Source organism: Talpa europaea (assembly GCF_964194135.1).
Source record: "Talpa europaea genome assembly, chromosome: 13".
In the NCBI taxonomy this organism is placed as follows: domain Eukaryota; kingdom Metazoa; phylum Chordata; class Mammalia; order Eulipotyphla; family Talpidae; genus Talpa; species Talpa europaea.
In genome coordinates, this window is record NC_140080.1 from 27104466 (window position 1) to 27229779 (window position 125314).

A 125314-nucleotide genomic window follows, 5' to 3' on the forward strand; every position below is an offset into this window, starting at 1 on the left:
AAAGGGAAGAGCTTAGAGTTAGTAAAATTTAGAAACTTGGAGGAAAGAACTTGTAAACCCTCTATAGAGGGGCATTGTTTGGCTGTGGGTGGCATTCAGGAGAGGATGCTATGCAGATGAGATCCAGACCTCTGAGTGGGTGCTGGGGTCTCAGAGAATGAGGTGTGTTAAGATTGAAGAAAACAAAACAAAACACCGTTGAGTCTATGAATGTTGGGAAAGCTGCAAGCTGTAATCAGCTGCTTTTCTGAAACAAACTGCTGCTGTGGCTAGGGTTAACGTTAGGATTAGGAATAGGAACAGAAAAGACAGGCATAGGAAACAAAAACAAGGCACAGGAAGTAAATAGGAAGGAGAAAGTCCGTTCTTGCTCAGCTTCCTAGTCTAGCACCACCTACTAACAGATTCTAATCAAGTCTCAGCAACAAAGGAGGAATTGGTTTGCAGGATCCCAGGTCCAGCACATTAATGAAAGTGAGTTTGAAACTGAGAGACAATAGCTTCACAACTGATATACAGTCTTGGCAGGGAAGTAGAAGGCCAGCAGCAGTAGATCCCGCCACTGTGAATAGAGAAGAATAGAGAGTGGTATAGGCTTAAACTCTCTCTGACTCAGGAGTTTGTTTTGGCAAGAACATCTGGAGCTGTTCTTAACAGTTTGCTGGTGTTCCTCTTTGAACCCTAATTTTGACATGATATCCCCTAACCCTGATATGACCTACAAAATAGGAAACAGATTTGCCACAGCTTCATTTCCATAGTGTTGGACAGCTGGTAGCTCAGGAAGCAAGAATACTAAATGGATTTATTGTGTATAGCCTGAGAATCCAGCATCTGTCTATGTTCCTTGGAAGGCACATACAATGCTCTCTTCACTAACACAGGGGAGGATGTACTAGGGAGAAGAAGCAAATGTCATTGCATAGCTTGGTAACCAGTGTTCTCTATAAGCTGGTTCAAAGGTGGGGATGTCACCACTAACATGGGCTCCCTGATATCAGTGGGTAAGATGGGATCCCTGAAAGCTCAGAGGCCAGGTTGGGAACACTTCACCATCAGAGGTACAGTGGACATAATTACTACAGTGAGCAGCAAAATTATACTGGCAATCAGGGTTTTTTAATCCTTGTCCCTTAGGATCTACAATGAAGACTAATAAATGAATAATCAATCAACATGCTAGCCAATGTATACGTAGTCAGAATCAAGAGGCTGTGGGTTGAGGCCTGATGTGAGCCACCATTATGGAAAATCAAGTCCTTCATCCATTTTCCAAATCTTTGTTCATAAATCCAGTGTCCATTCAATAAGCAGGAGAACCCTACAATCCCACTGCCTGTGCATGCAAAAAACATTTGTCATTTCTTTAGTCACTTACCAAAGAGGTATTCATCACAATAACCATGCACTAGTGAAGGAAACACTCAGACTTTTCAAAAATTGATACATATGAAGTCTGAACTGATACTGATACCAAGAAAACCTAAATCCTCCATAATTTTCTGGTTATAATGACACTTTTATAGGACAAGTGTCCTTATACATGATAAGTGATACATGGAGGTTTGGCATGAGTCTTTTTTACATCTGTGATTATTCTTCTAGCTCTTTACTATATAAATAGGGTAAATATTCGTGCCTCCCCGGTGGTGCAGCAGGTTGAGCACGGCGCTGTGTAGCTGTCCACAGCCTCTGCAGTGCAGGTTCGATTCCCGGCCGGTCAAGGAAATTCCCACATGGCGCCGCCGACGTTTGCTGTTGCACCCACTGCTCCCCTCAGCAGTGCTTTGGTCCGTCTGCCCGTTCTGCTTCCCACTCTGTCTCTGGTGAATCCTCTCATCCTCCAGCTCCTCTGGCCTGTACCCCAGCTATTGTATAAATAAAAAATAAATCTAAAAAAAAATAATAGGGTAAATATTCTTAGTTCCCAGGAGAACTTGTGTATCAGTTCTCTGATCCATGGAGTAAAGGTCAAGTGAGGGCCTTTAACCTGTACCTACGATCAAGATAGTAAACCAAAGGCAACACTGCATCCCTGTATGATCAACACCTGGAAAGCTGGAAACATGCAGGGCTGGTGGTCCCCATCACATTCCCATTCAATTTACCTTTCTGGACTCTGCAACAACCAGAAGGATAGTTTCAATTTAGACAGTGGTGGCCAACTTACTTGCACAGACTAGCCCTCTAGTTAAGAACAATTAGGGAAGCTGGTCATATGGCTCTGAAACTACTTAAACAATAGGAGAACAAACTTAGCAATGAAGATTTAAAAGATTCCTGTCCTGGAGATAAGGGAAGCTTAGAAGTGAGGGTGACCTACCAGAAAGGGAGGGGGTGGGAGCGAAGCAGGGACCAAAGACACAATGGACTGTGGTTGCAAATTATTAGTGTTTGGTGGTGGGCACAGTATGAGAACATCCATTTGTAGAGGTATGAACCTATAGCCCCAAAACATACACCATAATGTAAATCAACATTACTTCAATAAACATAATTAAAAAAAAACAAAATTAAAAAGAAGCGAGCCTGACATTTGGCATACCTTTGAGCCTTGAGGCATTTACTGATTAGTTATCAGTGGTCTAGAGATTGAGAAGCTAGCAACAGAGAAGCTGAGAGGAAAGCAGGGCTGAGGGACTGCAGATAAAGCAGTTTTAGGCTTTCTCGTATTTATGAAAGAGCAAAAGTTGGAGTTTAAGGCCTACCAAGTAGGAGGGATTCTTGTAAATACATCCAATCTTCCAGTTGGGACCAGAAGGATAGACTCTGTTAGAGTGACACTAAGATACTCTAAGAGTGATACTAAAAATAAGAACTGAGCATAGTCTTGCCTTTTAAAACTAAAGCCCAAGTTTCAACCAGCTCTATCTCAGATTCTATTACGATGATCTGTTCTTACCCGAATTATTTGCTAGAAGTAATGTAAACCATTTCTGGAGGATGATAACATCACCTTATATAAAACATTAACTCTTTGATTCTTCCTTGCATTTCACTACCACCTTTCAAGAGGATTTTTTTTTCTTCCTCCAAAAGTAAGGTATATCAGTCCTTTTTTAGTGAGAGTTTATTGATATAAGCTTTTTTGGTTTTCGTCTGTCTAAAAAATGTTTTAAACTAATTTTAAAATGGGCAAAAGATAGGCATATACACCTCACCAGAGAGAAGACAGTTTGGCAGTTTCTTATAAAAACTAAACAGTTTCATCCCATATGCTCTAATAATCACCCTTCTTGGTATTTACACAGATTATCCCTCTAGCAAAGAACAGTTAGAAAAGCTGGTCCTATGGTTCTAAAAATCCATTTAAACAATTAGAGGACTAACTTGGCAATGAAGATTTAAAATATAAGTTGCTAACTTATAGACACACAAAAATCTGCCTATGAGTGCTTATGACAGCTTTATTTATACTTGTCCAAAGTTGGGAAAAAAACAAATGTCCTTCAGTAGATGATTGGATAAATAGCTTGTGATGCATTCAGATAATGGCTCTCCCTATTCAGGGCTAAAAAAACTGGGTCCCAGTGATCAATAAAAGTTCTGTTCAGTGACTGTAGATGACAACAACTCAAGAACCAGACTTCTAAATAAAATATTTCACCATAAAGCTGCTTAAAATGAAGGCCCCCCAGAAGCCATCGACACAGTTTTCCACTTAACCAGGAAATACTTCCCTCTAAATGCACAAAATCATGTTGGGGTGTTGTGTTGGGAATTACACTGACTAATAAATATCTAAAACTTGAAAAAAAGAGAAATGAGTTATCAAACCATGAAAAGACATGGAGGAAACTTAAAAATACATGTTTCTAGGAAGCTGCTCTGCAACAGCTCTGTACTATATGTTCCAAAGATGTGACATTTAGAAAAGGTAAAACTATGAAGACAGGAAAAATGTTAGTGGTTTCCAGGGGATTTTAGGAGGTAGGGATGCAAAGGCAGAGCACAGAGGATTTTTTAGAGCTGTGGAACTACTCTGTATGTGTATATGTATATATATGTAGTGTGTCCACTATAATGGTGCACATTATATATGTTCACATTACACATTTGTCAAAAACTATAGAATGTACAACACCAAGAGGGAACCCTCATGTAAACTATGATTTTTGAGTGATGATGAGGTGCCGTGTAAAGTCGTAGATAATAACTGCCGTGGTGCAGAATTTGACAGTGGGGGAGACTTGTGTGTCGAGTCAGAGGATATATGGGAGTTCTTTATACTTTAGGTTCAATTTTGCTGTAAACCTAAAACTGCTCTAACAAATAGTCTCTTCTTGGAAAAGTGCTATCAGTGCATTTTCTTTTATTAAGGAAATTTTTACCAATCTTAGAATTCTGAGTTAGTGGTTTTCCTCCTCAACGTTTTGAAGGTAATTCTGCCATCACCAGACTTCTATTTTTTAACATTGAGTCTAATTTTATGTCCTTTGTAGGTGATCTACCTTTTTTTCTCTTGGCTGCTGTTAAGATCTGATTTTCCTTTGGTGTTTTAGGTCTGCGTTGTGATGTATCTCGTTTACTTCTCCCTATCTCCTATAACTTTTTCCTTTGGGTTTTCAGTGTCCAGCAAAGGTTTTTAAGCAGTGACATGGCATCCTTAGCCCTGTTTTAGTAAGCTGGCACTGGCAGTGGATTGGAGAGCAGAAGAATCGGAAGACTCATCAGAAAGCCGTCTGGCCCATTCCTTGGCACTAGCTTGGGATCACCCAAACAGGGTGCTTTCTCAGTGAAAACTATTCATCTAGCACTGGGGCTTGCCCTGCAGGACCCTCAAGGGAGTGAAACTGCCGGCTGGAGAACTGGGCATACACCAGGGCACCAGAAACTTCACTGGACCTGCCTGAAAGATCTTGGCAGAGGCTGATTTGTGCAGCATTCATGTTGGACAGTGTCAGAAAAATACTGGGGCCTCTGAGCTGGTTTCAGAGTTTTGTTTTTCAGATGTACAGCCTGCTGTTTCTGTCATCTGTGTATTCCCAAAATAGATGGGAGATGTGATCTGTCTGCTGCTCATGGAGGTAGGCCCCTGCGTCATCACAGATACCAGAAGCAAATGTTTCTTTTTAGTATGTATTATATTTAAACCCTTAATCCCCAGCACCTCAAAATGTGACTGTATTTGGAAAGAGGGATTTTAAAGAGGTGAGTTACAATGAGGCCTCCAATATGGCCCCTGATCCAATCTTAGTATCCTTTTAAGAAGAGAGGAGACCAGGGATGTGCACACAGAAGGAAGGCCATGTGAGGACGCAAGGAGAAGACAGCCACCTGCAAGCCAAGTCTCAGAGGAAGCCAACCCTGCCAAAACCTGGATCTTGGGCTTCCAGCTCTAGAATTGGGGAAAGATAACTTTCTGCTATTTAAGCTACCCAACCTGTGTGTCTTATCATGGAAGTTCTAGCAAATTAATAGTTGCCAGCAGAGAGGGACTGGACTGGGCTTGGGGGAAATGTGCTCTTTGAAAGCCCTGAAATGTTTTGTGGTTAAACAACACTGGTGAGGGACGGGGCCTGTCCCATGTGAAAGTGACCAACTAACACAGCTCCATCTCTGTTCATTCCAATTTCAGGAGCACCTGAGCCATGTCCTCCTGGTGCATGGTTGCCAGGGCCTGGGCTGGTCTTGCCTGTGAGCAAATTCTGCATTGTACTAAGATACAGGAAGGAAGTAGGGCTATTTCAAAGTACTGAGCATTGATTTCTCTGCTCAGTGGTGTCTAGTCACATGGAAATTTTTGGCTCGTGTCCTTGAATTTGTGCAAAAGTGTTTGGAGGAAGATTGCTTAACAAGCACCTGCCCAGGTTGCCTAAATATCTGTGGTACATCACTTGGTCGCTGGTTTGGGATGACTGGGATTTAGAGGATGACATAAGAGTAGGCCAGTTTATGGGAGACAGTCCTCAGTGTTTTGCTTCGAAGGAGTTGATTATGTGGGCTCTTTCTGGCTTATTTCAGAAAGGGGCATGGTCTGTTCTCAAGGAGAACAAGCTCTGTTGGTTCTTGGTAATAACCACAGCACTGGCTACAGAGTTAAGTAAAATGTGAATGCAGTGGTTATGGGTGAATTGCCTCTGCAGGTCTAGTCTTATTGACCTGGATTAGCTGCTTCTTTTTACTTACTGGGTCAGATGAACTGATGCAAGAAAACAGGCCTCACAATCCAGTAAACTGATAGACAAGATTAAAACCAAAGAAACACATCTGTGTCTCCTCTAACCTGCAAAATAATGCAAAAATAGGCAGCAATGACAGAATTTTATACAGAAGGACAATGTATCTGCCCCCTCCCCTGCTTTCCACCTTTTCTTCCTCTGCAGACTCTGAAGGGTGCCTCTAACTGTGGTAAGGACCATAAACAACCAGTTTGAATGTGCTGTTTAGCCATCTTACTTCACTTATTTCTTAAGATCAAGAGATTGGACTTTCTCAGAAATTTTGGGAGGTTTAGATTGAGATATATCAAGATTTGAATACCACCTGTAATTACATATCAGCTCTATGATCTTGGTCAATAATTTAAACTCTCTGAGCCCCTGACTCCATGTTATGTAAAAAGAATCAAACTCTCTTGCACTGGCTTGTGATGAGAATGAATTGAGAACGATCTGTGTAGGCCATAGTAGGTGGTCTATAAACAGTATCTGGCCCCCTCCCTCAGCAGAATGCTGGAATACTGTAGCACTTTGTTGAGGGTCTATTGTGTTAGGTGTCAGTGCTACTCTCCAGTATTTTTCTTTAAAGATTTTATTTATAAAAGAACTGGGGTACAGGTCAGAGGCACAAGACAGTAGGAGAATTCACCAGAGACAGAGCTGAGAGCAAAACAGGCAGACAGACTGAAGACACTGCTGAGGGGAGCAGCAGGCAAGGCAGGAGAGGTCTGCGCGCCATGTGGGTTTCTCCCTGGCTGGGCCAGAAATCGAATCAGTGCTACAGAGGCTGCGGACAGCTTCACAGCGCTGCACTCAACCCGCTGCGCCACTGGGGAGTCCCCTTTCCAGTATTTCTGATTCTCCTCTCTTTCTGGGCTTATAGGGGAATTGTATTTCCCCTGCTTCTTTAAGTTAGTCATGACTTGAGTGATGTGATGTGAGTGGCAGTATGTAAGAACGGATTATATCATTCTCCATGATTCCTGTTGTCTGCTGAGACATTTGCACAAGCAGTTGTTCACATGGAGTCATAAATTGGAAGCATCCTGGAGCCTTGAGCCAACACAGAGAAGGTAGCTGCTCTGAGCATTGGCCAGAATCACCCCACAGTTCACTCTAGTGTGATTAAGAAACAAACATGTGCTGTGTCCCCCTGAAGTGTAAATGGGGCATCACCTAGACTATCTTGACTGATAGACATACAAGGATGTGTAAGATGGATCTAAAAATGCCAGGCGAAAACAAGAGCTCTGAGAGGAATGTTCCATGTACACCAGCCACTGAGAAGGAGGCAGCTAAAACTGCTGGGCTAGGCAGGGAATCAGGAACCAAGCATTTGAGCTGGACTGTGAGAGCTAAGAGATGGATGAATGATAACATCTAAAGGACAATCACGTGGGAAAAGACATGTACTGAGACAGTGTGAGCAAAGGCACAGAGGCGTGAAAATTCTTGGGGTGTTCTGGGAATAAGAGCTGGCATTCCCAATAGGACCCCTTCCTACTTAATGTGTCCCATGCAGAACTTCTTCATAGAATGTGTGTACCTTTCAAAGCTATGCTTTTCTATCTATATCTGTTTGGGAAAAATATTATATGCATGTCTCCCAAACACAAAGCATTTTAAACAAAGTGATGGAGGGAGCTCAATGGAGAAAGTCTATAGATTCACTCCAAATAAAGTTGGTAGCATGTGAAAGATCACAGAGGACAATTGGACAGTTTCTGAGTGTGAACTAAAGGGGTGTGCTGCATGCTATATGACAAAGCAACTATATCCATGGTTGAGTAGACAGGGAAGTATTGTTTTAAATGTTTTACATTCTTATTTTGCCACAATTAATTAAGAAAATAATACAAACTACAGATTAAAAAATATCTGACCACTTGCCATGTTATTTTGTTGCTTATATATAGGGACTTCACTGTATTTTATGTTTTGGAAAATTGGTCAAGGACTTTGTATGGAGAAGTAGTACACTAGACATTTCTGAAAATAATGGAAACAAGGCTCTTGGTTAGTGTTTTCTTGCAAACAACTTTATGAGAGAGGTTTGTATTTGTGGTTGACAAGACAGCAGTATAACCTGTGAAGGAGTCTGGACCAGACATAGTTGGGAGCCAGAGATTTTTGTGCCCAGTAATGATAAGTGGGCACAAGTGTATTTTATCAACAGCCCCTACTCCACTGGCATGGGGAGAGCCTTACACAGGCAGCTGGTGATGACTGAGGTTGAGTGAGAGGTAAGAGCCTCACCTGAGGCAGTGGGGTAGGGGTGGGGGATCAGAAAGAAGTTTCAGAGACTAGGTTAAAAGGGCACAGAAAGTAAAAGGCAGAGAGTCAGCCAAAAAAATGATGGGGAAGTTGTCATGATTATATTAGCCAAAATAGGGAACCTCAAAGGAAGAAGAGAAAGAACGATCATGAGCAGTAATGGCCATAGGTTTTATTTTATTTTATTTTTTTTAATTTTTTTTTAATAGAGGCATGTTTTTCATTTATTTATTTATTTTGTTTGTTTGTTTTGTTTATACATGCACTGGGTACAGTCAGAAGCGCGGGAGGGTGAGAGAATTCACCAGAGCCAGAGCGGGGAGCAGAGCAGGCAGAAGGACCGAAGTACACTGCTGAGGGGAGCAGTGGGCGGCAGGAGAGGTCTGCGCGCCATGTGGGACCCTCCTCTGGTGGCCGGGGAGCAGCCGGGGATCGAACCGGCGCCACAGAGGCCGCGGGCAGCTTCGCAAGCCAGCGCTCAACCGCTGCGCCACCTGGGAGGCCCAATGGCCATAGGTTTTAGGGGTGAGAATGATTGACAGAGAGTGACTTTGGTTTTAGATGCAATTAAGTTGAAGTGTTCTCTGGGAGGTCGCTCTTTGTTCCTCCAAACTCTACTCTAATAGTTCACATTGGCTCTTCCCACTGGACAACAGCAGTGACCATCACTAAGATGGAGTGAGAATATATACTATCTTGTTGATATATGCTTTTAAGAGGAAAAGCAATACTCATGGAAATACTCCTTCTGTGGAGCCTGCCAGATCCCTCTCCACAAATGCTCTGGGTTCTGGACCCCCACAGTGGTCAGGCGTGGATGAGGAGACAGTTGACATGATTTGTGGGACTCCCACTGCCTCTGGCCGGGGATCATCAGGATGCCTTTGTTACTAAGGGAAAGTGGAATCAGGTCAAGGATCATCATTAGTGCTTTAAAAAGCCTTGGTATATCAACGATGTTCCTTCTTAGTTCATTGCATCCAGCTTGTCTGGACCTGGCAGATTGCCATGACTTCATTAATGGGACTTCAGATAGAACATTCCAGTCTTAAATCCAAATTTACTCTATTGGACCATGATAAAGAATGGGAGAGTGATATTTTCTGAATGAGAATATAAGCCAACAAGAGCAGGGGATTTTGTCTAATTCACTAATGGATCCTGTTCTCTAAAACAGCCCCGGAAGATACCAAAGCCCATTGAATTCTGGCTGAGTTGAATGAAAATAATACTCAGTCTGCAAATTGAGTTTCCTGTTTCCTGTCAGTTTCTAGGACAGTGAGCATGGTGCTGCTGACCCATCTTCCTCCTTTACCAGTTGAGCTCCAGCTCTTGCCGCTTGGTGGGGTCACATGTTAGAGGCCTTGATCACAGCAGAGTCTGATCATCCTCCCTGGGTTGGTGCCAGGAGGAAAATGTGTCTTCTTACATAGAATTTGCCTTCTCCCACCTGCGAGTGTAACTGTTCTGTTCCTTCTCCTATGCTCAGTAGGGGTGGTTGCTTCACACTAGCAGTTGATCCCGACACACACATTCCTGCAGACACCCAGGAGATGGCTCCCGTTTGTAAGGCCCTTCAGCGCATGTCTACAGCCGTTTCCTAGTGCACAGCATCGAGCCTATGATCAGTAAACATTTATTGAAGGAAGCCTGAGTCAGCACAGCTGAATGTTGCTACTGTGTCTCCTCCAGATCTATCTCAGATTTAAAAAACATTTTGAAGAATATTTCCTGGATTGTTGAGATATTTTCTGAAGCAGAGGAACTTCCAATTATGGTTCTGATAGTCATAAGGAGACAGATTGAAGTGTGTTATACTCTGCTAATGCTGCTCTGTCTCTGGGAATACAGGATGATGGACCTTTCTAGAACCCAGCCTTCTAAAGATAATTGCCTACCAGCACTTCTCTGCCCCTTTTGTTATTGCCACAATGTTGATACAGTGAGGCTACAGTGCTCTGGACTCCACAATGACGGTTCTTGACTCCCTCTTCTAGCAGGTATTGAGTAGGACTGGTTGCCAGATTCTTCTCATAGGCCGAGAAGAGACCTACTTAAGCATTACTAGCCTGCTGTCCTCCCAGAAAGCCTAGAAACTCATTTTGATTCTATGATGTGTCCTGGAAGGCCTCTTCATTCATTCATTCATTGGTCACCCAACACTTAGCCTACAACACCCTAGGTCCTGGGTACACCAAGGAATGGGAATCAGGCTTGGACCCTGCCTTTAAAGGTCCCTCTTACCCACAACACCGCTAAGACCTCTTGGATGACTTCTGCTCATGTGTGCCTTTCAACCCTGTGACTTCTGCCACCAGGAAAATGGGAATGCTCAGTCATCACACCAGCAGACCCTCCCTCCAAGCTCAGGAGTAAGACAGAGACCATCAACAACTTGGTGCAGAATTGTCTAGTTTTTTTTATTGGAGGATAGCTTAATATGAAATAAATATTAAATTACCAAATTCTGTATTATTCCATAAATAATATTAAGTTAACAGACACTTTATAGAATGTTACATTAAATAAGAGAAAAATAAGTATCTATTTTGCCTGGAGTCAACTGGAGGAAAAATATTTCAATGATTCTGATATCTAAAATTTATCTCAAATTTTTAATATTATTATTATTATTATTATTATTATTGCTTTCTGCCTGTGTGACATGGTAATGTAGCAGTATGCCCCAAATTCTTTACTTTGCCTCCAAAGTTTAATTACATTGAACATGAAGGTGCCACCCTTTGTTGACCCTCATTGTCATAACAATAAAATATCTTCCTCCTCCAAAATCTTTTGATAACAATAGCCAGTTTAGTCTCAACTTTCCATTGTCCACTCAGTGTTTATTACACCAAGAAATTCTTGCAGGTAGTCGAGGAATTGCTGTGTTCTCCATCTTTCTCCTGCACACTTTTTCTGTGAAGAAAACAGACAATTAATATTGTAGGAAACTATTGATTCTTATAAAAATAGGCACAGCCAGACAAATATACATGAGTTTCCACTAAATGTTTTAACTTACTTTTTGGATGTCTATGTGTTTTTTTATTGAAGACAAGTTTTTGAATAGTTTTTCCACGGCATCTCCTTGCACAGTTTGATTCTTCAATGTGTCTATCCCCTGAAAAACTTCTTCAATGCATAGTTGGTGCTAAATAAGGAAGATTTTTAAAATATCAATAACTAAAGGAAGGTATAAATTTTGATCCCAAATGTTAGGCTTTGTTTTGTGGTATTTATGAGTTTCTTTCTTCAAAGAGTTTTTAAATTTGCTCCTTTTCCAAGTAGCAAACCACCTCATACTGAGAAGAAAATCCAAAAAGTGGGTGAAGTTTATTTGATTAATGAGGCATTTTATAAATTATATATATTACTTAACCAAAAATAAAATGTTTAGGAAGTGGAATCAACTACATTATTCCTTGAGTAAACCATTCATCAGTGTTTTCTAGTTCTAATTGGTAATTTTATTCTATTTAGACTAATGAAGTCATGTATTTAATATCTTAATATGACCATGACATATTCTAAACATATGCAAGTCCATTTTCTCATCATAATTATTTAAATATCAAGAACATGTGGTACATATACACCATGGAATATTACTCAGCAATCAAAAAAGATAAGCTCATACAGTTTGCAGCAACATGGATGGAGCTAGAAGGAATCATGCTCAGCAAAATAAGGCAGAAAAAAAAAGAAAAATACTAGAGGGTGTCACTCATAGCAGGAATTTAGAAAACCTAAATAAGGGACCAGGAAAAATACTAATTATAATAAAGTAAAAATCAAAATCAATAAGCAACTATGAACCAGAGACACACTACTTGGGGGGGGGCAGGGAGAGGAAGGATTAGAGTCAAAATAAAGGGGGGTTGTGATTGTATGGGGAATATAACCAAAATGAAAATGCATACATTGTGCAAAAATGAAAAATTATGTAAGAATTATATCAAATAAAATATTAAAAATTATAAAACAAAAAAGTAAATATGTGGAAATGATTGTAAATATAGGGTATTCATTGTATATGTTAATACCTGCTGACCATGATTCTAAAAATATAACCCTAAGTTACCAAGAGTTTCAAAAAGACATTAAAGTAATGTAGACAGTAGTTAGAGTTGAACAGTCTAGGAGGCACCTCTCACCCTTTGGAATTCTGGGAAGAATGCCTTACTTAAGGCTCTTGGAGATTGAGAACTGGCAATTTTACAAAGAGCCTAATTTATTTTTTAATGTATTCTATTTTTTATAAAGTTATCCCTAATATTTATATGTGCATACAATTATATTAGCACCCTTAGAAACAAAATAGAGAAAATTAACTAGTTCTAATGACAAGTAATGTTGTACTGCTTACAATAAACTTATTTATGCAATCATTTTACTGAATCATGTGGTCACTTACATTTTTGTGTTCAGGAATAGGAATCATCAGGGTCTGAAAAGAAAAGGAAATGTATTCATTTTCAAAACACTCTAGAATTCATAAGTTAATTACATAATAATTGCTAGTGATAGGGCTATCAATTATATATTATTATTGCTGTCATAATTTCACCACTAATTACAGATCTTTAAAAATTAACCACCACAAATGATTACCTAGGCATTTAGAAAACTGTAGAAATCAAAAGGAAAATTACCCCATTGCCTATCAGCAGCGTTTGATGAGTAGAGAGCAGTGTCAAGGTCTCTGCCACCAGTCTATTCATGTTACTTTCTACAGGACTGGCACAGAGCATGGCAGCTTCGATAGCTAGCAAGCTCAAGTACAGAAGCACTCTCATGGCTCTGAAATGCTCGGCGTTTGCTTTAGGCAAAGAAAGTGCATAGTACAAGATTGTATCCCCAACCAATTTATTCTGTCTCTGAGGAAATGAATAATTTCTAACAATCAGATAGAGATTGCTTAATAATGGGAGATCGTGAAACTAAATGTTTCCAACGCATTGTATCTTAAAATATAATTTCACTTTTTATCTTATAATAATAATAAAAATCCCTGTTTTTCCCCGTTTAAAAACACTTTCTTTTCACGAAAGAAAATCTTTGGGCCGATACATCATTGCCTCATGTTTGCGTTTCTTAAAATCAGATGTAATTTCCTCTTGAAAAATGTGTGTAAAAAGGAGAAGTGTAATATAAACCACTAAGTAGAATTTTACACTATAGTACATAAATATTGGGAATGTATTTTCAGGTTGACTGAGCTCTATCAGAGTTGTAGCTAGATTGACGTGTCTTAATAGGAATTGAAAATACTGGTGGGTAGATGGTGATTAGAGTAGAGACCATCACACTTGCCTGGGTCAAGCTGTGTTCACAAGAATCTTGATTAGGATCCTTTCTGTCTCCAGTGACCAAAAACATAACCAAAATGGTTGAAGCCAGGCAACGAATAATAGCTCATTACTAAATGGCATTGCCTATGAACCTGTGGGTCTCTATCCTAGTTATATATATATTAAAAAAAAAACCCTCTTATTCAAAATTCTATTTCTTTTTTTAAAAAATTCACATGTAGTGAAATACAGAAAACACAAAATTTAACATCTTAAACATTTTTAAGTGCACTGTGAATAACATCAACACCCTCACAAATTATGTGATCCATCTCCAGGACTCTTTTCATCTTGCAAAACTGAAATTCTTCTGGTTGAACAACTCCTCATTGCCCATTCATCCAGCCCCTGACAATTCACTTCTACCCTTCCTATGGAACTGGCCATTCTAGGAAACTAATAAAAGTGAAATCACATGGTAATTATCCTTTTATGACTGGCTTATTTCACTTAGCATAATGTTCGGCCAAGTTATAACATATGTCAGAATTTCCACCCTTTTCAGGTTTGAAAAACATTCTTTTTGTTTATATACATATATTCCATTTGTGTATAAATATATATCCTCCATTTGTGTGTTTATAGGTACATATACCTACAAACACCATATTTTGTTTAATCACTCATTTGTTGATGGACACTTAGGTTGTTACCAGATTTTGACTACTGTGACTAATGCTGCTCTGAATATGGGTGGACAAAATTATATTTCCTATAATGTTATAAGTTATTCACTTTTCCTCTGATTCCCCCAAACTGAATGCAAACTCAGGGCAGGAACCATAAAATAATATATTTGAAAGAGCTTTATTAATGTAAAGATTGTAATATCCTGTGCCCAATAATTCCAAGTAATTATATAGTCTACCCTCAAGGAAGTGGCGCATAATCCCCCTTAAGTGTGGGTTACAAGATGACTTCATTTTAAACAGTTCAGTAGGGAAAGGGAGTTTTAAGAGAAGTAACTTTACATTGGAGAAACCTGGCAAACCTCAGCCTGGTGATCAAGGTCGACATCAAATTATAGTTAATAGCATGTACCCTTAATATGATGTGATGAGAATGCTATTTTATGTGTGATCTTCCTCTAAATCCATAACCTCTCTCTAACCATGAGAGAAACATCCTACAAACCCACATTGAAGAGAAAAATACCTAACCAGTGCTCATTAAAAACTCTCAAGTTCTCCAAAACAAAGCAAGTCTGAGAAACTGTCACAACCCAGAGGAGTCTGAGGAGACATGATGAATAAATGTGATGTGGTATCCTGAATGAGATCCAGGACCAGAAAAAGGACAGTTATCAAAACTAAGGACCCTCCCCAATCTCCCCCAAACTGAGAACCAAGTTGGTTCCTCATGGTGACAAAGTATCATAGTAAAGTGAACTAAAGAGGAAATTGGGTTCAGGGTACATAGGAGCTTTATAATATTCTTGCAACTTTTCTGTCAATCTAAAATTATTAAAATAAAAAGATCAAAATAACATTGCAAGTTGGAAAGAGTTCATATTTACTGTTATTATTAATAAGATGATGCATCCTATAAATGTCATGTACTTGGGACCATTTTAGTTCACCACTAGACTGTGAGCTCCTTGAAAATAAAGATTTTATGTAATTGCTCTCTTTATCCTCCAGAACCAGAGTATTGTGGGCACTCAGTTAATGTTTGTCGAATAAACTAAATGAATAAACAGGCAGGCACTTGGTTGCACTGGTTGAACACATTAATTTGAGTACTTTGCAAATTCAAGGAGTCTATTCCCTGGGATGGAAGCCTGAAATTAATAGAAAAAACTTTGGCAGGACTCCTAGGAAAAAAATAGAGCAAAAGCTTAAGGCTCAGTCATCGAGATTAAAACGATGTGAACAACCATGGCATTTTTTAAAAACTCACATTATTTTAGAAGAGAAAGAAATTAGCAACCAATACTCCATCTTTTAAAGAAATATTAATTATATAATTTAGAAAAAGGACTTTGAATAAGGTTGAAAAGTTGTATTAGTGGTTATCATTCATCATTTTGCCCTAAAATCTTTGTCTCAATTAGTGCCTTCTTATTTGGCAGCAGGTTTCTAAAAACTCCTAATTGTGGTTTTCACTAACCCTATAATCATTTAAGGTCAAATAACTTTTCTATGAAGTGATTCTAATCAATCAACTGGGCATGATGCCACAAAATTTTTGTGATGACTAAATGAGAAATGATAATATCTCTTTTTTTCACCCTATTCTAACCTCCATCCTTTTAATCCCCAATCATATCTCTAAAATAGTTTTTATCAAGTAAATAACGTTATAGGAAAATAAACGCAGAACTTTTTCCTCTTAGTGTAACAACTATTAGTATTTTGATGACCTTTCAGTCCTTGCTGACAAAGCAGTTTTACGGAGTTGTAATCAATGAAAACTTGCAAATTATGTTTATCTTTATTTATTGCTCATTAATACTTCTTTCACTTATCTATTTCAAAGGTTACCTACTAGTAGATGAAATTGACATACCATAGTTTACTTCATCATTTGTGTTTCTATTTTACTATTCCATAATGTTACTAGAAATTTCTTTGTATAAATACACATTTCCTTGACTATTTTTATAGCTTTTGTCGTGGTTGCTCCAGCAATGCACAGGACAGCTTCTCTATTGATTCAGGAGACCCATAAAGGGGAGTCCAGAGCCCTCCATGGCCTTTTCAGGTTTTAATGATTTTTTTTAAAGATTTATTTCTTTATGCATACTAGAGCTGGGGTACAGGCCAGAGGTGTGTGGGGGGGGTGAGAGGATTCACCAGAGATAGAGTGGGTAACAGAACAGGTAGATTGACTGAAATGAGCTGCTAAGGGGAGCAGCGGGTAAAACAGGAGAGGTCTGCTGCACCATGTGGGTAGCTCCCTGCCGGGGATCGAACTCATGCTGCAGTGGCTGCCAATAGCTTCATAGGTTGCATCTTTTTTTTTTTTAAGATTTATTTTTTATTTATACAAGAGTCGGGATACAGGCCAGATGCGTGGGAGGGTGAGAGGATTCACAGAGACAGAGCGAGGAATAGAACAGGCAGACTGACGAAATACATAGCTGAGGGAAGCAGCGGTGGAGACAGGAGAGGTCTGCTCTCCATGTGGGTTGCTCTGAGGCCGGCGGGGATCGAGTGGGCACTATAGAGGCTGTGAACAGATTCACAGCGCTGCACTCAACTGCCTGCGCCAACAAGGAGGCCCCCATAGGTTGCATCTTAACCCGTTGCGCCACCAGGAAGGCCAGGTTTTAATGATCTTTGTAACCAACTGTAAGGTAATTGGGCGAAGGGTGGAAGGGGCTTACGCGAATCTTTAGTCTTCCTGGGTTCACTCTGACATTCTCTTGCAGTACTGTAAGGACAGGAATGACACTGAGCAGGTTTTCTGTGATCCAGCAGACCAGGTAAAGGAGGAGTCAGAGTCCTCAGTGGTTTTGCAGGTTTTTATTGGGATTACCAGGTATATGGCAGGCAGGGGTGCTGGGGGGCCAGGAAGCTGGCAGGCCTCCCAGCCCCCAGCAGGTCTTCACTCTGGGCTTTCTGGCCTTCTCTTGGCTTCTGCTACTGCTGCTGGCGTCCCCGTGATGCCGCCCTTAAAAGCCCAGTCTTAGCCCAGGTGAATCTCATCTACCTATGCCCACACCCTACTCCAGGTGCCCGCCATCAGGACCATCCATGCATTCAGGACCGCAGGGTTCCGTCATCTATCCTTGTGGGAAGGCAGAAAAGCCTGACATTTTCCCCTACCCTACAAGTACCTTCCACCATCTTCTGGCACACACTGTCCTCTGTGTGAAGCTGCCCTTACAGCCTCAGCTTTCAGGCTTAGGTGTCCACACTTACACAGGCCCACACCATAGTCCAAGTGTCCACCATCAGGCATGCGTTCCCTGAGCCCATGCTCCAAAGTTCCCTCTGCATTCAAGGCCCCAGGTGTAGCCACAGAGGCAGGTGGTGTAAAAGCCTGACCATAACCTACCCTACAATTGTATTCTTTGAAAATATTCAATGCACAAACAATAAAACTCATATTTTTTACTTATAAACCACCTTCACAAGGGTAATTTTGTTTATTCCTGACAAAGGCTCATAAGACAGGTTTCTTTTGCACAAGGTCCTTTAGCACTAGGGTTTAATAGTTTTGCTAATGAGTGAAATGAGCAAGAGGCATTCATAATCAAAGGACTGAGAAATATATTGTAAAACTGAGTAATACTGTTAAAATTACATTTAGGGAATTTTAAGACAATGGGGAACAAAAATGCTAAACAATAATAATGTGGGAGGTGGAAGAAGTGATTCGAGTTGGTGCATTTTATAGTTCTTGTACCACTTGAAAGAATGCTAAAGATATAAACTTTTAATTTCAAAATAGGCTGCTGAAAATTTTAAGAGTAACCAGTAAAAGAAAAGGAATAGAATGTATAACTTTCAAATGAGTAGACTAAAGCAAGAGTATAAAGAAGTTCAATTAATCCAGACATCAAGCAAGGAGAAAAGGAAGCAAAGAAAAAGCTCAGAAAAAGATATGAGAAATATGTCCAAATTTATCATGAATCACAATAATTAAAAACAGGTTAATTTCATCTATTAAACAACAGAAAAAAACTTGTCTCCAAAATCATCTATCAGCTATTTTCAAGAGACACGTCAAGCAAAATGATATTAAAAGATTGAAAATCAAGGGATAGAAAAATATTACCATTCAAATACTAATCAAAAGAAAGTGATGTACCAATACCAACGTAAGAAAAAGACAGAATTTATGTCAGACAATATTGTAAGGATAAAGAGATTGATTAATGGGGTTAAGATCATATCTTAAAGTAGTTTTTTTTTAAGATTTATTTTTATTTATACAAGAGCTGGGGTACAGGCCAGAGTCGTGGGAGGGTGAGAGGATTCACCAGAGACAGAGTGGGGAGCAGAACAGGCAGACGGACCAAAGGCACTGCTGAGGGGAGCAGTGGGAGAGGCAGGAGAAGTCTGCTTCACCATGTGGGATTGTCCCTGGCCGACCGGGAATCAAATGGTGTAAAGGCAGGAATGGACATGGTGCAGGTTTTCTAGGATCCAGCAGACTGGGTAAAGGAGGAGTCAGAGTCCTCAGTGGTTTTGCAAGTTTTTATTGGGATTACCAGGTACACAGCAGGCAGGAGTACTGGGGGGCTGAGGGGCTGGGAGGCCTCCCAGCCCCCAGCAGGTCTTCATTCTTTTGGGCTCTCTGGCCTTCTCTTGGCTTCTGCTTCAGCTTCTATTGGCGTCCCCGTGATGCCACCCTTAAAAGCACAGTCTTAGCCCAGGTGAATCCCATCTACCTAGGCCCACACCCCATTCCAGATGCCCGCCATCAGGCATGCATTCAGGACTGCAAGGATCCATCATCTATCCTGATGGCGGGAGGGCAGAAAAGCCTGACATTTTTCCTTACCCTACAAATGGGTACTGCGGAGTCTGTGGATAGCTTCACAGCGCTGCACTCAACCTGCTGTGCCACCGGGGAGGCCCATATCTTAAAGTAGTTTTATTTTCCATTTCATTAATTATCATACTGTAAAGGGCAGGACTGGACACAGTGCAGGTTTTCTGATCCCATGGAGACCGGGTAAAGGAGGAGTCAGAGTCCTCAGTGGTTTTGCAGGTCTTTTATTTGGGGTTCACCAGGCATATGGCAGGCAGGGGTGCTGGCTGGGGGACTGGGAGGCTGGCAGGCCTCCCAGCCCCCAGCAAGTCTTCACTCTATCTGAGCTCTCTGGAGTTCGTTTTGCTGCTTCTCGGCTTCTCTTTCGGCTTCGGCTTCTACTACTGCTGCTGCTGCTGCTGCTGCTGCTGCTGCTGGCGTCCCCGCGACGCCGCCCTTAAAAGCACAGTCTTAACTCAGCTGAATCCCATCTACCTATGCCCACACCCCACTCCAGGTGCCCGCCATCAGGCATGCATTCAGGACAAGGATCCATCATCTATCCTGGTGGTGGAAGGGCAGAAAAGCCTGACATCTTCCTTACCCTACACATACAAAAGAAAACAAACACTTTTCAGTAGTGATTTACTGAGAACTGGGTACCTGACTGAATTTGCCTTTTAGTTTTTATTTTAGGAATTAATGGTATTTGTTGCTAATCTTTTCGCCCACCAGCTAGAGTTATTTTAGCTTTATAGTTTCTTTTGTTACAAAGGTGATAAATTTTGTAATAAAATCTGGTTACTTTATCATGTCCATTTTTTTGTCCTGTAAGTTGCTATTTTTTCCTAAAGTATTTTAAATTACAGAAACCATATGTAATGGCAAGAATGGGCACAGTGCAGGTTTTCTGAGCCAGCAGATGGGGTAAAGGAGGAGTCCTGGAGCCCTCAGTGGCTTTTCAGGCTTTTATTGGTATTTACCAGGCACACAGCAGGCAGGGGTGCTGGGGCAGACCTCCCAGCCCCCAGCAAGTCTTCACTCTGTCTGGGCTCTCCGGCGTTTTCTCTGCTTCTCTCATGGTTCTCGGTGGTTCTGCTCCTTCTGGTAGTTCTGTTCTCTCAGCCCAGGTTAATCCCATCTACGCATGCCCACACCCTACTCCAGGTATCCTCCATCAGGTATGTATTCAGGACCGCAAGGATCCATCATCAATCCTAATGGCGGGAGGGCAGAAAAGCCTGATGCTTTTTCACTTACCCTCCACCATAATACTGTATCATTAGCACTTTCATATGCTTTTCAAAAAAGGATCATTTTCTTACATAGTAAAATATCACATCTAATATAATGAAATTAATAATTCTTATTTAACATTTGATTTTCAGTCTTCATTCAAATTTTCCCACATTTCCCCTATAGTCCTTTAATATTTTTATGTCCAAACCAGAATGCAGGGTTGCATCTGGGTGGCATATAACTCCAATCTCTTTAATTTTGTAATAGTCCTTTCTAAAAATAGAAATGTTTAAAAATCTACAACAGCCCTTGTTTTGACGACACATCTCCCGGGAGTGTGGCCAGGTGTCATGGAGCACAGCCCACCTTCTGGATTTGCCTTTTCCACACTGGCATTGTTTTTTTTTTTTTTTATAAAAAATTTTTCCATTATTATTATTTATTAATTTTATATATTTTTACATCATTTTTCATTTTTGCACAATGTATGCATTTTCATCTTGGTTATAGTCCCCATACAACTCCCACCCCCCCCTTGTTTTGATCCTACTCTCTCCTCTTCCCTGTAGTGTGTCTCCGGTTTATAGTGTGTTTCTGGCTTATTTCGCTGAGCATGATCCCTTCCAGCTCCATCCATGTTGCTGCAAATTGCATGAGTTTATCTTTTTTGATTGCTGAGTAATATTCCATTGTGTTTATGTACCACATCTTCTTGATCCAGTCATCTATTTTTGGGCATTTGGGTTGTTTCCATAGCTTAGCTATTGTAAATAGTGCCCCTTTAAATGAATGTTTCTGTGTCCATTGGGTAAATACCTGGGAGTGGAATTGCTGAATCATATGGAAGCTCCATCTTTAGCAGGTTGAGGAATCGCCACACAGCTCTCCATAGTCCACACTGGCATTGTTATTAGTTTAACCATTAACTCCTGTGACCTAAAGTTAAATTTAAAGTTGTGATTAGATGTAAGGTAAGCTTTAAAGAAACAGCATAAAAGGTTGGGTTATTTCATCTTAAAATTATAGCAGGACACATGTAATGTCTGATTGTCACCGTCATTACTAATTTCTGTTACCATGAGTCATGAAATTCTCCTTTCTGGGGGAGCAATTACATTTCTAGTCTTTCCTTATATTACTTTCAGAAATATCTAGGTCTTTATCTTCCTGGAACTTCGAGTTGAAAGTAAAAGATAGATGGCCTTTTTCCCTCTTAAGATATCCAAGTATCCAAGCATTTATTTAAAAGATGATTGTGTTTATCTTTTTTGAATGCTGAGTAATATTCCATGGTATATATGTACCACATCTTCTTGATCCAGTCATCTATTTTTGGGCATTTGGGTTGTTTCCAAAGCTTAGCTATTGTAAACAGTGCTGCTATAAACATAGGGGTGCAGGTGTTCTTTGGAATTGATGTTTCTGTGTCCTTTGGGTAAATACCTAGGAGTGGAATTGCTGGATCATATGGAAGCTCTATGTTTAGTAGGTCCAGAAATCTCCACACAGCTCTCCACAGTGGTTGGACCAGTTTGCACTCCCACCAACAGTGCAGAAGAGTTCCTTTTTCTCCACACCCTCGCCAACATTTGTTGTTGCTAGTTTTTTTAATATGTGCCATTCTCACTGGTGTGGCGCTGGAAGGGATCATGCTCAGCGAAATAAGCCAAAAAGAAAAAGAAAAATACCGGATGGTCTCACTCATAGCAGGAATCTAGAAAACTTAAATAAGGGACCAGGAAAATGAATAAGTATAAGAAAGTGAAAATCAAAATCAACAAAAAACTATGAACCAGAGACACTTTTAGGGGGGCGGGGGCGGGAGGGGAGGGATTGGGGTCAGAATGGGGGGGCTGCAATTTTATGGGGAATATAACAATAAAATTTATAAAAAAAAAAATAAAAGATGATTGTGGGGCCTCCCCAGTGGCGCAGCGGTTGAGCGCTGGATTGCAAAGCTGCCCGCAGCCTCCCCAGCGCCCGTTTGATCCCCGCCCCCCCCCCACCAGAGCGCTTCTGACTGTACCCAGTGCTTGTATAAATAAATAAAAATAAAAGATGATTGTGGAACAAAAATGGTATTGATGGTTTACATTTGTCAAAACTCATGGACCTGTACCCTGAAAAAAGGTGAATTGTATTGTATATCAATTATGCTTCAATAAACCTGATTTTTTAAAATGGGCTGTTTTGCAACCAGCCCAGGCCGGGTAAGTTCATTGTTGTTTCTAGCAATTTGGAGGAGAATTTTGAAACTCTTGGCATCATTTTCACAGGTTTCACTTAACCAGAGGAAACAAGACATCAGGAAACAAGACATCAACTTGAGCCACGAAAATCTCTGTAAGCTTTTTTTGCTGGGCTTCCTCTGGCATTCTCTCATTGTCTCTTCTCATCACTGTTACACCTGAGCCATCTCTGAGTAATTATATCCCTGATGTAATTATATCTCACCCATATAGCCCTGACCTCTAGGCACAGGTGTGCACACTTGCACATGCACGCACTCCCATGTTCAGGTGCCCCATAACTACTCACCCTCTACATTAATAAGATCAAGGCGCAGGTGATAGCCAGAGAGGCCAATGGTGTAAAAGCCTGACCAACTTCATTTACCCTACATGGGCTTTAATATTTCCCTATTGTTTCATTGCATTTTTCTTGTCACATAGGCATTACTTTATAATGACAATCTGTTTTGTTGCAGTGGCAATTTAAAATGTGTATGGTAACAACTGATGCTTTCTTGTTTTCTTAGTGGAATACCACTTGATGCGACGTGTTATAGGAGATGGGCCTTTCCCATTTGCATCCTTTCACATATGAATTTTTTTAGTTTGTGTAAATTATTGTCTCGAGATGTATTGGATAGTATTTCCTATGTCAGTAATCTTTTTTATTTTAATGTTTCATTATTGTTTTTGTAATTTTTCATATGGGTCCTTGCATGTGAAATTCTTCCATTCAGTTGGTTCCAAAAAGCAATACTCTGTCATTTTTGAGAAAGGTAATTTTTCCCCTTTAATTTGTTCTGATATTCAAGCAGCTATACATACTGAATGTGTACAACTTGACTATATAAGCACGCTCTTCATTCTGCAGATAAGTACACACCTGTGAAACTATAACCACAATCCGAATCATTAGCATATCTGTAGGGTAAAGAAAATGTCAGGCTTTTCTGCCCTTCCTCCATCAGGATAGATGATGGATCCTTGTCCTGAATGCATGCCTGATGGCGGGCACCTGGAATAGGGTGTGGGCATAGGTAGATGGGATTCAGCTGAGCTAAGACTGTGCTTTTAAGGGCGGCGTCACGGGGACGCCAGCAGCAGCAGTCGAAGCTGAAGCCAAAGCCGAAGCCGAAAGAGAAGCCGAGAAGCAGCCGAACGAACTCCAGAGAGCTCAGATAGAGTGAAGACTTGCTGGGGGCTGGGAGGCCTGCCAGCCTCCCAGTCCCCCAGCCAGCACCCCTGCCTGCCAAATGCCTGGTGAATCCCAATAAAAAACCTGCAAAACCACTGAGGACTCTAACTCCTCCTTTACCCGGTCTGCATGGGATCAGAAGATCTGCTCAGTGCCCGGTCCTGCCTTTACAATATCCATCACCTCCAAAGTTTCCCCCCATCCTACTTATTTACTTACTTAATATTTTTCATTTTCTATCTTTTGGTTTAAAGTATCACATAAACTTTCCTGTTGCTACTTTTTAATTTTTTAAATTAGTTTGTTTTTTAAATTGAAGTAATGTTGCAGTGTAACAATGTTTTAGGTTTGCATCATTAAAAATTGGCAGGTATATATACTGTATTAAGTTCAGCACTTTAACTCCAATTTTGTCCTTCACTATACAATTGATCCCTTATACCAAATTTACCCACACCCAGTTCCCCTTCCCCTCTGGTAATTACTAATTGGTCTTTTAGTCTTAATATTTGTTTTATTTAATTTATTCATTTTTTTCTTCATATTTCATATAAGTAACATCATACAGTGTCTTTCTTCATCTGGCTTCCCTTAGCAGGATAACCTCTACGTCCATCCATGTTGTTGAACATGGCAGGGTTGTTTTTAATACTACTACTAGTAGTATTCCATTACATATTTTCAATTTTATCTTTTGTTACAAGATTTACTATCAACAAATTTTAAAATAAACAATATAGTATTACAGGAATTATGATGTACACATCTCTAGGACTTATTCATTTTGTGTCGCTTATCTTTCTCTTACTTTAAAGATGTCTAGTCTATTTCTACCTGTGGCAGTACTTGACTGGACTTCCCTCACTTATTTGCATAACTTTATGGTTTCTAGCAGCAATGGTATAAGGTCAGGAACAGGACACAGTGCAGGTTCGCTGATCCCATGCAGACAGGGTGAAGGAGGAGTCAGAGTCCTCAGTGGTTTTGCAGGTTTTTATTGGGGTTCAGCAGGTACGTGGCAGGCAGGGGTGCTGGGGGGCTGAGAGGTTGGCAGTCCTCCAAGCCCCCAGCAAATCTGTACTCTCTCTGGGCTCTCTGGCATTCTCTGCTTCTGCTTCTGCTGGCGTCCCAGTGACACCGCCCTTAAAAGCACAGTCTTAGCCCAGGTGAATCCCATCTACCTAGGCCCACACCCTATTCCAGGTGCCCGCCATCAGGCATGCATTCAGGACCGCAAGGATCCATCATCTATCCTGATGGCAGGAGGGCAGAAAAGCCTGACATTTTTCCTTACCCTACAAATGGCTTTGGGTCTACAACAGTAGTTCACAAACTTTTGGCTTTAAACACCTCTGTATAGTGTTAAAAATGACTGATGACTCAAAAGAGCTTTCATGTGAGTTACATCAACATTTACTCAATCAGAAGTTCCTATTTAGGGTTTTTTTTAAGGCACAAGACTATATAAGCATGCTCTTCACCATTGCCATAGCATCCCCACACGTCATGTGACTACTGGAAAATACTGTACATCAGGGAACGCACTGAGAATGAAACAAGCAAATAACATGTTACTATTGCTAGGAAAATAGTTTTGACATTGGCGGACACCCCCTACCCCCAGCCCGCCTCTCTGCGTCGCAGGAGCCCAGGGTTCGCAGGTGTGGCACCTCGGCTCCTCAAGCCTTCCTCCTCCCTCCCAGCTAATTGCTCCCCGAGCTGCCCCGCCCCCAGCAAGGAGCCGGAAGTCCGCAGCCTGCAGCCAATAGCCCCAGACCCGCAGCCCCCGTGGGCGGTACTACGGTCGGACACTGCGCGCCCCGCGCGGGCCTCCGACTTCCCGGCGTACCCCGGGCCTGCGGCGTGGGCGCGCACATGACGTAAAACTCACGTGACTCCGCGGCGACGGCGGTGGCGGAGGCGGGAATCGGCGCCAGCGGTCAGTCGCGGCGTCTGGCGGGTTGTGCGCTGCCTTCCGCGGGCAACCCCGAGCTGGCCCTCCCACCCCCGCTCTCGCCAGTGAGCCGGGAAGGAAGCCCGTGTGGGAGAAAGGGGACCGTCCCGAACTTTCGCCCTCACCTGGACCCTCCAGACCCCGAGACGCGCGAGTTCGTGCGGCCCGCGCTTTGCCCCGCTCGGGTCTCACGGCCCAACTTTGGTGCGCCCCGAGCTCCAGACCCCTGATGTTGAGATAAGAAACGTTTGCAAACATGTCCCGGATCGAAAAGATGAGCATTCTGGGCGTGCGGAGTTTTGGAATAGAGGACAAAGATAAGCAAATTATCACTTTCTTCAGCCCCCTCACAATTTTGGTTGGACCCAATGGGGCGGGGAAGACGGTAAGTCCTGAGCAGCTGCCTCTAGTTAACAGTGCTCACGTGTTTCGAATCTGGAGAATAAAATATCTGGAGTTTAGGGCTCATTGGATGAGAAGAGTTCTGATGGCTTCACTTTTGGGGCCCTGGGAAGTGCCTGAGCCTCGGTGATTCTCCGGCCCGACAGGGGGAGTGACCTGGTGTGGCCTTAAGGCCACAGCATCGTTGGGAGTGGGTGAGACCCAGCTCCTCAGCGTGGGGGTTCTGTGCTGGCGACCGACGCCGACTTCACCGCGGGTGCCCTGCTAGTCATTTAATAGGAAGTCTTTGGTCTGCATAGACCCTCTCTCCTCCCCAGCCCCCACTCCTCATTCTCCAAGCATAAACTCCTCATAGTTGCCCCCTACTGGAATTTATTAAAAAGCTATAAAAGATGGCACGTTTATCTAAAAAGTTTCTAAGTATGCCGACTGCCTAAGCATAAGGAAATAAATGCCTTAACTTAAAAATGACAAGTGGTGGGACTTAAATTGGATTACTAAATTTGCTGTAGGATGCTCTTACCCAATCAAAATAGAAAATTGGGTTACAGCCTATTTACTGTGGCTTTTTAAAGCCCTGGTTGCTTACCATTCTACCTTGGGCCCTGGAATGGCAAGAGTTACTGGAATGTGCGAACCCAAGAGACTACCTGGTGTGGAGAGCCACTTGAGAAAAAGCAAAGGTGTTACGTCTTAACAGGGAGGAGTCTTAATGAGGGATTTGTGAAAAGCTTGTAAATGAACATGGGCATAGGCATAGGTTTAGTGTAAAGAGTTAAATTCCAGGGCCTCCCCGGTGGCGCAGCGGTTGAGCCCAGGGTTGCGAGGCTGCCCGCGGCTGAGGGTCCCACATGGCGCGCAGACCTCTCCTGCCGCCCGCTGTTCCCCTCAGCAGTGTACTTCGGTCCTTCTGCCTGCTCTGCTCCCCGCTCTGGCTCTGGTGAATTCTCTCACCCTACCGCGCTTCTGACTGTGCTTGTATAGATAAACAAATAAATAAATCTTAAAAAAAAAGTTAAATTCCAGGCTTTTGTCTACTTCTATATATGTAAAAATGGTATTTACTAAATGCTTGTATCTCATATCGTACTAAGCGCTCTATTAGAAGAGTCTAGTTACAGCATTTGAACGTTGGCTGCCGAAGCCAAAAAAATTACAGGTGTGATGCTTCACCACTATCCGTGTGTGGCAAGGGTCACTTAAAACTCAGTACATTCCCGCGGCGCCGGTTCGATCCCCGGCTGCTCCCCGGCCACGGAGGAGGGTCCCACATGGCGTGCAGACCGCTCCTGCCGCCCGCTGCTCCCCTCAGCAGTGTACTTCAGTCATTCTGCCTGCTCTGCTCCCCGCTCTGGCTCTGGTGAATTCTCTCACCCTCCCGCGCTTCTGACTGTATCCAGTGCATGTGTGGACAAGACAAACAAACAAACCAGCAAACAAATAAATAAAGCATGCCTCTATTAAAAAAAAAAATACCTAAAACTCAGTACATTCTTATAAAGTGGAGATAAAAATAGCTGTTACCTCCTAGGATTAATGTTTGAAATAGATCCTCGTTGTATGTAAACGTAGTTAGTAAAATACCTGGCACGTAGTAAGGTCTGTGTAATTGTTAACTTTATTTTTAAAACTTTTTTTTAATTTCAACTTTATTGAACTATAAATGACACAAAATTGAAAGGTATTTTAAGTGTACTGTGGCAGTTTGATACAGTATGCCTTGTGAAAGAAATTTCTCTTAGTTAATTGACATGTATATCCACATTTATATTTTCTTTGGTGAGAACACTTAAGTTGTACTCTCAGCAAATTTCAGTGACACAATATGCTGTTAACTATGGTAACTGTTTTACATTAATAACGAATTAATTTAAAGGATTTGATTGGAAAGTTTTCCCCAAATAATGATTTTATTTTAGTATACCTTCATCAACTTTTAAAATTATAGCAATTATTCTTTTACATCTAATATCTATAGTACAGGTCATATCTTTTATAGTCTATGATAAATAATATTTTTATAGTGATTAACTTTTGTGATCACCTTAGGAGGTTCTCTTATAACTAAATAATACAGTTTTTTATTTCTTTAGACCATCATTGAATGTCTGAAATACATTTGTACTGGAGATTTCCCTCCTGGAACCAAAGGAAATACATTTGTTCATGATCCCAAGGTAATGAATGGTCTGGTAATAGTTTGTTTGTTTTTTTTTTTAAATAAAAATTTAATAAAGAAGTGATAATTTTTAAAAATTTGTTATTGGGGTCTCTGGTGGCACGAGGGGTTAAACACAGCACTGTGAAGCCATCTGCAGTGAGTTTGATCCTTGCTGGCTAGGGAGCTACCCACATGGCGCAGCAGACCTCTGCTGCTTCCCTCAGCAGTATATTTCAGTCTGCCTATTCTGTTACCCACTCTGTCTCTGATGAATCCTCTCTCTCCTCCCTCCCCCCACCCCTGCACCTATGGTCTGTACCCCAGTTCTTGTATGCATAAATAAAATCTTTAAAAAAAAATTGTTATTGAGGTAACATTGGTTTACATCATTGTTTATATTTTGGAAGTACAGGATTCCCTGCCTCCCTTCAGTTGTTACCATAGCACACCAGAGACCAAAGCCCCATAATCCACCACCATAGTCCATTGTACTCTCTTCTCCCACTTTGTTTGAGCTCCTCCTCCCTTCCCCCAATGGCTCAGTACTATAGTCAGTTTTCATGGGTTAGTTTTTGAGTTTGGCTTTATCAGACCCTTTGTTTTGTTTTTCAGTATTCCACATATAAGTGATAACCATCTGGCATTTATCTTTCTCCTTCTGACTTACTCTGATTAGCACAGTCCCTTCCATGTTGCTGCAAATGGCTTGGGTTTATCTTTTTCATTGCTAAGGAGTATTCTATTTCATATATATACCATATCTTCTTAATCCACTCATCAGATTTTGGGCATTTAGGTTGTTTCCATAGCTTGGCTATTGTAAATAGTGCTGCAGTGAACATGGGAGGCAAGTTTCCCATTGAATTAGTATTTTTGTATTTAGAAGTGGTTGCTTATTATAGAATACCTGATAAGAAGTATAAAGAGACAAGAAAGTCACCTACACAGAATCTGGTGACAACCTTTGTTGACATTTTTATGTATTCTCCTTTACATACTTTTTTTTTTAAAGATTTATTTATTTTTGCATATAAGTGCTGGGGTACAGGCCAGAGGTGTGGGGGATGAGAGGATTCACCAGAGATAGAGTGGGGAACAGAACAGGCAGATTGACCGAAGTACACTGCTGAGGGGAGCAGCAGGCGAGTCAGGAGCGGTCTGCTGTGCTATGTGGGTAGCTCCCTGGCCGAGGACCGAACTCATGTTTCAGAGGCTGCGGACAGCTTCATAGGTTGTGTCTTAACCCCTTGCACCACCAGGGAGGCCCTACATACTTTTTTATATAGTTGAAATTACCCTCTAATTTTGTGTTCTGAGTTTTTTCTCCCACAGTATAAAGTTCTGTGTCATTAAAAAATTAAAAGCTAAATTAAATTCTTAATATGGGTGTTTGGTACATGGGTGTTTCTTTTAATATTTTTATTCTTATAATTATATTTTTTGTTTACCTAAAATATTTCCTATTTATAACATACAGCCTTTTATGAATACTTTAGATAGTTGCATAATGTTCTTTCTTTAGATTGTGTTTAGTTTTTTTATTAAAATGTACCATGATGAAAATCTGTGTATAAATCTTGGTTCAAATTATGATGTTTATTATGTTAGTGTATGTGTATGACATGGAATTTCCTATACATATATATTTTTTTAATTTAAGGTTTTTCTTATTTATACAATAGCTGGGGTACAAGCCACAGGAGTGGGAAGGTGAGAGGATTCACCAGAGTGGGGAGCAGAACAGGCAGACAGACTGAAAGCATTGCTGAGGGGAGCAGCCGGCTAGAGAGGAGAGGTCTGCTTTGCCATGTGGGAATCTCCCTGGCCAGCCGGGAATCGAACCTATGCTGCAGAGGCTGCTGACAGCTTCACAGAGCTTCACTCAACCTGTTGCGCCACCTGGGAAGCCCCCTATATATATATTTTTTGAACTACAGGTTTTTCTTGTTTCATTTATATATTAGTGGATCACATGGCTGTCTCACTACCTGCCACCTTCCTATGTTAAGAGTTCATTATATAGTTATTTCTTCCAGGCTTTTCCCTTTGTTTATAAGGACTTAGTGGTATGCATGTGTAAAATACATTCACACACTTTCTTATATCCGTGTAAATCAAATATTTACTTAGTGACATAGTGCAGATGTGTTAGCATGATGGAATATTTATACATTCTATATAGAAATTTATGCACTTTTGCTGTTTTTAATCACTAAGTAGTTTTCATTCAGTTTGTATATATTTTTAATTAAGTTTTTTAACTAGTATCACTAAAATTTTTTTTTCCCACCACCGTATCTTGTGTTCCCTTGTCCTTGTTCCTTCTCCCTTCCCTTTTAATTTCAGAGCCCTCAGGGTGTTTATTGGTGTTCATTGTTTATTTAAAGTTTTACATTATTGAATTGTCTGCTATGTAAATGCCAGTTTCTGTTTTTACTACTACGACTTCTTTTTCTTTTCCTTTTTTGTTTTATGATTTGATATTTGGAGCCCTTTTTTTTAACATTTATCATTTTATTTTATTTTTTAAATTTTTTATTTTTTTCAAGATTTATTTATTTATTTATACAAGCACTGGGTACAGTCAGAAGTGCGGGAGGGTGAGAGAACTCGCCAGAGCTGGGAGCAGAGCAGGCAGAAGGACCGAAGTACACTGCTGAGGGGAGCAGCGGGCAGCCGGAGAGGTCTGCGAGCCATGTGGGACCCTCCTCCAGGTTGCCGGGGAGCAGCCGGGAATCTAACCAGGGCTTCAGAGGCTGCGGGCAGCCTCGCAACCCAGCACTCAACTGCTGAGCCACCGTGGAGGCCCAACATTTATCATTTTAAAAATTTTTTTAGACAATATTTGCTTCCCCCCACCCCCTCACATTGAGTCCCCATAGAATCTCCTTCCCCAAGGCACCCGTGCACCATCACCACAGTCTCCTGTGCTCCTCCCTCCCTCCGACCCGTCTCTCCTCCTCCCCTGCAGTATGTCTCTGGTTTATAATTGTCTGTTTTTGCTTTGTTGTGTTTTGTACTATTATTTTTTTTTTTAACACTGATGTCTTACTTGATTCCCCTATATTCCTGTTATAAGTGAAGCCATCCGATATTTTTCTTTTTCCTTCTGGCTTATTTCACTGAGCATAATTCCTTCTAGCTCCATCCACTAATGCGAATGGCATGAGTTTATCTTTTTTGATTGCTGAATAATAATCCATTGTCTATATATACCACATCTTCTTGGTCCAGTCATCTATTTTTGGGCATTTGAATTGTTTCCAGGTATTACCTATTGTAAATAGTGCTGCAAGAAACATAGGTGTACAGGTGCTCTTTTGAATCACTGTGTGTCCTTTGGGTAGATCCCTAGGAGTGGAATTGCTGGATCGTCTGGTAGCTCCATTTTTAGTAGACTGAGAAACCTGCAGATAGTTTTCCACAATGGATGGACCAATTTGCACTCCCACCAGCAATGTAGGAGAGTTCCTTTTTCACCACATCCTCGCCAACGTTTGTTGTTGCTTGTTTTTTTGATATGTGCCATTCTTACTGGTGTAAGGTAGTATCTCAGTGTGGTTTTGATTTGCATTTCCCTGATTATAAGGTATGTTGAACATTTTTTCATATGCCTGTTGGCCATTTGCATTTCATCTTTGGAGAAATGTCTTTTGAGTTCTTCTGCCCATTTCTTGACTGAATTGTTTATTTTGTGTTTGTTGAGGTGTGAGTTCTTTGTAATCTTTGTGATCAGTCCCTTATCAGTTGAATGGAGTGCAAAGATTTTTTCCCAACCAGTGGGATGTGTCTCTGTTTTGGTTAATGGTTAATGTCTCTTTGGCTGTACAGAAGCTTTTCAGTTTGATGTAATCCCAGGTATTTATCTTTGCCTTCACTATCACTGCTTTGGGTGATGACTCTTTAAAGATGTTTCTGAGATGTATGTCTTGTAGTGTTTTACCTATATTTTCTTCTATATAGTTTATGGCTTCAGGTCTTATGTCCAGTTCTTTTATTCATTTTGAGTTGATTTTTGTGCACAGTGAGAGGTAGTGGTCTGGTTTCATTTTTTTTGCATGTGAAGGTCCAGTTTTCCCAGCACCATTTATTAAACAGACTATCCGTGTTCCATTGTGTATTCTTTGCTCCTTTGTCAAAGATTAGCTGTTCATATAAGTGTGGCTTTATTTCTGGGCTCTCTGTTTGGTTACTACTCCAACTTATTTGCTGCACATAATTTTCTCAAATTCTTCCATTTTGTTGAAAATGTGTTTCATTCTTTTCTATGCCTATGTAATACTTGATAGTGAAGATGTTACACATCTTCTTGATCCATTTATCTGTAGATGACCATTTAGGCTGCTAAATAATGCTGCTGTGAACATCGTAGATCATACAGGTTCCTTGTTGATGGCCCATCATTATTATTTTTAAAGATTTATTTATGCATACAAGAATTGGGATATAGTCAGGGATCGGGGCACTTGAGAGGATTCACCAGAGACACAGTGGAGAGCAGAACAGGCAGATCCACTGAAATACACTGCTGAGGGGAGCAGCTGGCGAGACAGGAGAGGTCTGCTGTGCCATGTGGGTAGCTCTCTGGCCAGGGATGGAACTCATGCCACAGTGGCTGGCGATAGCTTGGTAGTGCTGATGCTTAACCCCTGCGCCACCAGGGAAGCCTCCATCATTATTGTTGATGGCTTGAGATTCTGTGAATATAAGCCCAAAAGTGGGATTGCTGGGTCATATGGTATTTCCATTTTTAGTTTTGTTAAGATAAATTCAGGTTGTGTCCATCATGATTACTCTGGTTTATGTGCCTACCAACTGTGTGATAGGATTCCTCCCCCCCCCAACATTTGTACTTGAGGGTCTTTTTAAATATGCTCATCTCAGAGTGTGAGATGTAGTTTCAGTTTGTATCTCCCTTTTTTTTTTTTTTAATTTTTTTTTTTAAAGATTTATTTAGAGGCGCAGGAGGGTGAGAGAATTCACCAGAGACAGAGCAGGGAGCAGAACAGGCAGAAGGACCGAAAGCATTGCTGAAGGGAGCAGTGGGCGAGGCAGGAGAAGTCTGCTGCGCCAAGTGGGAATCTCCCTGGCTGGCCATTGATGCAATGCTGCAGAGGCTGCGAACAGCTACAGAGCGCTGTGCTCAACAGTCTTCTCCACCGGGGAGGCCCTCAGTTTGTATATTTATTGGGAGTGATAACAGGCATTTTTCATCTCTTTTTCCTGAATATCCTCTTTGGTGAATTCTGGTCATACTGGCTTCCTGTTTATTGTTTTTTTTTTTTTAATTGTTGAATTGAGTTTTTTACATGTGTCTTGGTTATTAATCCCTTATCAATTACATATTGTGTAGATATTTTCTCTTATTCAATATGGCATCTACTCAATTTTCTTGTATTTCTTTCACTGTGTAGAAGATGTTTAACTTGAATAATCCCAATTGTTTATTTTCATTTTTAATTCCCTTGCCATAGGGATTGAGTCACGAAAATAACTTATTGTTGAACAGGTCACCAACATTTTCTTACATGTATTTTATTATTGGCCATATATCTAACTCCTTAATCCATTTGGAGTTTATTTTTGTGTATGTTGTTAGTGAGTACACCAGCTTCATTCTTTTATGTGTAACACTCCAATTTTCCTGCACCATTTATTAAGGAGACTGTCTTTTCCCAATTTTATGGTCATAGCTGCTTTATTATAGATACTGGTTTGTATGTGGATTCATTTATGGACTTTCAATTCTGCTCCATGGATACATGTATCGTATACAATATCATGTTGTGTTTATATATATTTTTTAAACTCAAAAGGTCTCTTACTCATCTATTTTGTTAAGTTTTAGAAATATATGCAAATTAAAGAAATGTGTATCTATGTATGGAAAACTAGCTGTACCCTAAGTAGCATCAGCAATCCTAGCAACTCTTAAATTGCATAGCAGTAATGTCAAGCAATTTCAGTATCTCTTTCCCTCTCAATGAAAAGCTGCAGTTTTCCCAAAGACATTATTTGGCAGCATTCTCATGTTATTGCTGAGCTTGTCCCAAAAGGCTAGCTTTTAGGGTCAGAATATACTTGGGAAAAGACTCAGAGGAATAAGGAAGCCTCCAGAGATAAAGGTAATAAATTCCAAAGGGAATTAATAAAATGCCCACTGCCGCCCCCCCTCTACCACCCTCTCAGGGCTACAGGACATTCCCGGACAAGGGCAATAAAAAAGGCTGTGAAGCAAGATGTAATTCTGGGGCACATAGACATTTAAGACAGTAAATGAGACCACCAAGAACTAACCATTCGAAGAGGCTGACCGGGCTCTAGAATAACTGGGGAAAGAAGGTATATACTCCCTGAGGCAGACCTCCACAGTGGTTTCCTTGCCCTTCCTTGGCCTGGTTCCACAGGCCTCGGAGTCCCACTTTGTTTCTGTTCCCTTTCCCCTTAATAAACTTTTCTTTATATCTATTTCTCTAAAACAAGTTTGCCTCTTTTCGCTTGCTTGCCTGCAAATTAGTGAAGTTCCTGCCACGGCTTTGTAGACACCAACCTGTGGTGGTCTAGTGGCCAGGACTCAGTGCAGATCAATTCCTGACTGGGGGGACTAGACCTAAAACCCTGAAATTATAGTAATTTCATGGCCTCCCACTCTGGCCTCTGCTCTTTTGTGTTGAACATTGACATTACTGGTTTGGAAACGTTCAGCCATATTGTTTTTAATCTTGTTGCGTTATAGTAAAGTTTGAAGTTAGGTAATGCAATACCTCCATTTTTCTCCCTTATTCTCAGAGTTGCTTTTGCAAGTTGAGGCCTTTTGTGGTTCCATATAAGTCTCAGTATTTTTTGTTCAGTTTCTTTGAAAAATATTGCTGGTGTTTTGGTGGGGATTGCATTGCATTTGTTTTATCACTTTAGGCAGTATAATTATTTTAATTAAATTAATTCTCCCCATCCTTGATCATCGAATATCCTCCCAGCTCCTTATATTGCTATATATGTTTTTAAGTAATATCTCATAGTTCTCATATAGGTCTTCTATCTCCTTTGTTAGGTGCATTCTGGGTTACGTAATTCTTTTTGAAGCAATTATAAATAGAGTCTTTTCTTAATTTCTTTGCTTTTTGCTTGTTTGTATATAAAAAGGCTATGCATTTTTGTATGTTGATATTGTAACCTGCCACTTCACTGTATTCATTTCTTATTTCTAATAACTTTTTGATGGCGTCTTCAGGATTTTCCAGTTGTTTGTAGTTTAGTTGTAAAACCTGATGAGATTGCACAGGGAGTGAATACAGAAGAGATCCAAGATCTGAACTTAGGGCATTTAGAAATAGAAACTTGGAGGAACCAGCAAAAGAGAGTAAGAGAACAACTAGTAAGGTAAGGAAAATTGGGAGAGTGATGTCTTGAAGACGAGAAGATTAAGTTTTAGAAGGAGGGAGGAATCATCAATTGTCAAATAATGTTTGACATATTCCTCAAGTAAGAGGAAAACTTGGAATAGTTGAGGGAAAAAGATGCTCTGAACAAACTTCACAAATAGTTTTATGGACCCCACTCCCAACAGTTTTGCTATGTGAAGGCCATTGGTGATCTTAACCATTTTCAGTAACCTGAAAAAAACAGGAGATAAGGAATTGAAACACAAAGAATTAACATGAATTTTGCCATAAGTGGAAGTAAATAGGGTAGTAGCTGAAAAGATTTGCAGAATTGAGGAGAAGTTTGTTGGTTGTTTTTGTTTTGTTGTGTTTTAAAAAGTGGAAGATACTAGAACATTTATAGGCTGATAAAAAAAGTCTTGAACGGGGGAAAACATTTATGCAGCAGAGAGAAAAATTGCAAAGCAAAATCCTTGACTAAGCAAGAGGAGATAAAATCCATTGCTCAGCTGATGGAGTTAATAAAAACACGGGCTATTCATTCTAACAGGGTGGCAAGCAGAGTATTTGATAAATTTAGTGGTGAGGTAAGTTCTCTTTTGATTGTTTTTGTATTTCCACTGGAAAAAAAATAAGTGAAATCATTGGATGAGGGTGGGGAAAAGGGTTGATTGAGGCTAGAAAAAGTGTAGTTTTTATCTCAGTAAGTTGACTAGGAAAGTGTTACAGGGGGGCCTCCCCGGTGGCACAGCGGTTGAGCACTGGGTTGCGAAACTGCGGCCTCTGTGGCGCCGGTTCGATCCCCGGCCGCTCCCCGGCCACCGGGAGAGGGTCCCACATGACGCGCAGACCTCTCCTGCCGCCCGCTGCTCCCCTCAGCAGTGTACTTTGGTCCTTCTGCCTGCTCTGCTCCCCGCTCTGGCTCTGGTGAATTCTCTCACCCTCCCGCGCTTCTGACTGTACCCAGTGCATGTATAAACAAAACAAACGAACAAATAAATAAAAACATGCAAAAAAAAAAAAAAAGAAAGTGTTACAGGGTTATATGGCCATGGAAGGAGGGGAGAAGGGAGTCACTTGAGGTTTGTTGGTGAAAATTTCTAGGGATACCAGTCATTACTGTGGTTTCTTCAGTCTTATATGACTATTCACTAGCTAGCACTGAGTAAGTTGGAAAGTTGGGAGTTAATCAGAGTTGGAAGTTTGCCTTTTAAATACAGTGAAGTTAGTGATAAGAAATTAACTATATACTTCAGATATATAGTTATTTGACCTATTTTGTATGGAATGGCTCTCTCATTACTGCCTGAGGGCCCTGATAACCCATGGGGTTCTGACTCCATCCTCGAATACAGACCCTCCTCCCCCTGCTTGGATTTCTCATTTAATTAAACCATCTCCTATTCTCTACTTTTCTACCTGACACCTTACATACCCTTCTCAGTTTCTGATACACTTTACAAGGGTCGTCTCTTGTGAGAATGCCTTTTATAATCTGGGACCTGAATCCTCACATTATACCTTCCTCCAGTGTCAACATCCGCTTTCTGAACTGGGTTTACTCTGTTCATACATGGCCCTTTCATCCTGCTTGGACTCTTGAAACCCTATGCGGAGCTGTCTTGCCATGTGGCTACCCTTTTCAGCCTACTCAAGTTAAGTGACCCTGTTCTAGACTGAGCTGTGCACCTCCTCCAACCAGCGTGAACATGTAGCTCCTTCTGCCCCATCTAATGGTTTTATGACTAGATTATTTGGAAAGGGAAGGGCTTATTTTATTTTTAATTATTTTACTGTTTTGGTAAGAAATTTTTCTAGATTTCTCTGCAATCTAAATTACTCTTTTTAAATTGACTCCTCCACAAGAGCATCAACATTATGTTGTGATTGAAGTGATCCAAGATACCCTGTGCTTGAATTTTATTTGCTAATTTGATATGCGCCAGGTAGCTGAGTCCCAGAAAGGGAGTTGTCATGGTGAGTGCATATGTGTATTTGGCCTCCTGGTCAGGTACATAGTAAACAAATTCACTCAATTCTGGTACATGGAGACATAATTCCTTTGTGAAATTATTACCAATTAAGATCAGCAGTTGATTTTCTTGGGATGAAGTGATTAAATCAAGTCCCTGGGCTTTGAAAGCTGAATATTAACACCTGGCTAACTCTTCACCAACCTATCTGTATCCTGATAGGCCACTTTTGAGCTGCCAGTCCAGTGATTTTGCCCGTTTTATCCCATCTTCATTGCTTAAGTTCTTTTCCGGGCTTTTTTATGTCTCCTGGATTACTACTCCCTGCTTTGTGTCTTGACTCAGTCCAATGTGTTTATCCAGAAGGTAAAATGATTCTTCCAAAATTCACATCCACTGCATGCATATCACCTGGATCAAACCCAACTTTTAAATGGCTTTCCATACCCTTAAATCCAGAACCGTTAACATGTTTCAGAAGGCTCTCAATTACTGGAACTGTTAGAGGGCAGAGAGAGGGGCACCCCAGACCCCGCAAACCTGCCTGCTCTAAATAGGTTCTGCCATCTGCCACATCAACACAAAAACATATGAGACTTTAATGAAAGGGAACTTTAATACAATTAGTAAATACTACAGGAAAGGCAAAGAATATAGTTTGTAAATCAAATACCCACAGTTACCCATACCCTCATGGGTAAAAGTCCACCCAAATGGGATTGGCCCAGAACAAGGCCTGAAAGACTGCTGCAAGCCAAAAGCACGTTTCAGTGGGGACCCACAGAAAAGGGTCAGAAACAACCAGACAAGTCTGGGAGGAAAAGAATAAAATCAAAATCAAGACAAAACCCACCATTGTTATCCTTTCCATGGGTCTTTCACCCACATCTGTGTTAACCAGTCCACAACCAAAAGGCAAGCACAGTTTCTTCACGTGTCTCCCTGCTCCATGTGTCTCCTCCAGGTCTCCTAGCTCTCCATCCTGCTTCCTTCCTTTTTCCGTCCCTTTTGCAGCTTTTTTCCTCCCTGCTCAGCTCCACCCTCCCTTGGGTGGGGCAGGAAACCTGGAACCTCCCCCTTTCCTGGGGACCACCCTGTTACAGAACCATTTTCTATTCATTCCCTTTTCTCCTCCTTTCTGCCCCAGACATCCTGAAATTTCTTTAACCACTCAGTGACTCAGATCTTCATCTGGCTAACTACTACTCTTATCAGGTCTCAATGTAAACATTTACTTCCTTTAGAAAACCTTTTGACCTCTTTTAAACAGGTTAGATGCCCTGTTTGTGCTTGCAAAGCACCCTGTATTTTCTTAGGAGGATTTTTTAATACACCTTTACCTTGTTTAACTGGTCTTCTGTATTCCAAATGAAAAAAGGAAAAAAATGTGTGTATCGGGACAACATATGAAGCCCTTAATATAAGGACTTAATAAATTGTCCTTAAGTTGCTTAATAAATTATTGAATGCTTTGATGAAGTAATAGCAACATTAAGTTGTTGCCAAAAGCTCTTTAAAAGGCCAACAAAGGATACTCTGATTTCTTTTTAATTTTTAGCATTATATTTTTGTTCTTTCATATGTGCACGTGTTCCACTCACACTCCACCAAACCACCCTTGCCCAGAGCCTGTCTGCCTCTCTCTCCCATCCTCTCCTTCCTCCCTCCTGTTTCCTCTGGTAACCGATATATTCTTTCCCTGAGTTCAAGATTTATTCATACTATACTTTGCCTATTTATGCTTTTTTGGTTATGTATAGTCTACAGGTAAGTGAAACTATCTAATGTTTGATTTTCACTTTTGACTTATTTCACTTAATAAAATCACCTCGAGGTCCATCCATTTTGTCCCAAAGGCCACTGTTCCTGTTTTTGTCACAACTGTGTGGTATTCCATTGAGTATATATTCCACAATTTCTTTATCCATTTGTTGAAGGGCATTCGGGTTGATTTCATGACTTGGCAATTATGAACAGTGCTGTTACGTGCATAGGTGTAGACAAATCTTTTTGTGTTAAAGTTTTCATATTAGGGCCTCCCCGGTGGCGCAGCGGTTGAGCGCTGGGTTGCGAAGTTGCCCGCAGCCTCTGCAGCGCTGGTTCGATCCCCAGCTGCTCCCTGGCCACCGGAGGAGGGTCCCACATGGCGCGCAGACCTCTCCTGCCGCCCGCTGCTCCCCTCAGCAGTGTACTTCGGTCCTTCTGCCTGCTCTGCTCCCCGCTCTGGCTCTGGAGAATTCTCTCACCCTACCGCGCTTCTGACTGTACCTAGTGCTTGTATAATTAAATAAATGAATAAAAAAAATGAATAAATAAATCTTTAAAAAGTTTTCATATTATTTGGATAAGTGCCAGATCAGACACATTTTCCATTTTTATTTTCTTAAGAAATCTCCATACCATTTCACAGAGGCTCCACCAACTGGTATTCCCACCAACAGTGGATGAGGGTTCCTTTTCCAGTGTAACCTCAGCAACATTTGTTGATTGCATTCAGTTTTGTTTTTGTTTTTTTTTTTAAGATTTATCTTTATTTATTTATACAGGCACTGGGTACAGTCAGAAGCGCGGGATGGTAAGAGAATTCACCAGAGTGGGGAGCAGAGCAGGCAGAAGGACCGAAGTACACTGCTGAGGGGAGCAGCGGGTGGCAGGAGAAGTCTGCGAGCCATGTGGGACCCTCCTCTGGGGGCCGGGGAGCAGCCGGGGATCGAACCGGTGCTGCAGAGGCTGTGGGCAGCTTCGCAACCCAGCACTCAACCGCTGCACCACAGGGGAGGCCCTGCATTCAGTTTTTAAAGATTTATTTATGTATACAACATCTGGGGTGCAGGCCAGAGGTGTGGGGGCATGTGAGAGGATTCACCAGACAAGAGTGGGGAGCAGAACAGGTAGATCTACTGAAATACACTGCTGAGGGGAGCAGCAGGCAAGACTGAAGGAGAGATCTGCTCTACCACGTAGGTTAGCTCCAGCTAACCACAGTGGCTGGCTATAGCTTGATAGCACTGAGACTTTAACTCCTCTGCCACCAGGGAGGCCCTGCTTTTATGAGTCATTCTTACATGGGTGAAGTGTTATCTCAGTGTGGTTGTGATTTGCATTTCCCTTTACAATAAGTGATGTTGATCAATTTTTCCTATGTCCATAGGCTATCTGATTGTCTTCTTTGGAAAAGTGTTTAAATCCTTTGCACATTTTTGAAGGGGCTGTTTCTTTGTTGTTAGATTGTGTAAGAACTTTGTAAATTCTGTAAGTTGCCTTTTTGTTTTTGTAATGGTTTCTTTACAACACAGAAGATTTTTAGTTTGATATAGTTGCACTTATTTTTGCTTTTGTTTCCGTAGTTGTGGTTGAGTCCCCTAATACATCTTTATAGTAAATGTCCTATAATGTATCCTTATGTTTTCTTTTCCTTTTTTAAAGATTTATTCATGCATACAAGAGCTGGGGTACAGGCCAGAGGTGCGGGGGTGAGAGGATCCAACAACAGAGACAGCGGGGAACAGAACATACAGACTGACTGAAATACATTGCTGAGGGAGCAGCGGGCAAGACAGGGAAGGTGTGCCACCAGGGAGACCCTCCTTATGTTTTCTTTCAAGTACTTTATGGTTTCAGTTCATATGTTCCAATCTTTAATCCATTTTAAATTAATTTTTGTGTATGGAGTTTATGGAGTTAACTTTGGGCCTTGTTTCTTCTTTTTTTTTTGCATGTGGCCATCCATGTTTCCCTGCATGGTTTATTTAAAAAGGTTATCTTTTCTCCATTGTGTGGCCATCTCCTTTGCCAAAGATGAATTGTCCGTATTTTTTGGCCTTTCTATTCTATTCCATTGTCTGAGTTTCTGTTTTTGCTGTAGTACCATACTGTGGTGATTACTGTTGGCTGTCTAATTTGAAGTCAGGAAGAGATGCTGACATTTTTCTTCTCTCAGGAATGCTTTAGCTATTTGGGACCTTTTGTGGTTCTATGTAAATTTGACAGTTGTTTTGTTTCCTTGAAAAAATTAATTGGTATTTTGGTAGCTATTGCATTGAGTTTGTAAATTGTTTTGGGTAATATGACTATTTTAAGGATGTCAGTTCTTCCAACCCATGAACATAGGATATCTTTCCATTTCTTTGTGTCTTTTTTTATTTCCTTTAACAGAGTTTTATGGTTTTCAATATACAAATCCTTCACATCCTTTATTACGTTTACTCCGAGATATTTCATTCTTTATGGCTTGGTTGTAAATGGCATTGTATTACTTATTTCCTTTTCTTATGATGTATTATATACATAGAGAAATGCAGTTAATTTTTGTATCCTGCCACTTTACTGTATTCATTTATTATTTCTACAAGTTTTTTTGGTAGAGTCTTGCTTTCTCTAAGTATATTTAACAAATAGTGACAAGTTCACTTCTTTACCAATTTGCATTTTATTTCTGCCTTTTTCTTGCCTAATTGCTTCAGCAAGGACTTCCAGTTCTATCTTGAATAATAATGGTAATAGGGGACATCATTCTCTTGTTAATTGATCTTAGTGGGAATAAATTCAGCTTTTTACTGGGACTACATCAAATTAAAGAGCTTCTGCACAGCAAAAGAGACAATATCCAGGCCTCCCCGGTGGCGCAGCGGTTGAGCGCTGGGTTGCGAAGCTGCCCGCAGCCTCTGCAGCGCCGGTTCGATTCCCGGCTGCTCCCCGGCCACCGGAGGAGGGTCCCACATGGTGCGCAGACCTCTCCTGCTGCCCGCTGCTCCCCTCAGCAGTGTACTTTGGTCCTTCTGCCTGCTCTGCTCCCTGCTCTGGCTCTGGTGAATTCTCTCACCCTCCCGCGCTTCTGACTGTACCCAGTGCATGTATAAACAAAACAAACGAACAAATAAATAAATAAATAAATAAAACATGCCTCTATAAAAGAAAAAAAAAAAGAGAGAGAGAGAGACAATATCCAAAACAGAGAGAAACCCCACTGACTGGGAGAAAATTTTTGCATACAACACTAATGATAAAGGACTGACCACAAAGAGCTGATGAGACTCAACAAAAACAACAAAGAAAATAATCCAGTCAAAAAATGGGCAGAAGAGCTAAAAAGAAACTTCTCCAAAGAGGAAATGCAAATGGCCAACAGGCATATGAAAAAATGTTCAACATCACTTGTAATCAGGGAAATGCAAATCAAAACTACCATGAGATACTATCTTACACCAGTGAGAATGGCACATATTACAAAAACTAGCAGCAACAAATGTTGGCGAGGGTGTGGAGAAAAAGGAACTCTCCTGCACTGTTGGTGGGAGTGCAAACTGGTCCAACCACTATGGAGAGCTGTGTGGAGATTTCTTGACCTACTAAACATAGAGCTTCCATATGATTCAGCAATTCCACTCCTAGGTATTTCCCCAAATGACACAGAAACATTAATTCCAAAGGGCATCTGCACCCCTAAGTTTATAGCAGCACTATATACAATAGCTAAGCTTTGGAAACAACCCAAATGCCCCAAAATAGGGACTGGATCAAGAAGATGTGGTACATATACACAGTTGAATATTACTCAGCAATCAAAAAAGATAAATACATGCAGTTTGCAGCAACATGGATGGAGCTAGAAGGGATCATGCTCAGTGAAATAAGTCAGAAAAAGAAAAATACCGGATGGTATCACTCATAGCAGGAATCTAGAAAACTTAAATAAGGGACCAGGAAAATGAATAACTATAAGAAAGTGAAAATCAAAATCAACAAGCAACTATGGACCAGAGACACACTGCAGGGGGAGAGGGGGTGGGCAGGGAGAGGAAGGATTAGGGTCAAAATAAGGAGGTGTGCAATTGTATGGGGAATATAACCAAAATAAAAATGCATACATTGTGCAAAAATGAAAAATGATGTAAGAATTATATAAAATAAAATATTAAAAAAAAGAATTGCTACAACTACTAAAAAAAAAATTCAGCTTTTTAACCACTGAGTATTATATTGGCTGTGGGTTTGTCATATATGGCTCCTATGATGTTTTTATAAGCTCCATTTATTCTTCTTTTCCTTAGTATTTTTCATCATAAATGGACGTCAGGTTTTGTCTAATGCTTTTTCTGCATCTATTAAAATGTGGTTTTTGTACTTTGTTCATCTGGTGAATGACATTGATTGATTTGCACATGTTAAACCATGCTTTCATCCCTCGGGTGAAGCCTACTTGATTGGGATGGGTGATTCTCTCGATAGATTGCTGTATTTGGTTTGCAAGGATTTTGTTGAGGATTTTTGCATCCATGTCTCCCAGTAATACTGGTTTGTAATTCTTTTTTTTTTTTTTTTTTTTTTTTTTTTTGGTATTTGTTTGGTTTTGGGATCAGGGTAATGGTGGCCTCATAAAATGTGTTGGGGAGTTTTCTTTCCTGTTCAGTGTTTTTGAAGAGTTTGAGTGGGCTAGATACTTGGGTAGCATTCATTGGAGAAGCCATCTGGTACTGGACTTTTGTTCTAAGGGAGACTTTTTATTACTCTCAATTTCAGCACTAGTGATTGCACTGTTTAAGCTGTCTCATCCATCCTGTTTCAATCTTCAAAGGTTGTCTGAGTCTAAAAATATGTCCATTTCTTTTAGGTTGTCCAGTTTGTTTCCACAAAGACTTTTGTAATGGGTCCTTATGAGCCTATGTATTTCTCCAGTTATGTTGTCATTTTGCCTCTTTCATTCCTGAGTCTGTTGATTTGGGGTTTCTCTGTTCTTTTTGTAAGCATAGCTAATGGCTTGTCCATTTTGTTTATTTTTTCAGAGAACCCACTCTTGGTTTCACTAATCTTTTGGACTGTCCTTTTTTCTATTTCATTTATTTCTGCTCAAATTTCCATTTCTTTCTAGGGTAACATAAAAATTTGTTGACTGCTGCTTAATATTACTTACAGAGAAATTAATATTAGCTGTTTATATTAGAAAAGAAAAAAGACCTGACAATAATGACCAGAGTTTCCATCTTAAGAAACTTGAAAAGGGGACCTCCCCAGTGGCGCAGCGGGTTGAGTGCAGTGCTGTGAAGCTGTCCACAGCCTCTGCAGCGCAGGTTTGATTCCCAGTGAGCCAGGGAGATACCCACATGGCACAGCAGACCGCTCCTGTCTAGCCTGCTGCTCCCCTCAGCGGTGCTTTTGGTCTGTCTCTCTGTTCTGCTCCCACTCTGTCTTTGGTGAATTCTCTCACCCTCCCATGCCTCTGGCCTATACCCCAGCTCTTGTATAAATCAATAAATCTTTTTTTAAAAAAAATTAAAAAAAAAGAAACTTGAAAAAGAAAAAGTTAAACTCAGGCAAAAGACTAGAGCAACAACTAGTGCATAAAATAGAGACTCTGAGATAACTAGTGAAATCAGATGATTCTTTACAATATTTTATAAAATTAATAAACCTCAGCAAAATGATCAAGAAGAAGAAGACAATGATAACCAATGTTAGAAATGAAAGAAGTCACTGCAGATATAGGTCATAAAGGAATGTTGTTAGTGACTATGACAATAAATCAGAAACTTAGATCTGAATTGACTAATTCTTTTAAAGACACAAACTACCAACTCACTCAGGAAGAAATACACCAATTGGAGAAATTGATCTGTAGTTAAAAAAAACCTGACAATGAAAGCTTCAGGCCCAGTGATTGTCACTAGTGAATTCTACCAAACATTTTAGGAAGAAATTATATCAATTCTGTAAAAACTCTCAGAAAAGAGGCAAAGGAAGTACATTGTAATTCATTTTATGAGGCTAGTATTAACGTGATACCAAAACCAGATATTACAAGAATACTACAGATGAATACCTCTCATAAACATAGATTTAAAAAATTCTTAGCAAAATACTAGCAAATCAAAATCAGGAATACACAGAGAGTGACAAACCAAAACTAATAGGGCTTATCTCAGGAATGCAAGATTTGTTTTGAAAACTAACCAGTATGCTTTGCCACAATAACAATAAAGAAGATGTATGCATCAATAGGTACGGGGGGGGGGGGGGGGGAGTTCCCCAGTGGCACAGTGGTTGAGCGCTGGGCTGCGAAGCTGCCCGCAGCCTCTGCAGCGCAGGTTCGATCCCCTGCCACCGGCGAGGGTCCCACATGGCGTGATGGACCTCTCCTGCCTCCCCCGCTGCTCCCCTCAGCAGTGTATTTCTTCATCAGTCTGCCTGTTCTGTTCCCTGCTCTGGTGAATTCTCTCACCCTCCCGTGCTCTGACTGTACCCAGTGCTTGTATAAATAAATAAATAAATCTTTTTAAAAAAAAATGCAATAAAGGAACACCATGACTTATATATTATCCTTGCCAGAAAGGCATACTTCAGTTATGAGGACAAACCTAAATTGGGGGTGAAATGCTATAAAATAATTATTTTCCAAGTAACTGTCGATTTATCTGTCATGAAAATTAAGGAAAATTTGAGCAGCTGTTCCCAGTTTGAAAGAAACTAAAGAGACACGATAACATTGTGTAACTCTGAACAGTGTAATGCAGTGTGTAATTCTGAATTGGACCCTTTTGTTTAAAGGACAAATGGAACAACAGACAACTTGAATGGGATTTGAGGACCATATGAAATTAGTATGTAGCTATCAATTTCTTGACTTACGGTTGACAATGTTTGTGTTTTGTAGAAATAGTAGGGATACTATATCTGGGATACCAGATCAGCAATTTACCCTCAGGTGGTTCAAGGGGTAATGTTTTGCATATTGTATTCCTACTTTTCCATAATCTTGTGATTGTTTATAAAAATATATTTTAAAAAACACTTTGTTTACGTAAAAGATAAAATTCATTTATTTGAAAAATCCACATACTTGATCTAATAACACTTAAATAAGGGGAGTAGACAATATAGAACAATTTTGGTGAATTAGTTAAACTTCATGCCATATTTTTTTTTTAATATATATTTTTTAAGATTTTATTTATGTATTTCTACAAGTGCTGGGTACAGTCAGAAGCACGGGAGGGTGAGAGAATTCACCAGAGCCAGAGCGGGTAGCAGAACAGACAGACTGACGAGGTACACTGCTGAGGGGAGCAGCGGGTGGCAGGAGAGGTCTGCGCACCATGTGGGACCCTCACCCGGTGGCTGGGGATCGAACCGGTGCTGCAGAGGCTGCGGGCAGCTTCGCAACCCAGCGCTCAACTGCTGCGCCACCAGGGAGGTAAAGAGCATGTAAAAGTGTCACTCATTTTGGAGATTTAAGGTGGGGTTGTTCTTTTTGTTTTTTGTTTTTTTTTGGTGAGATTGCTTTATACCTTTACTTTCGCAACTAATGTTCTGATATTAAGGTAGCAAAATTTTTCTCTAATTTCCTTTCAAGGTTGCTCAAGAAACAGATGTTAGAGCCCAGATTCGTCTACAGTTTCGTGATGTCAATGGAGAACTTATAGCTGTACAGAGATCTATGGTGTGTACTCAGAAAAGCAAAAAGTTAGAATTCCATACCCTGGAAGGAGTCATTACTAGAACAAGGTACGTATCTGTTTTATATTTGAGTGTCTGTTTATTTTCTGGTTTTTAGGTCTGTAAGACTGTCTTTTTCCTACTTGTTTGTTTTAGGGAAGCATATTAATTTCTTTTAACAGACTTTATTTTTTGGAGCAGTTTCATGTTCTCAACAAAACTGAGGAGGAAGTAGCGTTCCTATGTACTCTCTGTTCCTATATACATAAACACCACCTGCCACCCCACCACCAACATTTAACTCAAAAACAAAAACACCTTAATAGTACTTTACAATGCTGTGTAAGTTTCAGGTATATGGTTTCACACCTCAGCAACTGTGTATACCACACCATGCCCACCAGCAGCTGTCTTTCCCTCCACCTCCAACCAGTCGACCTCCTCTCTGTGATCCCCCACATATACACATAACCTCCCCTCTGGTAACCACCATTCTGTTACCAGAGTCTAAGGATTTGTTTTGTTTTTGTTTTAATTTTGTTTGTTCCTTTGCTTTGTTTCTTTATATTGCATATATGAGTAAAATCCAATGGTATTTATCTTTTCTCCTTCTGACTTTGCTTAGCATAATCTCCTCAAGGTACATTCATGTTGTCACAACTAGCAAAATTTTAGCCCTTTTTTAATAACTGAATAGTATTCCATTGTGTATCTATACCACATTTTTATCCATTCATCTTTTAGTAAACATGTAATTTGTTTTCATATCTTGGCTGTGTGAATGCAGTAAACATAAGCTTGCATATAACTTTTTGGATTACTAGTTTTACATTTGGATAAATACCAACAAGTAGAACTGCTATATTTTTTGTGGCTGGGTCATATTGTAGTTGTGTTTTTAATTTTTTGAGCAACCTCCATACTGTTTTGGCTGTACCTTCATAAATGGCTGTACCAATTTATGTTCCTATCAGCCTTGCATGAAATTTCCTTTTTCTCTACCTCCTAGCAACACTTGTTCTTTCTTATCTTTTTGATAACAACCATTCTAATAGGTGTGAGGTGAAATCTCATTTTGATTTTGATGTGCATTTCCCTAATGATAAGCAATGAAGAACATCTTTTCATGTGTCTGTTGGCCATCTTTATATTTTATTTGGTGAAATGCTTTTTTGGATCCTGTGCTTTTTAATTGGGTTTTGTTTTTGTTGACTTGTATGAGTTGTTATATATATTGGATATTAATCTCTTGTCTGATACAAGGCTTGCAAATACTTTCAGTGAGAAGGGGGTGCCTTTCATTGTGATGATGGTTTCTTTCACTGTGCAGCAGCCTTTTAGTTCATAGTGATCCCCCCTTTTTTAAATTTTCTTTTATTTCCTTTGCTGTTGGAGATAAATACCAAGACATCTGTAAGACCGATGTCAAAGAGCTTTATCACTCGATTTTGACCATATATTCAATTCTTTTGCATTTGTTTTTGTATATGTTATAAAATAGTTGTGTAGTTTTTTTCTTTTGCATGTGGCTACCCAGTTTTCCCATTTATTGAAAAGACTGCTTTCTCCAGTGTATGCTCTTGACTCCTTTGTCATGAGCTGGTTGTCTGTAGTTTTCTTTTTTGTGTGTGATGTCCTTGTCTGGTTTTGATATCAAGGTAATGCAGATCTTATAAAAGGAGGTATGAAGTGTTCCCTTGTCTTTGATTTTTTTAGAAGAGTTTGAGAAAGATGGGTATTAGATCTTCCTTAATAATTTGGTAGAATTCCCCAGTGATGTTTGTTTTTTTGTTTTTTGTTTTAAATGGAAATTAATTCTGTTTTTAATTTTCAGAAGTGAAAAAACTAATATTTTTAAATAAACTGTTAACAAGACTTTGTTGATATATGGCAAGCCTTACAGCATTCTTTTTTCCTTGAAAATACTCAGACATACTTGCATTGCATTCTTTAGAAAATATATAAAAGGTACTGTGAAGTACAACTTTGTACCACATCCATGTTTTTTCATTGAAATAATTGTACTTTCATTTTTAGTTTCCACGAATAAAACCTATCACTTCTCACAATGAAAAAGTGGGGGGGGGGGGCGAAACACTAAAAGCTAACCTAAAATCATGTATCTCCTTTGTCAAAAAGTTACAGATTAGGTGTGGTAATCAATACAACAGTCACTTTTTAAAAAAAAAAAAATTAACTATTTTTTTAAAAGATTTATTTATTTATTTATTTATACAAGCACTGGGTACAGTCAGAAGCGTGGGAGGGTGAGAGAATTCACCAGAGCGGGGAACAGAACAGGCAGAGTGATGAAATACACAGCTGAGGGGAGCAGTGGGTGCAGCAGGAGAGGTCTGTCGCGCCTCTTTATTTATTTATTTTTTTAAATATAAGAGCTGGGGTACAGGCCAGAGGCGTGGGAGGGTGAGAGGACGCACCAGAGACAGAGCAGAGAGCAGAACAGGCAGACAACTGAAACACACTGCTGAGGGGAGCCGCGGGTGCAACAGGAGAGGTCTGCCACGCCATGTGGGAATCTCCTTGGCTGGCAGGGAATGAACCCGCGCTGCAGAGGCTGCGGGCAGCCTCACAGCACTGTGCTCAACCCACTGTGCCACGAGGGAGGCCCATTTAACTCTACTTCAAAGATAATAAAATAAATGCCCAATGCATCAGTATACATTTCTCCTATTTTGCGCATTTCCTATTTTGCAAGGAAAGAAAATAGGCTCAGTGTTTAAGAGGAAGTCTAGTGACAAGTTATTATAGAAAAACAATTTTGCGGGTCTCCCTGGTGGCGCACGGGGTTAAAACACAACCTATGAAGCTATCTGCAGCCTCTGCAGCACGAGTTTGATTCCCGGGCAGGGAGCTACCCACATGGCGCAGCAGAGCTCTCCTGACTCACCTGCTCCTCCTCTCAGCAGTGTATTTCAGTCTGCTTATTCTCCCCACTCTGTCTCTGGTGAATCGTCTCACCCTTCACACCTCTGGCCTGTACTCCAGTTCTTGTCTGCACAAATAAATAAATCTTTAAAAAAAAAAAAAAACAGTTTTGCTATCATCACTGCTCTCAAGAAGACCCTTTTAGAAAACAGGTTGCTCACTATTCTCTAAAATAAGGGATTAAGTGATAAGTAAATGTGAAGAAAAAAATTAAAACATCCCCAGTAAAAGGTGTTGCAAAGAATGTTTAAACGGGTTCCTCTAAACAGAAAAGGTACCTGAATAAAAGCTCCCCCCAGAAAAAAAAAAAAACATACAAAAGAGAAAAAACTCACTAGAAAAGATAAATTTACAGTAATGATGAACATTAAGGGCCTCCCTGGTGGCGCAGGTGGCTGAGCGCAGTGCTGTGAAGCTGTCTGCAGCCTCTGCAGTGTGGGTGGGATCCCAGCCGGCCGGGGTGATACCCACATGGTGCAGCAGACCTCTCCTGTCTCGCCTGCTGCTCCCCTCAGCAGTGTATTTCAGTCATCTGTCTGTTCTGTTCCCTGCTCTTTTTCTGGTGAATCCTCTCACCCTTCCTCGCATCTGGCCAGTACCCCGGTTCTTGTATAAATACATCAATCTTTAAAAAAAAAAAAAGAGTGAACATTGAAAGAAAAGAGCAGTAAAATTAACTAAAGCTACAACATTTAATCAAGGGAAATAAATAACAAAGATGTAAAATAATACATCAAAATGTAAAAAAAATGGAACAAGAGTAAAAATGTAAAGATTTGAAATGTGTTCAAACATAAGTAAGCAATCAATGCAAATGGAACAACATATACATAAGATGATATGATGTTATAAGGTGTTATAACATCTTATGTTATAAGATGTAAGATGTTATATACCTAAACTTCACATTAACCACAAAGCAAAAACTTAAGAGTACAAACACAAAAGAAAACACTCACCTACTTCTTTTTTTTTTTTTTTTAAAGATTTATTTATTTATTTATACACGCACTGGGTACAGTCAGATGCGCAGGAGGGTGAGAGAATTCACCAGAGCCAGAGAGGAGAATCACCTACTTCTTACCCCCTGCACCTAGCAACCACCAGTCTGTTCTCTGTATCTGTGAGCTGGTTTTGTTTTAAGACTGCATATATACTATGTCTCTTTCTGCCTTACTTTTCTTAGCATAGTGCCCTCAAAATCCATTCGTGTCACAAATGGCAAGATTTTCTTTTTTTAGTGGTTGAATAATATCCTCCCAAATGTCTATGTGAGTATGTGCAGCCCATGCGTGCCCACACCTTTTCCTATCCATTTATCTATTCGTGGATACTTGGGTTGCTGACCCATGGCCACTAATGCTTCTCTCATTTCCTAGCAGTTCTTTAAAAGAAATCTCAGATTCAGCATGTTTAAAACCAAGCTTGCAATCTTTTCCTTTTGACTCCCCTTTAAAAACATCCCACAACCTGCAGTGCTTCTCATTTCAGTGAGTGACACCATATCTATCCAGTGACACAAGCCAAGAGCTTGAATCTTTCTTTATTCTTCCCTTGCCATATGTACCCAGTCCTGTAGAGTTAACCTAAATGTCTCAAGTCTGTTTCTCTCCATCTTATGATAACCATCTTCTTTCTCTGGTCTAATGTAATAAACTCCTGATTGATCTGTGTCCATTTTTCCTCCCTGTGAAACATACTCAGTACATTCAGTGTAATACATATAGATATTGTCTCTACCTGCTTAGTCAAGTTGCTGATAGATACTAGATAGAAGATAAGAAAGAAAATGTTGAATTTATCCATCTGATGAACGATGTAAGCGATCTCTCAGAATCCAAGGACGGGGATGCACCTGATCCTAGATATAGTGATGTAAGGAACTCATTTCAAAGAACCTGAGGCAATTCTTTCTATTGGATTGTTTTGTCACTGTGACCCTAGAACTTGCGGTCTGCTGCTTAAGAATCGTCCCTGGATTTGCTTGGATGGGCACCACTAAAGTTTGCATTTACTCTTCATGTTGCCTTATATCTGTTACTGAACAATCCCTTTTTTAAATTACACAGTCTTTAGCTACTTGCCTATCATGGTAGATCATTATGTTTTGTTAAGTTGCTTGGAGATGCAAGATTGTTTATTTTCCTCTACATATTATCTGTAAGTATTTTAAATCACTATATTTAAAAGTCCAGGTATATTTTGAGTAAATTCTGTCATCTTTTTCCTGTACCATTCTGCTTTACATACTTTCTCATTAGTGAACTGCTAAATAATTTAGGAATTACACCTTTTCACATAAGAAAGATATAACAGGGGATGGACGACAGGACTTTTCTTACTTTTAAAAAGTGCAACATGAAGGATTGGCTGAGCAATAGAAAAGGAATACATACATTTGGAGATTATCTTACATAAATTCTTGATTTTCATTTTCTGTAGGCATGGTGAAAAAGTCAGTCTCAGCTCTAAATGTGCAGAAATTGACCGGGAAATGATAAGTTCTCTAGGGGTTTCCAAGTCTGTGCTAAATAATGTCATTTTCTGTCACCAAGAAGATTCTAACTGGCCTTTAAGTGAAGGAAAAGCTTTGAAGCAAAAATTTGATGAGATTTTTTCAGCAACAAGGTTTGTAATCTTTAATTAAACTTTGTAGCCCATTAAATTATTGCACCATAGATGCAATTTGGATGCTTCTTTTTTAAAACAAAAAAGTTTAAAAGCAAAAATTTTACTGTCATCATTACCTCTCACCAGAGCATCTACTTAGTGGTTTCCCTTTCTGTGCATGTTTACTTATCTGGTTGACAGTAGAAATGTAAATGTAAATTTCTGCTGTCCATGGTTAATGTCTTAAGGATTTTCTAAGGGATTAAAAACTATGACAGTATAATATTCCATTGTATCACTGCAGCATGTGTTACTTAGCCGGAAACTTGATTGTTATTTAATATCTTCAAAGGTACATTAAAGCCTTGGAAACACTTCGGCAGGTACGTCACACACAAGGTCAAAAAGTAAAAGAATGCCAAACAGAACTAAAATACCTGAAGCAAAATAAGGAAAAGGCTTGTGAGATTCGTACTCAGATTACTAATAAGGAAGCCCAGTTGACATCTTCAAAGGATATTGTTAAATCCTATGAGAACGAACTTGATCCTTTAAAGGTAATTTGATTTCTTGTATGTTAAGGGTAAAGTCACCTTTCACCATAGTAGCACTCATACAGAAAGAACTTTATTTTTACATGAATTTTAATGGTATGTATATTTTTTAAAAAATTACAGACTATATGCTGTTATACTGTTATGATTAATGTCTTAGGTCTAAATCAGATATTTAGTCTTAAATTTGCCCAAAAAACTTAGATTTCAGAGTCAACAAATTTGTGGCCTAATATTAAATGAGTAAAATAGATGACTGGTTGTTAAATATCAGTGTAATGACCCAATCTTAACATTTCTGTATTTTTTAGGAGACGTTTTTATTGACAGACTTCTACGAAATTTTTATAATTTGCAGGATGTTCTTGGCATTACAAATTTGTAATTGTTGGATAATATATTTGCAAGTGAATATTGCTTTTAAAACTCTGGCTTATAGCAAAGACCTTGAGGAAATCCCACTCTTATTCATTTTACAAGCATTTATGGAGTATTTCTTGTATGCCAGGGTATACTTCACTTAGGGCTATAGGTGTAAGGAGATTGCAACAATGTGCTTACTTGTAATGTAATCCTAGTCTAAATTCGTGAGAGCATTCTTGAAAATGACTGTTTCCTAGGTTTCCAATAATAGATTAAAAAATTTTAAATTAATGCTTTTTTCTTTTAATTCACCTATAGATACTGATGTAGGTCTTTGGATTGTATACTAGCAAAGTTTTGGTTTTTGTTTTTTTGTTTTTTTTTTTTAGAGGCATGTATTTTTATTTATGTATTTATTTGTTTGTTTGTTTGTTCACACATGCACTGGGTACAGTCAGAAGCGCGGGAGGGTGAGAGAATTCACCAGAGCCAGAGCGGGGAGCAGAGCAGGCAGAAGGACCGAAGTACACTGCTGAGGGGAGCAGCGGGCGGCAGGAGAGGTCTGCGCGCCATGTGGGACCCTCCTCTGGTGGCCGGGGAGCAGCCGGGGATCGAACCGGCGCCGCAGAGGCTGCGGGCAGCTTCGCAACCCAGCGCTCAACCGCTGCGCCACCGGGGAGGCCCAAAGTTTTGGTTTTTGTTTCTGTCATTGACATTAATGTGTCCTTTAATGACATTATTATTTTGTGCATAGTACTGTGGCAGCTGCTCTTGGAGATCAGAAAGCCAAAGACTTGGACTTTGCTTTTAAGGAACTTCCAAACTAGTTGGGGAAAAAAAAAGAATCCTTTCAAAGATAGTTAGGAGTATACAGTTTAGGAAATAGGTTTTTCTGTGAGTTAAAGATGGTAACTAACATAAATGAGGAGAAAGGAATAAAGTAGGCTTTATCGAAATAAAAATCTTTTTCTATTTTTTTAAAGATTTATTAATGCGTACAAAACTGGGGTACAGGCCATAGTTGTGAGGGGTAAGAGGATTCACCAGAGACGGAGTGGGAAACCGAACAGGCGGATCTACTGAAATACACTGCTGAGGGGAGCAGCAGGCGAGACAGGAGAGGTCTACTGTGCCATGTGGGTCACCTCCCTGGCCAGGGATCGAACTCATGTTGCAGTGGCTGTGGATCGCTTCATAGTGTTGATATGCTTAACCCCTTGCACCACCAGGGAGGCCCCCAAAATAAAAATCTTCTGTTCTGCAAACTATACTATGAAGAAAACACATGACAATCCTTAGGATGGGAGAAAATATTTGCAAGTCATTTTATAAGGGACTTGTATATGAAACTTGCAAAGAACTCTTTTAACTCAGTAATTAAAAAAAATAACACAGGGCCTCCCTGGTGGCGCAGCGGTTGAGCGCTGGGTTGCGAAGCTGCCCGCGGCCTCTGCAGCGCCGGTTCGATCCCCGGCTGCTCCCCGGCCACCGGAGGAGGGTCCCGCATGGCGCGCAGACCTCTCCTGCCGCCCGCTGCTCCCCTCAGCAGTGTACTTCGGTCCTTCTGCCTGCTCTGCTCCCCGCTCTGTCTCTGGTGAATTCTCCCACCCTCCCGTGCTTCTGACTGTACCCAGTGCATGTATAAACAAAACAAACAAACAAATAAATAAATAAAAAGCATGCCTCTAAAAAAAAAAAATAAAATAACACAATTTGAAAATGGGCAAAGAATCTGAACGGGTAATTCCCCACGGAAGCTCTATTTGTGTCCACTAAGCACTTGAAACAACGTTCAAAGTTCAGCAATATCAGGCAAATCAAGATCTCAATGAGCTGTCACTTCACACTAGCTAGAGCGGTTATAAAAACATACAATAGCAAGTGTTGTTGAGAATGTGAAAAAACAGAACCATCATGTATGCTGGTAGGAATGTAAGTAGTGCAGTCACTTTGGAAAACAATTTAGCTTCCTTAAAATGCTGAACATATGGTGCTATCATATGACCTGACTCAGCACTTCCTCAGTATTTTATAACCAAGAAAAATTAAAACATACGTCTACACAAAAATTTGTATAAGAATGTTCATAGCAGCCTTAACTGTTAGAGCCAAAAAGTGTGTACAACTCAAATGTGGCATAGCCATACATTGAAATATTAACAGCCATTAAAAATGAAAACAGCTCTGATATGTCCTACAACATACAAGAGCCCCCAGAATATTATGCTAAGTGACAGAAGCCAATTACAAAAGACCATGTATTTTGTGATTCTACTTAAAATATCAAAATGTTCAGACTAGGTAAATGTATAGAGATATAAAATGGATTAGTGATTGTCTCTATTAGAGGATAGAGAAGAATGAATAGCAACTGCTAATGGCTACAGTTTATTTTTGGAATTTGAAAATGTCTGAAAATTAGATTGTGGTGATGGTTGTACAACTCTGAATATACTAAAAACCATTAAATTGTACACTTTAAATGTATCTCAGTAAAGCTGATTTTAAAAATGATAACTTTGAATAGAAGTAAATCATGAGCATTTCCAGGAGGAAGCAAGGCTGAAATGGACCATAAAGAATGGGAAAAAATCAGATTGACAGACTAAAAGGCATTTTAAGTAGGCTTGTATTTATTTTTTTATTTTTTAAAGTAATACATATTTACAGTATAAAAAATTACAGATTAGTTGAAAATGATGCACTTCATTTCTGACCTCCCAGGTATATTCTACCAATAACTTATATAGACACATATATACAAACACAAATACACACACATAGATCAAACATACGTTTGTGTATGTGTACATATTTATACATAAAGCTAGTCAAAACAAGATTGTGCGAAGAAGCACACAATAAATAAATGGATTAAATAAATCAGGTTAAACAGAATGGGAGATAAGAATTGATATTAGATTATGGAGAGCGGAGTTTAAAATTTAGTTCAGTAGACAAAAAGGTGACAAAGTGTGTTATATTTTAGGATAAATTGTCCTGATAATTCTCTGTAGGTACTGTGATAATTACCAAGATATTGGAACACATTTTATTTTCTTCGGGAATAGCCTACTTGAAAAGATGACAAGCCACACACAAAGGCAGAAAAGAACTTTCTCTAAGAGCTCTGAGAAGGAAGAAAAGGAATTTCTGATTAAGGTGACCAAAAAGAATTTCATAGAACTGAATTTGGGATATGATTTTAATGATCATAATTGGGTAGATAATTAAGAGACACAGGGAGAGTATATTGTAAACTGTCTCTGAATACTAGCAAGGAAATCTCATGTCACACTAAACACTTAAGTTTTAAACACTAAACTTTTTTATTGTCTGCAAAGAGGTGGTGTGCTCTGGGGTTTAAGCTGAAATACAGATATCAAAGAAGGCATCCACAGGACCTGGTGACTGGTGGTATTTAAGGAATGAAGCAACTAAAGATACATCACAAAAGATTCAACCCATTAATGTTAATGCTGCCAAGAGGCAGTGAAAACACAGAGAGAAGCCAATCAATTTCTGAGAAGTAGAGTACCATAGCTGAAGTGTTAAAATTCAGTGCTCTTAAGAAATCTATTCCGGGGCCTCCCTGGTGGTGCAAAGGGTTAAGACGCAACCTATGAAGCTGTCTGCAACCACTACAGCATGATTTCGATCCCCAGCCACAAAGATACCCACATGACACATAAGACCTCTCTTGACTCACCTGCTGCTCCCCTCAGCAGTGTATTTCAGTCAGTCTGCCTGTTCTGTTCCCCACTCTGTCTCTGGTGAATCCTCCACCCACACACCTCTGGCCTATACCCCTGTTCTTGTATGCGTAAATAAATAAATCTTTAAAAAAAAAAAAATCAATTCAGTTCTCTGTGTTTAACTGCTCGAAAGATATTTTTTGAGCACAGAATTTTTTTCACAGGTGATATAAATGACCTGAAGGTGTATTTATGCCAGTCACTGATTGAAGCTCTTTAAAATGCATTTGTAAGCTCCATAGTAACCATGTGACATTTTAGAAACAACAAAATGAGGAACGGGTGTTCACATTGGAATAAGGAATAATGCTGGGATTTACATATAGGAAAAAAGCCATCCTTTTAAAGTGTATAGTTGAATGTGTTTTGGACAAACACATACAGTTGCCTAACTACCAATACAGTCAAGATATGGAACATTTCCATCACCCCAGAAAATTCTCTCAAGGTTCTTTGTCAGTTTCCTTGGTACTCCCAGCCCTTGGTAATCACTGATTGGTTTTCTGTCAGAGTTTTGTCTTTTCCAGAGTGTCACATAAATGGAATTATATCTCATGCTGCCTTTTGTGTCTGGCTTGTTAGCATAATGGTTTTCCTTTTATGTTCTTGCACATAATGAGTGGTTCGTTACCTTTTATTGCTGAGGATATTCCCTTATATGATGTATTGCAGTTTGTTCTCTGTTCCTTGGTTGATGGATATTAGGTTGTTTTCCAGCTTTTAGCTCTTAACACGTAAGACTGCTCCGAACTTTTGTATACAGGTCTTTGTTTTGAGATATGTTTTTATCTCTCTTGAGTATCTCCCTGGGAAATTTGCTTCAGTTCTTAACGCATTTTCATCTAAGTGTATTCCCCATTTCAGGCTAATTTTTGAATATGGTATGAGGTTAACGTTGAGCTTTATTTCGTTGCTTACAAAAATACAATTATTCCAGCACTTGGAACCTGTGGTCTTAGCCAATATACCACGCTGCTGTCCAGTTTTATCTCTCGTTGTTAATTATGTGGTTTTTGTACAAGTTAAGTCGTACAAATTAAGTCTTCTGTTTAGTGAGTAGTTTCATAAAGATAAAACAATGTATAGCAGCACCTGCTACAATGTCTGCAACATAGTAGGCATCCAGTCATTGATAGGTATGACCATTATTGGTAAAATAATTTTTTCACATCTTTCATTCAGCTAATATATTGAACATCTATTACATGGGAGATTATACATTAATGAACAAAGTAAACAAAATTGCTATTTTTATGTTGATTATATACTACTCAATATATAAACCACAAGGTATTAATAGTAAATGAGATTAAAGTTGGGGATGCTTTTTGATGGAGCTATGAAAGCATACAGTTGGTGTCTGAGTACTCTGTTAATGTGTTAAATTAAAAATGTCTAAATGTCTTAGAAAAGATGGCGGTGAGCCTTAAAATCATAGATGCCATTCCTGGAAAAGTATCCTCAGTATCATCTAAAGAGAGAATAGTCTGAGCTAGTTTACACATATTCCTAGGAAATGAGGCAACCAGCCGTCCCTACAAGCAGGCCAGTAAAATCATTATCACATTTCACTTGTTCAGAGTCATTTTTGGATTAAAGTATAGTCTTCAATGGCTCAGAGAGCACTAGTGGCTCACCAGAAGTTTACAGCCGTCTTACTAGTTCTTACAAGGATTAAATTCTTAAAATGTGGTACTTTACATAAAATGACTCTGAATGGCCTATTGAGAGGTGTTGAGGACAGGTCATGGCTTTGGAGTTAGAAGTGGAATTTAATTCCTGCTTTTCTTAATTTGTTCCTAGACTTTGGGCAAGTCAATGTCTCTGGTCTTCAGAGTCTCTATTCCCCTTTTACAGCGTTGTTACTATTAAATGAGAGCATTTTTACTGAAAGCCATACCCTGGTAATCTTACTTCTCTTCATTTAAGGGTAAACTTAGTGGATTTTATTTATTTAGAGTGTTTTATTTTCAGAATCGTCTAAAGGAAATCGAACAAAATCTCTCTAAAATAATGAGACTTGACAATGAAATTCAAGCCTTAGATATCCGAAAGAAACAAATGGAGAAAGATAATTGTGAACTGGAACAGAAAATGGAAAAGGTTTGTGGTAGTAGAATTTTGTTCTACTTCAAATTTTTGAGAATATTGTGATGCCATTAACATTTAAAAAGCAATAAATACTGATATTTATGTTACTTTTGTGTTAAAATGAACCAAAGAAATTTTGATTATTATTTTGTATCTTAATAATATCTTCTTGTACTTATTCATTAAAGTTTCTTTCTTTTTGGGAAAAAAAAATACAGGTTTTTCAAGGAACTGATGACCAACTTAGTGATTTATATCACAATCATCAGAGAACAGTACGGGAGAAAGAAAGGAGACTGGTCAACTGTCAGCGTGAACTGGAAAAATTAAATAAAGAATCTAGACTTCTAAATCAAGAAAAATCAGAACTTCTTATTGAACAGGGTAGGACAAAATATTTACTTGGTCTTTTTTCCTACTATAATATACATTTTCTTTATGAGTCATGAATCTATAGGGAATTGAGCTTAGTGAATAAAGCTGATGTTAAAAGATTAATATGCAGTATATTTCCATTTATTTAACATTTTTGAAATGCTAAAATTTTAGAATTTGGAGGACAAGTTTGGTAGTTGCCAGAGTTACTGCATAGGAGGAGTGGCGAAGACAGTGTGGTTGTGGTTATAAAAACAATACGAAGGATTTTTATTATATTGGCAGTATTCAGTGTCTTTACTGTTGTGGGTGTATGAACCGTCTCAGGTGATAAAAGTGTATGAAATTTAATATATACACACATACATTGAAATGGATATGAGTAAAACTTGGGGAAATCTGAGTAACATTTGATGGACTGTATCACTCTCAGCATCCTAGTTGTGATATCATGCAATAGTTTTACTAATAGTTTTTACTTTAAAAAAGTAAAAATAGTTTTTACTTAAAGAAAACTAGTTTTTTCTACTCACAATAATTCCGATACTAGATGCATGCGTTTTTCACACCACACAATTACAAAATTCTTGGCACACACTAATTGGGTATCTTACAGTTTAATTCAGTATTTACACTAACTGCCCAGACTCCATAGATTTAGGGTTCAGTCCTACAAGACTAACCCCATTTCAGATGCTGTTTGCAGTGCCCATATTATCTTCACCTTCTGACGAATCTGCTATAAAATCAGGGGTTTTACAGTTCAGGTTCTACAGTTCAATTTGTTATAATGAGTTTCAGAACTCAAGGAGACACTCCTATAACTAGTTTGTTACAAAGGATACAGCTCAGCTCAGGGCAGGTATGGGAAGAGGCATGGAGCTTCCATGCTTCCTCTGGGTGGTACTCTCTCCCAGAACCACAATGTGTTCCCCATCCTAGAAGCCCTCTGAACCCCTGTTTTTAGGATTTTTGTGGAAGTTCTGTTATGTAGGAATGATTAATTAAATCACTAGCCATTGGTGATTGAACTCAATCTCTAGTCACTTCCCAGAGTTGGGGGGAGGGGCTTGGTATTGAAAGATCCTAATCTATACTCACATGGGTCATTCCTCTGACAACCAGCTGTTAACCTCCAAGAGTCACTTCAATAGAATAAACTCAGCAGTGACTGAAAGGGACTTAACTGTGAATAACAAAAGATGTTTCTCTTACCTCATCACTCAGAAATTCTAAGCATTTAGCAGCTTGTACCAGGAACCAGAGATGAAAACCACATTTGTATTTCTCATATCATATCAGAGTTACTATTGGGGGAAACTGGGCAAAGGATATAAGAGATCTTACTGTATTGCTTTATATAACCATTATATGTATCTGCATTATCTCAATTTTTTAAAAATCTGCTGGAAAAAAGTTACCATGGTTGTGCTTTTTATAGGTCGTCTACAGCTACAAGCAGATCGCCATCAAGAACATATCCAAGCTAGAGATTCATTAATTCAATCTTTGGCAATACAGCTAGAATTGGATGGCTTTGAGCATGGGCCATTTAGTGAAAGACAGATTAAAAATTTTCACAAACTTGTGAAAGAGAGGCAAGAAAAGGAAGCAGAAACTGCCAGCCATCTGATGGTAAATATTGTTATTTACCATTGTAAATAACAGTGGTAATTGTTATAATTTAGGGGTAGACCCCATTTTATTCTTTTGGATTAGTGTTAGAATTGCCATGGTGAAGTAGAAAAAACCTTTATGGAAGCAATATGTAAAATTTATAAGGATAAAACTATGAAGGAAATGCAGACCTACCTTTAAAATTTGATATTTCTTTTTAAAGCTGATTGTAAAGAAAAATCTGTTCAAAGTTAATGCTTATCTCTGGGTGATAGTCATTATATATTTTTTATACTTCTCTGTATTGTCCTCAGTATACATGTGTTACTTTGCAGTGCAGAAACTTTTTCTTAATGAATTACTAAATTAAAAAATTATTACATGTTTGTTCTTTACATATGCATTTAGGATGACTTTGCAGAAAAAGAGACGCTGAAACAAAAACAGATAGATGAAATAAGAGATAAGAAAACTGGACTGGGAAGAATAATTGAGCTAAAATCAGAGATCCTAAGTAAAAAGCAGAATGAACTGAAAAATGTGAAGTCTGAATTACAACAGTTGGAAGGATCTTCAGACAGGATTCTTGAACTGGACCAGGAGCTCACAAAAGCAGTATGATATTATTTTGAATAATAATTTTAAGATATAAGACATTTAGAATCTTGCAATTAAAGTTTTTATCTGTTGTTAATAGTAATAATATGGAATTTCAATTGAAATCTCAACCTTGTCTGTTAATCTTGTATGAAATAAATTCAGCTGCATATCTTGTCATTCAACTATTTGATTCTGGAACCTGATGATTGAAAATTAGAATCATCTATGACAGTTTCTCGTAAGAGTGAGGCATAGAGATGTGTGGTCAAAACAAGGTGATTCCTATGAGTTTGTTGCTTAACAACCGCTTAATGAAGTTTAAAAAGAAACAAGTATTTTCCATTCAGGTTCCATACATTATGTATTTTACATGATAACCATTTCTACTTCACTTTTTCCATGGTAGAAACTTTCTTTAACCCATCTCTTCATGAATTTACAATTTTTCTACCTTGTTTCTAATCTGTCTCCTTCCTTCACAATCTCCAACACCAAAATAAGCACTGTAAAGTTTTGGAAATCTTCCTCTCGATCCCATCTGGATAATTTATCATTTACTTTTATCTCACCATGTAGCATACACTTTCCTCACTTTAGCACTTTATCACAATGTTGCTTTGTTGAGATGGAGGCACCAGTGAGAGATCACATCACTCTGTTGTAGTTTATGTATACCAGGCAATATAATGAGTTACATGGGTACTTGACACATAATTGTTGAAGTCATTAGCTATATGTTTGGATATATTGCAAACTCCGGATTTATCAAATCTCTACCATTATCCCATTAATTATAATTATATAATTCTTTGCCAATAAAGTATAACTTTATTATATTTTCTTTAAAAATCTTAGTTAGGGTTTTTATGTTTTTTCCCCGCATTAGAAAAATGTAAACAATATTTTTGCCATTTTGAGGATTTGGTTTCTAGTATACTGTTGCTTTTTTTAACGCAAAATATATAAACCCATGGATTTGTCTGAATTATTGATAAGGCACGTGAACTAAGCAAGGCTGAGGAAAACAGCAACATCGAAACATTAAAAACAGAAGTAACAAGCCTTCAAAATGAGAAAGCAGATCTAGACAGGGCCCTGCGTAAATTGGACCAGGAGATGGAGCAATTAAACCATCATACGACAACACGTACCCAGATGGAGATGCTGACCAAAGACAAAGTATGGCTTTTCTATTTTTGTTCTAATTATACTTTCTGATATTTAAAATACCGTATCTTAACTTCATAACTGATACACTGTGAAGTGTTTAGTTAGTATTGGCTTTATATTTCAGAGGCTAAATGAAGTTAATACTCTAAAATACTTTGAAGCTTAAAAACTATTTTCCAAGGACAAAGATTTAATAAAACAGGAATATATAGGGCCTCCCTGGTGGCGCAGGCAGTTGAGCGCCTCACTATGAAGCTGTTTGCGGCCTCTGCAGTATGGGTTCGATCCCTAGCTGGCCGGCGAGAATCCCACATGGTGCAGCAGACCTCTCCTGTCTCGCCCACTGCTCCCCTCAGCAGTGTATTTCGTCAATCTGCCTGTTCTGTTCCCCACTCTGTCTCTGGTGAATCCTCTCACCCTCCCACACATCTGGCCTGTACCCCAGCTCTCGTATAAATAAAATAAATCTTTAAAATTAAAAAAATCAAAACTTAAAAAAAAAAAACCAGGAATATAAACACAAGCACCTATATGTGCAATGCTGTTATATGTAATAAAGAAGTTTTCTTGTATGATCAGACTCATTATGTATTAAAAAGGTCATCTTTACTCTGTGAGCTTAAGAAATTTTATGTTTTCTTATATTTTTATAGTACTGTTTTTAAGCTTAGAGCTTTAATCTGGAGTTTTTTGATATAATGTGGAGATAGTGAGCTTTATTCTTTAAGCATTTTTTTTCTATAGGTTGACAAAGATGAACAAATCAGAAAAATAAAGTCTAGACACAGCGATGAATTAACTTCTTTGTTAGGGTATTTTCCCAACAAAAAACAGCTGGAAGACTGGCTTCATAGTAAATCAAAAGAAATTAATCAGACCAGAGACAGACTTGCCAAGTTGAAGTAAGTAATTATAATATTAGGTGGTGATACACTAGAAATCTGTTTCTTGCTTTCACTTTAAATGGTTAAAATGATGTGTTTTCATGAGATGATATATCTTGTTTACTGTGTTTGTGAGACCTGAAACTATAAAACTCTTAGAAGAAAACATAGGGAGAAAGTGTTATTATAGTGAATTGGCAATGATTACTTGAATATGACACAAAAGAACAGGACTACAGCAAAAGAGACAAATGAAACTACATCACACTTCAAAACTTCTACACATTAAAGAAAACTATTCAGGAAAAAGGCAACTCTACAGAATGGGAAAAAATATTTGCAAATGCTATCACTTAATTACTAATCAAAACATTTAAAAAACTGTAACTCAACAACAAAACAAAAACTGATTTAAAAAAATGGCCAAGGGGTTGAATGGATATTTCTCCAAAGCATATATTCAAATAGACAATGAGTATATGAAAAAATGCTAAATATCACTAATCATCATGGAACTGCAAATCAAAACCACAGTGACATACCATATTACAGTGGTTAGAATGACCACTATCAAAAAATAGAAAAAACAAGTGCTGGTGAGAATGCTGAGAAATTGGAGGAATATACACTGTACACTGCTGGTATGATATAAAATAATGTAACTGCTGTAGAAAATTAAATAGTATTACTTTTAATAATTCAGATGATCCAGTAATTCCACTTCTGAGTATCTATTCAAAAGATTGGAAACATGATCTTGAAGAGAGATTTTTTAAATCCATGTTTGTTTTAGGATTTTTCATAATAAGAGGTGTCAGCAACCTAAATATCCATCAGCAGATGAATGGATAAAGAAAATTTGGTGTATAGTGTTATCTATGGAATATTATTCAGCTTTTAAAAAGGGAGAGAATCCTATCATATGCTACAACTTGGATGAACCTTGAGGAAGTTATGCTAAGTGAAATAAACTAGTAACAAAAAGGCAAAGACTGCATGATTCCACTTAAGATATTTAAGTAGCCAAATTCTAGAAACAAAGGAAAATACTAGTTGCCAGTGGGAGGAAGCAGAGACAGGGAAAGGAGAATTGCTGTTAACTGGATATAGGATTTCAATTTTGCAAAACAAAATGGTTTTGTTAGCGATACTTTGCATGACTGTGTACATAGTTAACACTATTATACACTTAAAAATGGCTAAGATGGTAAAGTTTGTGTTTTTACAACAATTAAAAAAAAGTGACCAGTTTATCAAATGTCATCTTGCAAGGTGTTTGGATAAGAGGATTAAAATTCCACAAAGATTTTTACAGAAGATAGTGAATTTGGCTTTGGTTAACTAAGATTGGTGGAGGGGTGTGTGTGTGTGTGTGTGTGTGTGTAAATGTCCGTTAGGGAATAGAATATTGGAGTTTGATGTTTGAAATACTGGCAGTTGTTGCTTTATAAGTGATAATTGGCAATACGGGCCATGTCACCTGAAAGGAGTACGCAAAGAGAAATGAAAGGGTGATAGAGTCCTGGGAAACACCAACTTTAAAGTGTTGGTGGACAACTTAAAGAAACTGGGACTTGCCCAAGGGGGCCAAGGTTGTTCATGATAATCAGTGTTCGGTGGAGGCTAGGATGGTGAAAGCACTGTCTGCATTATGTTTTTTACATATTTTTACTGTGACTTCATGGTACGTATCAAAATGAAATAGGTGTATACTCACACACTTATCTAAAACAAATTTCTAAAAATAGTAGCTGTCCAAACTGCACAGTCTGCTTCAATATATTGTTTTGCTGCGTTTTAAAAAATATACTAAATATAGTACATTGAATTGATTTTATATATATATGTACACACACATATGACTTGCCTAGTAATAACCTGCAAATTGAAAAACCTTGATCTCTGTGGACATGGAGGTTTGCAGGAAAATTTTGAAGGTTGGGGTGGACATAAATTGTGCTAATGATCAAAATCTTTGAAGAATGAGATGTAGTGAATGGTCAGGACATAAGTAGATGATAACAAAAAGTACAAAGGAAGTGTTTTTAGAGGAGGGAAGGGAAGTAATACTGTAAAGAATCCAAAGGGAGTTAGGAGAATAGTCTTCTCTATTCTTTCCCTTCAGTAGATTACACAAGGATATTCATATCTTGCTGAGGTGCTTAACCCAGGATCTAGGCCATGAGTCCCAGAACCATACATAATTTTTCCCTGTGCACATTTTTGTCTGGGGGCAGAGCAGTGACCAGCATTGGTAGGTGAATCAGTGTCCTGGGAGGAGAGTTAAGGGGAAAGTGAATTATTGCCATGATTTCTTAAAACTATGCCCTTGTTGGGGCCTCCCTGGTAGTGCAGGGGGTTAAGCGTCAGCACTATGAAGCTATCCGCAACTATTGCAACATGAGCTCTATTCCCGGCCAGGGAAGAACACGTGGTGCAGCAGACCTCTCATGTCTCACCTGCTGCTCCCCTCAGCAGTGTATTTCAGTCAGTCCACCTGTTCTGCTCCCCGCCTATGTCTCTGGTGAATCCTCTCACCCCCATACCTCTGGCCTGTACCCCAGCTCTTGTATGCATAAATCTTCTTTAAAAAAGCACTTCTTGGGCCTCCCCGGTGGCGCAGCGGTTGAGTGCTGGGTTGCGAAGCTGCCCGCGGCCTCTGCGGCGCTGGTTCGATCCCCTGCCACTCCCCGGCCACCGGAGGAGGGTCCCACAGGCGCGCAGACCTCTCCTGCCGCCCACTGCTCCCCTCAGCCGTGTGCTTCGGTCCTTCTGCCTGTTCTGCTCCCCGCTCTGGCTCTGGTGAATTCTCTCACCCTCCCACACTTCTGACTGTACCCAGTGCATGTACAAACAAAAACAAACAAACAAACAAACAAACAAATAAAACATGCCTCTATAAAATAAATAAATAAATAAATAAAAATAAAAAAGCACTTTTTCACAACATGCCTTTGTTGTATTTATTGGGAAGATTTGTCTTCTAGCTACTAAAACTTTCCAGATTAATTTCTTAGGTTTTAAAATTATAATTCATATTTGTTCTTATTTTAGCAAGGAACTAGCTTCAGCTGAACAAAATAAAAATCATATAAATAATGAGCTGAAAAGAAAAGAAGAGCAATTGTCCAGTTATGAAGACAAGCTATTTGATGTTTGTGGTAGTCAAGATTTTGAAAGTGATTTAGATAGGCTTAAAGAAGAAATTGAAAAATCATCAAAACAGCGAGGTAAATACTACTTTTTATTATTAAGGCACTTAGACACTTTTCAAATTTTTAATCACAGTTAACTATTAAGGATGGAAGATTTTTAAACTTGATTCTGGGTTTTTAACTTAAACATATGCTGTATGATCATTTTGCAGTATATACAAATATTGAATAATGCTGTGTACCTAAAACTAGTGTTATATGTCAATTATACCTCTATAAAAATTAATTTAAAATTCAATCATAGTTCTACAACTTATTTGCTGTGGGACTTTATTGAAATCATTTTATATATGTCAAATACATATCTGAAGAAATGAGAACTCTCAAGGTGTTATGGACATATAAATAAGATTATAGGTATAAAACTCTTTGACTGGCATATAGTGAGGTCTAAAATTTTGTTACACTTTTTGTGTGTTACCAAAAAATAATTTGTGCATATCTGCAAGTATTGTGGTCTTTAGAAAATTTAAATATCAGAGAATTTTTATTTTTTTCATAATGTTATAAAGCATGAAGAATCACCAAATATTTAAAGGATGAAATCATATCAACAAAACTATATCTTTGTTTTCTCACTGGCAATATATATTTTTTAAATAGCCATGCTGGCTGGAGCCACTGCAGTTTACTCCCAGTTTATTACTCAGCTCACGGATGAAGACCAATCATGTTGCCCTGTCTGTCAGAGAGTTTTTCAAACAGAAACAGAGTTACAAGAAGTCATCAATGATTTGCAGTCTAAGCTACGACTTGCTCCAGATAAACTCAAGTCAACAGAATCAGACCTAAAGAAAAAAGAAAAACGACGTGATGAAATGCTGGGACTTGTGCCCATGAGGTAAAAGTAGGGATTGGTCATTACTGTGCTTGGAACAGTGCACTGTAAAAGGTGCCCATCCAGTGTCTGGCATATGGGAGGTACTCAGTAAGCGTGTGTTGAATGAAAAAAAGGGTCAAGTCAGGCTGAGTTACTATGCCTTAATTTGTTATTTTTGTGATAAGATGAAACAGTGGTTTTGTTTAAAGGTAAGTTTGTGTCTTACTAGTCATAGGGCAGATATAATCTACAGTTTTTTGTTAGTGTTTTTTAATTCCTGAGACTACTTGAGGGCATAAATTTTAAGTTTTAGAACTCTTTGCTATTATATATCACTTTCAAAATCCAGCAAATAATTAAGTACTAAAAACTTAATTGTATACTAAGAGGCAGTTTTTCAAACCATTCTTTTATCTTTCCCTCTTTCAAAAAGAATGAATCACGTGTGATTTCTATTGTTTATTTTTCCCTCACTTGTACCAGAAAATCTGATGGTGTTTTAAAAAAAAAAAAATCAGAAAGTATGCATGACCCTCAAGGAACTTGTCTAAGGAGATAAGCTCTCAGAATTACCTTTCACAAAGCTGGGTTTAATGAAATGCTTAATTGGCTCAAACAAATACCTTGGTTAAAAAAAGAGAAATGAGTGGACTACAGAATGAGAATAGAATTTTGAGGACAATGTGGGAGGAGGAATGAAAAGCATTAGGGAAGTTGGTTTGACTCAGTTAAGAGAAGGAAAGGGGACAGGGAAATCAGAAAAGCATTGTAATGGGAAGGACAGTGTGACTTAAGCTGCAATGGAAATGCTTTCTGGAGTTTGAGGGATTATTTGTAGGGATTTAGTCCCACAAATTGGGAACATTGTGTTCAAACCTAGTTACAACTCTCTGACAGACAATGAGGTGCCATCCTAGGGGATTTAACAAAACGTGTTTTAGGAAAATTAATGTTAAAATACTGAATAAAGGTGAGGAAAATTTTGGAGCAGAAAAACCGGGTCTGCATATTGTCCTGGAAAAACAAGGAGGAGATGAGCCTCCCCGGTGGCGCAGCGGTTGAGCGCTGGGTTGCGAAGCTGCCCGAAGCCTCTGCAGCGCCGGTTCGATCCCTGGCTGCTCCCCGGCCACCGGAGGAGGGGTCCCACATGGCGCGCAGACCTCTCCTGCCGCCCGCTGCTCCCTCAGCAGTGTACTTCGGTCCTTCTGCCTGCTCTGCTTCCTGCTCTGGCTCTGGTGAATTCTCTCACCCTCCCGTGCTTCTGACTGTACCCAGTGCTTGTATAAATCAATCAATCAATCTTGAATAAATAAATCTTTAAAAAAAAAAAAGGAGGAGTTTCAGGAAAAGAAGGAAGGTCTAAGATGTGCTTTGGGAATCCAGATTCCTAGGTAGTCCCAATGATCCCTATTTCCTGGTATTCATATGCTTGTATAGTTTTCTCTCATATTGCTCCTGGATTAGTTTGTATAACCAATAAAACATGACAGGAAAAAATGAAAGAGGAGAAATTAACATAGATGGCATGGAAATACAAAAGATGATCTAAGAGCAATTAGATGATCTATGAACAATTAGATGCCAATAAATTTGATGACCTTTAAGAAATGGAAAAATCTCTACAACAATATAGTTTACCAAGACTTATATAGGAAGAAACAGAAGAGCTGAATAAACCTGTCATAATCATGAAAATTGAAACAGTAATAGAAAGTCTCCCCCAAAACAATTGAAACCAGATTATAACAGCACAAGAAAACTACAGACCAAAATCCCTGGTGAGTATTGATGTGAAAATCTTCAACAGAATACTGGCAAATTGAATTCAACAGTATATTAGAAGGTTCAAGTGGGATTTACCCCAGGGGTAAGTAACTGCTTGCACCCAGGGGTGCAAGGGTGGTTTGATATATGTAAACCAGTCTGTGTAATGCATTATATATATCAACAAAAGAAAAGACTAAAAGGTCATATGATAATAGATGCAGACAAAGCATTTGATAAGATTTAGCATCCATTTATTTATGATAAGAATCCTGTAAACAAGATGGGAATAGACCGAACCTACCTCAACATAATATATATGATATGTATCATATAAGCGTACAGCCCATATAATACTTAATGCTGAAAAACTGAAAGTATTCCCTTTATGATCAGGATCAAGGCAAGAATGCCCATTGTTAATCACGTCTGCTTAATTCAATATTAGAGCTTTTAGCCAGAGCAATTCAGACAACAGGAAGAAAAATCTAGGTTGGAAAGAAAAGGTAAAATTAGCATTGTATGTAGACTATATGATACTATATATAGAAAATCCTAAAGATGCCATCAAAAAATTGATAGAAACAATGATGAATTCAGCAAATTGACAGGTCACAAAATCAACATAGAAAAATTGATTGCATTTTTATATACATACTATGAATGAGAAGAAAAAGAAAATAATTCCATTCAGAGTCTAGTCGAAAAGAAGTAACTGCTTAGAAATTAACAGGGGAATGAAGGACTTACCTAGTGAAAAGTACAGGACATCATTAAAGGATATAAATGTTGACATAAGTAGATGGAAAGGGGAGAATCAATATAGTCAAAATGACTATCCTACCAAAAGTGATAAATCTTACACAATCCCTATTAAAACACCAACAATATACTTAAAAGAAATTGAACCCCCCCAAAAAATCAAAATTTTATTGACCCCTAAAAAGCCTTGAGTGGCAAAGTCTATCTTGAGGGAAAAAAGAGAAATGGCATCAAATTTCTTGACTTTATACTATAAAGCAATCACACCTATATATGGTATTGGGTTAAAAGACATCTGGATCAGTAGAACAGAATCAAAAGCCCAGAAATAAGTCCATATATACCTCAAGTCTTACTTCATGGAGAAGGAGCTGCAATCATACAAGGGGAGAAAGGAGTCTCTTAAACAAATGGTCATGGGGTAAAAGAATGATTATTCTTGTGGGCCTCCATGGTGGCGCAGGCGGTTGAGCGCAGCCATGTGAAGCTGTCCGCAGCCTCTGCAGTGCCGGTTCAATCCCTGCTGGCCATGGAGCAACCCACATGGCGTAGCAGACCTCTCCTTTCTCACCCCCTGCTCCCCTCAGCAGTGTATTTCAGTCAGTCTGCCTGTTCTGTTCCCCGCTTTGTCTCTGGTGAATCCTCTCACCCTCCCGCACATTTGGCCTGTACCCCAGTTCTTGTATAAATAAATCTTTAAAAAAAAAGATTCTTGAATAATCACTAAAATTAATTCATAGTGAATTAAGGAGTTATTTATAAGATCTTCAACAATAAAACCTATAGGAAAAACAATGGTAGTATATTTTATAACATCAAATGATAAAGATGTTTTTGGAGTTTTGTCCCCTACAGCAAGGGAAATAAAAGCAAAAAAATAAAAGTTGGAATTACCTCAAATTAAAAAGCCTTTACAAAGCAAAAGGAAATGTAAGTAGACTAGATATCCTACTGAGAAAATATCTATGCATTGTACAACCAACAACAGGGTAATATCCAAGATGCACAAAGAAACTACCCAATTTAACAGCAACAAAAAACCCAGTTACTATTGGACAGCAGATAAGAACCAAAACTGGATCACCAAAATGGATTACTAGAAGGCCTATATATATGGGGAAATGTTCCTCACCCTCTTAATAAGAGAGATATAGGTCAAAATTAACACCTCATACCCGTGTGAATGGCACGTGTTAAACAGACCCCCAACCTGACTGGAGAGGGTGCCAGGAAAGAAGGATCCTATTACACTGTTGGTGAGAGTATAAGGTGGTATAGTCATTTGGGGACGTAGTCTGGATTTACTTTTAAAATAACATAGCAATCCCAATTTTTGGCATCTGTCTGAAGAACTTGATACCATCAACTCAAAAAATTATTTGCTCTACAGTGTTTATTTTTGTTACAGCATTATTTACAATATGTAAGACATGAAAACCAGCTAAGTGCCAAGTGATAGAGGACTGGATCAAGAAGATGTGGTATATCCTTACAATGAAAAATTATTCAGTCTTAAGAAAAATGAAATGTTGCCATATGCGGCAAAATTGACGGAGTTAATGATAAAGATATTGGACATTTACTTAGAACAGGTGATTAACAAAGCAAAATACTTATAAAAACTAGTAGACATTATTAAATGAAGGGAAGGAGGGAATGGAGAGGGAGAAAGGGATACAAAGGAGGATGATAGGAAAAATAACTAAAATACAAAAAAAAAAAAAACAGAAAAGATAGAAGTGATAGCATGTCCCTTCAGGATTAGATTATATAAAGCTCTACGGCTTCCTGCTCTTTTTTTTTTTTTTTTTAAGATTTATTTGTTTGTTTGTTTATACAAGCACTGGGTACAGTCAGAATCGCGGGAGGGTGAGAGAATTCACTAGAGCCAGAGCAGGGAGCAGAACAGACAGATGGACAAAATACACTGCTGAGGGGAGCAGCAGGCACGGCAGGTGAGGTCTGCGTGCCATGTGAGACCCTCGCCTATGGCCAGGGATTGAGCCAGCGCTGCAGAGGCTGCGGGCAGCTTCGCAGCCCAGCGCTCAACCGCTGCGTCACCAGGGGAGGCCCAGCTTCCTGCTTTTTCTACCTCTCTCTTGGATCTGGTGGAAAGCCAGCTGCCATGTTGTAAATGACCCTGTGAGGACTCAACTTGTTAAGGACCCTTCCTTTGAGTAACCATGTGAATGAGAAGACCATTTGAAAGCAGATTCTCCCACTAATCAAACCTTGAGATGACCAGGCCCTGGTTGATAGCTTGACTACAACTTCAGTGAAACATGCTGAGACCGAAGTACCCATATAGCTACTCTTGGTCCTTGAAATACTTGCTGTGGAGCTGCTACATTACGGAATATTTTGTTAAGTAGTAGATAACTAACATAGAAAGGATGAAGAGATTATTGGGGGCTACAGAGAGATTGTGATAAGGAGATAGAAGTAATTGTTTGAGAATGAAAAGGATTAAAGTAGTATCTTGAGAAGAAAAAGATCAAATAAAAGAATTTAAGTTAATACAAAGTGCAAGTAAAGGAAACGTGAGTTTTCTTGGCCATACTGAGATATTGTAAAGAACAAATCACAGCTTCCCTGCTTGGGATAATAATTCTCTCAGAGTATTCATTATTTTATCTCCTTAGTTCCTTGCTTATTATTAACTTTAATAACTGTTGGCTGAACGAATAAGAGTTGTATTATCTGACCCAGTTATTTGTTGGTGCTTTATAATGACTGATTGTTCATGGTTCTGTGGGATAATTGGCTACAGTCATTTAAGAGCTCTCTACTTTAGACTGCATGGTCAGTGTGACTGACCCGCAGGGCTGATTGTGATGCTGACTTTTGGCTGGGAGTTCAACTGCAACTGTCAAACAGAATGCCCCCACATGACCTCCATTTGAGCCTTGGACTCTTTTTTTTTTTTTAAGTAGGTCATGCTAGTTTTTAATTTTATACTTGCATAAATGACAATATAGAGAGGCACAATACCTAAAGTTCCAACTTCATAGAGTCCCAAGTTCATAAGTACTATGCTTCATGGTGTCTCTTAAGATTGTCATTGTATATTTTTTTAACATTTTTATTTTTTATTTGTATCTTTTACATCATTGTTCATTTTTGTATAATGTATGCTTGTATGCTTTCTCCTTTTAGGTGTATTCCCCATAAAATTCCCACCATCATTTCACCCATGAACCATCACCATAGTCTCTTGTGCTCTTCTTTCCCCTGTTTTGATCCCTTTTCTTTCCCCTTTCTCGCAGAATGTCTCGGGTTTATAGTTGCCTGCTAATTTTTTCCCCCCGGTCCCTTATTTGGTTTGCCTGTATTCCTCCTATAAGTGAGACAATCTGATATTTTTCTTTTTCTTTCTGGTTTATTTCACTGAGCGTAATCCCTTCAAGCTCCAACCATGTTACTGCAAATGGTATGAGTTTATTTTTTTGATTGCTGAATAGTATTCCATTGTGTATATATACCACGTCTTGATCCAGTCATCTGTTTTTGAGCATTTGGATGGTTTCCATATCTTACCTATTGTCAATAGAGCTGCAGTAAACATAGGGGTGCGTATCTTTTGAATTAATGTTTTTGTGTCCTTTGGGTATATCCCTAGGAGTGGAATTGCTGGGTCATATGGTAGCTCCATTTTTAGTAGTCTGAGGAACCTCCACACAGCTTTCCATAGTGGCTGGACCAGTTTGCATTCCCACCAGCAGTGTAGGAGTTCCTTTTTCTCCATATCCTTGCCAACATTTGCTGTTGCCTGTTTTTTTAATGTGTGTCATTCTCACTGGTATAAGGTGGTCTCTCATTGTGGTTTTGATTTGCATTTCCCTGATTATAAGTAATATTGAACATTTTTTAATATACCATTTGCATTTCCTCTTTGGAGAAGTGTCTGGTAGCTCTTCTGCCCCTTTGACTGGATTGTTTACTTTGTTTTTGTTGAGTTGTATGAGCCCTTTGTAGATTTTTGTGATCAGTCCTTATAAGTTGTGTGCAAAAATTTTTTCCCAATCAGTAGGGTGTCTCTTTGTTTTGCTTAGTGTTGAGCCTTGGACTTTTGACAGCATAGTTGCCAGGTTACCAAAAGAAGTAACTCAAGAGCAAGTGTTCCAGTAGACTTGAAGTAGGAGCTACAAGTCATTTTATTTTATTTTTTAAGATTTATCTTTTTTATTTATGCACACAAGAGCAGGGATATAGGCCAGAGGTACGGGGATGAGGGGGTCGGTGAGAGGATTCACCAGAGAGAGTGGGGAGCAGAACAGGCAGATCCACTGAAATACACTGCTGAGGGGAGCAGTGGGCGAGACAGGAGAGGTCTGCTGTGCCATATGGGTAGCTCCCTGGCTAGGGATTGAATTCGTGCTGCAGTGGCTGCCAATAGCTTGATAGTACTGAGACTTAACCCCTTATTCCACCAGAGGCCCCAGGAGCTACAAGTCTCTTAAGGCCTGACCCCAGAAACTGACACAGTGGTACTTCTACTGTTTTCTACTGGTCATGCTTGTATCCAAGCCTGCAAAGATTCAAGGAGAGGGTATAGACTGCACTCTTGATAGGAGCAGCATCAGTATTTGGAAGGACTGCCAAGTGACAAGAAACGTTGCGATAAAACCATTTCTTGAAAGCACCAACTCATGAAAGCCGGAGGAGTATGCTGAACTCTAGTTTGTTTACTAGAATCCAGCAGTTCCTGCAGAAGAAAAGGTTTATAACAAACGAAAAGTCCTCTTTTTCATAGTGGGAAATAACATTATAAAACATTACATATTTTTTTAAGTGCAAATCTGAGGAGTTTTTTAAAGTGGAAAAGCAATGACATAGGCGTGTAGTCATGCTAATTTTTAATTGTAGGTCTGTTGGGTGTTACTTAACTTATATGGGCCTGGTAAAGCAAGGGGGTTGATTTAGATGATCATTAAGCTTCCTTCCAGCTCTGATTGTAATAAAAGTCTCTGTTGTCATACGTCCCCTGGTGTCACAGTAGAGACATAGAGGACTGTGCATGACAGTTGCTCAGTTGGAGGCTTATTACTGGTGAAAATGGTTAAGGCAACAAGAAAGATTATAGTTATCAGTGTACCATTTATGTTTCTACCTTTAAAATGTAGTGCTAACACGATGCTATCCCTGTTATGAGAGCTGTCTGTTCACTGAGCAGACGTTTAAGTCTGTGAAATATGCATTCTGGTGGGACACTGGCAATGTAGCACTCAACAAAATAGGCAAAATCTATGTATTTAAGAACATGGGGAGAAAGATCAATAAACAAATACTGTGTCAGGTGATGATCAGTGCCATAGAGAAAAATAGAGTAGGCTACAGGAATGGAGAGTAGTTGAAGGGAGGGGTTATTAATGAAGATGGCTTTTGAGGGGTGTCCTGAGGGAAATTAGGGAGCCAGTCAGTACAAAATCCCTGAGTCATGTGTGCCAAAGGAAAAGTAGTTGTGTTGCTTGTGCTCTTTGTGGAAAATTGCATTTTCATTTAAAGACCCAAACTCACCAGCATATGATATATAAGACCAACATCATGAATGAATTTCAGCTGAAAATACATGTTTCTTATTTTGCTTAGTACTACCTCAGATTTCTTTATTATAACACCTAGTTGAAATAAAAGGTTAATATTTCTGCCCATTTCTCAAAGATTTTTTTTACCACCTTTTTATATACAACACCCTTGTAAAGGAAAAAGAATAATGTCATAAAAACAGGTGACATGAGTTTCTGAAAATTTAAAAAACAAAGCTAAGAACCCTGATAGATCTCAGTAGTCCAGTCTCCTGTGAAATTACTTTTTTTGTAACAGTCTAGCACTTTAGGGAATAATCAAAAAAGAAGAACCATATCATTAAAGGTTTTTTGTATGAGTGTGAAATGTGAAAACCAGGTTAAAATGGAATGGAAGCTGATCGTTCTCCACAAAGATATGTCTGAGTCAAGTGGATGTTATTAGGCTATTGAAGTTTTGTCATTTTTCCCCCTAAGAACGCTTACCTATTATATAGTTTTGTGTAGAACTGGGGTGTAAGACAGAGGTGTAGGGGGAGAGAACATTCACCACAGAGTAGGGAGCAGACCTGATGGATTTACTGAAATTAACTACTGAGAGGAGTAGAGGGTGAGGCAGGAGAAGTCTGCTGTACAATGTGGGCCACTTCCCTGGCCAGGGATTGAACTCATGCTGCGGTAGTTGCGGATAGCTTCATAGTGCTGACACTTAATATCCCTTGCGCTACCCGGGAGGCCCCAAGAAAATTTTTAAGTAATGTCACTATACAAAAACTAACCCTCAAGCTTCTAGATTTTCCTTTAAGACACCCGTTAGAAAAACCTGTTAATTAAGAGTTTGGAATTTTTTCAAAATAAACTTTATAAAGATTAAATTTTTATTGTTAAGTTTTATTGTTACAGAGGCATCAACAAAATAGTGTGGGGTCAGTATCTGCCACAGAGACAATAATTCATTAGCATGGAGTAGCAGTGTTAAACTGGGTTAATAATTTAACACTATTAACTCACATAGCATTAACTCACATAGCATTTAGTTGAGTGGTTTCCTTCCTTTCATAATTTTTTAGGCTTTTTTAAAATTAGACTTTCAGAAAAATTATAAAAACAGTGCAAAGAATTCACCCAGCTTCTTCAGAATTCACAATTTATATAACTTTAATATATAATTATCAAAGCCAGGAAGTTAACATTAGTATAATGCTATTATGTTACAATGCTAGTCACTATAAACTATCAGCCACATTTAAATTTCAACAGTCTTACCATTACTATCCTTTGTTTCAGGATCCAGCCCAGGATCCTACATTGCATCTAGTCAGTATTTCTCTTTACGCTCCTGCAGTCCATCATAGTACTTCAGTCTTTCTGTTTCATGATGTAAACTTTTTTATGCGTATGGTCTGTTACTGTGTAGAATTTCAATCACTTTGGCAAGAAATACAGCAACAATTGATGCAAGTAAGATACACTAATGGATATTAAATCAGTGGGCAAAAATTTGAGAAGAAACAGGATATATACTCTGAGAACAACTCTCCTAAGATATTAACCACTAAAAAAAAAAAAAAAATGCTAGTTTTACAATGGATAAATCTATCTGATAACCTTACTAACCAAGTGAGTAAGATTAACATCTTTAATAATACATACTGACATGTATTCACTGATATGATGCCCTGTGAAGAATATATTACTTCAGTGATACTCTTGCCAAAAATCTATACCCCTAGTCTCATCAGAAAATGGGATCTTTTTTTTAATTGTCTGTTTTAAGGCAAAGCATAATAGATTTGAAGGAGAAGGAAATACCAGAATTAAGAAACAAACTGCAGAATGTCAATAGAGACATACAGCGCCTGAAGAATGACATAGAAGAACAGGAAACACTGTTGGGTGCAGTAATACCTGAGGAAGAAAGTGCTAAAGTGTGTCTAACCGATATTACAATTATGGAGAGGTTCCAGGTAAGTTATTGTAGTTCAGTGTAGAATCAGGCTTGTTTCATGGTGGTTTAAATGTGAAGTGTGAGAATGTTTGAAATAGTAGCTAATATCCAGATTTCAGGTATACCCTAAGGAAACAATTTCTTAGTTTACATTTCTGGTTTTGTAATTTTTTTATTCATAAATTATGAGAATTAAGAAGTACTCTTTTTCGTTTTTAGTTTGCTTCCTTTGTTTACATCATTTAAGTTATTAAAATTAATTTTGTTTTTATCCTTTTAAAATTGTATCTGAAAGTAATAAATTTGAATTGTAAAAAATAATTGATAATATCCATTTTTAAAGATTTTGAATAATGACAATTCAGTAGTGTTTCTTAGAGGGAATAACTTTGTTTTATTTTTAAGATGGAGCTTAAAGATGTTGAGAGAAAAATTGCACAACAGGCAGCTAAGCTACAAGGACTAGACTTGGATAGAACTGTTCAACAAGTTAACCAGGAAAAACAAGAAAAACAACACAAATTAGATACAGGTAATTTAGTCTATTTGCTTGTGTGCCCATAAAATATTCCCAGTAAATGCATTTTACTGCGAATTTTGTTCCTATTATATGGACAAGGCACTATCTTCCTTCCAATTCATATATACTCTTCTTTTTCTCAAAAGCATCACTTTTATGTTTCCTTGCTTTGCACAACAGATTTTGAATGATAGATTTTGAATGATGAGTGTCAGATGAACTGAACTCTTTCTTAATCAGACCTGTCTTGTAAGACTGCATTGAGTGGCCAGAATGGGACAGTAAACAGGCTGGGGGGACTGCAGAGGTTTTTGTAGCACTGTTACAGAAGGTGGGACCCATATAAACTCAACCTTTATGAAATCCATAGACCTATGAAACTTAAAGTCTGCTTCCTCATAATATTTTCTGTACACTTTTATTAATCATTGTGTCAACATGCTTTTGTGCAGTTTCCAGTAAGATTGAATTGAATCGTAAGCTTATACAGGACCAGCAAGAACAGATTCAACACCTAAAAAGTATAACAAATGAACTTAAATCAGAGAAACTCCAGATATCCACTAACTTACAACGTCGTCAGCAATTGGAGGAACAGACTGTGGAACTATCCACTGAAGTTCAATCTTTATACAGAGAGATAAAGGTAAGAACATTTATATATATTTGTGTATTTAGTTGAAATCACAAAACACTATTGGCATATTGGCTAAAACTGGCTATTGTGAGAATCAAATAATGGTGTAATTCTTTGGGTGACAGAACTTACACTACTTACTAAATCCTTACACTACTGAGGATTTCTGGGAGAAGCCTTTTGGCTATAATAAGGAAGAACTGACTGCCTTGTTAGGTAGTGAACTTCCTGTTTTTGGAGGTAGTCATGTGGTTGCTGGCTAACTTCTTTATAGGACTTCTGCTGGAATGAGAGGTTTGTTTTACCTGTAAATCCTATATCCATGGCAGACAATGCCTCTCAGTAAATAGCACTTTATCTGTTTGATTCTAAATACAGTCTTAGAATCCTTCCCACTCGGTAAGCAGGCATTAAGTTGCCACAGGGATTGGAAATCATTTGGTATCTCTCATCTGGATTAGTCATACCAAAGACTGAACCAATTAAATGTATGTAAAGCTTTAGAAACAACAATTTATGTGTTTTCATAATTTATACATACTCAGCACTAAATATATAACTGAATGTCATTACTGTCAATGTCTGAAGTATTTTTGGATTACAAATTATGGGAGGCTTAGAATATATAAAATTGTACTGTCTTGTATTTGTATATTTTTTTTACTCTTTATGCAGTGCTTTGACATTAAATCATTCAGTGTCTGGTAGCCCTGTTGATATATGTAATAACTAAACCTCTTTTTATAGAAAAAGAAATTGAGACTTAGAGATGTAAGTCTTGGGCTATGAGCTTCCCAAAGTCATACAGTTAGCTAATAGGAATGGGGTTCATTTTCAGGTAGGTCTCTTAATGTCTAAGACATTTTATTTCCCATTATTCCCTACCACTTTGCAGAATGATAAAATGCACCACTACTGAAGTAGTACTAAGTAATTCTGTGGATTTGTTAGATATTTGCTTAAGAATTACTGTTTTAAATATTGATTATATAACTGCTATAGAGATGAAAGGCCAAATAATGGGTGCTTAGCAATTAGTAAAGTCTTTTGTTAATTGAAAGTTCTTTTCCTTCTAAGTAGGTGTAGACCCATCAACATCATAATAGTAATAATATTATTATGCTTTTATTACCATAAAATATTTAGCCTTAACAGACTAAGGTTAAGGACAAAATGGTCTTCTACAATCTTACTCCCGTCTATAAAAGAGAGGCCTGGAACTTTCCTAGTCTTGGTCACATAAAATTGACACAAGCTCTTATAAACTCCTAAGAACTTATACCTGTATACACATGCTCTTAGAATTGGGAGCACATTGCATAGATTAAGAATCAAATCAGGGCCTCCCCTGGTGGCACAGCGGTTGAGCGCTGGGCTGCGAAGCTGCCCGCAGCCTCTGCAGCGCGGTTTGATCCCCGGCCGCTGGCGAGGGTCCCACATGGCACAACAGACCTCTCCTGCCACACCCGCTGCTCCCCTCAGCAGTGTATTTTGTCAATCTGCCTGTACTGTTCCCCGCTCTGGCTCTGATGAATTCTGTCACCACCCCCCCCCCGCGCTTCTCACTGTACCCAGTGCTTGTATAAATAAATAAATAAATCTTTTTTTTTTTAAAAAAAAGAATCAAATCAGTCATTGGCTAAGGCAGTATAGCATAGTGGTTGAGATAGAAACTGGATCTGGATGGGATTTTAATCTTGGCTCCTGTCACTATTGTGACCTTGAACAAATTATTTCTATGTGCCTTATCTGAAATGTGGAGTAGAAATAATGGTACCTTCTTCATTTGGTTGTTGGAAGGAGCAAATTAGATGATGTTTGAAACCTGGCGTGTAGGAAGTGCTTTTATTATAACTGTAAAACTGGATACCTGGAATAAGATAATAGACTTTTATATAGGACTTTGTTTTTAATATGTTTAGGATGCAAAAGAGCAAGTACACCCCTTGGAAACAACACTGGAAAAGTTCCAGCAGGAAAGAGAAGAATTAATCAACAAAAAAAATGCCAGCAATAAAATAGCACAAGATAATGTAAGATTTCATTTATATATTTATTTATGAAATAAATGTATTATTCCAGGACACCATGTTAGACATTATTTCACATGAAATTAAATAGTATTTTCAGATTTGTGACATAATCTTGATATTAAAAATTCTTGTTAGAATAAAGATTAAACTTAAATTATTTTGCTGCTTTATCTAAAATAGAAATTTAAAATTGAGACTGTTTAATCCAATTTCTTGGATTGACTAAGATTTGCTAGTGATAGAAACCAGAACATAAGTTTCACTGTGCTCTCCCATTAAGTTTCTGTTACATTAATATGATACTCCCTTGGAAATCTTAAATGCCATGTTTCTAACCAGTATATATTAATGTTTTCTACAGATAAATGATATCAAAGAGAAGGTTAAAAACATTCATGGTTATGTGAAACACATTGAGAATTATATTCAAGATGGAAAAGATGACTATAAGAAGGTAATTTGAAACTTTGAATTATTTCTTTGCTCTTATTTTTACTTCTTGTACTTACAGAATTTTCTTTTTTGTAGCAAAAAGAAACTGAACTTAATAAAGTAATAGCTCAACTAAGTGAATGTGAGAAACATAAAGAAAAGATAAATAATGAAATGGGAATCATGAAACAAGATATTGATACACAAAAGGTAGGCCATTTTTGCCAATGATTTATGGTAGCTTATCATTTATTACAATAACATTATTTTCTTTTTTTATTTTTATTTTCAATAGAAACTCCAGTAAACACAGACAATAGAGAAAGGCAATTCCAATAGCATTCTTTGCCTCTTTTTCATTTGTTTTCAATACAAGACCCTTAAGTTTTTTCTTGAAGTTTGTTATTCATATATTAGCAAGTAGATATTGTGTATACAGATGGAATCAAACCATTCATATTCTGCAATTTTTTGTGAATGTGGCTTGTAGTTTGATCTTACCATATCAACTGATATCTCACAGACCCACCACATATTTTTTTTTTTTTTACATCCAGACAAGACTTTATTAGACTTGTGCATAAAAGGAGACACTGTCAAAAAGAAAAGCTTCAGGTTGGCTCCCCCAAGAGAATCAGAAAAGGATTTTTTTTAAAGGGGATTCTTTTGCTGGGATATTGGCAGAATTCTCCAATCATGGATATCCATGTTGTACAAATCCTCCAATCCTGGACAGTTATGGGTGGGCAGCAAGGACTGTGTCAATTTTTGTTTTCCTGCACCTGTGCATTTCAAGCACTACTACCACATTATTTTTCATGTTAGAAAATACTCCATTTTGTGTACATACCATGACTTAAGTTCATTACTTTTCTCCTTATTACAATCTCTGACAGTGACTATCTTTACATACCCTCTATATTTTTTCCCGTTTATTTTTTTTTAAAGATTTTTTTTTTTAAGATTTATTTATTTATTTATGCAAGCACTGGGTACAGTCAGAAGCGTGGGAGGGTGAGAGAATTCACCAGAGCCAGAGCAGGGAGCAGAGCAGGCAGATGGACTGAGGTACACTGCTGAGGGGAGCAGCAGCGGCAGGAGAGGCCTGCGCGCCATGCGGGACCCTCCTCCGGTGGCAGGGAGCAGCCTGGGATCGAACCGGCGCTGCAGAGGCTGCAGGCAGCTTCGCAACCGAGCACTCAACTGCTGCGCCACCGGGGAGGCCCTATTTTTTATTTATACAATAGTTGGGGTACAGACCAGAGGCGCGGGAAGGTGAGAGGACCCACCAGAGACAGTGGGGAGCAGAATAGGCAGACGGACTGAAAGCACTGCTGGGGGGCGCAGCGGGCGCAACAGGAGAGGTCTGCCATGCCATGTGGGAATCTCTCTGGCTGGCCGGGAATCGAACCCGCGCTGCAGAGACTGCGGACAGCCTCACAGTGCTGTGCTCAACCCGCTGCACCACTGTGGAGGCCCATTTTTTCCCATTTATTTTAACACAACGTTCTGTGGGATAAATTCACACAAAACAGGAACTGGGATCTAATAATAGACTTAAAAATTGTAAGTAAAAAACCTGGATATTGTCGTTTTTCAGTTTTTAGTAAATCTGTTCTTTATCATTTTTTTCCTATTAAGAAAATTAATTTCTACAATGTAAGAATCATACTGAGAAGCTTCTTTAAGCATGATTGTTAATGTCTTAAAAGCTACACGATTTCTCCTTGTTTTAAACAAAATTTGCTCTTGAATGCTTTAATCATTTGGTTATAAGTGGTCATTAAAAATCTCTTTGGAGGGCCTCCCTGGTGGCGCAGCGGTTGAGCGCTGGGTTGCAAAGCTGCCCGCGGCCTCTGCGGCGCCGGTTCGATCCCCGGCTGCTCCCCGGCCACCTGCGGAGGGTCCCACATGGCGCGCAGACCTCTCCTGCCGCCCGCTGCTCCCCTCAGCAGTGTACTTCGGTCCTTCTGCCTGCTCTGCTTCCCGCTCTGGCTCTGGTGAATTCTCTCACCCTCCCGCGCTTCTGACTGTACCCAGTGCATGTATAAACAAAAACAAACAAACAAACAAATAAATAAAACATGCAAAAAAAATGAATAAAAAATAAAAATCTCTTTGGAGCTAGCGCTGGGGCACCCCGAGAAACCTCCGCACCCTCATCCACAGGGTCTGTTCCGACTGTCATGGCCACCAGCCACGGGCTGCCGGCCCTGAGATGAGAAATGTTCCCTCAGAAGGGACGGTGTCATTTGAAGACGTGGCTGTGAACTTCACCTGGGAGGAGTGGCAGTGCCTGAGTGAAGCTCAGAGGACCCTGTACCGGGATGTGATGCTGGAGACCTGCAGTCACCTGGTGTCCCTAGGGCATTGTGTTCCCGATCCTGAGGAGAGCATCAGGTCGGAGCAGGGAGTACAGCCGTGGTCTGTGGACGATCCCCCAAGCCGGGACCTCTCAGGTCACAACCTCAGGAGATTGTTTAAGTGTGATATGAAACCACTGCCATCCATGGAGGGCCTGGAAAGATCTTAGAATATTGTCATATGTCCTTGGGCAGCTTCTAGGAGCAAGGAAGGCAAACAGAGTGTATACTGATGGGAGAAGAGACGGTGGTACTAGAAGACACTTACGAGCTAAGAAATATCTGGAGGATATGGAGAGATAAATCACTGCACCTTCCAAGATGATTCTGAACAACCACACAAACTATTCTTTAATGCCCAGAAATGTATGGCTTCTACTTAATCCATTTCTTCTATACAACGTGAAGAAAACAAGTGCAAAGGATAGACTAAGGTCATGGACTACAGGTGCTTTGCTGGTTTCTAGATTCCTGCTATGAGTGAGACCATCCAGTGTTTTTCGTCTTTTTTCTGGCTTGTTTCGCTGGGCATGGTCCCTTCCGGCTCCATCCATGTTGCTGCAAATGGCATGAGTTTGTCTTTTTTGAGTGCTGAGTGATATTCCATGGTGTATATGGACCACATCTTCTTGATCCAGTCATCTATTTTTGGGCGTTTGGGTTGTTTCCAAAGCTTGGCTATTGTAGACAGTGCTGCTGTAAACATAGGGGTGCAGGTGCCCTTTGGAATTGATGTGTCTGTGTCCTTTGGGTGAATGCCTGGGAGTGGAGTTGCTGGATCCTATGGAGGCTCTATGATTGGTGGGTCCGGAGGTCTCCGCGCAGCTCTCCATGGTGGCTGGACCAGTTTGCACTCCCACCAGCAGTGCAGGAGAGTTCCTTTTTCTCCACACCCTCGCCAGCATTTGTTGTTGCTGGTTTTTTTAATGTGTGCCATTCTCACTGGTGTAGGGTGGTATCTCATGGTGGTTTTGATTTGCATTTCCCTGATTGCAGGTGATGCTGAACATTTTTTCATGTGCCTGTTGGCCATTTGCATTTCCTCTTTGGAGAAGTTCCTTTTTATCTCTTCTGCCCATTTTGTGACTGGATTATTTACTTTGTTTTTTTGAGTCTCTTCAGCTCGCTAAGAGCATTCATTATTCTATGAGGACATCAGAAGTCTGCATACTTAAATCTCTAGAAACTTCTAAATATTGATTTCACACACGATCATCACCAAAGAAATCTTTCAGGATCAGTACAATCCTGATTACTTTCTGAACTGTGTTGGTTTTTCTTCTGATTCATCAATGAAAAATACTTTAGACTTGAAAAATCCCCATACTTTGCCCCCTCTTGTCACGGATGAAGACATGGAGGTGCTGCTGAAAGCCATCTTCCCTCAGCTCCCACGGGCCCTAGGAGGAGACAGTGATGATCACTGAGGGAAGGGAAGGGAAGGGCGGGGCAGCCGTAGTCTCTTCTGACTTGCTGGAGAAGCAGCTGTCAGTAGTTCTCCTGAAGCCTCCTAATAAAGGTTAAAGGCTCCATTTAACTAAGCCCCTAGCGGGGCCTCCAGGATGGCCTAGGGGGTTAGGTTCAGCGCTCTCACCGCTGCGGCCTGAGTTCAAGCCCCGGCCAGGGAGCTACCCGCAAGGAGCGTGGGAGTTAGCCCCCAGAAGGGGGCATGGAGCTAGAGCGCATGTGGTGCAGCAGAGGGTCTCTTCTCTCTGTGCCTGCTGCTCAGCTATGCTCTGTGCTTCAGATCTTCCTCGCCCCTCCCCCTCCTCCCCTTTTAAAAAAAAAAATATTTGGAGGTTAATGATACACATATCACAAAAACAAAATGCTTAGTTATCACATCACTAGTTGACACGTGGGTTATCTATCTAAAATCACAATCCATGGGGCCTCCCCTGGTGGTGCAGCGGTTGAGTGCTGGGCTACGAAGCTGCCCGCAGCCTCTGCAGCACCGGTTCAATCCCTGGCTGCCGGCGAGGGTCCCACATGACAGACCTTGACAGACCTCTCCTGTCTGGCCCACTGCTCCCCTCAGCAGTGTCTTTCATCAGTCTGCCTGTTCTGTTCCCCGCTCTGGTGAATCCTCTCACCCTCCCGCACCTCTGACCTGAAATCTTTCAAAAAAATAAAAAAATAAAAAAAAAATCACTAACCACAGATCAGTAAGGTAAGCTTAATGGATAGGACTATATTAGTTTATTTTTTTAAACTATATATAATATATTCAGTTGGAAATAAGGGCAGAAGGTAATGAAACCAGGATAATGAGAAGTATATAAAAGCTGCTGCGAGCCAGCCACACAGCCTGGGTGTCAGGGGTTCCTGAAGGATGGGACGGTGTTGGTGAGGAGACGCGCAGACACCTCCTGATCAGGGTGCAGACATCATCCTACTTCGGCAGTTCTTTATTTATACTAAGCAAATTGTGAGTGCATAAGCATATGCATTAAGGTAGGAAGATAACAATCATCAGGTTTTTCAAGAGCAGCCAAAAGGTCTGTTTGCCATCCTGCAGAAGTTACGACATTTATTATTCTTTGTCTTAAAGGCACAGTTGCTAAACAAATGTTCTTAAAATAGTTATTTACTTTAAACAACCCAACTGCAAAAAGCCTATGTGACAGCAACTAACATTTCTAAGTTTGCCATGGTGAACAATTAACTAAGGGCTAGGGGAAACAAAGGGTAGAAAGTTACCTGGGAGAAGGGAGACAAAGGGATATTTTCTAACCTAAAAAGTTTAGAATAACATATAACCAAATGATTAAAGCAAAAAACAGAAGGCTTTTATATAGAAATCATTATAGTATATTGTTTTAATATTGATTCGATATTAAGGAACCAAGGGGCTGGAGGGCATTAATGCCAGGCAAGCCGCACTGACTCTTCCCTAGCCCCCAGCTCTCAATTAAGGGCCGAATTTTCCTAATCTAACAAAAGAGTTTTCTACCTATTACTCCTCTACTTATCTAGTCAGCCTAGTTTCTGTATTTAACTTTAAGATCAAGGGACAATTTCTTTTTCCGTAAAATTGCTGGTGTTCTTTTAAGGAACTACAAATATTTGATCAGGGGCAGGGTCGGAGATGGTTATAGCTTTTGGTTTTCGAAATGTTTAATATGTGACATATTAGTAGTTGTAACATTGACTATTTCCAAATGCATTATTTTTGCTGCCATGTTTATTAGCTTAACCAGTAACGAAATTGTTGTTGACTTATTCTCGAATGCATACTCTTAACAGCTACCATCTCAATTGTTACATCCAGGGGAATTAGCCCTAAACTAACAGGAAAAATTTAGCAGGAGCTGGCTATGGGTCTCCTGGCTCAACAGGAATTTTCTTAAAGACTTTGGCAGAGAGATGTTTACAACCTTTTGTTCCCAGAAGTTTATTCACTTTGTTAATGTAAGGCCAAATGTTAAATTACTGTCTTTTGGCAGAGAACTAGTAATTTTATAAAAAATGTAATACTTGTATCACTCAGTGCCAACTGCCATCAAATTGGCTATTCAGTAATTGATTAAACAGTATTTGCAGTTATACTTTTAAACACGTATTTTAACAATGGTAAAAACTAGCCATAAACAAATGAGGAGAATCTAGGAGTCAGCTAACGAGATTCCTGACTTTTCAGAAATCTGCCTCATGCCCGGACCTTTGTCAGACGACATGAGTAACGTGGCTCCCAGTGGGAAGCCATGAAGTCTGATATGCTCCTTAAAGATTTCAGTAGTCACATGAAGAGGGGACGTTCCCATTAGTTAAACCTACTAAGTGAAAGAAACCAAGCACAAGAGACCAAATACTATATGATTCCTTTCGTATGAAATGTACAGAATAGGCAGATTCTTAAAGACAGTAGATTACTTATTGTTGCCAGGGACAGGGAACAGAAAGATGGGAAGAGACTGTGACTGCTATGGATATGTGGTTTCTTTTGGGGATGATAAAATATACTGGAATTAGTGATGATGGTTACAAAATTTTGAATATATGAAAATCACTGAATTTTAGTACCCAAAAATGGTGAATTTAATGGTATGGGATTTACATCTCAGTTTTGCTTAATTGAGGTAACATCAGCTTGTAACGATTTAAGTTTCAGTTGTACAGCTGATTTCCTGCATGTGCTACATTGTGGTCATCACTAAAAGTCTAGTTTCAGAAAGAACATGGAAACCTTCACATATTTGCAGGTCATCTTGCAAGGGGCCATGCCAAACTTCTCTGTATTGTTCCAATTTGTACTTCATCTTTTTTCAAATTATCTGGGTTATTAAACACATAGATCTATCTCCATTTTAAATCAATAATTCAGTCTGACACATGGCAGTGGCATGTATGTTTTGTGATTAACTATCAAGTTAATTGATATTAGCTATAAATTACTGAACCAGAGCACTGCTTAGGTTTCAGGCAATTTTCTATACATGGCATTTTTCTCAGCTAGATTTTGGTGGATAGTGGGCAAGGCAGCATACTGTACCACCTCAGGTACCTATTAATTAAATGTAGCCAATATTATTTTTCCTTCAGGTGGCCAGCTACATGTATTAACTGTCATCTGAGCTTGGCAATTTTAGAATCTAAGTGCTGGGTACCCTAATATTAGCTTGTTTACAGGCTAACTTACGCCCTATTGACTTTAGTCCAAAAATACAGAAAATTGAAGTTTAATTACTTTATTTCCCTCATTTTTCATATGAAGGGAATAGGAGGTAACCTGACTTGCCCCAAGGTCACAAAAATAGTAATAGCGGTAGAACCAACCTTAGATTGTCAAATGGGTGGTATACTAGAAAACAATTCTGAAATAACATAACTATATTCAGTTTTCTTTTTCTGATATTTTACATTTTGTAGATTATAATTGAAATTCTTACTGCTTAAAGTACAAGAAAATTATGAACTGAAAAAAGTCATTTCACTAGCAATTATTGAGCTAGGTGCATTGCTGATTACATAAATTATTTTTTATAATTTTCTCTGTGACAGGTGGTACCACCTTTTAATACTAACATATTAAAAGTAAACTGAAGTTCAGGGAATTTAATTTTCCCAAAGTCATCCAATGTGAAAGTTGTAGCACTGAGATTTGAGCTTCTGTCTCTCTTTTTTTTTAAAAAAAAAAAAGTAGATTTATTTATTTATGCATACAAGAACTGGGGTAAAAGCTAGGGGGGGGGGGCTGAGAGGATTTACCAGAGAATAGGGAGTAGAACAGGCAGATATACTGAAATTCACTGCTGAGGGGAGCAGGAGAGGTCTGCTGTGCCATGTGGGTTGCTCCCTAGCCGGCTGGGGATCAAATTTGTGCTGTAATGGCTGGCAGTAGATTGATAGAGCTGTCATTAACCCCTGCGCCACCAGGGAGGCCCCCTATGTCTTTTTTTTTAAAGAGTTATTTTTATGCAAGAGCTGGGGTACAGACCAGAGGCCTGGGAGGGTGAGAGGATTCACCAGAGATAGAGCAGGGAGCAGAACAGGCAGAATGACCAAAATACACTGCTGAGGGGAGCAGCGGGCGCAACAGGAGAGGTCTGCTGTGCCATGTGGGATTCTTGCCAGCTGACCAGGATCAAACCCGCACTGCAGAGGCTGTGGACAGCTTCACAGCACTGTGCTCAATCCACTGCGCCACCGGGAGGCCCCTCTATGTCTCTTTTTAAGGCCAAAACTATTCAATAAAAACAGCCACCTTTTACATATTTCAGTCAACAGATTCATAGATACAGGCTGTATTTTTATGGTACCGATGTGTAATTTGTCAGCTTGAAGATCTAACATGTAATAGTATCTACAGTCTTGGCACATGTTAGGAGACATTACAACTAGGAAAAAGGGTAGGGGCTCTTATACAATAGTGTCATTGTCTTGTGATCTTTTAAATCAGTGGGGTTCTTATGCAAGATGATCCAATTATTTCATCTTTTAAAATTGCATTTTGTGTGTCTGTTGACCTTCTGGCTTAGTCTTGACTTGAAGATTCCTTCATGGTGGCTTAATCTCCCCCTCTTGAGTTAACATCCTAGTAAGGCAGAATAGCACTACCTGTCAGCAGTTGCCCATTATGAATCATATGTTGGCAATTTATTTTTTTAACTGATTTAATTTATTTTTTACATTTAGATACAAGAAAGATGGCTACAGGATAACCTTACTTTAAGAAAAAGAAATGAGGAACTAAAAGAAGTTGAAGAAGAAAGAAAACAACGTCTGAAAGAAATGGGTCAAATGCAGGTTTTGCAAATGAAAAAGTATGTTTTCAAAATAGTCTGGTTTACATAAAAGTCTTTATTGTAGAAATGTGAAGAATATTCAATACATGTTTTTTAACAAGAATTTAAGCCTTTAGCATTAAGTATCCCTTGAGACTCAGAGGAAGGTTGATAGTTTTTATACAAATATATCTTATGGCCTTAAGAAATTGAATTACTTGAAGAAGTGATATAGAATTGTAGTACTGTGTTAATGGCAGAACGAAAAGTGCCAACTCCCCAGATTTCTGCTAGCTTGCTTCACAAAATAATGGTACCAATCATAAAGAATGTATAGCCTGTGAACCCTGCCTGAGTCCAAGCTGGTGCAGTGTAATATTTCCAGTGGAGTTTTTGCTAAAGCAGTTTATCATTGGAACCCATTCTGGATGACCCTAATTATACTTCATGCACCCTCACCAGAGTTAGTTTTTATTTTTTCAAAGATTTATTTATGCATACAAGAACTGGGGTACAGCCCAGAGGTGTGGTGGGTGAGAGGATTCACCAGAGACAGAGTGGGAAGTAGAACAGGCACATCTACTGAAATATACTGCTGAGGGGAGCAGCGCATGAGATGGAAAGGTCTGCTGCACCATGTGAGTAGCACCCTAACCAGCTGGGGATCGAACTTGTGTTCAGAGGCTGCAAATAGCTTCATAGTGCTGTTTAACCCCTTGCACCACCAGGGAGGCCCCAGAGTAAGTTTTTAAAGATTAGCATTATTCAGCTTTCATTTGGTTTTATTGATACTTGCTGTAGTTGCCACCTTCTTGATATAACAGAAGAGATATTATTCCCTTGTCTGCCTTAGAGTTGTTTGGCAATTCTGTAAGAACCTGGTTGATGCTAAGGCACCAGACTAGAATTAAAAGGTTGTACTAGTGAATTACTTGGGTTTTTTTTTTTTTTAAGATTGATTTATATATGCATACAAGATCCGGGGTACAGACCAGATATGTGGGAGGATGAGAGGATTCACCAGAGACAGAGCAGGGAACAGAACAGGCAGGCTGACGAAATACACTGCTGAGGGGAGCAGCGGGCAAGATGGGAGAGGTCTGCTGTGCCATGTGGGACCCTCACCGGTGCTGCAGAGGCTGTGGACAGCTTCACAGTGCTACGCTCAAGCGCCTACACCACCAGGGAAGGCCTGCAAATTACTTGGGTTTTTGAACCACTTAAACTGATTAAATAAGAATCCCTTTCATTCATTCCTTACAGTTTTTCATTTGTCTTGACTTTTCATAGAAATCTGTATTAGAAGATGCTTAGATTTTTCTAAAGGATCTAGTAAATTGATATTTTAACTTACAAAATCTAGTATGTTTAATCCTGTGTTGTAAGTACTCTTGGTTTAGCTGCTTAAAATCTCGTATATCAAGGAAATCAGACTTCATAACTAGGAGAGCTCTTCATCTTCATCCTCTTCATTTTTGTGATTAAGATACCAAGACCCAGAAAAATAACAGAAAATTATGATGAGAGCCAGGTATGTGACCACTGATATCCTAGCTCCCAAGCTTCAGCTCTTTAACATTGTAGTGTTAGTGTTCTTGGTGTCAGATTATAGGACTTATTTTTCAATAGAAGGAACTGTAATTCCTTCTGTGATTGTTTTTTACAGACTAAGTGCTATTGGTCTTTCCCAAGCCATTCTTCAACCAGGATATAACAGAAATGTCAACAAAACAGATAATCATGTCAATCCTGTAAGAATGTCCATAAAGTCAAGAGTACTACCGGGCACATTTAAGAAGGCGTTTAATAAGTAATTGTTAAATGTGTGAAGGTTTGTTTTTTTTTTTAAGGCAGACATCCAAATTGGGATTCTGTTATTACTGGAAAAATTGGTGTTTTAGGGCCTCCCCGGTGGCGCAGCGGTTGAGCGCTGGGCTGCGAAGCTGCCTGCAACCTCTGCAGCACTGGTTCAATCCCTGGCCGCCGGTGGGGATCCCACATGGCACGCAGACCTCTCCTGCCGCATCCACTGCTCCCCTCAGCATGTATTTTGTCAGCCTGCCTATTCTGTTCCCCGCTCTGGCTCTGGTGAATTCTCTCACCCTCCTGCGCTTCTGACTGTACCCAGTGCTTGTATAAATAAATAAATAAATCTTTTTTAAAAAAAAAATTTAAAAATTGGTGTTTTACTTCTTTTTAGTCAGTACAACACTAATACTTTCACAAGAGGAATTTGTTAGAGAGGAGTACAAACTTTTGATAAGTATTACAGCAGAAATTAAGTTTCATTGAGACTAAATTAAATTTTGTCTTTGACATATTGTAAACAAAGTGATGCATACTCAATAACTTATCAGTGTTGGTAATTGTGCATTCTTAGTTTGCAGTCAGAAGTTTGTGAATTTATAATATTAATCACTAAAATTGCTTTCCTTATATTAGTTGGTGTCTAAAAGGAGCTTTCTCCATGCTCAGATGTTATGAGGATTCTTTATTTGACACACAAAAATTAGCTGCTTAGAAACCTGGGATGCTTCAGAGATTTGGAATGAAGACAATTTTTTTAGTACTGAAGTTAAGAGAGACTTATATGCTGATAGCTAAGGAGAATGGTAAAAGAAGTTATCTAAAGAGATCTGGCTTTTCCATTTCAGGCTGTTGAAAGCTTAAAAAAAAAAATGTTTTTCACTTGTCATTTTCTCTTTTATAGTGAACATGAGAAGTTGGAAGAGAAAATAGATACTATAAAAAGAAATCACCATGTGGCAATAGGACGACAAAAAGGTTATGAGGAAGAAATCATTCGTTTTAAGAAAGAACTTCGAGAACCTCAGTTTCGGGATGCTGAGGAAAAGTATAGAGAAATGATGATTGTTATGAGAACAACAGAACTTGTGAACAAAGATCTGGACATTTATTATAAGACGCTTGACCAGTAAGTATTGGACTAGGGATTTGGTTCCCATTGCAATATCAACCTATTTTAGTCTTATTTTTTTTTTCCTCCCTTTTTTACTGGTTTACATATATTTCATTCATAAAAAGGAATGGAAAAAATATATGTGTATACACACATACTTAGTTGTGACGTTAAATTAAAAAGCATATTACTATTAAAGAGTACTCAGAATATCATACCTTTTATATCCAACCGAGAATTCTATCATGATCACTAAACTCCATTTAGCTCTTCCTATCTCAGCCTGTTGTCAGCCCCAGTCCTTGTAACTACTGGTAGGCTTTTATTTTCTCTCCTTTTTATGAAAGTGCTTTTATCATGTGTGTTGTTGGGTTTTTTTTTTTTTTTTGGAGCTTGAAAAAATGTTACTCTGTAATTTTCAAGATTTTCTCTTTTTATTCATGTGCTTATAGCTGTTTTTCATTTGTTTTTAATGAACATACAGGATATTTCCAGGTCTCTACTAATGCAACCTTTGTTGCCAGGAATATTTGTACCTGTTTCCTGAAGGAGAGGTGTAAGATTCTCTAAGGCATACATGGGAGTAGAATTTCTGGGTTGCAGGGTATCTTCAATTTTATAAAATAATGTTAAATTGTTTTCCAAAGTAGTTTTTCTAATTTACACCACTTGCCAAGTACAATTTTCTTTGATACTGATTTTGTCAGTTTCTTATGTTGGCCAGTCTGGTGGGTATTCGAAGTTTAAATCATTGAGGTCTTCAATTGCAGATTCCTGATTGCTTTTTATTATTATTATTATTTTAAAGCTCTAATTGATTTTCTTAATTCATGAATCAAACAACATCCCATCTCGCAAGTAGAAGGGTGCTGCAACAGTCCCCTGGTTTTAAATGATGTTGAAATCTTATCATATTCGATCATGTTGTTTCCTCATTGTAGTGGTTGTATCTTATCCATTTTAAGTGTATTTATTATTGGTCCTCTTATGGTTTGTAGGTATTCTATATCTCCTGAATTTTAATTACTCTTCAATTATATATTATATGAACATCTTAAGATTTTTGTTTATTTTTCACTTCTTACTGTGTCTTTAAACGAACAGATTTTATTTTAAAGTAGTTCAATTTACCCATTTTTTTCTTTTTTTTTGTATCTTGTTTAAGAAGTTTTTCCCTACTTTTCTATGTTTTAATTTTTGGTTTTCACATTTAAGTAATTTAAATAATCAATCCTAAATTGAATCTAATGTACAGTGCTGTTTTTTCTCTGAGACTCCCTTTGATCTTTATGGATATTTCTACCCTGTTCTCTCTTACCACCCCCCAAAGAGCAATTGGTTTCATATCTGATTGGAACCTCCAGTGATAACATGTCTTCGGTCTAGTTTTTTACCTTAATTTTTCAGTTAGGGTGTTCCTGAATTGCACTGGCATTATAACCTTGAATCTCAAGCCCATGTAAAGCATTTGTATAGGACTTTGAACTCAATTTACTAATTTTCCATTATTTGAGAATTGACAATAGAGGCTTTAAGTGTCTCGGGTTTTTGTTTGTTTGTTTGTTTGTTTAAGATTTACTTATTCAAGCACTGAGTACAGTCAGAAGCACCGGAGGGTGAGAGAATTCACCAGAGGCAGAGCGGGGAACAGAACAGGCAGACTGATGAAATACACTGCTGAGGGGAGCAGCTGGCATGGCAGGAGAGGTCTGTTGCACCATGTGGGACCCTTGCTGGCCCCCGGGGATTGAACGGTCACTGCAGAGGCTGCGGGGAGCTTTGCAGCCCAGCGCTCAAACACTGCGCCACCAGGGGAGGCCCAGTGTGTCGGTTTTTATGTGTTTCAGTATGGAAGGTACTTCTCACCTCTACCTTCTGTGGGCCCTGTGCCTTATCTTCTGCCCCTGGTGATAAGACCTAAACCTTAGGTTATGGAAATAGCCAAGTTTAGCTGCGTTGTCAGATTACATACTGACTAATCTAATTTTTCACTTCAACATTTGTTTTGCCACTTAGGGATTTTCCTTTCTCTCTTGTGAATTCAACTATGAACTTAAAATAATTTTTGTTATAAACCTGTCTAGCAATCTAGGTGTTTGTGGCAGGAGAATTATAAGTTATCAAAGATTTTGTTAATTGTTTTCTGAAAAGGAAAATTTGTTCCTATATGCTGAGGGTATCTTCTCTTTTAAGGCTTCCCCTGGTCAGATAAAACATAGTCAACAGATCAGCCTCAGAGTGGCATTCAAATCATAGTGCTTTCAGGAGAACAGCAGGGACCCTGCATTTGGTATGAGGATTCTTTTAGTTACTGATGATAATAAAGATGGCCCCAGAATCACCTAAATCTTTCACTTGTACAACTTTGGAAAGTACATAATCTTTTAAGATAAGTCCATTTACTATGAAAATTGAGAGTAAGCAAATTATGGTCATCTTTAAAAAAAAAAAAATACTACCAAGGTTTTTGTGGGTTTAAATTTGAAGGGTTATTCCATGAACATACCCTTTATTATCTTTCCCTGTCAGTGAATAACAAGACAGAGCTTTCTGGGTCCAGAAAGGCTTTTGGGATTGTATACTTACTCTCAGTGGGAACTTTTGTTATTTAATCTCTTTGATCTTAAAATCCCCCACCTCTAGATTTTACATCCAACAGTTTAAAGTTTAAGGTTAGAAACAAGGGCATAAGCTAGACTTACTGAAAGAATTATTAAAAGAATCCTTGCCTAATAGAGTATATGTACATATATTTGTGTTTTGGGGCTTTTTTCTTTCCTTCCATAATTATACCTTTAGCTGACTCATCTATGCCTTTAGGAGACTTTTTTTTAATTCTTTATTTTAAAGAATTAAAATTACCAATTACAATTAGGAATAACAGACCCAGTCCTTACTGGCAAGTTTATTTGAAGAGATAAGAATCAAAACCAATTTTTAACAATAAGAACCTACTATATAGGATAGGATAACTTAAATGGGTTGTGATTTTAAAAAAAAAACAACTGAATCTTACAAAGCAGGAAATGTTTGTGTAAAAGTTGATAAATGTTACATTTTTTGAGGCCTCAGAAATCAAATATATGGTGAAAAGTACCGTCTCTGGAGCCTAGCTGAATTTTAGTCCTGACTGTTGACATTTAATAACTTATTTAAATACTTTAAGCTTCAGTTCCCTCATCTGTAAAGTAGAAAACTTTTTTTAAAAAATCCATTAGCACATTCAATATAGGGTCAAAGTTATAACAAGGGAAACTCACAGGCCATGTAATCTACTTTTATCTTGGTCCATTCTTTACCATACATACTTAAAACTGTTCATTAATAGCACTCGGGAACTTAATAGATAGTAGGAAAGTGAGGGTAGAAGCAAGGAGACCAGTGAGGAAACTCTTATTATATCCTAGGAAATGATAATGGACTGGAGTAGGATAGAAGCTCTGGAAATAGAAGTGGATGGACTCGAGATTTGTTTTGGAGCTAGAACTGACAGGCCTTGCTTCTGGATTGGATGTAAGGGAGGTAAAAGAAAGAACAAAACATTGCTGCTACTTATTTTTGTTTGAGCAACAGTTTGTTGGGAGAGCAATTGCCATTTCTGAAAATGGGCAGAATTGGGGGGAGGGAAATGTAGCATTTTGTTTTAAACACTAAGTATAAGGTGGCTGTAGACTTCTAAGTAGAGAAGTTGAACAGGCAGTTGGATACATGATTTAGAGACAGGAGTTTAGGGGAAAGAGGTAAATTTGAGAGTCATCCGCGCAAATATATATATATATATATATATATATATATATATATATATATATATATATAGTACTTAAAGTCATAGCATGAGATTACTTTTGGAATAATTATAGGCAAGTGAACGGTCCGCGGACTCACGATGTTTATCCAGTGAAGATGTAGCTGATAAAGTGGGAGAAAAATTCAAAAGGTATGGTGTCTTGAAAACCAGGTAAAGTACTTTGAGATTCTTTGTTACTGAGAGCCCAAATATGTTAAGAACTAAGACGTGACCCTTAGATTTGACAAAATGGATGTTGGTAATGGCTTTGAGGCGCATTCTCAGTGACATGGTTGGCACTAAACATTGGAGTTGAATGAGAAGAGAGTGGGTGCTGAGAAATGGAGACAGAATGTAGATTATTCTTAATGAAAAATTCTGCCTGCAGGCAAGCAGAAAAGCAGGTTGACAGCTCGAGGGTAGTGAGGGGCCAAGTGTGGTGGGTAGGTTGGTTTTGTTTTCAATTTTACTTGCACGAAGGTCTCCTAGGGGCAGTTTTCTACTCAATTAACACGTATGAAACCCCAGGTCTGCAAGTGCACTGAGGAAGAGCTCTGTTCTGTCCTCTCCTGTCAGGCTAACAGCCATCTGATGAGGAAGGCCAAGGTAGGTGCTCCATAGTCTATTGGGCCTTGGTCTTTGGGTAATGAAGGAAGGGCACTTCAGTAGAGAAAACTGCCTATTTCATGGAGACATCACACTGAGCAGAGTGAGGGCGTGTGAGGGGTTTGATGGAGCCAGTCAGGGACTTGCGGGGGTGGGGAGGTGCAGGGGTGCTTTCCAGCAATTTAGGCTTGCTTAAGGAACAAAGCCAGCCTGTTTACTGAGTTCTGCTATCTGGTAATCAGACGGATTCTTCTAAATGAGAAGAAAAAGAGTGGTTTAGATTTCCCCAAAATTGAGTCTCCGTGGGCTTGTGCTTGTAAACAGTGGCCTTTGTAAGGTTTTTTACTATGAGATTTAAATTTACTTTATCACATAGAAGAAAGTAAAGTCCAAAATTTCCCTCATTGTTTTCACCTCTTAAAATGAAGCTTTTGTCAGTGTAATTGTTACCTTCAACTGTCTATTTAAGGTAACACAGGAAATTAACAGTTCGTTTTCAAGAAAAGACGATTACCATCTGTTATTAGTAATCATCTGGCAACATCACTGATTACAAGCATTGCCACTGGTCAAAGACACACTGAGCTGAGAAAGGGGGGAAACAGGCATCATTTAGAGTGTATTACCCCACTATATCAGTTAAATTGCTACATCAGTTATTTTGGAATATACCAAAGTATCGTGTACTGCCTTATGCCCAGAATTTTCCATCGTCATTTTCCCCAAACATGGAACATGGCATATGACGTCACTCTTTTGAGACTCAGTGGAAACATGTAATTTTAACAATTCTGCATCGAGAGAACCAGCTTTTGGGAGTGAGAACTTTTCCAGGGCTCACCCCTGGCCACTGTTCTCATCCTTAGAGTGGATAGAGTATAATTTGACACTGGCTGCCCCGGTAGCATCAATCAGGTAGATCAAACCTAAAGATGGGCACTAGCATTTCCCTCTCAGTGTAAGCCGTCGTCGTCTTTAAACCAAGTGTTTCACTTGTTATAGTAGTCGAAATACTGCCTGAATTTTCAAAGTTGATATTTTGGAATCTGGTTAAAGGAAGTTCATTTTAATGGTTTTAGGAAATTAATAGTTTTAAGGGTTTTATCTAAAAATGGTTAATTTTTCTTCTAAGCATACAACCTAAGTTTGGCTCATTGGGAGTTTTGAGTTTGCTGAATAATTAAAATCACTGTTTATTTGTATTATGAATGTAGAGAATATGATGTTCTCACAGCGGTGGTACCAGGGCAGCAGGGAAGAATATCCAGTGGGTCATAGCCAATTTTTAAGCAACCTGTGTAGCTCAAGTGTGGTGCAGTTTCAAATAGAAGAATAATGTTGGAAAATATCTTTTGGAAGTATCATCTTTTCTGCTTTTTTTCCAACTAGGCTAATTTTTGTTGTTTTTGCTGTGCTAGTGAGATTTTTTTTATTAATAAGGCATGTATGTATAAAGTACTCCTAAAGTGAAAAAAGTTGAGAATATGGGGAAATAGAACCCAGATGTACTAAGGAAAAAGATAACCCAGATAGTTACAGAAACTTCATTTGAGCTCCAAGTGTGGTGGGCTTTCAGACAGCTAAGACCACAAAAGGAAAATTCTGTAATGGCTAGAGCAGGCATACTGCAAAGAGGTGCTGAAAGATAGTGCACTTAGTCTGGTATTTATTTTTTTAAAGATTTATTTACTCAAGAACCAGGGTACAGGCCAGATGTGCGGGAGGGTGAGAGGATTCACCAGAGACAGAGCGGGGAACAGAACAGGCAGATGGACTGAAATACACTGCTATGGGGAGCAGCGGGCGAGACAGGAGAGGTCTGCTGCACCAGGTGAGTTGCCTTCTGGCTAGCCAGGGATCGAACTCGTGCTGCGGTGGCTGCGGATTGCTTCATAGTGCAGTGCTTAACCCCTTGCGCCACCAGGGAGGCCCAGTAACAGAACTTTTAAAGAAATCTTTCCAAGTCTTGAGTCTTTAAATAAGTGATTAAATCACTTATAAACTATTTTCTCAGGTCTGTTTACTATGTTTTGGGAATCGTTCATATGAGTGTGTATATGCATTTAACTAGAGGACAGGCATACTCCAGGCAGATGGTAGGTCTGATGCAACTAGCCAGTTTCCAATCCATGAAATTAAAACCAAAGCTTTTAAGTATTAGCTGCTGTAGATAATGGTACAGACATACAGCTGCACACTTGTGCATGTATGCCAAAAAGATAGCATCTTAGATATGGAATAATCGGTTCAGATGGCATGTGTATTTTAAACTTGTTAGTGCCAAATTTACCAAAAACGTGTGAAATTTGTTTCCACTAAGTTTATAGAAGTACCCATTTCTTGGTGATTGCATTTTATATTATCAACGGTTTTAATTTTGACTTTTTTCTTTTCCTATTAAAACTTTTCCCACTGATTTTCATTCTTTTCCTGTCCTAGTTATATGGTTTTATCTTTTCCGTTATCTCTGAAGTATGAACTTTAAATATACGTAAAATCTTATAGGGAGTTTTGTTGGAACTGTATTAACGAACCTGAGGAGAGTGGATCTCTTTGCAATATAGAATCTCTCACTTTGGACCCTATAGTATCTCTCTCCTGTAGGGACCTACTGTAAAAGTTTACAACTTTTTCTTCTAGACCCTGTACCCTTTTGTTAAATTTCTTGCTATGTATTTTGCTTTTATTGCCACTATGAATAGGATCCTTTTTTAAAAATTGTGTTTCCTATTAGACTTAGCTACTGATAATTTCTAATAAGTTTTAATTTTCATATATTCTTTCTTACCACCTTATTCGTTTTAATTAAAAATCTAAGAAATCAACTGAAAAATGCACACTATAGCACCTACGAAAACAGTGACAGATCATCTTTTTTGTCTCACTGAATCTGTAGGGTGATAACTGCATCTTTTAGCACACTTCAGGCTATTTTAATATTAAATTTAATGTATGCTGTGGATGACTTCTTTGCTGAAGTTTTTTGTGAAAACAGTATTACATCAAATACTTTTGAGGTTTTTTTTTTCCTTTTAATCAGTTAATTCAGTGAAGTGTCAGTGTTGTACTTATCTTGCTTTCTTGGGATAAACAATATTTGGCTATGGCATTGTTTTTAATACCGTTACTTTATTTAGAATACTTGCGTATTCACATGGTCTATACTTTTTCTTTTCCTTCAAGGCGAAAGTTTCTCCTTGCTGTGTAATACTTATATACTTGGGTGCTAGGAAGACCTATCTACGTGATTTGGTAACATCTGCTCATAAAACTAAATGAGCTGGGTGGCTTTAAAGAGTGAATTTTGATGTCCTTTCAATTTTAATTCTATTCAGAAGTTGTTAATATAACCTAGCCACTTTTCTCTGATCTTGAGCAAATTACTGATGTCATCAGATTTCAGTTTTCATGATGAGAAAATGGGGATAACCAAAAATAACTCCCAATAATGTAAGGATTAAATATGTAATATGTAATTGCTTAGCTTAGTTGTGTCTTTAGGTAAATGCTTGTCAGTAGTAACCACAGTTATCATTGTTATTCTCACAAGTGGATTAATGCAGTTCCCTTAATCACCCCTTACTGTTGCACAGTGAGACTGAAAATGTCATACCGGACAGGGAGAGATGATGCAAAGATAAAGTAAATGGTCTGGCAAACAGCAGTAGGTGTCACCTCCAACTGACACACCCCTTGGCGGGTCTAGCCCTCTCAGGACTACAACTTTTTCCTGCATTGCTGTCTGTTAGCACTAACCGCAGTCCAGGATGCACCACTTCTGTTGCACAAGGAGCCACAGCAGAGGCTGTGTGTGCACCTTGGACACCCATCCCCCACCCCTGAGCTTGTTCTTCACATGGAAAATGCTCTTTCATGTTAGTTATGGGGGATTTCTAACTTGGATAGAAAGTGACTTTTTTAAGTCACTGGGGATTACATAATTGGCCACAAGATGATTTTCTGAGGTTTTTGAGAAAAATATTAAAAGCTTGTCTATGTCGTTTTGAAAGGCGCATACATACAATGTTAGGCTGAGGTATGTAAAGTATAAAATGGAGCCTCATCAACAGGCAGAATATGGTTTTTTCCAGTCTATCACTTTTAGAATCCTTCATCTGATATTTTAAATGTATTTATGTTGAGTCATTTCTTTGTCTCTTGCTGGTGAACCAGAAGATCATGAAGTAATTGTGCAGAGGCAGTAGCATTACGCGCGGTTTCTTTTTTTGTATATATCAGATAAGAGGCCTGCAAGTGGAAGTAGTATGGCCTCACATCCTTTGTATGGCCGTGGCATTGCCTTTTTTCACTGGTGAAACATTTTTCAGTTCATAAACATGCTTCTAAAGAACCTAAGGGCTTTTTGACCATGGGTAACTTAGTGAGAAAGGGTTAGATTTTTGACAGGGTACTTTGTACTTTATAGCATTTGTTTTTTAAGAGTATTACAAGGGACCGACTGCTCTGACCAAGGGAAAAAATAATGCACATAGATGGAGTTAGATTCAGCTCACTAAGTTGCCCTCTCTGAACCAAAGTTTCTGAATGATAAAAAGCTCACAAATTTAAGGACTAAAAGCAACTTTAAGAGACTGACTTTTAGTAGCCCTTAATAGTAACAGAGGAGAAGAAAGAAACCAGTTCCAGAGATTCACCTATTTCCAACAGGCTAAGGGACATAGTAGACTTCACCTCACACACCCCCCACCCCTTAAATCACCACGACTTCCTGCAAATGGTGGACATCAGTGGAGTTAGTCCTTCCAATAAAGTTAAAGACCTAGAGCAATGAAACTATGCTTTGCAGTGGTCGGTAGTAGCCAAGAAGCAAGGTTTTGGATGGTCATTCTTAATATATCCTACTTATCATTGAGGATATTGGGGAAATTTTTTCATGAAATTGTTGCATTTTACGCATTGCCATAGATTCAAATATTCTTAATATAGATACTGTTACATATATTTTTTCTTTAAAGTACCAATAACTTTTTCCAGAGCAATCATGAAATTTCACAGTATGAAAATGGAAGAAATCAATAAAATTATTCGTGACCTTTGGAGAAATACTTACCGTGGACAAGGTAATTAACACGGTGTGTCACAAATGTTTTTCCCAAAGCCCTGTCCCCAACGCTTGCCCAGACCTCTAACCGTGCCCGTATCCTTGACTTCTTCTGAACATTTCCTTGAGATTTTTTCTAAGAATTCTTATCGTGACAAAATCTTGTAACAAGAAAAAAAGTGCACAGTTTTCTATTCCAAAGCCAGATAGGACTTACATATTTGGCTATGATGCACAATACATTTAGCTGATGACCTAATAGGTTCGGTTAAGGTGCAGATAGGGATAAGCTGAAATGCGATAAGAAAACCAGCAGGAGGAAACTTTTAATAGGGGAGCGGGGAAAAACCAGTGTGAAACGGAAGGTGAGGGCAGCTGGGTTCCCTCCAGCCAGGAATCCTCTCAGCCCAAGAAAGAGATACCAAGCCAGCCCATGCTTTCCTACGGTCATGTCAGCCTCAGATACTGCTTCTAAATGTGTTAACCATGTTGATAAAGGACAAAAGGTTACAGATTGTAAGTGCCTTTGAAATTTTCTTCTTCCTGTGTCAGATATTGAATACATAGAAATTCGGTCTGACGCTGATGAAAATGTATCAGCTTCTGATAAAAGGCGGAATTACAACTACCGAGTGGTGATGCTAAAGGGAGACACGGCCTTGGACATGCGAGGACGGTGCAGTGCCGGGCAAAAGGTAGGCACCTCAAGAGCCCAGGAAGCCACCTTGCACGCTGCCCGGTAAACAGAATCTGAATCACTGTGTCAGTGCTAAGCAGCATTTCCTGCCACTACAACAGGCTTGAAGGAAAAGGGCCTGAAAGTCTCACAAAATAGCTAAATGTAAAACGAACCAAGACCACACATTTCACAGCACTCCTGATGAGATCAAGTCACTGTGTCATGAGTGAGAGGGCGATTTTTTTCCCTGCCCCCAACTTTTTTAAAAGGTAGTTGTAAGATGCATCCTGATTTCAGAGAAGTGATTGAGCCTCCTCAGTCACTTAGAATGTGAGTCTCCTTGAGAGGGCAGCCTTGTAAGACCTACGTTGAGTCTTCAGCACTACCCAGAGCCTCGGCTTGGGGCCTGCAGACCATCTGAAAAAGGCTCTAGACCCCCAGGCTTTGATACCTCCTCTCCGCTGACACAGAGATGTGGCTCACAGTGTAAGCCTCCTTTGTTCAGAGTGACGCAGGTGATCATACTTATTTCTAACAGCCCTGGGCCCCTGATTTTGGCGAAACATTTTAAATCTGGAAGTAGATGTTCACGTTTATCTGAGTTATTTTTATAAATGGTTTTCAAATTTTGCACAGTCATTCCATGCGTATGTATTTCGCTGTCAGCCCAGACAGCTGATACCAATTTTAGGCTTCTGCAGATTATTATCTTAATCCTAGTCTGCAAAAATGACAAATTTGTGAGCTGTAATCAATAGCCCATGCTTATTTTGATGATTTTTAGTGACAATTATGAATGAGAAAAATAACTGGTTTTGAAACACAGAATTAAAAACTGGTTTTTAATTCTTTGGATTAAAAAGGGTCAAAATACTTTCTAAAGATTTACCTTAGCTACTCCAAATGATAAAAATGAACAGTAATTACTTCCCTGGTGTTGAGGGAGAAGATAGACTTATGGTGTGGTGGAGGGGGACTTGGAGCGCCACTCTGAGCAGCCATGGGGGTGGCAGCAGGAGTCGTCAAATACAGGAAGGAAGTGCTTGTCCCCAAAGGGTCAAGGTATGTACGGATGGCCCTGGCTCCTGCAGTTGCCGACCTGGGCTGAGCCTCAGAGCAGCTGTGAACTGTTCACGACCCTCACGCACCTGTTGCCGCACCTTCACGCACACAGTCAGGGACGGACAATCTCCGGCTTACACAGAAGTTTATACTCCCTAGAATAATCCTACACACTTCTGTGTCCCCTATACCCTCAGATGACTTCGGCGAGGTTGAGAGTTTTAGTATGGGGTTTCTAGTAACTGTGAAAGTACCTCCTAGTTTCAGTTGCTTGCATGTCTTACAGGTCCGCAGAAGTACAGCAGCCTGCGGGGCCCCATTCCCCCTCTTGGGTTTCTGCCTCACCTTTCCCTTTCCAGGAGATCGTGCCAGGTCCGTGCGCTTCCCTAGAGGAAGGAGCGGAGGGCTGTGTGCTCGCTCGGGTTTGCTGCTGTTTTCCAGGTACTGGCCTCACTCATCATTCGCCTGGCCCTGGCTGAAACGTTCTGCTTGAACTGCGGCATCCTTGCCTTGGACGAACCGACAACGAATCTTGACCGAGAAAACATTGAATCTCTTGCACATGCTCTAGTTGAGTAAGTATCTCAGATTTTCTAAAGTAAGATGAAGAGAGTGAAAACCTTATATCTAAGTGGAGAAACTTTAGGTTGTCAGAAAAGTCATAATGTTTTTTTGCAACAAAAACAGAAAAACAAAAACACGTCATGACTTCCAACAACCCAGTAGTCGATGCCAAACCCTAGGCTTTACCTTCTGATGGTAATTCAGAGTCTTCACAGACGTAGCTCATGCACAGCAGCCCCAGACACAGCCTGCATCTCCCCAAGTGTGTTCACAGGGAAATTCATGGGGAGGGATTCCTGGCATAGTTTGGTTTTTCTGTGAACCCATCAGGTGGGGACCCACACGTCATACAGGCCTCAGCATGTGCCACAAACATTTTGAGGGGCCGACAGCACAGTGGACTACCCCTCCAGCTCTTATGTCAGGCAACATCTACGGAGAATGACACTTTTTATGGGAAAAGTTCAGCAGTAGCTCTCTGGAGTCTACCGAATTGCACCCACCTTTTACCAGCCCTTGTTTAAGGACTATGCTAATAGAAGAAAAGCATTTTTCCCTGAGGCACAGAGACTTTGAGATTCTCCTGGTCCCAGATACACAATCTGGCAGAGATGTTTCCTGTCTGCTAGCAGGGATTGGGCCAGACTTGAAGCACCACGGAGCCACTTTTTTCAATGTGAACAGCAAATAAGAGCTGGAGCTTTTGGAACCTGAGTATATATATTACAGCTCCAAGCAAGGGAAAGTCTTTCAGGTTTCTCATTTACCTCAGTCTCGGCCTGGTTACCTCGGCATACACAGGATGAGAAAATATTCTCCACACACCCACTCAGGCTCCCTGCGTGTCATACGAGTGATGCATCTAGTGACTGCTTGTGGCAGAATTCTAGGTAGACCCAGCTCTGAAGAAGGCAGCAGGCTTGCATGTTATTCCCCCGACCTGTAGTTTTTTTTTCCCTGCCAGAGAAGATTAGTAACAGATCCACACAAAAAAAAAAAAAAAAAAATCCAGGCAAAGGAGTAAGTCAGACTCCTAAAGTTATGCAGCATAAATAGTAAGTAAGGAAAAGTTAGTAAAACCTTTCTGCCTACTTGAAATTCCTGAGCCAGACCTAGGCAAAGAGACAAGCCAGGCCATACCCACTGCCTGGAGGAGGTGGACCCCTTCCTGGTTGGGCTGAAGGCTTAGGTCCACCACCCCTCCCCCATTTCCTGCGGGGCTGTCAGAACCCAGCGCTCAGACTTTACAGGAAAAGCCTGGTTGTCAGCACACATTCACGTGTCTGATGAGGTGCTCACTGACTTTTTCTAATAAAAGGTTATTGGTGCTTTTTAGTAATAAAATGTTCTAAATATATTGTTTCAGGATAATTAAAAGTCGCTCACAACAACGTAACTTCCAGCTTTTGATAATCACTCACGATGAAGATTTTGTGGAACTCCTAGGGCGTTCTGAATACGTGGAGAAATTCTACAGGATTAAGAAGAACATTGATCAGTGCTCCGAGATTGTGACATGCAGTGTTAGCTCCCTAGGATCTTACGTTCATTAAAAAATGTTCAAGATTTAATTATGTTTGTACCTGGCCCTCAGACGCCTGCTCATTTCTGGTATCAACTGGTCACATGGAAAAATACAATCTTTGAAAGGAGCTTTGTGTTTTAAGATTTTAAATCTCTGGGGCCTCCCTGGTGGCGCAGTTGTTGAGCGCTGGGTTGCCAAGCTGCCCGCAGCCTCTGCAGTGCCGGTTCGATCCCCGGCTGCTCCCCGGCCACCGGAGGAGGGTCCCACATGGCGCGCAGACCTCTGCCGCCCGCTGCTCCCCTCAGCAGTGTCCTTCGGTCCTTCTGCCTGCTCTGCTCCCCGCTCTGGCTCTGGTGAATTCTCTCACCCTCCCGCGCTTCTGACTGTACCCAGTGCTTGTATAAATAAATAAATAAATCTTTTTTTAAAAAAAATTTAAATCTCTGAAAGACTTATCATTTAAACTGAGCTTACCCCCAGCCTCTACCTGTGACAGGCCCACAGTAGCACTCGGCTGCTCGCCTTTCCTCACCACACACGCAGGTGATTTCAAGACATGAAGCTACTCACTCACCTTTGACTTCTCAAAACACTGTTCAGAAGTAGGTTCTCACTGCTTTGACAATTTAAGGTTTGGCTATTAGGGAAAAAAAAAGGGCTAAGTGTGTGTGACTTTTGAATTTTTTTCCTTGACTGATTTTTGAAAATGGAGTTAATCAGTGAGTATATCTAACCATGACCAGAAATGAATAGTAATAGTTACCTCTGTTCTTAACTTTATAAATCTGGCTATGTGACCTCATTCTCTCGGCCTCAGTTTCCCCAACTAAAATTTGAAGTGTTTGAATGGGGCTTCAGAATTTGGAAGGGACCTTAAGTCATTACCTACAGTAGTCCCCCTGCTCTCTGGGGGGAATGGATACATTCCTGTACCCTCAATTAGTGCCTGAAGTCATGCTGGTGTAAGTAGGGTCTGGTACTATATTTACTGTTATACATACATTCCTATGATGAAGTTTAATATATAATTGACATTAAGATTTATGAGGCCATTTATAACCATATACCATAATAAAAGGTGTATATATACTCCCCACCCCCAAATCCTTATTATATGTAATATTTTTGGACCATGGTTGACTGCAGGCACCTGATACCATGGAAAGTGAAACCACTGCGGGGGGGGGGGGGGGGCGTCGGCGGAAAGTACTGTAATTCCATACCCACCGTCATCCTTCCACAGATCCCTGCCCCAGGTAGTCAGTCATGCAAGCTTGAGAGGAAGTTCCCCACCTCCCCATAACGCACACCCACCTTTGGAAACTTCAACAGCAGGGCGTCCCTTCACTTGGTCTGATCTGACAAAGTATGTACGCGCCTCACTGTATCCTCAGCTTGCTACACCTACATTCCGGAGTGGGAGGCAAGCAAGGTTCACGTTCAAAGCCATGACTGGCTCCGTGGGATCCAGTCATGTTTGGAAGATCAGGCCCAGCATTTTCTCGCCAGAGTCATTCTAATAAAAACCCAATCACATTTTTTTCCTGGAATTGCCAACTAATGTCTCAAAGCCTTTCGCAGACATCACACACTTTTGAATTAGACTTTGTGGCGTGCCCTCCTTCACGGTCTGCAGTCATGTGGCAGTTTTCTGTCATCTGCAGATCTGGTGAGCGTAGATTCCAGACATCCCTTCTCCGTCGGGACCTAATAGAATTAAGGCCTAAAGGATGTGGTCAGCTGAATAAGGACCTACAAAGATACCTAGGTCTTAATCCGTGAAGCTTGCGAGTATTTCCTGATACAGCAAATGGGACTTTGCAGATGTGGTTAAAGCTAAGGGCCTTGAGATGGGGATTGTTCTGGTGAGCCCTAAATGTAATGACAAGCATCCTAACGAGGCAGAGACAAGAAGTGGAGAAGAGTGAGCAGCAACCTTAAATTTCTGGTACGGGGTTTGGGATGATGAGCGTTGATGACAGAGCTACAAGGCAGGGATACAGGTGACCGCTGGAAGCTGGGAAAGGCGAGCCAATAGAGCCCCTGCAGCCTCTGAAAAGAACCAGCCTTGCTGACACCTTGACTTTAAGCCCACTTAATCTGATTTTGGATTTCTAATCGCTGTAAGACACTAAATTGTGTGGTTTTAATATGCTGAGTTTGTGGTAATTTTTATACCCACAATAGGAAACAAATACAATATCCATTGTATGTAATAGGTTAATTTTTGCGCATCTGAAATACCAGCTAAGTAATAAACCCTTAATAGAACTCAACAGTGAGTTACTCCACTCATTTCCTGTATTCTCTGCGTCACAGGAAGAAAGCTGGTGGAGAAAAGCTAGTCCAGACCCTCATGACAGTGTCCAGTGACCCTAATTTAGCTTTGAAAAATTGAAAAAAATCCTCTACCAAACTAGCATGACCTTAATAAAAGAACCATGAAAACATCAGACCAATTGCAGTACAGAAATCAGTTCAAGTTCCATAGTTAAAAAAAAAAAATACAATAACCAAGAGGCTTATAGCCCAAGAACACAAGACTGTTTAAGAAAAATTATGACACTGAAATGATGACTATTAGTTGGCAAAATTAGGCATCTAGCTTTAGCAAGCTCTTAGTTTTTCAGATTTTCCTGTAAGTCGTGTTAACAGCAACGGATATAATTTTCCCATTAAATTATAAAACCAGGTATCTTCTAGCAACATGTTCTCATCCAGCCATTACAACAAGGAACACATCTAGTCTGCCCTGAGGATGTGGCTTCCCCTGCAACCCTGGCAGGGTGGGCATGGCCATGGGCATGGCCATGGGGTAGGTGCCTTTCTGCCTTTTCATTGCGTCTCCCCCTTTCTCCATTTAACACACCCGTACATACTTGGCTGCGTGGGCAGCGTATGGCGGTCACGATGACATGCCAGACTATTTGGACACAAATCCTAGTACTGCTCACTAGCTGTGAGACCTTGGGGAAGCCCATGTCTCCTCTCCTGCTTTGCTTTGCTTTGTTAGCTGGACTGAAAGACTGCACGAACTGTGTATAACTGCCTCACGCACAGTGATTAGTACGTACTTGTTAAAGAAAAATCTTGCTTGTTGCAATTATCTTTCTCCCCCATTCTGCTCACTTGCCCTTACTTGACAATTTTAGCCCCTAGGTCGTCGTCGTTCCAGAGTACTAAACTTCTTGATGATTGGTGACTTCAGTCTCAAGATGATTTGCTACAACCCTCTGGCCTCAGTTCCCTGTCCCCTCCTCTAGGAAGAGACAGATGCGCGATAGTCTTACTCTGCAGCGCAGTCCTTTTAATAATGACCACGACCCGTTTTTACAACAGTTCCCCACCCCATCTTCACAATTTATAGCACGGACTAACAATTTGAAAAGCACAAAAGTCTTCCATGAAGGAAACATTTGTTACAGTATCTACGGGGGGGGGGGGGGCACGGTGCACCAGATGAAAGCAGCGCCATGTGTTCCCGCCATGTGTTCCCTCGCACCACTGACTAGAGCCACAGCTGGCAGGCACCGTCGTCACACCCTCTCTTGAGATGACAGCCAGTTCACTCACCCTGCCCTCATGCTGGCCTGGTGGAATGTGGCCAGGCTTGCCATGCCTCCCGCTCAAAACACCCCACTGTGACACCCCCAAAGCCAAGGAACTCAGGGAATGTAGGCCAAGGGACGCAGTTTTAGTGCCTGCCCTGGGCCTCACTGCAATTCCCAAGTACCGTCCAATGCAGAGACTGGATACTCCTCTAGAACCCTGCTGCTGACAACTGTCCCTAAGGTGACATCTTATCACTGGTCTGGAACCAGATTTACAGCTGTGGTCTCGCAGGACCACTTACGGGCACACTTGACAGGCGATTCCTGAAGGTCTGGCCTCCAACCTCTTGGAACAGTGACACCCTCAACAGGAACCGATCAGCCACAGGAGCAACCACAGGCGCTTGAGAAATTGAATAAACTTCAACGCCTACACAAGACCACGCTTTCAAGATTAGTAGAGGTAACTGTTTCACCAAATACTTAGAAACAGGGTTAAGCTAAGTAGAGAAAAAGGTGTGTATTCTAAATACAAGAACAATTTTAGTGAATGGAGATAAGAAATCTACCAGGTAAAGAATTCAAAGTAATGGTCATAAAACATCACATCAAACTTAGGCTGTACATACCCTGGGTCATTCATACATACATGCATAGCTTCCTACATAGACACAGAGCACAAGAGTTGAAAACCGTAAGTTAACTGAAAGGTTCAATAGCAGAATTTATGGAAGAACTGGTAAGTGAGCTCAAAGATAGGGCAGTGAAGCTTAACCAAATGTAGCAATGTCAAAAAATTATTTTTAGTGGGCCTCCCCTGGTGGCGCAGCGGTTGAGCGCTGGGCTGAAAAGCTGCCCGCAGCCTCTGCACCGCCAGTTCGATCCCTGGCCACCAGGCGAGGGTCCCACATGGCGCGCAGACCTCTCCTGCCTCCCACTGCTCCCCTCAGCAGTGTACTTCGGTCCTTCTGCCTGTTCTGCTCCCTGCTCTGGCTCTGGTGAATTCTCTCACCCTCCCGCGCTTCTGACTGTACCCAGTGCTTGTATAAATAAATAAATCTTTTTAAAAAATTATTTTTAGAAATTAAGATAGCTTATGGGGCCTAAGAGACAATATCAAATGGAATAACATCTACATTATAGAGATACCAGAATATAGAGCAAGATAGGAGTAGAAAATTCATTTGAAGAACTAATGGCTGAAACCCTCCCCAATCTGGGGTACAGGGGGTACAGAGTGTACACAGTTCTAAACAAGATGGATTCAGAGATTCACACCAAGACACATTAGAATTAAAGTGTCAAAACTTTGATATGCAATGTTAAAAAGCATGAGAACAGGTTACATTAAACACATTACATAAAAGGTTACATGCTACACACACACACAATCACACACATAAGGCCATCAACAACTTTTTCAACAAATGCTGCAGACCACAAAGGAGTGGGACAATGTATTTGAGCACGGACAGAAAAGAACTTTCAGCTAAAAAGAGTCTATCCAGCAAGGTTATCATTCAGAACTGAAGGGAAACTGAGAAGTTTACAGACAAGCAAAAGCTAAATGAGTTCATCAACACTAAACTGGGTTTATAAGAAATAGGAAGGTATCTGGCAACCTGGGTGGTGATAAAAAAAGAAAGAAAGAAAGAAACATGAAAAGGTCTTAAGTAAGCTGAAAAGAAATGGCACTGAATTGAAACAAGAAAACATGAAAGAAAAAAATCTCCTTTGTAAAGAGAAATACATAGTAAAGGTACTGAGTCAATCACAAAGCTACAGTGAAGGTTAAAGGACAAAAGTACGGCCTCCTTGGTGGCGCAGGGGTTAAAGTCTCAGCACTCGCAAGCTATTGCCAGGCACTGCAGTATGAGTTCGATCCCTGGCCAGGGAGCAACCCACATGGCGCGGCAGACCTCTCCTGTCTCGCCCACTGCTCCCCTCAGCAGTGTATTTCAGTCAGTCTGCCTGTTCTGCTCCCCGCTCTGTCTCGGGTGAGTCCTCTCACCCCCCACACCTCTGGCCTGTACCCCAGTTCTTGTATGCATAAATAAATAAATCTTTAAAAACGGGCGGGGGGGGAGCAAAAGTAGGAATCGTAACTGAAACTGCAAAAACTAGGGAAACACACTCTGAAAGGATGTGAAATGTGATGTCAAAAGCACTGAACATAGGGCAGAATCACAATGTAGACAAAGTCATTAAACCATGAAGGCAGAAAGCAAGAGAAGAAAGGAACAGAGGAAACACAAAAAAAAGGCAGAAAACATAACAAAACGGCAATACATGCATACATAACTTAAAGCCACACCTGACACGAACACACACTGAAAGCGAATGAGTGGAACAAGAAAGCTGGTATAGTCATACTTAGTCAAGGAAAACAATTTAAAAGACCACAATAAAAGTAACAAAGAGGGGCATTACAGAGTGATAAAAGGATCAATTCAGCAAGAAGATAGAATATTTATAAATTTTTATGAAGATAGGATTGCTTGATATGTGAAGCAAATATTAACAAACTTAAGAGAAATTAACAGCAATACAGTAACCGTAAGGGACTTTAATTCCTGTATCTATGGGCGGATCACCAGATAGAAAAATCAAGAAGAAAACATTGGTCTTAAATGATGCATTAGACCAGATGGACTTAACAGGAATAAAGAGTCTATCCAAAAGCAACAGAACACACATTCTTCTCAAGTGCACACAGGACATTCTGTAAAACGTCAGGCCACGAAAGTCTCAAGTTTAAGAAGACTGAAATCGTGCTCGGCGTTTTTTCTCACCACAGTGGTATGAAGCTGGAAATCAATCACAAGAAGAAAACTGGGAGAAAAAAATTTTGTGGAGATTAAAAAACTACTGAGTCAATGACGAAAATGAATGGGATGCAGCAAAGCAGTTCTCAGAAGTGCATCATGCCCTACGCCTACAGCAAGAAACAGGAAACATCTCAAACACCTCGCAGAAATAAGGGAACAAGAAAAAGAACAAATGAGGCCCAATTGTTAGTAGAATGAAGAAAATCATAAAGATCAGAGCAGAACCAAACAAAACAGATGAAACTAAAAGCTCAATCTCTGAAAAGATAAAACTCTAACTAGACCCACCAAGAGAAGAAGAGTATAAATCAAAATCATAAATGGAGGAACAGTTACAATAGAGAACACAAATAGGGCCTCTCTGGTGGCGCAAGGGGTTGAGACTCAGCCTATGAGGTTATCCGCAGCCTCTGCAGCAGGAGTTTGATCCCCGACTGGCCAGGGAGCAGCCCACATGGCGCAGCAGACCTCTCCTGTCTCGCCCACTGCTCCCCTCAGCAGTGGATTTCAGACAGTCTGCCTGTTCTGCTCCCCACTCTGTCTCTGGCGAGTCCTCTCTGCACCTCTACAACTCTGGCCTGTACCCCTTTTCTTGTATGCATGCATAAATAAATCTTGTAAAAAAAAAAAAGAGAACACAAATATAAAGGATCATAAGACATGACCATGACTCACCCCAACAAGTTGGGCAGCCAAGATGAAATAAATTCCTATAATCATACACGCTTCCAAGACTGAATCAAGAAGACAGAAAATCTGAATGGACCAGAAAAGGGAATTGAATCTGTATCAAAACCTCCCCCAAAAGAAAAATTTAGGACCAGATGGGTTCACTGGGGATTTCCACCATACTTTCAAAGAAAATGTAATATCTATTCTCAAACTCTTCCAAAAAATTGAAGAGGGAACACTTCCAATTTTTTTTTTTCCAGTTTAACAGACATTTATCCCTTGAGTCAAACAACCTCTACACACAATGGAAATATATGGTTTAAGATTTTGAGTGGAGGGCCTCCCCGGTGGCGCAGCAGTTGAGCGCTGGGCTGCGAGGCTGCCCGCGGCCTCTCTGGCGCCAGTTCGAGCCTCGGCTGCTCCCCGGCCACAGGAGGAGGGTCCCACATGGCGCGCAGACCTCTCCTGCCGCCCGCTGCTCCCCTCAGCAGTGGACTTCGGTCCTTCTGCCTGCTCTGTTCCCTGCTCTGGCTCTGGTGAATTCTCTCACCCTCCCGCGCTTCTGACTGTACCCAGTGCATGTATAAACAAACAAACAAACAAACAAATAAATAAAACATGCCTCCATTAAAAAAAAAAAAGAAAGAATTTTCAAAAAAAAAAAAAAAAGATTTTGAGTGGAATTTAGGTCTCAGTAAGTTTTGAGCCTGCATGTTTTCTTGAAAATTGGGACTTTTAAGACACCTAAAGAGAAGTTGCAATTAGATTTTGAAAGCATTCTTAAAACAGCAAAATCGGAATTGGTAGGGATTAGGGTAATTTCTCTCTGTATTTCTACACAAATTCACACTGGAGACAGCCGTCTTCTGAAGACGGGAAGCCATAAATTCTAGACTACGGTGTTGTGTCATGTTAAGGTGGGCAGTTGATGGCCTAGCCAAGTTAGTGGAATGGTACTTCTGCTGTTGGCCAGGGATGAGAAAAATAACTGTAAACACTGTTAGGTAAGAGACAATAGATGACAGCTACATCTATTATGACTTAGTTCTTAGTAGCCTTATGAGAGTAGATGTAGGTTGATCCAAGATGATTTTTAAGACTGACTCAACAGTAATCTACTTTTAAACAAAGCCAACCATCTTTCTCCAGGTTCCTAAAGGTGTGACAAACAGATCAAGCTTTTAAAACTTTGATCAAAGTGGACACAATTTTTTATCCTCACACTTGAAAGGTATGTGACTGTCTCTGGTCTCCCAACCCATAACATTACTAGTTTATAATCACAAATAATGTCAGTTCCCATTACTGACCACTGTGCACATAATTCAGGATCCTACATGCCCCATGAAGTAATGGGATTCAATCAGGAGCCTTGACTTGAATGGTATCGTGGAGACACTTGTTTATGTTAACCAGGATATTTCATTTATAAGAACAGGTCTTGTAACAGGTTTATTCAATTCTCCTAGAAATGGTAGCTTTTATACTGATTTTCAGAAGCAAGTTATAAAAATGGAATATTGGACTAAAAATGTGGGCCCTAGTTAACTTTCATTTTTTTTCTGCATACAATCACAACAAAGGATTAGGATAACATTCACGTTTCAAGTAAAATCCAACTTAAATTTGTTCTCACCAACTCCTAAAAACAACCACTTGAGAAAACCAGATCATCACATTACCCCAATGAAGTTATAGGTTTTATCACATGCACCAAGAAAGCTATAGTGCTAGTTTCTGCACTCTTTTTTTACAGGATTTTACACCTATTATACCAAATGGCATTTTAAACACTGACATGTAACTCCCTAATAAGATAAAGCAAAGACAAAGCATTTATCTTATTAGAAACAAGATATATCACTTACAGCCTTCAAACATTATTGCACTTTAACTCTCATAATTTGACAATGCATTCATGAAACAACCTGCAGACACTAATTTTAACAAATTAAAGAACACTTTTAAGCAGACATAACTGTCCTAAATTGTTTATTAGGTAAGAATTTTGCAAACATTACTTAATTAGCGGTAACGGTGGAGCTGGAGCATATTGCGCCTTCTCCAAGCTGCACGGCGAGAACCACCAATAGCGTGGTGAAACTTGTGGCCCTTTCCAAGGCCACGGCTCTTGTGGCCTGCAGATGTTAGCCCCTGCATCTCCCTGTGCTTGTGGACTGGTTTAGTGATCCATTGGGCGTCAGGGTTTCTTCTGATAGCTTTATGGAATGGATCGCTGAGGATAACCTCAAAAAATTTGTACGTGGAATCTTCACCAACCCAGTAAGAATTGAGGACTCTCAGAGCTCCACAGTGGCGTCCAGCTCGCTCTTCAGCAACAGATTGAAGGCTTCTAGCAAACTTCAGCTGATTTACACCATGGTGGACAGGCATGCCATAGGTTGCACCCTTTGGAACTGGACATTTGAGGCCACCACGGCGCACACGTATCCGATATATGACATAACCTTGCTTGGCTTTGTATCCCAGTCTTCTAGCTTTATCCCGCCGGGTGGAGTGGGGTGCCCTGTGGAGGGCCGACAGCTGGCAATACTGCCAGCAGCGCACCCTGAGAAGAAAGCGCATCACATCGGACTGCTTCTTCCTCCATAGTACCTGCATGTATTTATAAGCGCCCATTTTGGCTTACCTGTTGGCTGCCTGCAGACGGAAAGGGCCACTTCCAAATGTTTTTGACAAAGCCAGCCATCACCATGATACTAAAACCAGTGAAGTATACCACAAAAAAAAAAAAAAAAAAAAAACTGAAGTTCAGGGAAATATCCCTGACGAAGATAGATGCAAAAATTTTCAACAAAGTATTAGTTAACCAAACTCAATGAAAAGATCATGCAGCATGATGGAGCAGGATTCATTTTAGGTATGCAAGGAAGGATGATTCAACAGTCGCAAAACAATATGATACACCCCATCAAGAAAATGAAAAATTAAACTCATGATCATTTTAATGGGTTCAGAGAAAGCCTTTGACTAAATTCAACATCCTTTCAATGAAGTGAATATAGAGAGAACATAATTGAACATAATAAAGGCCATACATGACACACCTTAGCTAACATCATATTCAACAATGAAAGACAGAATGGCTTTATTCTAAGATCAGGAGCAAGATAAGAATGCCCACTCTTGCTACTTTTATTCCACATAATACTGAAATTCCTGGAGTCATAACTGATGGAGCAATTAGGTGGACAAAGGGGCGGGGGGAGGATAGGGGACAGGAGGGAAGGGAGGGGGAAAAAAGCATCCAAAGTGAATAGGAAGAAGTGAAACTGTTACTCTCTGCAGACAACAGCATTTTACATATAGAAAAATGTAAAGACTCTACCCAAAAACCGTTAGAACTAGTAAGTCAATTCAGTAAAGTTGTTGGGTACAAAAATCAATATACAAAATTCTGTTGAATTTCTATAAACCAACAATAAACTATCAGAAACAAAAATTAACAATCCCACTTACAATCGCCTCAAAAAGAATAAAATACTACAAATAAATTTAACTAAGGAAATGAAAGGAAATTAAGAAAATTAAGACACTGATGAAAGAAACTGAAGATGACACAAAGATATGGAAAGAATTAGTATTGTTAAAATGTCCACAACACCTAAGGCAATCTACATTCACTGCAATTGAAATTCCAATGGCATTTTTTCACAGAATACAAGAATCCTAAAATTAGGTCCCAAATAGCCAAAGCAATCGAGAAAGAACGGCAAAGCTGGAAGTATCATTCTCCTGATATCAAACTGTATTACCAAGTTGTAGTCCTCAAATCAGTATGGAATTAACATAAAAACATGAAAGGCCTCAAAGTACGAACGAAACCCTGAGGAAAAAAGGAGAGAAATGGGGGGGGCACATTACCTGACTTCAAACTTTACTACTAAACAACTGTTAAAAACAACATGGCATTGCCACAAAAAGATATATGGATCAATGGAACAAGACTGAAAACCAGAACTAAGTTGAAAGTGTGCATTCATACAAATAGTCATCTATGACAAAGACACATGACCATAAAATGAAAAGAGCTAAATGGTGCTGGATAATTGAAAAGCCACACATACAAAAACGAAGTTGGATTAGTAACACCATACACAAAAATAAATTCCAAATGGACTAAAGATTTAGATATAAAACCTGCCACACAGGATATAAAATCAACATGCAAAAGTCAGTAGCCTTCCTATACACAAACAATAAATCTGAAGAAGAAGAAATCAAAAAACCATCCCTTTTATTATCAAAACAAAAAAAAAATCAAATACTTGGGAATAAATCTAACAAAAGAGGTAAAGGACCTATACAAAGAAAACTATAAAACACTGTTAAAAGAAATAGAAGAAGATACAAAGAAATGGAGAGACATCCCCTGCTCATGGATTGGAAGAATAAACATTATTAAAATGGCCATCCTACCAAAAGCAATATACAGATTCAATGCTATTCCAATAAAAATTTCAAAGTCATTCTTCAAATAAATAGAACAATTATCGATGAAATTCATATGGAATCACCAAAAACCCCGAATAGCCAAAGCTCTACTGAAAAAAAAAAAGAAGGGAATGGAGGCATCACACTCCCAGACTTCAAACTGTACTACAAAGCCATAATCATCAAAACTGCATGGTACTGGAACAAGAACAGACACACAGACCAATAGAATTTAATAGAAAATCCAGAAATAAACCCACAGATTTATGGTCAACTCATCTTTGACAAAGGAGCAAAGAATATGCATTGGAGCAAAGGAAGTTTGTTCAATAAATGGTGCTGGGAAAACTGGGTCGCTACATGCAAAAGAATGAAGCTTGACTACTACCTCACACCATGCACAAAAACCAACTCAAAATGGATTAAAGAACTAGACATAAGACCTGAAACCATAAAATACATAGAAGGAAATACAGGCGAAACACTACATGATATGCACATCAAAGACATCTTTACAGACACATCACCCAAAGCAGTGATAGTGAAGGCAAAGATCAACAGCTGGGACTACATCAAATTAAAGAGCTTCTGCACAGCAAAAGAGACAATAACAAAAACAAAGAGAAACCCCACTGACTGGGAGAACATTTTTGCACACAACACTAATGATAAAGGACTGATCACAAAGAGCTACAAAGAGCTGATGAGACTCAACAAAAACAACAAAGAAAATAATCCAGTCAAAAAATGGGCAGAAGAGCAAAAAAGAAACTTCTCCAAAGAGGAAATGCAAATGGCCAACAGGCATATGAAAAAATGTTCAACATCACTTGTAATCAGGGAAATGCAAATCAAAACTACAATGAGATACCATCTTACACCAGTGAGAATGGCACATATTAAAAAAACTAGCAACAAACAAATATTGGCGAGGGTGTGGAGAAAAAGGAACTCTCCTGCACTGTTGGTGGGAGTGCAAACTGGTCCAACCACTATGGAGAGCTGTGTGGCTATTCCTTGACCTACTGAACATAGAGCTTCCATATGATCCAGCAATTCCACTCCTAGGTATTTACCCAAAGGACACAGAAACATCAATTCCAAAGAGCACCTGCACCCCTATGTTTATAGCAGCACTATATACAATAGCTAAGCTATGGAAACAACCCAAATGTCCCAAAATAGATGACTGGATCAAGAAGATGTGGTACATATACACCATGGAATATTACTCAGCATTCAAAAAAGATAAACACATGCAATTTGCAGCAACATGGATGGTGCTGGATGGGATCATGCTCAGCAAAATAAGCCAGAAAGAAAAAGAAAAATACCAGATGGTCTCACTCATAGCAGGAATCTAGAAAACTTAAATAAGGGACCAGGAAAATAAATAACTATAAGAAAGTGAAAATCAAAATCAACAAACAACTATGAACCAGAGACATTCTATGGAGGGTGGGGGCCGGGGAGGGGAGGGATTGGGGTCAAAATAAGGGGGTTGCAATTGTATGGGGAATATAAAAATAAAATTTATAAAAAAAAATTGTTTCTCTATCCAAATTTCAGATTCTCATGGTAATCAACGGTTCCCAGACAGTGTTACTTTACTTCCCCACAAGAACCTCAAAATTAAACATGTCAACACCTGAAGAAAAAAAAACAAAACAAAAACCTGGCACACAAAAAAATACATGGAAAAAAACATTGGCAATCCATTCCATTATATCAACAATAAAGGTAGTTTTGGTGACTCAACCCCTTTGGCAAGGGAATTAAAACCAAAAATACACAACTGGGATTACTTCAAATTAAAGAGCTTCTCCACAGCAAGAGAATATACAAGACAATTAAATGGATATCTCTTGAATGGGAGAACATATTTACATAATATATAATTTTCAAGGGGTTAATATACAAGACATATTTAAAAAACTCCTATAATTTAACAATAAAAAACCAAATAACCCAATTAATAAATGGGCAGCAGATATGAACAGATAATTTATCAAAGAGGATATTCAGAAAGCCAAAAGACATGAAAAGATGTTCATTGTCATTCTAATAAGATGAGAATTACAGCTACAATAAGAAACAGTCTCACACTCATGAGTATGGCAAATTAAAAAATTTGACTCCCAACAACAAGTGTTGGAGAGAATGTGGAGAAAAAGGAAACCTATTAAACAGTCAGCAAGAATGTCAAGTGTTGCAACCATTATAGAAAGCAATGTGTATTTACCTTAAAAAATTAAAAATGGACGGGGTGTGTGTGTGTGTGTGTTGTGGTGTTTTGGGTTTGGGTATTAGAGTAATACTGGCCTCATAAAATGTGTTTGGAAGTATACTTTCTTTTTCTTTTCTTTTCCTTTTTTTTTTTTTTTTTTTTTGGAAGAGTTGCAGCAGGATAGGTATTAGTTCATCTTTGAAGGTTTGGCAGAACTCACTTGTGAAGACACCTGGACTTCCGTTCTGGGGCGGGGAGGGGAGTTTTGATTACTGTTTCAATTTCCTTGCTTGTGATTGGTCTCCTCGAGATTTCAATTTCTTCCCTATTCAGTTTCAGATGATAGTGTGATTCTAAGAACATGTCCATATCATTTGAGTTATTGAATTTGTTAGCATATAAATACTCATAGTAGCCTCTATCCTCTGAATTTGGAATTTCCCTAATTAAAACATATGCAAAAATCTTCACTATTATCTTCACAAACCGAATCCAACTATGCATTAAGAGGATTATACAACATGACCAAGTGGGATTCATACCAGGGACACAAGGATAGTCCAACATCTGAACATGAATCAATGTAATCTACCACATCAACCAAAAAAAAAGATAAAAATCATATGATTATATCTATAGATGCTAAGAAAGCATTTGATACAATTCAACATCCATTTATGATGAAAGCCCCAGAAAATCTGGGTATAAATGGAACATACCTTCACATAATAGAAGTCACCAAAAAAAGCCACAGCTAACATCACTCTCCATGGTGAAAACTAAAGCTTTTCCACTAAGATCTGATACAAGACAAGGATGTTGTAGGGTAAGTAAAGCATCAGGCTTTTCCGCCCTCCTGCCTTTAGATTAAATGCATGCCTGATGGTGGACACCAGGAATGGGGTGTGTGCGTGCATTGGTGGGCGCACCTAGGCTGAGAGACTGGGCTCATAAGGGCGGTGTCACAGGGACGCCAGCAGAGCAAAAGGAAGAGAACAACCAGAAGATGCAGAACCAGCAGAGAAGCAGAGGCCACGCAAGATCTCCAGAGAGCCAAGGAAGAGTAAAGATTTGCTGGAGGCTGGGAGGCCTGCCAGCCTCCAGGCCCCCCACCCCACCCCAGAACCCCACCCCCACCCCACCTCGTAAAAGATCAATAAGAGCCTGAAAAGCCACGGAGGCTCCAGGACTCTTCTCCTTCACCCTCTGCTCCAATCATAGAGATCTTGCCCTGTGGCCTTCCTGCCACTACTGATGTCCTCTCTCACCTCTACTGTTCAATATAGTATGGAAAGTCCTAGCTAGAGCAATTACACAAGAGAAACTATAAAAGGAATCCAAATTGGGAAAGAAGTGAAACTACCATTGTTTGTAGATGGCCTGATAATGTATAGAGAGACGGTCAAGGTGCCACAGAAAACTAACCGAAATAATCAGTGATCAAAGTGGCGCAACACACAAAAAATCGCTGACCCTGCTATATACAGACAACGGGCCAAAAGAGAGAGAAATTAAGAAAGCGATCCCATTCACAATTATAATAAAAAATTCAATACTTGGGGTTAACCTAACAAACGAGGTTAGAGATCTATACAAAGAAAACTATAAGATATTGTGTTGTCTTCTATTTCTTTTAACAATGAAATGGAAAAATATTCCCTGCTCATGTGCTCATTCCCTGGAAGAATCAACATTGTCAAAATGGCCTTCCTATTCAGAGATTCAATGCAATTCCAATAAAAATATCAGGTTCAATGCAATTCCAATAAAAATATCAAAGGCATTCTTCAAATAACTGAAACAAATTTTAAAATTCATATGGAATCATAAAAGAACCCCCAGAGCCACAGCAATCCCGACAAAAAAGAAAAAAAAAAAAGACTGCAGGAATCACATTTCAGACTTCAGACTGTATTATAAAGTCACAATAACTGAAACATCCTGGTACTGGAATACAATTCAGAGTCTAGAAATAAAGCCACACATACACAGTTAACCTATGACAAAGGGGCGTAGAACATACACTGGAACAAAGAAACCCTCTTCAATAAATGGTGTTGAGACCATTTATGCTCATATGCAAAAGAATGAAAATAGACCACTATCTCACGCCACACACAAAAATCAATTCAAAATGGATAAAAGGGGCCTCCCCGGTGGCGCAGCGGTTGAGCGCTGGGTTGCAAAGCTGCCTGCGGCCTCTGCGGCGCCGGTTCGATCCCCGGCTGCTCCCCGGCCACCAGAGGAGGATCCCACATGGCACGGCAGAACTCTCCTGTCATGCCCGCTGCTCCCCTCAGCAGTGTGTTTCGTCAGTCTGCCTGTTCTGTTCCCCGCTCTGGCTCTGGTGAATTCTCTCACCCTCCCGCGCTTCTGACTGTACCCAGTGCATGTATAAACAAAACAAACAAACAAACATAATAAATAAATAAATAAAAACATGCCTCTATTAAAAAAAAAAGTGTTAAAAAAATGGATAAAAGACTCAGATGGAAGACCTGAAAGCATAAAAACACAAAATAAAACATAGGCGTTTTGCAACCACCCAAGACTGGGTAGGTTCACTGTCAGTTCTTGCAATTTGAAAGAGAATTGTGGACCCCCTATCATCATTTTCATACGTTTTAATGGTCAGCAGGGGAAACAAGCCAGCAGAGAGACAGCAATTTGAACCCCCTACCCCAGGGTGATGCATCACCTTTTACCCCTCCCTCCTAGGCACAGGTGTGCACACTTGCACATGCATGCATACACTTGCACATGCATGGGCTCAGGTGTCCATAATCAAGCACAAGTGCCCCATACCCACATGCCTTCTACGTTAACAAGATCAAGGCTGCAGAGACGGCCACAGGGAAAAAAAGAACATAAAAACTAGGACTACACTAAACTAAAAAGCTTCTGCATAGCGAAAGAAACCCTAACTAATATGAAAAGACACCCTAGTAAATGGGAGAAAATCTTCACACGCCATACATCTAACAAGAGACTGATATCCAAGATCTACAAAGAACTCATACAACCCAACAAAAAGGAAATCAATAACCCAATGAAAAACTGGTCAGAAGAATTAGAGAGGCACTTCCCCACAGCAGACTTAGCTGTGACAAACAGGCATATGAAAAATGTTCACCAGCACTTATCAGGGAAATGCGAACCAAGACCACAGTGACACCACTTCACATGGATTTGGATGGCTCAAATCAAAAAGACCTGAAACGGTAGGTGTTGGCAAGGTTGTGGAGAAAAGGGAATCTTCTTACTGGTCCAGCCCTCACAGAAAGCAGTACGGAGGGGTCTCAAAGGTTAGAAGGTGTAGGGTAAGGTAGAAAGTATCAGGCTCTTCTGCCCTCCCACCATCAGCCATCAGGATGGATGAGGGAACCCTGCGGTCCTGAACGCATGCCTGGGGGCGGGCACCTGGAGTGGGGCGCGGGCCTATGCAGATGGGATTCACCTGTGCTAAGACTGGCCTTTTTTTAAATATTTATTTATTTATATACAAGAACAGGGGTACAGGCCAGAGTTTTGGGGGGGGGGGGTGAGAGGATTCACCAGAGACAAAGACTGGCCTTTTAAGGGCGGTGTCACGGGGATGCCACAAGAAGCAGAACCACAAGAGAGCAGAGCAGCAGAGACCACCAGAGAAGGCCGGAGAGCCCAGAGAGCGAAGACTTGCTGGGGGCTGGGAGGCTTGCCAGCCTCCCGGCCCCCCAGTACCCCTGCCTGCCGTGTACCTGGTAAATCCCAATAAAAGCCTGCAAAAGCCACTGGGAGGGCTCCAGGACTCCTCCTTCACCCTGTCTGCACAGAATCATAGAAAACCTGCACTGTGCCCATTCCTGCCCCTACAGAAGTGCAGCTGCCCTCTTACCCAGTAATTCCACTCCCAGGCATTCAAAAATAGTAATTCAAAAGAAAACTTGCCTCCCAGTGTTCATCCACACCGCTGTGTATAACAGCCCAGCCACGGAGGCAACCTCAGCGCCCCAAACCAGATGACTGGGTCAAGAAGACGTGAGAGAGAGAGAGATGAAAGCTAGCTACAGAATGTGCTAGGTTGTATGGTGTTTCCATTTTTAGGGTTTTTTACGTTAATTTTTTAATTACGTTCTTGCCGGTATTCTAGAAGAGCAGGACTCCTCCCTTGGGTCCCCCGCAGCCCACTGCGCTCCTTTCCCCCTTTGTTCCCGCCTCTCCCCGCCAAACGCCTCATCCCAGTCACGGGCAGATCTCCACAGACTATGCAGCCACCAATAAAAATAAAAACAAAACACAAAAGACCTTATGTTCCACATCTTTCCAACAGCATTACTTACAATTGCTGGGACATGCAAATAGTTTAAATGTTCATTGATAGGTCAAGAAGATATGGTATAGCCACACCACAGACTGTTTATAGCCATAAAAGGATGAAATACAGCCATTTTCAACCTTATAAGAGGGAGTTTGAGAATTATGTGTAGCAAAGTCAGAATAATAAGAATAAATACTGGACATTTACAAAGCTGACAATTGGATAATATAAAACACTTTGAAAAAAACCAGTCGGCACCAATCAACATCCTGAGGGGTTATTACGATGGAGTGGGGTGGGGAAGAGCCAGGGGATGCAGGGATGATAGTGAGGGGGAAAAATAAACAACCAGCCAAAAATTAAATAATTTGTAAAAAGTAAATAAACAGAAGCAGACAAGAAACAGATTAGAAATTCTGAAGTTATTTTATATACTAAAATCAAACACACATGCATTTGTAGATAATAAAAACCAAGTTTCTCACCCTGGAGGAAAGGCTTCTACATATTAGGAAAGGAAAAAGGCTAGAAAAACTACCCTGCAGTACTGGATTGAATCTAAAGTATTAGCATCAGTGTCAAATTAGTTTTAGAATATAAAGGATCTCTAACTCATAAGTGAGTAAATAATAAGCACTGCCAAAAATCTGCCTCTCCATAAACATGAGAATCCTGTCCCAGCCAACCCAGCG

At 39.5% G+C, this 125314-nt stretch overlaps 3 protein-coding genes across 3 annotated transcripts; 1 reads left to right on the plus strand and 2 right to left on the minus strand.

Moving 5' to 3' along the window:
* Nucleotides 1-11255: 11255 nt before the first annotated feature.
* On the minus strand, nt 11256-13234 carry IL5 (interleukin 5; the record flags this gene model as incomplete). The annotated part of the gene is made up of 4 exons (XM_084252508.1): nt 11256-11354; nt 11461-11589; nt 12853-12885; nt 13091-13234. 4 exons carry the CDS (start codon nt 13232-13234, stop codon nt 11256-11258), a joined length of 405 nt encoding a protein of 134 aa, XP_084108634.1.
* A 12854-nt stretch (nt 13235-26088) lies between these two features.
* RAD50 (RAD50 double strand break repair protein) lies at nt 26089-106620 on the plus strand (the record flags this gene model as incomplete). Its single annotated transcript, XM_084252288.1, has 25 exons — nt 26089-26217; nt 28328-28411; nt 47097-47248; nt 52568-52753; nt 53088-53292; nt 59382-59510; nt 59717-59882; nt 61315-61508; nt 61899-62105; nt 63087-63269; nt 64005-64162; nt 67199-67374; nt 67963-68200; nt 78008-78197; nt 78584-78710; nt 79151-79344; nt 81258-81368; nt 81730-81822; nt 81897-82010; nt 90299-90426; nt 93098-93322; nt 102696-102781; nt 103315-103457; nt 104945-105078; nt 106434-106620. The coding sequence occupies 25 exons, from the start codon at nt 26089-26091 to the stop codon at nt 106618-106620; spliced, it is 3939 nt and encodes a 1312-aa protein (XP_084108414.1).
* Nucleotides 106621-115668: 9048 nt separating this feature from the next.
* Nucleotides 115669-116283, minus strand: LOC311182892 (large ribosomal subunit protein eL15-like; the record flags this gene model as incomplete). Its single annotated transcript, XM_084252016.1, has 1 exon — nt 115669-116283. The coding sequence occupies one exon, from the start codon at nt 116281-116283 to the stop codon at nt 115669-115671; it is 615 nt and encodes a 204-aa protein (XP_084108142.1).
* Between the last annotated feature and the right edge of the window lie 9031 nt (nt 116284-125314).